The sequence below is a fragment of the Anomalospiza imberbis genome, chromosome 7 (genome assembly GCF_031753505.1).
Source record: "Anomalospiza imberbis isolate Cuckoo-Finch-1a 21T00152 chromosome 7, ASM3175350v1, whole genome shotgun sequence".
Lineage (NCBI taxonomy): Eukaryota > Metazoa > Chordata > Aves > Passeriformes > Viduidae > Anomalospiza > Anomalospiza imberbis.
In genome coordinates this window covers 36,426,211-36,560,518 of record NC_089687.1, presented here as the reverse complement: position 1 = coordinate 36,560,518, position 134,308 = coordinate 36,426,211, and the positions used below count along the sequence as shown (strand labels likewise).

General features: G+C 57.3%; 8 protein-coding genes and 9 long non-coding RNA genes across 18 annotated transcripts; all 17 read left to right on the top strand.

Annotated features, from left to right (window-relative positions):
* The first annotated feature begins 8,470 nt into the window (after positions 1-8,470).
* LOC137477483 (uncharacterized) lies at positions 8,471-11,068 on the top strand. Its single transcript, XR_011001022.1, has 2 exons — positions 8,471-8,776; positions 10,936-11,068. It is a non-coding gene; the product is annotated as an uncharacterized lncRNA (long non-coding RNA).
* A 6,453-nt stretch (positions 11,069-17,521) lies between these two features.
* COPS8 (COP9 signalosome subunit 8) lies at positions 17,522-23,025 on the top strand. 2 transcript variants are annotated; one of them, XM_068196654.1, is made up of 8 exons: positions 17,522-17,664; positions 18,438-18,508; positions 19,245-19,293; positions 19,466-19,598; positions 20,405-20,512; positions 20,754-20,816; positions 21,807-21,848; positions 22,503-23,025. In XM_068196654.1, the coding sequence occupies exons 1-8, from the start codon at positions 17,587-17,589 to the stop codon at positions 22,580-22,582; spliced, it is 624 nt and encodes a 207-aa protein (XP_068052755.1). In that variant the 5' UTR covers positions 17,522-17,586; the 3' UTR covers positions 22,583-23,025. The 2 variants fall into 2 exon arrangements, with proteins under 2 accessions (XP_068052755.1, XP_068052756.1); XM_068196655.1 differs by lacking the exon at positions 22,503-23,025 and adding an exon at positions 22,041-22,229.
* A 5,693-nt stretch (positions 23,026-28,718) lies between these two features.
* Positions 28,719-29,873, top strand: LOC137477648 (uncharacterized). Its single transcript, XR_011001125.1, has 3 exons — positions 28,719-28,836; positions 28,963-29,473; positions 29,731-29,873. It is a non-coding gene; the product is annotated as an uncharacterized lncRNA (long non-coding RNA).
* Positions 29,874-37,208: 7,335 nt separating this feature from the next.
* Positions 37,209-38,473, top strand: LOC137477647 (uncharacterized). The gene is made up of 3 exons (XR_011001124.1): positions 37,209-37,453; positions 37,580-38,090; positions 38,348-38,473. It is a non-coding gene; the product is annotated as an uncharacterized lncRNA (long non-coding RNA).
* A 2,922-nt stretch (positions 38,474-41,395) lies between these two features.
* On the top strand, positions 41,396-55,157 carry LOC137477546 (uncharacterized). Its single transcript, XM_068196771.1, has 6 exons — positions 41,396-41,474; positions 53,252-53,316; positions 53,431-53,883; positions 54,066-54,214; positions 54,472-54,619; positions 54,822-55,157. The coding sequence occupies exons 1-6, from the start codon at positions 41,396-41,398 to the stop codon at positions 55,140-55,142; spliced, it is 1,215 nt and encodes a 404-aa protein (XP_068052872.1). The 3' UTR covers positions 55,143-55,157.
* Positions 55,158-55,548: 391 nt separating this feature from the next.
* LOC137477646 (uncharacterized) lies at positions 55,549-56,410 on the top strand. The gene is made up of 3 exons (XR_011001123.1): positions 55,549-55,626; positions 55,798-55,935; positions 56,168-56,410. It is a non-coding gene; the product is annotated as an uncharacterized lncRNA (long non-coding RNA).
* Positions 56,411-62,680: 6,270 nt separating this feature from the next.
* LOC137477645 (uncharacterized) lies at positions 62,681-63,569 on the top strand. Its single transcript, XR_011001122.1, has 3 exons — positions 62,681-62,884; positions 63,142-63,289; positions 63,492-63,569. It is a non-coding gene; the product is annotated as an uncharacterized lncRNA (long non-coding RNA).
* A 617-nt stretch (positions 63,570-64,186) lies between these two features.
* LOC137477644 (uncharacterized) lies at positions 64,187-65,009 on the top strand. The gene is made up of 3 exons (XR_011001121.1): positions 64,187-64,296; positions 64,468-64,605; positions 64,838-65,009. It is a non-coding gene; the product is annotated as an uncharacterized lncRNA (long non-coding RNA).
* Positions 65,010-71,218: 6,209 nt separating this feature from the next.
* Positions 71,219-72,211, top strand: LOC137477643 (uncharacterized). Its single transcript, XR_011001119.1, has 3 exons — positions 71,219-71,400; positions 71,658-71,805; positions 72,008-72,211. It is a non-coding gene; the product is annotated as an uncharacterized lncRNA (long non-coding RNA).
* A 7,547-nt stretch (positions 72,212-79,758) lies between these two features.
* LOC137477545 (maestro heat-like repeat-containing protein family member 7) lies at positions 79,759-81,202 on the top strand. The gene is made up of 5 exons (XM_068196770.1): positions 79,759-79,770; positions 79,884-80,032; positions 80,290-80,437; positions 80,640-80,830; positions 80,913-81,202. Exons 1-5 carry the CDS (start codon positions 79,759-79,761, stop codon positions 81,052-81,054), a joined length of 642 nt encoding a protein of 213 aa, XP_068052871.1. The 3' UTR covers positions 81,055-81,202.
* A 431-nt stretch (positions 81,203-81,633) lies between these two features.
* LOC137477544 (engulfment and cell motility protein 3-like) lies at positions 81,634-82,737 on the top strand. Its single transcript, XM_068196768.1, has 4 exons — positions 81,634-81,753; positions 81,986-82,162; positions 82,273-82,428; positions 82,588-82,737. The coding sequence occupies exons 1-4, from the start codon at positions 81,634-81,636 to the stop codon at positions 82,735-82,737; spliced, it is 603 nt and encodes a 200-aa protein (XP_068052869.1).
* Positions 82,738-95,991: 13,254 nt separating this feature from the next.
* LOC137477642 (uncharacterized) lies at positions 95,992-96,880 on the top strand. Its single transcript, XR_011001118.1, has 3 exons — positions 95,992-96,195; positions 96,453-96,600; positions 96,803-96,880. It is a non-coding gene; the product is annotated as an uncharacterized lncRNA (long non-coding RNA).
* A 617-nt stretch (positions 96,881-97,497) lies between these two features.
* LOC137477641 (uncharacterized) lies at positions 97,498-98,316 on the top strand. Its single transcript, XR_011001117.1, has 3 exons — positions 97,498-97,607; positions 97,779-97,916; positions 98,149-98,316. It is a non-coding gene; the product is annotated as an uncharacterized lncRNA (long non-coding RNA).
* A 6,017-nt stretch (positions 98,317-104,333) lies between these two features.
* Positions 104,334-114,511, top strand: LOC137477640 (maestro heat-like repeat-containing protein family member 7). Its single transcript, XM_068196811.1, has 5 exons — positions 104,334-104,385; positions 113,193-113,341; positions 113,599-113,746; positions 113,949-114,139; positions 114,222-114,511. The coding sequence occupies exons 1-5, from the start codon at positions 104,344-104,346 to the stop codon at positions 114,361-114,363; spliced, it is 672 nt and encodes a 223-aa protein (XP_068052912.1). The 5' UTR covers positions 104,334-104,343; the 3' UTR covers positions 114,364-114,511.
* Positions 104,538-107,424, top strand: LOC137477543 (maestro heat-like repeat-containing protein family member 7). The gene is made up of 9 exons (XM_068196767.1): positions 104,538-104,719; positions 104,977-105,124; positions 105,327-105,517; positions 105,600-105,737; positions 106,017-106,131; positions 106,303-106,440; positions 106,673-106,849; positions 106,960-107,115; positions 107,275-107,424. Exons 1-9 carry the CDS (start codon positions 104,634-104,636, stop codon positions 107,422-107,424), a joined length of 1,299 nt encoding a protein of 432 aa, XP_068052868.1. The 5' UTR covers positions 104,538-104,633.
* Positions 114,512-114,942: 431 nt separating the features above from the next.
* On the top strand, positions 114,943-116,046 carry LOC137477542 (engulfment and cell motility protein 3-like). The gene is made up of 4 exons (XM_068196766.1): positions 114,943-115,062; positions 115,295-115,471; positions 115,582-115,737; positions 115,897-116,046. The coding sequence occupies exons 1-4, from the start codon at positions 114,943-114,945 to the stop codon at positions 116,044-116,046; spliced, it is 603 nt and encodes a 200-aa protein (XP_068052867.1).
* Positions 116,047-116,645: 599 nt separating this feature from the next.
* On the top strand, positions 116,646-132,070 carry LOC137477541 (maestro heat-like repeat-containing protein family member 7). Its single transcript, XM_068196765.1, has 13 exons — positions 116,646-116,724; positions 128,030-128,236; positions 128,520-128,584; positions 128,699-129,031; positions 129,118-129,365; positions 129,623-129,770; positions 129,973-130,163; positions 130,246-130,383; positions 130,663-130,777; positions 130,949-131,086; positions 131,319-131,554; positions 131,650-131,761; positions 131,921-132,070. Exons 1-13 carry the CDS (start codon positions 116,646-116,648, stop codon positions 132,068-132,070), a joined length of 2,160 nt encoding a protein of 719 aa, XP_068052866.1.
* The last annotated feature ends 2,238 nt before the right edge of the window (positions 132,071-134,308 follow it).

The following is a 134,308-nucleotide window of genomic DNA, read 5'->3' as shown; positions in this document are numbered from 1 at the left end:
CTCCACCACTGCCTGGGTGTAGTCCTGTAGCCACACTATTGCTGACACAAGCCAGGTGCCATTGGCCTTCTTGGCCACCTGGGCCCACCTGGCTCACGTTCAGCCAGCAGGAGCCAAATCCATGCCTTACAAGCCCTCTCCTCACTGTTGGGGCACAGAGTGGGGGGCACCACACGGGCGGGCACCCACCAGTGTGGTCCAGGCTGTTGTCCTTCCCCCCTCCACCTCTCCCCAAATTCCCCTGCCATGACATTCCTGCAGTTATTTCCACTCCTGTAAATCACCCCAGCCCTGCGAGGCGATGCTGTTAATTATGTCATGCAGAGACAAATTTACAGTGTGGAGCAACAGTAAAAAATAATCCTGCTTGAAATGATGGGAGATCTACATTCCATGGGCTCTCCATAAATCACAGCTAGCTCCATGTGCCGGGCCGATGGGCTCTTCCCACCCACTGGCAGAGCTGGTGGATGTTGGTGCTGACAGCCGCAAAGAAGGGAGTGCTGAACAATAACCTGCATCACTCCAAGTGGGTGAAAAAAAGTCTAGTTTAGGTGTCCAAGTGTTTGCGTACCTGATTTTCTATGTGGTGGCACCACAGTTTCTGGTGAAGAAAATTTATGTTCTCCTAGCACCTGAAAACCTGACTTTTTCCAGGAGGAAACCTGCCCAAAATGTGTTGGCTGCCCAAAATGTGAAGTTCTGCACTTCAGGCAGGAAAAAAGCAAGAGCACAATTTCCAGATGCCCAACAGTTGTGCTACCCTTGTCTCCAATGAAGGAAATCCAAGTTCAGCTGCCCAGAAGCTTCAAGACACTCAGTGTGGGCTCGCACACTGAAATTTGGGAACATCTTCAGCCCTTTCTGTGAAAATGTTCTGCAATAAAGCTGAGCTGGGTGCCAGGGAAGGAAAGCCAACACCTCATCAATCACAAATTTAAACAGCCAATTAGTGAAATGCCCACCTTGGCACACAGTCATTTTCTCACTTTCCGGCTTCCAAGGCTGTTCCTGTGTAAATCCATGGAGCAAACATCTCACGTGGCCACCCACTTGCTCACTGCATGGTGTCCCTGTGTCTGGACATCCATCCAGGTTCCTCCATCTTCCAGTCAGGTCCAAAAATTTATGGCAGTTCACCTCCTGGCTCTATTCAGTGAAGTCCAATGTTTTTCTTGGAAGAGAGAAGCACATCTGTGACACCTGCAGGCAGCACACACCAGTGGATTAAAGACATCAGTGATCAGTCAAGGGAAAACGGTTTCAAACTGCACCAAGGAGATTCAGGTTGGATATTAGGAAAAATTCCTTCACTGGAAGAGTGGCTGAGCATTGGAACAGCCCAGGGAAGTGGTGAAGTGACCATTCCTGGAAGTGTCCAAGAAACTGAGCAGACATGGCACTTAGTGGGATGGTTTAGTGGGAATGGTGGTGTTTGGCCAAAGGCTGGACTTGATATCTTGAAGGTCTTTTCCAACCTTAATGATTCACTGGGACATTTTGTATGTGGAAACCTCTGGCACAGGGGAGGTCCCATGGTTTCCCCAAGGCAGGACAAGTTTGGAGAGTGGTCACAGCTCTCATCCCACGATAAATGTTGCCCTGACAGCCCCAGGATGTCCAGGGAAATGCCTGGAGCCAAGGTGGGATGACCTGGCATGCCCCAAGTCCTCATGTACACCTCATCCATCTGCTTTGCCAGGGTGTGGCATCCCCAAAATTGGAGCTGCCTGACATCAGAGTGGCCATGGTGGACTTATGTGACTGTCCCCTTTCTTGTGCTGCCGATGAGACAGCCCCAGCTAAAATCTCCCTGCTTTAAACGCCTCAGGGCTTTTTAGCTTTTGACACTGCATGTGGAAGGCAGCTGTCAATTAGCAGCTGAAAAAACAGCCTGCGGTGCTAATGAGAGCAAGTCTAACAGAGACCTTTTCCAAATTGTTTCCATCCATTTTTCAGGGCTTTTAATTGCTGTCATATTACGAGGAGGATGGCAGATGGAAAACACAGGGGGAAAGCCCCATTCGGAGGTAGATTCCTCTCTGCCAGGGCTGACTCAGTGGCAGCCTTCTTCCCAGGGTTTTATTCACAGAAATTTCTCAAGTTGTTCCTGAAGTTACTGGCCCTGGCCGGTTCCTGTAACCACTCTTCCCCCAGGACTGGGATGTCCTGTCAGCTGCCACAGCTGGATGGAGGGCTGGGGACAGATGCTGTCTCCCATCCATCCTCAGTGCTAGATTCTGACTTTATATATATATAAAATATAACATAGTCAATAATATAGGAATATAGTCAAGAAAGAAATATTATGTACTGAAAGAGCACTGGTAAAATGCTTAATATTTCTAAATTCTTACCAAAGAAAAGGCTTCCTAATTATTGTGCTGGTATGGGCAGTGCTGGAGTCTCATCACATGAGGCAGCAGGAAGTGAGAGGAAAACAAGGGAATGAATGAACAGGTTGGACAGGGCTTGGAGCAATCTGGGATGGTGGAAAGTGTCCCTGCCCATGGCAGGGGGTGGGAATGAGATGGTCTTTAAGGTCCTTTCAAACACCAACCATTCTGGAATTTTGTGAAATACAATAAATTCTTGGTGCAAGAGTTGGATTTTGTGAGAGGGTTAAGGGTGAGCCAGCCCGGCATTCCCCAAAGCACATCACAAATGACCTGGAAGGGTTGGGACGGCAGCCCTGGCACCGGGAGCTTCCTGCTGCCTGCGGCTGATAAGGAAACCCCAGGCAAACAAATGGATGTCCTTGTCAGGAGTGCAACGACCCTGCGAGGTCCCAGCTGCCCCAGGGTCATGTGTGAGCTCCGGGCGATGCTGCAGCCCCCAAAGGGTTGTCCCAGGGTGGGGCGAGTTTTGCTCCCTGTGAATCATTCGTGGGGAAGGAGGGGATGCTGCTTCCCGATGCGCTGGGATCAAGTTACACCAATTAAATCCCCACGCGTGACTTTAACCCGGGGGCTGAAATCCACCCCGCCCCGAGAGGCTGCTGCCGTGAGTGTCCCCTTCCCAGGAGCTGGGGTGAATCCATGGGTGGCTGTGCCGGGATGCGGGTGATGAGTGTGGGTGATGCAGCAGCCCTCGGGGCAATGGGGCAGCACATCGTTTTGAGCCTCGCTAACCAAAAAAAAATTGCATTTCCTCCTGGATTTGCAGGGATTCTTGGCCCATCCTGAGTTCCACCGACACGGCTTAAAGAGGAACCAATCTACCAATTGTGCCTTCCTTAACCTTGGGACAGTAGCAGCTTAGCAAAGTCAATCTTCCCCAGCTGCACGGGTCTGGAAACAATCCTGCTCAGCTGCTTCCTGGGCCTGCCTCGGGAATCTGGGCCAGACTGGGACAAACTGGGGATGGCCCTGGCCCAGGGAACATGCTGTTCAGGGAATGTCAGCTCCTGCCTCCCAGGGCCTGGGCGTGAGCCACAGGGAGAGGGTAGGTCAGTGGCTTTGTCCCAGCACACCTGCCCTGGAGCCAGCCTGGAGAGGGTCAGGCTCCAGGATGGGTCTGTGCCTGGCTGCAGTGGGATTGCTACAGGAGAACAAGCTCAACCCTGAAGGGAGAGTGGAGGGGAAAACCAGAGGAGTTCCCCAACCAATGAACCTGATGCCTTCTGGGACCTCCACAACACCTTCGCCTCCTCCTCTGCCATTTCTGGAGGCACTTCCAGTGCTTGTACACTGATGACTTTTAGTGCAGGTGAAAAACATCTTGCCTGAAGCTTTTGCTTTCACATAAAGCTGCGGCGTGGTGGTGGTTGGATGCTTCACCTGGTGACATGAAACACTTTTCCCCCTCAGATTTGCAGGTTTCCAAGTGCTTGGCCACCACACGTGAGGCCTTTGCTGCATCCATCCCTCCATATCCATCCCTCCTGTTTTCCCCAGACCATCTGCGAGGTCATGAACCACAAGCCCACGTGCTGGGGGGACAGTGAGGACAGAGTGGTCTGAGCTCAGAGCCAGCCATCTGTTCCATGGAATGCCACGTGTGCTCCCTGTTTGGAAAAGGAAACGAGGCAAAACAACCCCTTGTGAGGCAATGGCTTGCAAAGTCCTGTGGAGTCAGATCCTCCTCTTTGGCCTGTCTGGCTGGGGCTGGAGGTCAGCTCTGACTGGGAAAGGAGAGCTGGGCATACAAAAAGGGGCTCTGTTTGCCTTTCCAGTACAGGATGAGAAGGGAAACAGCAGGAGAGAACTCCAGGCTTTATTTATGCTCCTTAAGTGCTAAGGAGAAGCAGAAAAAGAAACCCAGGGATGGGGTCGGTTCAGGTAGGCAGCACTCAGTGACAGAGAGGGGAGACTCAGAGGAACCTTAACAGGAAACTTGGAGTGGAGAAAGGCTTTTGGGTTTTATTTGCTTATGATTATGGAGATTTTTTACAACAGATTCAGCTGTTTGCTTTGTGTATTTTTTACCTATGCAGGGTCAGAGTTGAAGGTGGATGTGGAGTACCAGTGGGGTAGAGAAGGGGGAGCATTGTCCCTTGGTGCCAGTATGGAGCAGGACAGATCTGGGGACAGCAGGATCTCTCCCTGGTGTAAAGAGGATGCCGGGGACATCCCACAGGGCATTTTTCACCAGGACTCAAGTACTGGTGGATACGCCCCAATTTGCATGGAGATCCAAGACTATAGCAGGAGGATTTGGGTCTGTCCCTCCACCTTCCAAAGGAACTGATGTCTCACCCTGTTAAGGACTCACCACTGGACTGTTTCCTCCCTCTCCCCTGATGGAGAAGGTGTTGGATTCAGGGGTCAGGTAGGGGTTCCTCACTCCTGTGAACACCGAGTCTAAACCCCTTGATTTCTCAAACTGATATGGAACATTTTCTTCTGCCGAGCTCTTGCAGCTTTCCCGGGGGCAGCTGGTCAGAGGGATCAGTGTCAGCCCTGCCTTTACACCAGGGACTGACATCAGGCCCAAAACATCCCGTGGCTGGTGCAATCCGGGACATTCCTGCAATGCTCAGAGCCTGACGCAGCCTGGAGGCAAGGGAGAGACAGCACCATCGGGATTTTTCATTGATACCTAAACAAATCCCTGTCTTCTCCCTTTCCCTCCTTGGGATTTCTGACCTGTGCCTAAATGAGCCTTGGGCTTGGACTAAGCCTAACCCAGCCCTTCTCTGCAGGCTGAGCTCCTGAGGCCTTAACAAACCTGGACAAACTTTGGTGGTAAAGACAAAGGAATGGGCAACCTCCTCCTGGAGGAGTCAGCCGAGGCACTGCTGGTCCCCTGCAAAATCAAGGACCTTGTTTCCAGCAAATGAGGTTTTGGAGTGTGAGGAACCCCACAAATCTGAGCTGTCTCTCAGATTTGCACCAGGGCTGTTGCTGGTCCCACTGGAGCAGCCCCATTGCCATCACAGTCATCACCTGGGTGTCCCTGCATATGGCAGGGGGTTGGAACTGCATGGGCTTTAAGGCGCCTTCCAAACCAAACTGTTCCAGGATTCTATGTTATTTCAGGAGACATGTGGGACTGATCTCTCCTTTCCTGCTGGAAAGAAATGTAAAAGTTTGGAAATGTTAATTTTAGGCTGACTTTATTCCACCTCCTCACCTCCCCGTTTTGTTTTGTTTAAAGAATTTATCTGGAAATTATTTTCAAGGTCACAGTGCCTGTGAGTAATCCACCCTGGCTGGCTGGAAAACTTGGGGTGTCATTTATCATTCTATCTCTTTTTTTAAACTAGAGGACAGATTGTGGAAGTGCATCCAGAGCTGAAGGTTCCCTCAAAATCAGTGATTTTGTGCCAGTTTATACCCACAGAGGAGGTGAGGGAGATGATGATGATAAGGGTAAGTTTAGATTTAATATTAGGAAGAAATTCTTCCCTGTGAGGGTGGGCAGGCCCTGGCACGGGGTGCCCAGAGGAGCTGTGGCTGCCCCTGGATCCCTGCAAGTGTCCAAGGCCAGGCTGGACGGGGCTTGGAGCAGCCTGGGATAGGGGAAGGTGTCCCTACCCATGGCAGGGGGTGGCACTGGATGGGCTTTAAGGCCCCTCCAACCCAAACCATTCTGGGATTCTGTGATCTCCCATCATCTCAGAGACCTTCCTGTGCCTTTTAAGACTATTCTCCAAAGAGCTCTGCTCCATGTCAGCCTCAGGTAGTTTCAGAGGTGAGGGAGAAGATGGTAAAAAGACCTGCCCATGCCTTAAGCCCGTGGCAGAAATTATGATGTGCTGGAGAGACACCTGCACAGGGAGCAGGACTTGTTGGGAGATGGCTGTGCCGGAATCTCAGGCTCACTCCATCCTCCCTCCGCCTGGGAATGGCACAAGGTGTCCATGCCCCGACCTGGCCTCCAGGCTGAAGCCTCTGCAGGTGTTAAAGACATCAGCTGCCCACCCTCCTCCTGGTGTTTTTCCATCTGCCTGTGTTTAGCAGCTCATATTTTTCGAGCTGCAGGATGGGTGTGAAGAGTAACGGGGCATTGCTGGGGCACCCAGGGACCTCAATAACCCAGCACCGGGATGGAGCTGGCTCTGGGGCTGTGCAGTGCTGGAACCTTCCGAGGTCCGGGCTTGGAAGTGACAGCTCCAGTGGAATTCAGGGGGAAATACACAGCAAGCCCTCCAGGTTTATATCAGTGGAGCAGCAGGAGAAATAGTGATTTCTTCCAAGAAACCTTCAGTCCAAAATACTTTCTGTGCTTTTTTGCTCAAGTGAAGATTGGCATCCTCCAGGGAAAATGGATTTCCTCCCAAAACTCACAGAGGTTTCACAGGGAAGGGGTGGGGGGTGACAGTCATTTTTTGGGGGTGTTTGTAAAGGGGCAACCATCCCATTGTGCTTCATTAAAGGCTGGGCATTTGCTTATATCCAGGTGACTTCCATCTCCTGCTGTGCCCGTTCCCTGCAGGTGAATGCTCATTGTACCAATGAATCCTTTGGAAAACCTGTTGGGAACCTGTAATAGAATCCCACAATAGTTTGGTGCTGGAGTTCTGGAGGCTGAGAATTTTAGACTTTCTGTACAGACAGACTCTGACTCCCAGGAGAGCACTGCATTTGACCTGAGGTGGTGGACAAGGCTTCCAAAATTGATTAATAGCACTGGGATTACGGGTGTGTAGTTGGTTAGAAGTGTGTAATATCACAGAGTGGAAAGCTTAGAGTCTGGAGTTTTAGAATATAGTAATAATACGAAGCAAGATGGAGGTTTTAGGATGGAGGCAGGTTGTTCTTCTTTACCTTCTTCTTCCTTCTTCTTCATGGGTTTGGGTGGTATTTTGTAATTGGACAGAAAAGTCTGCACTGTGCACTTCAAGTGATCAGTTACTGGGTTAAAAGTGAAAATAATTTAGGTGTCATTTCTTAATTGGATAGTTTAGCCTTAAAAGACCTTGTAACAAGAGACAGCCATTTTTGTGCCTGGTTAATGAAAGACTGCAGAACTCACTGCTGTGAGACTGTAACATAGATAAGAAATAATAAACACCTGAGTCTGAACACAAACTATCGTCTCAAGTGACTTCAATACTGACCCCAACAGAGGTCGAAAAAGGAGGCCAAAAACTGGCAGTTTGGGTTGGAAGGGACCTCAAAGCTCATCTTGTTCCATGGGCAGAGACACTTTCTACTAGTCCAGGTTGCCCCAAGCCCTGTCCAACCTGGCCGGAGCACTTCCAGAGGTGGAGAAAAGAGCAGGATGCAATGGCAATAATCAATATATATTCCCTGCGAGGGCTTCCAAAAGCCACCAGCACACTCCAGCTTTCCAAGGGTGTTTTCCAGCCCTTTGGAGGCAAGCTGGAGCAGACACAAGGGCTGTGAAAACCCGGCTCTAGAAATGTGCTTCATCTGGACAAAGCAGAACTTAATTAGGGCCGGCTGGAAGAGCTTTTTCCACTGCAAAAGCTCCTCTCGTGCAAAACAGATCTTTCATCAGAATGGGAAGATCATCAGGAATTTTAGAAACGAGGTGGATGCTGTCATCTGAAATGTGTTCTTCAAAAAATGAAAAATGCTCCTTTGGGGGCTTTGAAGTGATGCAGTCACTTATTCATTCGGATGTCAACAGAACATTTTTTCTAGAGAACTGCTCTAGGAATGGAGCTTTTCCAGGCGTGGTGGGATGATGGATGGATGTTTCATATGAAAATCACTGAAAATTTGGAGATAAATTTAAACTGGAGACCTCAAGTGCTGGCACAGCAGCTGATCAATTCACCCTTGTGCTTTCAACCCAACAACCTCCAGTAACTTAATCAAGATAAATTTTAAACATACATTGGATATATTTTATATGTATATTGCTGGTTCTATGTAATTTAACAAATATATTCTTCCTGCTCCTTTGCCTTCCTTCCCACAGACGACATTTTAACAGCTTGAGTGATGTTGCTTTTATGATGCACAAGTCATTTTCCTAAACAGCAGGATAAAAGTTTGTTCAGGCAGGAATTTCATTAACTTTGGGGTCCTTGTTGCACTTAGTTGCATTGGGCTTGGCATGTGGGAATAATGGGTTCCAGGGCCTGGAATTTCCATTATTTTCCATCCAGTTTATTTAAAAATCGTTGGATGGATTATAAAAGGCCACAAAACAATGAAAGTACTGTTGTTTCGCATTGTTTGCTGCTGCATCCATATGTTTGGTGTTCCAGGCTTCCCTAGGAGACCTCTGGGGTGCCACAGAGGGAAATGCATCTCGTAAAACAATTCCTTAATCTTGCTTTGTCCTCATAAAAGAAAATTACGAGTCTTTGTGGATGGGATGAGACAGCGGGAAGTTTCTGATGGAGCTGATGGTGTTGGTGAGGATTTTTTGTCTGCAGAGCTCTGTGCAAACCAGGAGCATTTGCAGAGGGGGAAACTGAGGCACAGCACAGCTGGTGTCCTGCCGTGCCAAACCAAGCCAAACGTGGGATCAACCCTTTTTTTCCAACCCCAAGCCAATGTTTTCCATGTGCCTTCACCCAGATCCCTCCTGAGGGATGCCCATTACTGAGACATACCTGCGCCTCTTTGCCTCCCGCTGGGGATGGGGACCAGTGGTTGGCTCTGTGCCTCCCAGCTGCCTCCCACCCATGGGATGTTCTTTTGAAAAAAGCCCTCCCCAGATCAGGTTTGCTCCCAGCCCATGTTTATAGGGAAGGAAGCACAGGACCTTACAAAGGCTGCATTGCCAGAGGCCTCTTGCTGGCTCTGCTCTGCTCCCCAGCCTTTTTAGGGATCCCTCCTCGATGGTTAGTGTAAATTGGACCAGGCTCCAAAAGAAATAGCCTTGTCTTATGGTCTCCAGCATTCCTGAGGTGGGGAATGCCTCGTACTGTAAATAACTGGCTAATAAAAGCACAGTGTTCTTACAGAATAAACAGCTCTGCTGCTTAAATTAAATAGGGATGTGAAATATGGAGGTGCTGGGTGCATCCCAAAATATCCCCCTGAAGAGGAGCTCCCAAAGGGGACCCTCTAAGCAGTGGGGCTGCTGTGTCCCCCTCCCTCGGCCCTCTGGGAAGGATGGAAGTGCTTGTAAGGCAGTTTCAGCTCAGCTTTTGATGAAAAAAAATCCCCATTCAGAGCACTGAAGTGCTGGGAACTGCGAAGGAAAGGGTGTGAAGAGGGAGGAGAGTGGGATGGGGAGTCATCTGTAAATGTGGACAGTGTGTACGAGCGATCCTAATTGCCTGGCAAGCTTTTACTCCGTGTTCCAGGGATTCTTTTCCAGCTGGCTCTGTCCAGTGTTATCCTTTCTGAGACACAGGCAGATGTGCAAGGGGAATTACTCACAGTGCCCCATGCCCAGCTGTCTGCAAACAGCTCCTGCGAGGTGTCCTGCACCCACAGCAGGCTCACATCTGTCTAATAATGAGAAACCCACCCTTGGAGCTTTGTGTAATGTCCTTCTAAATCCCTTTGCTCCTCATCCTCATCGTGGTCCATTGGTGCATCTGATGGTGCTCAGTCCCTGTATGAACTGTGCAGAATGGAGATTATTAAACTGCTTGTTGATTATTAAATTTATGTCACATTCAATGCCACAAAATCCTGGGAAAAAACCTAAGATCTGGAGAAAATATCAGAAGGAAGCAGAGGGATGGCCGGGCGTTGTCCTGCATCTAGGGGTGTTCCCACAGTCCCAGCAACTTCACAGAATCCCAGACTGGTTTAGATTGTAAGGGACCTTCATGATCACCCAGTGCCACCTCTGCCACGGGCAGGGACACCTTCCACTGTCCCAGGCTGCTCCAAGCCCTGTCCAGCCTGGCCTTGGACACTTGCAAGGATCCAGGGGCAGCCACAGCTGCTCTGGGAATTCCCTTCCAGGGCCTCCCCACCCTCACAGGGAACAATTCCATCCCAATGTCCCACTTAACCCTGCTTTCAGGCATTGGGAAGCCATTCCCCCTTGCCCTGGCACTCCATGCTTGTAGAACCACATCCTGGTTCTGCCAGAGGGTGTGCCCAGCTCATGGACTCTGTGTCTGTACCTTTTCCTTTTGCTTTCCGTCATATTTTCTTTCCTGAGAAAACATCATTTTCCATAAAATCATGGTCTCACCCAGGGCCAACTGGTCATCCCATCCTTCCCAGGAGAAATAATTAAGGAATGAAACCTGATTGTGCCAGAGATAAAGGTACATCCAAAATACTTCTAGCTTCAAGGGGCAGACTTGCACTTGCCTGAGATATTGTAAAAGATATTGCAGAAAACAAGGAAAAATTCCCAATTCAGCTCACAAAACACAACCCCAAAGAGCTGAGCAGGTACGGAGGATTTTTGTCTCGCACCCCATCCCTCTTAACAGGCAAAGATCTGCTGTGGTTGATGAAAAAGTCACTCTTCAGCTAAACACAACCTCTTCCAGAGTGAGTTTTCACTCCCTGAGATACAAAATACTTGTAAAAATGTATGAAGTTTGTTATGAATCTGAAACTTCTCTAATGAAAAACTTTTGCTCTCCTCCCACAGCCAGCAAAGACCATTGCCCCAGGCAAGGGAGGATGGCTGGGATGTGTCAGGAAGAGATCCCACCCTTCTGCACCCGGGAGTCCAGTGAAAATCCTGTTGGATCATGGTGAAAAACATGATTTTTCCCATTAGTGGAAGATGTCTTTGCCTTTCTTTCTTGAATTTCCTTTCTTCTGGGCTTTCCCTTGGAAATAAAAGGGAGAGGGGGAATGGATTTGAGGGTTTTACCTGCGAAAGGATGTCTGGAACAAATTTTGGAGACCAAATTGAGCCATGAGAGAGGGCGGAGGGGAGCTTCCAGATCCTGGTGGCTGCAACCCTTCCCCTGCCACTTGTTTGATCCCCATCCCAACCTTCCCCTGGAGATGACAGACCCCCACCAGCAAGGGAACAGGGCAGGACCCTCTCATGACCAGCACAGTCTGGAACAGCAGGAATAACAGGACCTCCCACCAAGCACAACCAGGCTGGAAGAAAAGCTCCTGCAAAACTGTGGTCCTCAAGGGGTGTGGGATCTTTGACATTGCCTTGGGGAGTGGGACACTGGGAACAAACATCCTCTCCTCCCAACGTAGGAAGCCACCAAGCAATAGGAAGTGACCTCTCCATCCCAAGGGCTCTGATAGCCTGGGGTGTGCCTGCCTGTGCCATGAAATATTTATTCTGTGTGGCATCCTTGATTGCATTTTCAATTTGTTTCTCCCCCCCACCCCACTCTCATTTTATATCCACTTCTCTTCCTTTTCAGGCACGCCTTATTCCGGGAATTATGGGAAAAGTGTGGCAAAAATCCGGAAGGGGTTTTTAACTGTGTTTAAGAAGTACTTTCCCCCTTGCCATCCTGCTGACAAAGACCTTTTTAGGATTCTGGGATTCTATGGAAATTTACAGCAAACTGTGAGGTGCAGCATCGCACTGGCTTCTTTCAAATCCAGAGAGATGCAGGATCTGGTCTAAAGATTCCTACAACCTAACTGCTGGGACTTATTCTGGAATTTTCTGGCTTACACCATGCAGATTTGATCCAATCCTTGGAAATCAAAGAGCAAACAAGCAACACATTTCCTCTTCCAGTGTCACCAAAGTATCTCCTCAGAAGGAGCTTCACAGACACATTTAGGCTGGAAAAGTCCAACTTGTGACCAATCCCCACCTTGTCACCAGCCCAGAGCACTGAGTGCCACATCCAGGCCTTCCTTGGACACCTCCAGGGATAGGCCCTCCACCACCTCCCTGGGCAGTCCCTTCTGATGCCTGACCACCCTTTCCATGGAGAAATTCCTCCTGCTGTCCAACCTGAACGTCCTCTGGAATAGCTTGAGGCCATTTCCTGTTGTCACTGGTTACCTGGAGGAGAGGCCAACCCCACCTGGCTACAATCCTCAGCTTCTTCTGAGCCAGGATCCTTGTGTGGGATGCAGAGACCTCACCTCACGCAGAACTGCAAGTGTCCCCTCTTTGGAGTCCCCAGGGCCGCGCACAGGGGGTCCCGTGCTGCATCCCGGCTCCGTCGCCTGCATCCCGGCACAGCTGGATGGAGAGCCCAGCTGTTGGCAGGCAGGGCTGGCGGAACAAAGAGGCCATTGCGACGGGGACAAGACTGATGATGGAGAGCAAAGCCCGGCAGCTCCCCGCAAGCGTCGGGGCCGTGAAATCCGATTCGTGCCCCTCGGCGGCAGCGCTGGGGAAGGGTCCGGGACCCAGGCGGCAGGGACGGGAGCGCGCTGGGGCGGCGGGGAGGGACAGGTGGCCGCGGGCTGGGAAGAAGGACCGTAACGAGGCGCCGCGGACACAAGATCCTCTTTGTTCGGGTGTTACTGGAGTAGAAGAGTGGCTGCGGGAGAGGTCTCGGCACAGCTGCCTGAACTCCTTCCCTCCCGGAGATCAAAGCCCGCCTTTCTAATTGCGGCTTTTATTGCGCTCGCCCGAACACTCGCCCGCTGCCCCGGTGGCTTTGGCGGGGGACAGGTGTTTTTTAACACGCGTGCCATCACGGGGGATTAGCGGATTTAAAAGCGTGCCCCGGGAGACACGGCGGTGCATCGCGCTCCTGTTAAAAGGAGGGATGCTGAGCCGCGCAGGGAGGTTTCTGCAGGAGCGTCTGCCTCCCTGGCACAGGAGAGGGAAAGGAGGAAGCCCCTGAGTTCACAATGTGAGCCCTGTGCATCCCATCCTGGTGAAAGGGCGTGGGCTGGAGAGGAGCCTCTGCACAGGGATGCTCCATCCTGGAAATGCCCCAGCTGGACCAGGGATTGCTCACTCCATCCCCCGATTGTTCCCTTACTGCACTAGGGACCCTCCCCAGTTCATTCTCTCCAATATCCCTGTTGGACCAGCAACCCACCTGCTCCATTCCTCAAATGCCTCAGCTGGAGCAGGGATCCTCCATTCCCCAATCACCCCGTGCTTGACCTGGGATTGTCCTACTCCATATCCGAAAATATCCCATGCTGGATGCTTGATCCCACCCTACAATGGGCCAGGAATCCCCATGCTCTCTTTATCCCCTGGAATTTGGGGGCTTTCAGAGATTTCCGAGCGAGAGAACTGCGAGGTGGGGGAACAGTCAAGAGAAGAGCTGTTACATTGCTTAAAGGTACCACAGCTCCTTTCCATGGAGGATTAAAATGCGTGGAGAGCAAGAACTGCTGGCCCAGGAGCCAGGGAGGGGACAGAAACTTGGCTGAGGATCCCGGAGAACAAAGCAAAAACAGGAAAATGCACAGACAAGCCTGGAAAGTCATAAAAACAAAGTTTAGGTTAAGTACACAGAGGGTCTCTTATCCCCTTGGCAGGTTAAGAAAGGGCAACTTTTGCCTCCAGAGTCTCTGGCAGAAGCCATCGCTCCTGGTTACTCACAGGGAAGACAAGAGGAGGGGGATGGAGGTGGCCAGGGTGGACAGAAAGGAGCCCAGCCACCCCCAAATCTCAGCCCTACGGGAGATTTGCTCCGGAGCAGCAGCAGAAGGACACAGAGCCCCACGGGCAATGACAGCTGGGTGGAAAACCCTCATCACTTCCTGCTACTCTGGTCACTTTTTGGTCTCCTACATATCCTCCAAGCTCCTCAGACTCTCTGATTTAGGTTTTTGGTTTTTTTTTTTTTTTTTTAATTTGGTTTGGGTTTTTTTACTTCATAGAATCACAGAATTATAGGATAGTTTGGAAGGGACCTGACTTAAAGCCCATCCAGTTCCACCCCCTGCCATGGGCAGGGACACCTTCCACTATCCCAGGTTGCTCCAAGCCCCATCTAAATCTGACCTTGGACACTTCCAGTGATCCAGGGGCAGCCACAGCTTCTCTGAGCACTCTGTGCCAGGTATTTATACCACCGTGCTGGACTATAAACCTCTAGAATTGAGACCTTGGGTGTGAGCTGAAAAATCAAGGATGAGGACAGCAAAAAAAAAAAAAAAAAAAAAAAAAAGGAAAACGTAATATCCCAAATATCCCAGATAGCTTCTTGTTTATTGGAGTTGAAACCAACGCCCCAATGGAAATGCAACAGATTTAAAAGCTTGTTTGGGGAAAAAGCAATGATAATTTCCCACCGGCCACTCGCCATTTCCTTTCGTGGGTGCAGCTCCTAAAAACGAGGCGTTTTCCCCTTTGATGTCATGGAAGGAAATAACCTTCCGTGTTTGGATCCAGCTTTTGCTCAGATCAGCCCAGCTAATGCCAGTCAGGCTGTTGAGGGAATAGGAAGGGTGTGGGGAGGTTCAGTTGACCCTTTAGCACCATTTTCTTTAACTTTCACATTAAATTACTGTCCTATTGTTCCATATCGTCCCGTTGCATCTTAATTTCCCCATCACGAGTCTTTTGTTCCCCTACAAAGCTTTGGAAGCAGATGAGAAGGGGAAACCACTTGCAATCATCTTTCCAGAGGGTACCTCCAGATCACAGGCAGCAGCACGTGGAAACGACTGGGAAAATGAAGCTCTGTCACGATATCTCTATTAATTTTTCTTGGAAATGCCTTGGTATTGCTTTGAAAGCTACTTGGGACTGTCCAGGATGGCAGAACTGGGATCCATTTCCCTCCCTGCTTTAAAATTCATGCAAGGCACAAACGAGTTGCTGAGATTTTCCTGCCATCATCACCAGGAGCTGAATAAAAATCACATTAAACTTACTTTACACTTCTGCAGCAGCTGGCGGCCAGTGTCTTTAAGTGCTTTTTGAGCCTGTGGGCCAAAGAAAAATCAGAATGCTGTCAAGTCAAGGAGCCTTCCTGTTAATTTAACGTGGTTAGCTTTGCCAGTGGGATAGATTTTCCAACGTGCTCAGCTGTTTTATGAGTCCGGCCTCTTCTTTTGGTGTCTGAATTGAGGAGAAACTCCTGAGTGAAATAAATGACCCTCTGGTTTTCTGGGATGCTGGCTCAGGCAGTCTCCATCACTGTCCAGAGGTCCTGGGTGATGCCACCATACTGAGGCCAGGCTCCAAGGAACATCTTCCACACCTCCCAGATTTATAACAACCCTGAAAATACAACAGATCTGCTGGATTTTTTTCTTGGTGACCCGAAAAGAAGTGTATTCCCTTCTGGCATGTTTCCTCCCTGAAAATGTTGCCACAGCCTTAAACAGCTTTGGAAAAGGGGGGAAAAAAGAGAGGGGAGGATGCAGCACATGCTTGCAAAAGGGTTGCTTCTGGTTAATTCCATGCCATGGAATTGCTTCCAGAGAGGGGCTGGTGCATTTGGGAGGCTTGGCACAGCAGAGCACAAAGCAACACTTGTTCTGTTGTTCCAAAAGAAAAATGAAAAGCAAAACGAAATGTTAAAAAAAAAAAAAAAAGAAAAAAAGAAAGAAAGAAAAGCCGAATTCCCCCCAGATGGAAAACGTCTCTCGGGTGGAAAGGACAGCGGGATGTTTGGAAGTCCAGTTTCCTTGGATTTTTAGGCAGTTTCTCTTGCAGCTAGTGCCCTCTTGAGGAAACCTCTCCTCTATTCCATTTTTACAGGGTTTTTTCCCCCTCTCGGCAGGGAGCAGGAGCACAGTCAGGGGCTGCGATTCTGCCCCAGCCCAACACAGCCAGCGGTGCCGGGGACCGGCTCACGCCTTCCCACCCGGACCCACCAGGAAGGAGGATGGCATCGGGATGTGGGACTGCAGCCCCCAGGAGAGGAACCCTTCCCAATTCAACGTGTTCCCGGTGGCAATCCGGGATGCTCTGACCCCAACCCCGAGGGAAGGTCCCCCACCGGCATCATCACAAGCTGCCGCCCGCTTTGCTCCCCTCCTCGCCTCCCGAAAACACGAGATAATTGGGAATGGGAGCAAAAGGTGAGGACAGTGCTCCTCTCAGATGTCCGAATGTCAAAGCGACGCTGGCACAGAGCTGGCGGCAACAAAGGGCCGTCGGGATCGATGCGGCTGGCGGGGACGGGAGCGGGATGAGAGGTTGCTTCCCGAGAAAAGCGATGCCTGAGCCAGGCGGAGCAGCAGTGCCATCGCCTGGAGCCCTCCTCCAAGATGCTGCGCCTCGGGCGAATCCCAAAGCGAACACAAACGCGCGTTAAATTTTGTTTTCCCACAGCCAAAACCTCTCCCGCAGCACGGGGACTCCATGGCAAAGGGATCGGGATTTACACCACTCTTCCTTTTTCTCACCCCAAAAGTGTGGAGGACGCACGAGTTTCACACCGAGGTGGTGCAGCTCTTGAGCACGGCTTGGGAAAACTCCCTGCGTGAAGGATAAATGGCCTGGGGAATGATTTTTGGGGCAGTGCTGGGGATGGAGGATAGCGGGAAGCGCTGGGGTCAGGCTTTGTTCAAGGCATACGGAGAGGAAGATGATGGTGGAAAGCAAACCCGTTGTATCAGAAAGCAAGGTTTTGCAGAAAATGAGCCCTTCGGGTTGACGGTACCCTAAAAATAGGAATTTACATCTGTGGCCCCAGTAATAACACAGATTTGGATACCGGTGCTGTGCCAGGGGAGGTTTAGGTTGGATGCTGGGGAAAGGGTGAGCTCTGATCAGGCTCCCCGGGGAATGGTGACATTCCCAAGGCTGCCAGGGCTTAAGGAACGTTTGGACAAGGCAAAGGCTGGGATTGCGGGGGTGTGCGTGCAGGGCCAGGCGTTGGACTGGACGATCCTTGGGGGTAGACCCAGGATATTCCATGCCCACGGCCTGTCTCCAGCAGCAGGCAGCGGGGTTCATAGGAAACAAAGATAGAGGAATCCAACTGTAAAAACGACTTCTAAAACCCACCAGAAACAGGCACAGAGCTGGAAAAGCACTTCCTACCCCTTGGGAACAGCCCTTACGTGCATGTAATGACGGGCGCAATACGGGGAGGAGGGCGCCCGTCTCACGCATCGCATAACATGCGCCAAGCGCGGAGAGAAAGCCGAACGTATTGCACGCCAAGCACACTCATTTCTTTTGAGGACGCGGAAAGTTTGCTTGTCACACAGGAGACAAAGGGATTTAGAAGGGCTTTAAGCACCGCCACCCCCTCAGCCCCTCACGGGCCGCGGCCACGCCCCCCGGACTTGGCCACGCCCCCCGGGCTTGGCCACGCCCCCCGCGGTCCTCCAGGCGCACAGAGAGGCGGGCGGAAGGCGCTGAGGGGAGGGCGGAAGTGACGTCAGGGCGCGGGCGCCTGGTGCGGGCGGGCGGCGCCGTGAGGGGAAGATGCCGGTGGCAGTGATGGCCGAGAGCTCCGCGGGCTTCAGGCGGCTCCTGGAGCAGTGCGAGACGCAGGAGCTGGAGGTGCCGCGGGGCGGGGGGGTCCGTGTCTGTGCGTGGGAGCTGGGCAGGGTGCGTGGGAGCGGGGGAGGGCTCAGTGTGTGAACCGGCCCCTTGGGCTCGCCAGGGAGCCCTTCGGAAAGTCGCAGCCTGCAGACAGATGGGTGTTTCCCTATAAGAATTCGCGTCGTTTCAGAGGGAGTATGGGGCCGTGGAGTTTGTGGGTTTCCGACCTTCTCGTGGCTGAGAAAGGGAAGCTGTTGGTTGGGGGAGTGGAGCCCTGAGCCAGGCTCGGGGAATTGCCCTCAGAACGAGTTTTACTGCGGCAGCGTTCACTGGAAGCTCCCTCCGTGCTGCTTTACGGTCTGTTGTCCCTTGATAAAAGACCTGAAGCCTTATTGGAAATCTTTGCAGCTCTTAAAATTTTACAGCTTTTCTTATCGCTCGTTTATTTCCTCCTTGTGAGCTCTGCCGAGGTGTGGCAGGGGCCGAAGCTTAATTTGAGGTTTTTGGGAGGGGCAGAGAGGCTTTGCTGTGGTGGAGTGGCCTGAGCTGAAGGTAAACGAAGTCAGGGGTGATTTAATTTCACTTTCAACAGCTGCAACTCTTATGAGCATAGGAAGATGGAAGACATGGGCTTATTTATTCCCCCCCAAAAAATTGCACGGGCCTGTTATGTGATGTGAAAAAATAAAAACCAGTCATCTTGGAGTGTTCAGTTTATGTAAAACCTGGCTTCCTTTTGTATCACACCCCTCTTTAAAATCTGTGAGCCAAGAATGTGTGTTTGTTTTCAGGCCCCCGGAGGAATTGCCACACCCCTGGTTTATGGCCAGCTGCTGGCTCTGTACCTGTTGCACAACGACATGTAAGTGTCTTGTCCCAGCCTGTGGCACTGGCTTTGTCACCAGCACGCTGGGAATGGGCTCTGTGATTAATAAAAATGTTGCTTTTACAGAGAAATAACGACAGTATTCCCAGGGGTCAAGCCTCTCTCACCCCTTGAGAAAAGCTGTTCTGCTTTCCTGTGGGGGAATTTGGGAATGCAGTTCCTTCAGTGGTGAAATTGGCTCCCCTGGGAAGTGTTAAACATTTCAGAGTTTTGTTTTGTAGCTCTTCAGGGCTGCATTTGTTTTGGGTTGGATTTGGGGTTGTTTTGGATTTGTTTGTTTTGGGTTGGAGTTGTTCCTTCTGTTTAAATTCCAGCAGGAGAACTCTGGACCATCCCTGTTAAAAATGAGGGTTACTGTTGGCTTGGGAGCTAAATCTGCAGGAATTCCTGGGAATTTAGTCTGGGGGGGTTATTCCATGTCCCTGTGTGTACTTAGTGCACTAAACCTGAGGTTTTAGGGAGGAACTGCTTTCCCAAACTGTTGTCAAATGAGGCAATTAATGAACTCTTGGTTGTGTTACAGCAGTCCAGTGTTGTCTGCTGGAGAGCAGCTCTGATCTTCCCACTTTAGTATCCAATATTCCTCCCTGGAAAGAATATTTGTAAGGCACTGAGAGTGTTCATTACAGCATCTGGACAAACCTTGTGGTGTCTCTTTGCAGCATTTGGTGACTGAGAAGTATTTTTAATCTTTTTATTTAATTATTTTTAGGAATAATGCACGTTATCTCTGGAAAAGAATCCCTCCTGCTATCAAATCTGTAAGTACTGGACCAAATTTACCTCAGAAACCTGCTGGTTTTGTTGCACAGCAATGTTCCCTGAAAATCTGGGGGTGGAAATGGGTTTATACATAAGGATTTTCTTCTGGATTAACATTGGTGTTTGTTTGGAATATTTTGTTTTTGTTTTTTTTTTTTTTGGTCACAACAGGCAAATGCTGAACTTGGTGCAGTTTGGTCAGTGGGACAAAGAATCTGGCAGAGGGACTTTCCAGGAATCTACACAGCAATCAGTGCACATCAGTGGTCTGAGACTATCCAGCCAATCATGGAAGCACTCAGAGGTACAAGCTGAGCAGGGAATTGCCTGGAATTATTTATGTCTGCTCCAACAGAAACAAATTGGTAATTGTGAAAAATCAGGACAACCGTTGCCAAGTTTTTGTCGGTTTTACTAAAAGGTTTTCAGGTGTTGGGTGTAAATAAATAGCTCTACAAAACCTTGTAGAAACAAGTAAATTGGTCTTAGTAGGATTTTGTTTCTGTGTATTCTTTGACACTGGATTTTCGTAAGCCATGTGGTTTGTTCTGTAAGAGCAAAACAGACCATGAATCGCCCAGTTTTATCAGACTTCTAACCAGGGAACTTGGCTTGGCATTTCAGAACCTTGTAGGGCTTACAAGGTGGTTTTTCTGTTAATGTTTTCCATCCTGTGTAATGGTAACATGCAGAGTCTTGCTCCTAGAGGGCAGTGCAGACTGCTAAGAAGAGGTGTTTTGCAAAACAAATTCTCTGTAGCTTGAGAAACAACTGCTTTTTAGATGCCACTGATTATTAACTCATTACTGGCATATTGCCAACAGAGAATGCAGAGTTCCCTGAAGTGCTTTATGTGCTGGTGGTGGAGCCCAGGATGCTGTAGGCTGCACTTGGAGGTTCAGTGTAGGCTCTGAGGGGGTTTGTCCTGGCAGAGAACAAGCTGTTGTCTCCTGCTGCTGACTGTGAGCTGTGGGAATGGAGGGGGAACTCCTCAAGTGCTCACTTGAAGGCTGGTAGTGATTTTCCAAAGGTGGTAGAATTGAGGAAATGTTCTCAGGTTTCCCAGCTCTGGAGATGAGTCTCTTGTGTCCTGTGTTCCTCTCTCCCTAGATGCAACCAGGAGACGAGCCTTTGGACTGGTTTCCCAGGCTTACACATCAATAGTTGCAGATGATTTTGCAGCCTTTGTTGGCCTTCCTGTAGAAGAAGCTGTGAAAGGTACTTTGCATTATTCCCTGAGTAATTTTTATACTGTTGATAAGCTCAGAGAGCTCTTAAGTGATGATTAATAAAAACGTATCTACAAATTCGGAGCCTGTTAAGTGACTGGGCAGTGATTAGGGAAAAAAAAAATCTTGGTTCTAGATAATGGTTTGATTTTTTTTTTAATTATTTATTTGCCGTTAATTTTCACTCTTTATTCTCCCCTTCTGTGTCTCACAAATATTTGCCTTTCCAGGTGTGCTAGAAGAGGGCTGGCAAGCAGACTTTGCAACTCGCATGGTGATGCCTAAAAAGCCAGGTAGGTAGAGCTGTTACTTCATGAAGCATTCAGCATTTTCTAGGAATTAGGTGTGATGTTTTTAATTACAGCTTTGCACAGGATTCTGTTAGATACTTTTTGGACACTTAGGCTGCTCATAAACACAGGGCATGTGTAAAACGTGAGAAAGTACAAAGTGGTGGGTTTGGTTTGGACCTGCAACAAGTAGTTTGGATTAAGCTAAATCCTCACAATAACTTGTTTAAACAAAAGCAGACAGGATGTGCTGTGATTGCTCCCTCTCCTCCTCTGCCGCTGGCTCTGCCTCTCTGCAGCATAAACTGGATGACCTCAAATGGTGTGTCTTAACCTAATAAAGATGAGTAAAAAATAGACCATCTTGAACCTGAGATGTTTTTTTTTTCCTTCAGGAGAATTAGAACTTCTTTAGGCAGGCATTCCAAGGAGCTCCACAAATCTGTATCTGGCTGTGGCAAAAATAAATATTAAGGTGTAAAAGTAGGATGAAACAACTGTTCCTTAACTGCTCTGTGCAGCTCTGGCAGAAGGAGCCAAATTACAGCATATCCAAAAGGGCAGGATCTGTTAGACTAAGAAATGACACTGTTTGCATGGGCAGAGTTTTGGGTTTTCAGAGCCCATAATAAACAGATGCCAGGTGTTGAAACCTACCCCCAAGGGGCACAAAGCCAAGCAGAGCCCTGAGATTTTATATATGAGCAGGTGGGGGTTTTATGAACTGGTTGCAAAATATGAAGGGCTTAAAAAAAAACTGGGAATTGCTTACTTGTGGTTGTTTTTTTCCAAAAGTGAGTGCAAGAACTACTGTTCAGGCAAAAGAAAGAGGCTCTTTTGAAGCAGCTATGCCTTGGATATTGTGCTTTTTAGTTATGAAGTCAAGTGTGATGAATAAACAGGTTTAATTTTAATTAGCTTTTGATCCATGTTTTGTTGCATAGAACTGTTTAAAACTGTTCCACTGGGCTAATTTTGTATGTTTTTCTCCAGGTGTGCTGGAAGCTTCCTTTAACAGATTTATTCCTTCATCAGGTATTTTTGTTTACATATGATGGATTTAGCTAAACCTGCATAACCAGTGTCAGCACTGAGTGGGAATTGAGTCCCAGAGAAGTGAAAGTTCTCACTGGCCTGCCCAAAACAAAACACAACAGCCCACCCCAATCAGGTGCTATGTCAATGTGCTTCTCCCTCTGTCTTCTCACTGCCTCACATTTTAAGCAGTGCTTGAGATTCCTGAGGTTCCCCGTTCCACAGCAGACCTCCTGTGTGTTCTGCTGCTCTGATCACCCACCAGATCTGTTTGTTTGGAGTCTTCAGGATGGCAGCTTGCAAGGAAAGGAGCAACCAGAGAGCTCCAGGAGCTTTCTTCTCAAGGCAGAGTACTGCCAGCCCTCATTACTCAGACTCCAGTGTGTGCAGAGAAATTCTGGAGGCTGCTGACAAGTGGAACTTGTTGCAGCGGTTGTTGTGGTTAGTAACTCCTGGACTGCTGAATGGTGCAGATAACAGGAATGATGTCAGCTGGAGCTCTGCAGGGAGGAGATACAGTTAAGATTTGTCCCCAGAAGGCTGTTGAAAGTCAGATGCATTTAATTGGTTTTCCCTTACTGTTGTGATGGATGGTACTGCTGATGGATTTGCGTTCTAAATTTAATTAATGATCCATTTGTTTTATCTTTATAGAACCTGCTCCGATCCCACCAATTCCCAATGAACAGCAGTTGGCCAGATTGACTGACTACGTGGCTTTCCTGGAAAACTGATCACCCTGCTCCTGTGTTCAGAACAACTTGGGAATCCTGTGAACTGACAGTTTTAGATCTAAGACTTATTTTATTCTGTATCTGTTAAATGTTGCAGTGTCCCCCACTCAAATGTGTGAAGTATCCAGTGTATGTCAGCCCCACTCCTGTTTTGCCAAAGCCCAGCTAGCAGTGAAACAATCATTTAACTCCTGCAATATTTATTCAGTAGGTACACAGCATACACAGCAGTATTAAATAGTACATTTTTTTAATTGACTCAAAGCAGAACTGTTTTTGGAGAAGAAACAGTTCTCTGGTGAGTACCACAGTGCTTTTCACAGATCTACTGCATGTTGAACCAGAGGACAGAGAGTGGAAGACTGCCCAGCCTGTATGTACAGAGAAAAAATATTTTGATGAAAGTGAAAGAAAACAATTTTGCAGTAACTCTCTTGCAAATATTTTTGTGGCGTATTTATAATTGATTTTTTTTTCTTGTTCTTTCTAGATTGTTAAATCTTCCTGTTCTGATGGGAGAAATTTCACATCAGGCGTATTTTTACAGCAGAATAATTGTTTAACAAAGACAAATCTACACTTTGAGGAAGTATTTTGACTTTTGGAAGGTTTTATTTGAGGGACATAGGACACCAGATGTTCTCCTGGGTAACCCTACACCTTGATACCTGTCACGTCTTGCTCCCTTTCATTACGCTGGGCCAGGATCTGCAAGAAATAACAATTATTACCTGTCTTTAAGCTTTCTGGGTTACTTCTGCAGTGATTGGAGAGGAGTTTCAAGGTTAGAGTAGGAGCAGAGCCCAGCTGGCAGGGGGGGTGATGCATTCTGCTGCAGTATCAGTTTGAAGAGTAATTCTCTCTGTCGGAGCAGTGCTCTGTTAATCTTTGAGCTGAGAGCGGATTTTGGAAGCAAACATGAATTCTCTTGCCATTTGTGTTACGTTGGTGAAAAGGCTGTGGAGGAAGAGTGGTGCTTTAAAGGGCAGTGCATGTCTCCATTTACTTCTCCCCCCTTTCTGAAATCCTATCCAGAGGTTCCATGGAAGCTGACGAGTATGCCTTTGTGTTGTGATTGTTTTTCCAGTGTGCACTGCCTACTGTACATTCTCTTGGTGAGCGGGTGTTAGCAGGGAGGAATTACAAACTGTGCTCTTGATGCCTTGAGAGCTCCCTTGATGTGTAAACACTTTCTCAAAATGATTATTTATCTAAGACTTGGATTGCTAAATTTTTCTCCAGTGATATTAAAGAACATGTTTACACCGACCTTGTGCACTTGAGTTTTTAAATTTTCTGCAGAACAAAGGTCTGGTTTGGTGAGTTTTTTTAATGAATTCTTACTGGCCTAATTTGGATAGGGCTAGTTAAGGATTACTGCAATATTTTATGCCTTGACAGTTTCGTGTGCAGCAATTGTATGGTGTTGCATTAAAAAAAAACCACTGGCACCCCTCAGATGTCTTAAAATATTCCTTGGTGTAAAGTCTTTGAACAGCTGAGTGAAAATTTCCCTTCTGTGTTTGTATTGTACATGTCTGCACTTGCTGGTAGCACACAATCCTGCTCGGAGAAATGAAACTTCAGACATAATTAAAGGATTATTAGATACTCAATGAATGGTAATAGGAGAGGAGCAATCTGGACACTGGCAGTCTGTGTCTGTCTCAAATCAAGTATCAAATCTATGTCAAATACAGTAAGCATGAACCCGTCCTGTTCTAACAAGTTGATAACTGTGATTTCTGGTCTGCTGTACATTTTAAGCTTTTAGCTTTGGGTGAGGCATTAACTCATGACTTGCCTTGAGTACTGTGTTCCCGAACACACTTTTTGCCTTGTGCTACGTTGGAATCCAAGCTATTTCACCTGGATTTCATCCTCATTGCCCTTATCCTGGTTTTTGGTTCACAAATACCTGGCTTCAGATGAGCAGCTTTGTGCTTCCCTATCCAGTGGGAAACACTGGATGTCCTAAAGTGACATCTTCAGGCATTTGAATCCTCACCTGGCCTGCACTAATAGGAAGTGCACTTCCTTTTATTCTACACTAAGAGGAAGTATTTTTGTGCTTGTATTTGCTGCTTTAATTGGAGCAATTGGTGTGGGTTTTGGAGTTCTTCCAAGTACAGTGCTGAGGGGGAGGACTTTTGAGTTAGGAAACCATTAGGAATGCAGTTGGGAACAGAGGCTCGTGAAGGATTTGGAAAAAAGGAACTCAATTTCAATTTTGATTTTCCATTTCGTCTGCATCCCACATGTAATGGAACATAGTTTCTTGGCATTTTATTATCCTCTCCTATAGGGGTCAGCAGTGCTCATTTACCCACAGTTCCAGTCTTTGTAAGGAAAGCTACTTGAGCTCCTGGTTAAACTAGGAGAAACTGGGTGGGGAAGCAGAAGAGCTGAGTATCCCTCCCTGCTGAAGATCCACATGGAAACCTGTGGGCTTTCATAAGAAATCCTGACAGACTTTCCAGCATTTCGTTGGAGCTGCCAGTAATGCAGTGAAGAAAATGAAAGCAGAATGCGCATGTACAAGTCTCAGCGGGCTTTGCAGGAGAGCACTCTGGATGTGCTGTAAGTCTGTGTTTCAGCCTGGGCTATGTGCAAGACAGGGACATCTGGAAGGAGTTCTTGGGTGAGTGGTTGGTTCTGCCTGCATCCTACGCTGCAGGAGTTGGCTGGACCGTCACCCAGACACCACGTTGGTGTGCTCTTCTCCTAGGAAGGACTCTAGGCTGGCTGGTATGGCAAGAAAGCCAAACAATCCCAAACAAACCCAAAAGACAAGCTTTTCTGTTTAATGTCAAGTTTTTTGTAATTGACACTCAACGGACCATGTAAAGGCAAAGGAGTTCCTGTTTGGAGATGGGAAGTAGATTTCCAAATACTGTACCTTCTCGTGTCATGCCAATTGACTGGGGAAGTTTGCAACTTTATTTTTGTTTGTAACTGCTACTGTTGAGCAAAGGGAAGTAATGTGTTTTCCTGGTTTCCTGAATTTAGGGTTATTAAATGCCAGATTCTTCTGTGCCTTCACAGCAAAGAACCTCAGGTTTGGAATGGCCAGGCAGTCGGGCACAAGTGAAGTCCAAGAACAGGTTAAGCTTTAGGAATCAAGATGCTCCCCATCAATTCCAAAGCAGGAAATGTAGATGCCTCTCTCTTGAATGTGCTCTCGTGTAATCAAAGTCCAGGTCTAGGAAGGAAGGGAGGCTTTTAGCAGTAGGAAACCAATTTGGCTCTGCCATGTGAGTCTTTTGTTACACAAGCATAAACAATGGAAACAAACAGTGCTTAATGGTGACCAGCATCTTACTTTGTGTTGTACTAGCCCCTCGAAGCTGAGGTTGGTGTAAAAGTATGTGATGAGAATCCACATGATGTGACAAGACTCATAGATCAGTGACTGCACCACATCCCGGATTTGGCCTCTGATCCACAAGGAAGGGCACACTCGTGTCTCAGGTGTTTGAGATCTGATGGATATTTGAGGTGTGAGACACGTTTTATTGCTTTGTCTTTTTAAGCAGCATTGAGCCTGTGTCAAGTAGCACTTACCAGCTCTGAGAGCTATCCTGAGCTTTACAAAGTGAGATGGATGATGATGACAGCACACTGTGCTTTCCTATGCTAACTGGCATCTATGTTTAGACTGATTTTATAAATTAACCTATGGGACTTAAGTACCACACACATGGAAAGTCTCACTCTGTAAGTCAAACCTGCAGCAAAACAAAGGGAACTGTATTCACTTCAAACATTTTACTGGGTTCCAACTTGTGTGTGTTACACTTTTGAGCCTGGCACTGCAGCAGATACAAGGCAAATCAATTACTCAGCTTGCCTTGCCCTTGAAAGAGTTAACACTTAGAAACAACTTGACACCTTTAGTATTTATACTTTTAAAAATTATTTGGCTGCATAAGTATTTATTGCTCCCAGATATTTAATGCTTAATGGTGTTTCTGTGGTAAATCACTACAGCAAATGGGTTCAGCCTTGATCTGATGGGTCAGCAGTGCTGAAGAAGTAGCAGATGCTGAGTAAGAGTAGGGACTCCTGTGGCTGAGGTTCAGGGGTGGAGGGAAGCCCTTTGGTGTCCCCTGAGGAGATGCCTAGTTCACAAGTTCAGGCTTTGCAGCTAGAAGATCCTTCTTTGCTCTTGCTGGAGCCCATTCCCTACCAATGCATCGCCTTCCATTGTTCTGGATCAAGTCTGGTGGACCTGTAGAAACAAGGCTGTCCCATGTGCATCTGAGAGCAGTAAAGAGCAGGACATGTCTGCTTACAGCACTTGTCTTGGCTGCTCCTTCAGGGGGCTGCCACCATCATCAGAGACACAGAACAGCTTCTCCTCCCACAGTTTTCCCTGTCCTCTGCACTTCCCTAGGTGTCTGCATTGATGTTCACTGGGGAACCTCCCTGACTGTGGCCATCCATTGCCGTGCTCACCAGGCACAGATTGTGTTTTGACATGAGCTGCCAAAGCCAGACACACAGACACTGGAGCCTAGAACATGAGAGGCTGGGCTGATGTTTTTTGCCAGAAAGCAAGAACAGTCGAAAGAACATGAGGAAAATTAACAATGTCTCTACAGGAGACGAACACTAGTGCTGCCCAGCCACATGAGGTGGTGGAAAGTTTATGTCAGTGGGGACTCTGCCACACCTGCTGGTGTCAGCGCTCCCCAGGCCCCAGGGCTCAGAGCAGCCCAGTTCGTGCCCTGGCCCACACGTTCCTTGTCCCTGTCACACCCACGGGTTTAGGATGGCCACCAGCCGGGACGTGTCCCAAGGAGGCCGGGGCAGCTTCCGTGGAAGGCCCCGTGCCCTTCCCAGCGCGGCTGCGTCGGCAGCCCTGGGGGCTCCTTCTGCTGCCCTGAGCCTGCAGAGCAGGGCAGGGTTTGCTGATGGTCTGAGCCATTCCTAAAGATCCTGTTGGGCTGTCTGAGACGTTGGGGCCAGGGATTCCTTCCAACCTGGGCCACTTTGGGTGGGCTGGGGGCAGCCCCAGGGCAGGTGAAAGTGTTTCCAAGGGCCCATTGTGACACGCTGCAGCATGGTCACCGTGGAATTGGAAGGGAACTGGGTGTCCAAGGGTCCTTTGTGACACGTGGTGACATAGGAGCTGGCAGTGACAAGAGCACGCCACAGTGCTCAGAGCAGGCGACGGGACAGGACGGGACAGAGCGGTGCCGTGAGGAGCCCCCGCACAGCGCGCTCGTTCGTGTCCAACCCGGAGCTTTTCCGAGGCGTTATTCCTACAGGTGACCTCGTGGCAGGACTACGGGACTTGGCAGCCCGTGGCCTTCCCGAGGCTTTTCTTTTGCAGGTGCTCGCGAGGCCAGACTGAGGAAATTGGTGACCACAATCCTTACGAGGAGTCTCCTGTCATTGTGGCAGGAGCCCTCAAGACCGGAGTGCAGGACTTGCTGTCCTGCAGCCTTCCTGAGGTTTCTCTGTCTCAGGTGCCTTCAAGGCACAACTACACGACTTGTGGACTCAGAACTTCACCTTGCCATCTACCTCCAAGGTGCCCTCAAGGCCAGACTCTGGCATGGCAGACAGATTTCTCAATGTGTTCAAAGTGTTCAGAGGGAAAAAAAAGGAAGTCTCTGGAGCTGCCCCAGCACAACAGCATGAAGAACTGGAGCAGTTCCAGCCACTGCAGGATGGTGAGTGGCAGAGCTGACCCCGTCCCATCCCATCCCATCCCATCCCATCCCATCCCATCCCATCCCATCCCCTGGGGACATGCCCATGGACAGGATGGAAGAGGGGCCGGGCAGACACCCCGCAGTGGCCATGCTCCATCCCCTGGGGCATCCCGGGACTGTCCCTGCCTGGGGAGCGCAGGGCTGGGCTGTGCTCTCCAGCCTCTCCCGCAGCCTCTCAGCTCTGGCTGTGCTCGCTCTTTGCCAGGTGCAGCCCTGGACCAGACACAAGAGCAGGAACCCACCCGTGGCCGCTTCCGCAAAGCCCTGAAGGTACCAGCAGCCATCCCCAGCTGGGCTGGGCCTGCTGTCCCCGCTCAGCCGAGCACCACGCTTGGAGCACTCCATGGAACATCCCTGGCTTCCCTGTCCTTTGTTCTCCTGCAGATGTTCCGCAAGTCCCTGCGCATTCGACGTAGAAGGACTGGCAGCACAGCAGCTGAGGGCCCGGCCGAGCCCGACTCGGGGCTGACCGAGCTCCAGGCAGAGCCTGATGTCAGCCCAGGTTCGGCTGAGCGCTCAGAAGACTCTGACGTCTCAGCGACTGAAACCTGGGCAAAGGCTCTTCACTCATCAAAGACTGAGGATGTAGCCATCACCAACAGGGACAATGAAGAGACTCAGGGCATCACAAATACTGACACCAGCCCAGACTCTGAGGCAGCAATGAACGAGGACAAGGCAAAGGCTGCCATGGCAGTGACTGAGGACGTGGCCACCACAAATGCCAGCACTGCAGAGACTCAGGGCCTTGCAAATACTGGCACCACGCCCACTCTGAGTCAGGAACTCATCTTCGACTATTTCAAGGAACCTTGTGTTTCTTCTCACAAGCAGCTGGTAAGCAGCCTGGCTCCACACCTGGAGGCCAGCCAGGATCGTGTGTCCCCTCAAGCCATGGTCTCTGAGGCCCCTCAGCCTTTGAGGCTAGCACAGTGTGGTGGGAAGGGAAGCTGTTCTTGGGGAAAGCTGGGAAAGTTGCTCCCTTGCACAGTGCTCCGTCTCCCCCATGCCTCCTGCAGGTACCAGCCAAGGTGAAGAACATCCACCAGAGGCTGGTGTCCCACGTCTCTGTGGATGCCAGGCTGCAAATTGACCTTGTGAGGCTGGCTGAAGAACACCCTGCTGACGTGGTGCTGACCCTCCTGCGCTGTGCCCCAACGTGTGACAGGTACGGGGCCCACGAGCCTGGAGAGCTCAGGGCTCAGCAGCCTTTAGGGCCCGTGGCCCTGCACAGCCTGTCCCATGGGGTCTGCCAGACAGGCAGAGAGGCCCAGGACCCTCGGGCCCCTCTGTTTCCTGAGCCTGCTGCCAGTGCTCCTTCCCTGCCCTTCAGGGCTCCAGGGCTCTGTCACCTGGGCCCCCACAGCTGCACAGGGCATGGTGCTGTGACCGACATGCCCCTGACACAGAGCTCTGATCCCACAGAGCTGCTGCAATGATGTGGAGAACCATAGGATCATCGGGACCAGCAGTGGAGAAAGTGCTGCCAACACTGCTCTGTGTGATGGAGGACTGGCCTCTGACCAGAATGTGCACGTCTGACGGGGACAACGAGGATGTTTTTGCCCTGGCTGTGAGTTTCTGGGCCTTTGCTCACCCCCAGGTCACCTCTCCAGCAGCTCTCCATCCTCTCCACGCCTCAGGCGCTGGGCTGAAACCTGGGCTAGGGGCAGGCTCAGGGGGCACCAGGCCCGCTGCTCCCCTGCGTCTGCCCTTGGGCCCTGCCCCATGGACACCTCGGCACTGAGCCCTGCCTGGGGCTGCTTCTCTTGCAGGCAACTCTGGTGATCTGGGTGATTGTCCAGGTGCCTGAGTGCCACAAGGCGATGATCCTTTATTCCTCCCGCCTGTTTGTGGCTCTGCTCTTCCATGTTGTCGCCACCACACAGCTGATGCCACCAGAGGAAGTTGATAACTTCTGGAGAGCATGCCAGGAGGAACACCGCCTTCCCAGCAAGCCCAACAGGTCCCAGTCCTCCTGTCCTTCCCGTGCCCTTGTGGCCAGCACCAGTGCTCCCAGTGTGACCTGGGCTTTGTTCTGCACACAGGTTTGCAGTGCAGGCCATGAAGGCTCTCCTCAGCCGACTGCGGTGTGACCATGTGGTGATGGCTATGGAGTGCAAGCGTGGCTGGGACATGATGCTGTGTGCTGACACCCAGCACTACGCTGTGGGTCTGCTGGCCAGGTGAGACCCCCTTCTCCCCACTGCCCCCGGCATTTGTGCCCTGTGCCCGGGTGCCCCTCACAGTCCCTGTGGTCATGGGCCAGAGGGCTTTGTCACGAAGGGACGGCCAAGAAGAATGGAAAAGGCTGGGAGAGGGGGGTGCCCAGAAGTAGCTGCCTTTAAAAGCACCTCCACCCCCTCCAGGGATGCTGGGGAAGGGCTGGACCTCTGTGAGTCAGTCCTGGGAGATGTTTGGCCCCCCCACCTCAGGGCCTTGGTGCCTTTTTTCCCCCCTGCCAGGGAGATGTGCAATGTCTTGGTCCCCTTCTGTTGCCACATTGCATTCCGCCTGCTCCAGCCACTGAGCAGGGAGGAGCCACGCTGGGATCTGCCCTTCCTGGCATTCCTTGTGGAGGTGAGCCTGTTGGCCAGCACTGCCTCGCTGAGCTGCCTCCCAGCTCTCTGCCCTCTCGTAGCCACAGCGGCCAGGACGGTGCCCACGCCCTGTGCTGCTGCCTGGGCCCAGCCCTGTGCGGTTCTGGGCTCCTGCCGGCCGGGTCCCCTGTCACTGCCCCGTGCCTTTCAGGTCCTGCATTGCCTGGACATGTCTAAATGTGGTGATAGCGTACTGGAGATCATGTCAAGGCACCTGCAGAACGAGTGCAGGCAGCGGCGTCGCCTGGTGCTCAGAGGCCTCGTGGTGCTCAGCAAGGATCCCTCGATGGTGAGAAGGGGGCAGCGGCTGAAGTTGCGCTGGGCAAAGCAGCCCCTTGGGCTGGCAGGGCTTCAGGAGCTGAGGCAGCTGCTGCCAGCTCTCCTGCCTCACCTGCCCCAGTGCTTTGGGACAGGCCTTTGGCCCGTGGGCCCTGCAGCAGCAGGGTGGGGTGGCAGTGCCAGGGCGGTGTTGGCCGTGCAGCCGTCCACGGCTTCCCAGCCCAGCCTTGTGTTCCACACAGGCCAGAAGGATGTGCGGTCTGTCTCAGCGCCTTCTGGAGCTGCTGGGTGATGCAGATGGAGAGGTGGTCAGCACAAGCCTCTGTGTGTTCACGAACATGCTCCAGCACAAAGACATCCTGGTATCCAGCACCACTGCCCCAAAGCTGGCTGAGGCGCTCCTGCTGCTCTTTGACCGTGTAAGGCTCTGTGTCCCCAGCTGCAGGCACTGGCTGCTGCCCAGAAACTTTGTACCCAGGTGAGCCTGGAGAAAGTGGTCTTAAGGCTTCGCCCTCTTCCTTTCCTCCAGGACAACAGCTATGTGCAGGTGCTCTCCCTTGAGCTCTTCTTCAGGGTGATGGACCTGGTAGTGGATGAGGGGAAAAAGGCCCTTGAGGAGATTCTGAGCCAAAGCCTGCTCCCACTCTTTTTCTACTGCCACGATGAGAACCAGCGCATTGCAAAGGTGAGGCTTGGTGCCATGCTGGTGGATCCCTGGGAGGGAGCTCGGCTGCCTCCTGCCCTGGCGCCTGGCGGGCTGCAGCCTCCTCCAGGTCTTGGCACAGGAACACGGGTCCTGTGCCCCGGGCTGTGGGGCCATCTCTGGCTCTCTGCTGCTCTCCAGGCTTCTCGGGAAACGCTGCTTCGTGTGGCCGAGTTCCTGAGGAGGAGGAAGCTCAAGCAGCTGGTGAAGAAGGAGCAGCTGTCAAAGTTTGCCGAGTGCCTGGTAAGGATGGCCGGGAAGCCCCAGGCTCAGCCGGGAGAAGCCCCCTGAGCGCGGTGCTCGGTGTGTGGGCTCTTCTCCAGGCTCCCGTGGGCCCAGCCCGGTGCCGATGGAGCGGCCCCGCGGCTCCCCGGGCAGCAGCCGGCCCTCTGCCCCCTCCAGAGCCCGGTGCCAGCGGCTGCTGGCCGGGCCTCGGGGCTGTGCGGGCAGGGGAGGCCGGGGCAGGGCGCAGGGAGCGCCGGGCCCAGGGGCCGAGCCCGCGCCAACCCTTCCCTCCTGCCGCTCTCTGCAGCTGGAAGAGGACAGGAGCCGAGCGGCCGAGCACCTGCGCCGGGCCCTGCCCTACCTGGACAGCCCACAGGAGCCCCTGCGAGAGGCGGCCGTCAGGTTCCTGGGTGAGCCACGAGCCCGGGCTCCGTCCCCGCCCCGCCGCAGCTCGGCCCCAGCCCCGGCTGCTGCCCCGGCAGCGCCATCCGGGCCCGGCGCCGTGGAGCCCCGCCTGGCCTCGGCGCTGCTGCCGCCCTCCGGCAGCCGTGCCCTGGGGCGGCAGCGTGCGGCAAGGGCCCGGGCTGAGCCCTGCCGGGCCACCAGGGCGTGTGGCCACAGGGCTGGCAGCGCCGCTGGCAGGGAGCTGTGCCGCTGGGGCCAAGATGAACTCTTTGTTCTCAGAGATGGCCGCCGTTCCCATGATGAGGGGGCAGCAGGCAGAGCTCCACGCCCTCAGTCAGGGTGAGTGAGGGCAGCGGGCTGTCAGCGGGGGCTGGCGGGGGGAGAGCTGCATTGCTTGGGCAGGGAGTGGGAATTTCTGCCCCAGCTCTGGCGGGTTTCACTCCCTGTGTGGAGGAGAGGTGGCGTGGGCAGAGTACACAGGGATTTCAGGGACATGGGTGGAATTTGTGGCCAGCAGCTTGCTGCTGATCCTGTTGCCAACACCTCTCTCTTGGCCTTGGCAATTTTTGGGGGAGGTGGCCGTGGCAGAACGGTCTCCTCAGGTCACTGCAGATCCAGGCTCTGACCATGGCTCTCTTGCTCTCTGTTCCAGGCCTTCCATCCCCAAAGAAAGTTACCACCCCATCCTGCTCTGACATTGACATTCAAGCCCAAATAGGCCTAGAAGCTGAAGAGATAGGCTTGTTTTCTGGATCCGGTGAAGCAGTGTCCCAAGAGCAGCACCAGGAGACACTGAAGAGGACACCACCTCCCACTGCCACTGGGGCTCCAGGCACAGCTGATGATTGATACAGCTGAGCCTGTGGGAAGCTCGCATGGCTTCAGCCCTCTCCCTGCCTGTAGATAGCTCCCTCCCTCCAGCCCTCACACACTGTCCATCCACTTTCCCCCCTCCGTTCTCCCTCCATTTTGACAGCTCCATCTCACCAGCCCTCAGATCATGCCCATTCCTGTCTTTTCCTTCCACTCTTCCTTTGGACAGCTCCATAAGCCAAGCCCTCAGACCCTGCCCATTCCCTGTTTTTCCCTCCCAGCTCATCCCTTTGTTTCATTTTCCCTTAATAAACAGTTTGGCTTCTTCACTTTGCCTCCATCTCTGTGGAGCTGAAGCGACGCAAATCCCGAGCCCCGGGACACACAGGCCCCTGCTGCCGTTCTCTTCCACGCCGTGTTTTGTGCCCACGCGCAGAGGAACGAGGGCGGATCAGGCTGGAAAGGTGCCTGTGCTGAAGGTGCAGTTCCACAACACTGTGCAGCTGCAGATCTTGCTGAGCACACTGAGGGCCAGCAGTGGGACAAGGAGCCTGTGTGTCAGGGACCGAAGTCGGGTCTAAGGCCCTGCCATAGTTGGTCTGCTGTTGTGCACATCAAAAAGATAACGAAGGACAGACAGTGAAGGAAACCTTACTGTGTAATTGATGGGAATTTGATCCTTAAAAGAAACGATGGATTGGTCAGTGGATGGGGAAGTTAACCTGTGAAAGAGGAAAAATACACAATGGAGCTGTGCTTGGCATGGAGGCGGTATCACAAGCCCTTGCAGCTCATCTCACGCACTGGCCAAGTGTGAGATGACGACACAACTGGGAAATCTCCACTCCAGAGGAGGAGATATCAGGCCTGGTTCTGGGGTGGAGGGAAGAAAAGGCCAAAATGCGCGTCCGTTTGATGCAGGGCATGCCCTGAATGTGGGTGGCCTGCCTGCCCCTCCCACTGAAGCCCCATGCTGAGATACCCTGAGAGGAGCCCAGTGCTCCTTGCTCCTCTCCGCTGACACGGGAGCGTCTGTCTGCTTTCGGGATGGCCCTGGCTGCGTGAGGGGTGCTACGTGGACACGAGACAGCCGGTCCTGTCCCGCTGGGTCCCGGCAGTGCCTCGCAGCAGTCCTGCATCCACGTCAGGATGCTGGCCAAGAGAGGCCCTGGCAGCTGAGGCAGCTGATTTTAAGCTTTTGCAGATACACACAGGGGATGGCCAACAGTGTTCCCTCAGGGTACAGCAGTCCTGAGGGGCCTCCCCAGAGCTGCCTGATGCTGCCCACTCCTTGTGGCACCAGATGCTTTCCTGTGGAATGTTCCACCTCCGCCAAGAGTACAGAAGGAGCTGGAGAAAGAGCTTGCCAGGCTGCTCTTGATCCTTTACCAGCAGCCCTGGCTGAGTGGAGAAGTCCGAGCTGAGCGCAGATGTGCCAATGGAACAGCCGTGCACAGGAAGGCTCGGTGGGAAGGATGAGCCAGGATCCATAGGCCTGGCAGCCTGAGCTTGCTGCCAGGGAAGGCCTTGGAGCAGATCCTCCCGAGTGCCATCCCACGGCACGTGCAGGGAACCAGGGGGTCTGCTGGAGGGTGGGAACGCTCTGCAGAGGGACGGGGACCGCTGGGGGTCCTGGCGGGCTGTTGAGGGCTTCTCTGCGGGTGTTTGCGGGGGGTTGGTTTTGGGGGACGTGTTGGGGAAGGAGCTGTCTGGAAGGTGAGAGGTCTAGGCTGGAATTGGAGTCCGTTTGAAGGCAGCGTCTGTGGTTTGGCACAGCTTTGCTTGTGGAGGCCATAAGGAATATCTGTGACTTTATCTCTTTGTGGCCCTGATTCTCCTGCAGGGAACAAGATGGGAGAGCTGTACTTTCTTGGCCACTTAGATATCTCTACTGGGGGAGGATGAGCCCTTTTTCCATCTACTCATTTGTTTGGACTACTTTTGTAAGACTGAGTGGACTTTCATTCCTTGAGAGCTTTTATTCCTTAAGAGAATTACGCTGTTATCACCCCTTCATTGAAAACCATTTGCACACCAAAGAATGGCCTTTTTGCCTCGGTATAGTGCTATGTTTCAAAAGTGACGTTCAGTGGAGTACGTTATTGCAAATGAGTAGCTGCTTTTAGATGGAAGCAAGCATCCAAACCATTCACCTTCTCAGGCCATCCCAATTAATTTGGGAAGTTTGCAAATTTTGGAACTTTATGAGTTCAGCAATAGGAAGTGAAGCTTCCCTGAAGTGAGGATTCCTTAGTGCCAGATTTTTCTGTGTCTTCACTGCAACCATGTTTTTGTGCTGCAGGAAATGACTTCAATGAGAAAATAATTCCAGCACGGAGTAAGAGCTTCTGACAGAGACCAAGTGTTGCCACCAGTTGCTCCAGGTGCTCCTGCCAACAGCCCCTGCAGGGAGGAGCACAGCCCCCAAAGCACGTGGGCTTTGGCTCCCTCTGGCACAGAAGCCCCCCGGGGGCACAGGTCTCTGGGGCAGGAGACGGGCACCAGAGCTGCCAGGGCTCGGGGGGTGGCAGGTCTGCTTGGGCGGGGACTCTGCCACACCTGCTGGTGTCAGCGCTCCCCAGGCCCCAGGGCTCAGAGCAGCCCAGTTCGTGCCCTGGCCCACACGTTCCTTGTCCCTGTCACACCCACGGGTTTAGGATGGCCACCAGCCGGGACGTGTCCCAAGGAGGCCGGGACAGCTTCCGTGGAAGGCCCCGTGCCCTTCCCAGCGCGGCTGCGTCGGCAGCCCTGGGGGCTCCTTCAGCTGCCCTGAGCCTGCAGAGCAGGGCAGGGTTTGCTGATGGTCTGAGCCATTCCTAAAGATCCTGTTGGGCTGTCTGAGACGTTGGGGCCAGGGATTCCTTCCAACCTGGGCCACTTTGGGTGGGCTGGGGGCAGCCCCAGGGCAGGTGACAGTGTTTCCAAGGGCCCATTGTGACACACTGCAGCATGGTCACCGTGGAATTGGAAGGGAACTGGCTGTCCAAGGGTCCTTTGTGACACGTGGTGACATAGGAGCTGGCAGTGACAAGAGCACGCCACAGTGCTCAGAGCAGGCGACGGGACAGGACGGGACAGAGCGGTGCCGTGAGGAGCCCCCGCACAGCGCGCTCGTTCGTGTCCGACCCGGAGCTTTTCCGAGGCGTTATTCCTACAGGTGACCTCGTGGCAGGACTACGGGACTTGGCAGCCCGTGGCCTTCCCGAGGCTTTTCTTTTGCAGGTGCTCGCGAGGCCAGACTGAGGAAATTGGTGACCACAATCCTTACGAGGAGTCTCCTGTCATTGTGGCAGGAGCCCTCAAGACCGGAGTGCAGGACTTGCTGTCCTGCAGCCTTCCTGAGGTTTCTCTGTCTCAGGTGCCTTCAAGGCACAACTACACGACTTGTGGACTCAGAACTTCACCTTGCCATCTACCTCCAAGGTGCCCTCAAGGCCAGACTCTGGCATGGCAGACAGATTTCTCAATGTGTTCAAAGTGTTCAGAGGGAAAAAAAAGGAAGTCTCTGGAGCTGCCCCAGCACAACAGCATGAAGAACTGGAGCAGTTCCAGCCACTGCAGGATGGTGAGTGGCAGAGCTGACCCCGTCCCATCCCATCCCATCCCATCCCATCCCATCCCCTGGGGACATGCCCATGGACAGGATGGAAGAGGGGCCGGGCAGACACCCCGCAGTGGCCATGCTCCATCCCCTGGGGCATCCCGGGGCTGTCCCTGCCTGGGGAGCGCAGGGCTGGGCTGTGCTCTCCAGCCTCTCCCGCAGCCTCTCAGCTCTGGCTGTGCTCGCTCTTTGCCAGGTGCAGCCCTGGACCAGACACAAGAGCAGGAACCCACCCGTGGCCGCTTCCGCAAAGCCCTGAAGGTACCAGCAGCCATCCCCAGCTGGGCTGGGCCTGCTGTCCCCGCTCAGCCGAGCACCACGCTTGGAGCACTCCATGGAACATCCCTGGCTTCCCTGTCCTTTGTTCTCCTGCAGATGTTCCGCAAGTCCCTGCGCATTCGACGTAGAAGGACTGGCAGCACAGCAGCTGAGGGCCCGGCCGAGCCCGACTCGGGGCTGACCGAGCTCCAGGCAGAGCCTGATGTCAGCCCAGGTTCGGCTGAGCGCTCAGAAGACTCTGACGTCTCAGCGACTGAAACCTGGGCAAAGGCTCTTCACTCATCAAAGACTGAGGATGTAGCCATCACCAACAGGGACAATGAAGAGACTCAGGGCATCACAAATACTGACACCAGCCCAGACTCTGAGGCAGCAATGAACGAGGACAAGGCAAAGGCTGCCATGGCAGTGACTGAGGACGTGGCCACCACAAATGCCAGCACTGCAGAGACTCAGGGCCTTGCAAATACTGGCACCACGCCCACTCTGAGTCAGGAACTCATCTTCGACTATTTCAAGGAACCTTGTGTTTCTTCTCACAAGCAGCTGGTAAGCAGCCTGGCTCCACACCTGGAGGCCAGCCAGGATCGTGTGTCCCCTCAAGCCATGGTCTCTGAGGCCCCTCAGCCTTTGAGGCTAGCACAGTGTGGTGGGAAGGGAAGCTGTTCTTGGGGAAAGCTGGGAAAGTTGCTCCCTTGCACAGTGCTCCGTCTCCCCCATGCCTCCTGCAGGTACCAGCCAAGGTGAAGAACATCCACCAGAGGCTGGTGTCCCACGTCTCTGTGGATGCCAGGCTGCAAATTGACCTTGTGAGGCTGGCTGAAGAACACCCTGCTGACGTGGTGCTGACCCTCCTGCGCTGTGTCCCAACGTGTGACAGGTACGGGGCCCACGAGCCTGGAGAGCTCAGGGCTCAGCAGCCTTTAGGGCCCGTGGCCCTGCACAGCCTGTCCCATGGGGTCTGCCAGACAGGCAGAGAGGCCCAGGACCCTCGGGCCCCTCTGTTTCCTGAGCCTGCTGCCAGTGCTCCTTCCCTGCCCTTCAGGGCTCCAGGGCTCTGTCACCTGGGCCCCCACAGCTGCACAGGGCATGGTGCTGTGACCGACATGCCCCTGACACAGAGCTCTGATCCCACAGAGCTGCTGCAATGATGTGGAGAACCATAGGATCATCGGGACCAGCAGTGGAGAAAGTGCTGCCAACACTGCTCTGTGTGATGGAGGACTGGCCTCTGACCAGAATGTGCACGTCTGACGGGGACAACGAGGATGTTTTTGCCCTGGCTGTGAGTTTCTGGGCCTTTGCTCACCCCCAGGTCACCTCTCCAGCAGCTCTCCATCCTCTCCACGCCTCAGGCGCTGGGCTGAAACCTGGGCTAGGGGCAGGCTCAGGGGGCACCAGGCCCGCTGCTCCCCTGCGTCTGCCCTTGGGCCCTGCCCCATGGACACCTCGGCACTGAGCCCTGCCTGGGGCTGCTTCTCTTGCAGGCAACTCTGGTGATCTGGGTGATTGTCCAGGTGCCTGAGTGCCACAAGGCGATGATCCTTTATTCCTCCCGCCTGTTTGTGGCTCTGCTCTTCCATGTTGTCGCCACCACACAGCTGATGCCACCAGAGGAAGTTGATAACTTCTGGAGAGCATGCCAGGAGGAACACCGCCTTCCCAGCAAGCCCAACAGGTCCCAGTCCTCCTGTCCTTCCCGTGCCCTTGTGGCCAGCACCAGTGCTCCCAGTGTGACCTGGGCTTTGTTCTGCACACAGGTTTGCAGTGCAGGCCATGAAGGCTCTCCTCAGCCGACTGCGGTGTGACCATGTGGTGATGGCTATGGAGTGCAAGCGTGGCTGGGACATGATGCTGTGTGCTGACACCCAGCACTACGCTGTGGGTCTGCTGGCCAGGTGAGACCCCCTTCTCCCCACTGCCCCCGGCATTTGTGCCCTGTGCCCGGGTGCCCCTCACAGTCCCTGTGGTCATGGGCCAGAGGGCTTTGTCACGAAGGGACGGCCAAGAAGAATGGAAAAGGCTGGGAGAGGGGGGGTGCCCAGAAGTAGCTGCCTTTAAAAGCACCTCCACCCCCTCCAGGGATGCTGGGGAAGGGCTGGACCTCTGTGAGTCAGTCCTGGGAGATGTTTGGCCCCCCCACCTCAGGGCCTTGGTGCCTTTTTTCCCCCCTGCCAGGGAGATGTGCAATGTCTTGGTCCCCTTCTGTTGCCACATTGCATTCCGCCTGCTCCAGCCACTGAGCAGGGAGGAGCCACGCTGGGATCTGCCCTTCCTGGCATTCCTTGTGGAGGTGAGCCTGTTGGCCAGCGCTGCCTCGCTGAGCTGCCTCCCAGCTCTCTGCCCTCTCGTAGCCACAGCGGCCAGGACGGTGCCCACGCCCTGTGCTGCTGCCTGGGCCCAGCCCTGTGCGGTTCTGGGCTCCTGCCGGCCGGGTCCCCTGTCACTGCCCTGTGCCTTTCAGGTCCTGCATTGCCTGGACATGTCTAAATGTGGTGACAGCGTACTGGAGATCATGTCAAGGCACCTGCAGAACGAGTGCAGGCAGCGGCGTCGCCTGGTGCTCAGAGGCCTCGTGGTGCTCAGCAAGGATCCCTCGATGGTGAGAAGGGGGCAGCGGCTGAAGCTGCGCTGGGCAAAGCAGCCCCTTGGGCTGGCAGGGCTTCAGGAGCTGAGGCAGCTGCTGCCAGCTCTCCTGCCTCACCTGCCCCAGTGCTTTGGGACAGGCCTTTGGCCCGTGGGCCCTGCAGCAGCAGGGTGGGGTGGCAGTGCCAGGGCGGTGTTGGCCGTGCAGCCGTCCACGGCTTCCCAGCCCAGCCTTGTGTTCCACACAGGCCAGAAGGATGTGCGGTCTGTCTCAGCGCCTTCTGGAGCTGCTGGGTGATGCAGATGGAGAGGTGGTCAGCACGAGCCTCTGTGTGTTCACGAACGTGCTCCAGCACAAAGACATCCTGGTGTCCAGCACCACTGCCCCAAAGCTGGCTGAGGCGCTCCTGCTGCTCTTTGACCGTGTAAGGCTCTGTGTCCCCAGCTGCAGGCACTGGCTGCTGCCCAGAAACTTTGTACCCAGGTGAGCCTGGAGAAAGTGGTCTTAAGGCTTCGCCCTCTTCCTTTCCTCCAGGACAACAGCTATGTGCAGGTGCTCTCCCTTGAGCTCTTCTTCAGGGTGATGGACCTGGTAGTGGATGAGGGGAAAAAGGCCCTTGAGGAGATTCTGAGCCAAAGCCTGCTCCCACTCTTTTTCTACTGCCACGATGAGAACCAGCGCATTGCAAAGGTGAGGCTTGGTGCCATGCTGGTGGATCCCTGGGAGGGAGCTCGGCTGCCTCCTGCCCTGGCGCCTGGCGGGCTGCAGCCTCCTCCAGGTCTTGGCACAGGAACACGGGTCCTGTGCCCCGGGCTGTGGGGCCATCTCTGGCTCTCTGCTGCTCTCCAGGCTTCTCGGGAAACGCTGCTTCGTGTGGCCGAGTTCCTGAGGAGGAGGAAGCTCAAGCAGCTGGTGAAGAAGGAGCAGCTGTCAAAGTTTGCCGAGTGCCTGGTAAGGATGGCCGGGAAGCCCCAGGCTCAGCCGGGAGAAGCCCCCTGAGCGCGGTGCTCGGTGTGTGGGCTCTTCTCCAGGCTCCCGTGGGCCCAGCCCGGTGCCGATGGAGCGGCCCCGCGGCTCCCCGGGCAGCAGCCGGCCCTCTGCCCCCTCCAGAGCCCGGCGCCAGCGGCTGCTGGCCGGGCCTCGGGGCTGTGCGGGCAGGGGAGGCCGGGGCAGGGCGCAGGGAGCGCCGGGCCCAGGGGCCGAGCCCGCGCCAACCCTTCCCTCCTGCCGCTCTCTGCAGCTGGAAGAGGACAGGAGCCGAGCGGCCGAGCACCTGCGCCGGGCCCTGCCCTACCTGGACAGCCCACAGGAGCCCCTGCGAGAGGCGGCCGTCAGGTTCATGGGTGAGCCACGAGCCCGGGCTCCCTCCCCGCCCCGCCGCAGCTCGGCCCCAGCCCCGGCTGCTGCCCCGGCAGCGCCATCCGGGCCCGGCGCCGTGGAGCCCCGCCTGGCCTCGGCGCTGCTGCCGCCCTCCGGCAGCCGTGCCCTGGGGCGGCAGCGTGCGGCAAGGGCCCGGGCTGAGCCCTGCCGGGCCACCAGGGCGTGTGGCCACAGGGCTGGCAGCGCCGCTGGCAGGGAGCTGTGCCGCTGGGGCCAAGATGAACTCTTTGTTCTCAGAGATGGCCGCCGTTCCCATGATGAGGGGGCAGCAGGCAGAGCTCCACGCCCTCAGTCAGGGTGAGTGAGGGCAGCGGGCTGTCAGCGGGGGCTGGCGGGGGGAGAGCTGCATTGCTTGGGCAGGGAGTGGGAATTTCTGCCCCAGCTCTGGCGGGTTTCACTCCCTGTGTGGAGGAGAGGTGGCGTGGGCAGAGTACACAGGGATTTCAGGGACATGGGTGGAATTTGTGGCCAGCAGCTTGCTGCTGATCCTGTTGCCAACACCTCTCTCTTGGCCTTGGCAATTTTTGGGGGAGGTGGCCGTGGCAGAACGGTCTCCTGAGGTCACTGCAGATCCAGTCTCTGACCATGGCTCTCTTGCTCTCTGTTCCAGGCCTTCCATCCCCAAAGAAAGTTACCACCCCATCCTGCTCTGACATTGACATTCAAGCCCAAATAGGCCTAGAAGCTGAAGAGATAGGCTTGTTTTCTGGATCCGGTGAAGCAGTGTCCCAAGAGCAGCACCAGGAGACACTGAAGAGGACACCACCTCCCACTGCCACTGGGGCTCCAGGCACAGCTGATGATTGATACAGCTGAGCCTGTGGGAAGCTCGCATGGCTTCAGCCCTCTCCCTGCCTGTAGATAGCTCCCTCCCTCCAGCCCTCACACACTGTCCATCCACTTTTCCCCCTCCGTTCTCCCTCCATTTTGACAGCTCCATCTCACCAGCCCTCAGATCATGCCCATTCCTGTCTTTTCCTTCCACTCTTCCTTTGGACAGCTCCATAAGCCAAGCCCTCAGACCCTGCCCATTCCCTGTTTTTCCCTCCCAGCTCATCCCTTTGTTTCATTTTCCCTTAATAAACAGTTTGGCTTCTTCACTTTGCCTCCATCTCTGTGGAGCTGAAGCGACGCAAATCCCGAGCCCCGGGACACACAGGCCCCTGCTGCCGTTCTCTTCCACGCCGTGTTTTGTGCCCACACGCAGAGGAACGAGGGCGGATCAGGCTGGAAAGGTGCCTGTGCTGAAGGTGCAGTTCCACAACACTGTGCAGCTGCAGATCTTGCTGAGCACACGGAGGGCCAGCAGTGGGACAAGGAGCCTGTGTGTCAGGGACCGAAGTCGGGTCTAAGGCCCTGCCATAGTTGGTCTGCTGTTGTGCACATCAAAAAGATAACGAAGGACAGACAGTGAAGGAAACCTTACTGTGTAATTGATGGGAATTTGATCCTTAAAAGAAACGATGGATTGGTCAGTGGATGGGGAAGTTAACCTGTGAAAGAGGAAAAATACACAATGGAGCTGTGCTTGGCATGGAGGCGGTATCACAAGCCCTTGCAGCTCATCTCACGCACTGGCCAAGTGTGAGATGACGACACAACTGGGAAATCTCCACTCCAGAGGAGGAGATATCAGGCCTGGTTCTGGGGTGGAGGGAAGAAAAGGCCAAAATGCGCGTCCGTTTGATGCAGGGCATGCCCTGAATGTGGGTGGCCTGCCTGCCCCTCCCACTGAAGCCCCATGCTGAGATACCCTGAGAGGAGCCCAGTGCTCCTTGCTCCTCTCCGCTGACACGGGAGCGTCTGTCTGCTTTCGGGATGGCCCTGGCTGCGTGAGGGGTGCTACGTGGACACGAGACAGCCGGTCCTGTCCCGCTGGGTCCCGGCAGTGCCTCGCAGCAGTCCTGCATCCACGTCAGGATGCTGGCCAAGAGAGGCCCTGGCAGCTGAGGCAGCTGATTTTAAGCTTTTGCAGATACACACAGGGGATGGCCAACAGTGTTCCCTCAGGGTACAGCAGTCCTGAGGGGCCTCCCCAGAGCTGTCTGATGCTGCCCACTCCTTGTGGCACCAGATGCTTTCCTGTGGAATGTTCCACCTGCCCCAAGAGTACAGAAGGAGCTGGAGAAAGAGCTTGCCAGGCTGCTCTTGATCCTTTACCAGCAGCCCTGGCTGAGTGGAGAAGTCCGAGCTGAGCGCAGATGTGCCAATGGAACAGCCGTGCACAGGAAGGCTCGGTGGGAAGGATGAGCCAGGATCCATAGGCCTGGCAGCCTGAGCTTGCTGCCAGGGAAGGCCTTGGAGCAGATCCTCCCGAGTGCCATCCCACGGCACGTGCAGGGAACCAGGGGGTCTGCTGGAGGGTGGGAACGCTCTGCAGAGGGACGGGGACCGCTGGGGGTCCTGGCGGGCTGTTGAGGGCTTCTCTGCGGGTGTTTGCGGGGGGTTGGTTTTGGGGGACGTGTTGGGGAAGGAGCTGTCTGGAAGGTGAGAGGTCTAGGCTGGAATTGGAGTCCGTTTGAAGGCAGCGTCTGTGGTTTGGCACAGCTTTGCTTGTGGAGGCCTGTTGCATCCCAGGTTTAGGTTCACATGGGTTTTTCCTTTGTTAGTTTTCCAGTTCTCTGTACCCTCGTGCATCCCCCGGGTTTTTCCCTACTCCTGTGGTTTCCGTGCCCGTCTCCCCGTTCTCGCGGTCCCACTCACCCCAAAGCCCCGTGTCCGCCCCTGCCGTGTTCCCATTGGTCGCTGTAGTACACGTCATCACCGCGATGTCTGTACCCATTGGGCAGGAGGGCTCCCCGTCCGCCCTGTCCCTTCCCTATTTGATCCCACTCCTCGGCATGCTCGAGGCCATTTGCGTCCGTGCGAAGCTGGGAGCGACTGTAGCCTTTCCATCGCAGCTCTCGCAGCCAATAAAGCATCCAGCCGCCACGCGGACGGATTTGGACGAATTCCCTGCCTCTTTGTTTCTTCCCTCGCGCCGACGGCAAAGCGCAGCCATCAGCCCACGCCGGAGTGCGACAGCAAAAGCGCCCGGAAACTGCGGCGAGCCCCGGCCCCGACGAAAAGCTGAGAAGCCCAAGCCGGGCATTCGGGAGCTGATCGGGGCAGACAAAGTAAAGAGCAGCCGCGAGTGACGCCCAACGTCCGGGCCACGGGCAGCGCAAGGCTGCGGAGCAGGCAGAGAGTCACCACAGAGCACCCGGGAGCCGCGCAGAGAGAGCGCCGCCGCCGCGAAGCCGCGCCGCCGACCAGCAAGCGCCGCTGCCGAGACGAGTGAGCGCGATCCGCGCAGAAAACCGCCGCCGCCACCGCAGGGTCGCGGTCCACGACGGAAAAGTGCTCTGTGCCGGACTGAAAACGGGAGCAAGTGCCCCCCCGAAGTAAGTCAGTGACGTCTCCGCCACCCACAGGAAAACACGCTGTGTTTTCCCGCGTGGGACTGGAAGCGCAACCATTCACGGCTACGGAAAGCCGAAGAACGGACGCTTCCCGGGAAAGAAGACCCTGGTAGCAGCTTTTATTTGCGAAGATTCCGGTTTGGTGAGTGATTAGCCGCGTGGTGTACCCGGCTGATACTTCACGTGGGTGGGCTCTGCCGCGTTTCCGGGGGTACGGATCACGCAGCGCGCAGCGTGTGCGGCGGGCCGCCGGGGTCTTTTGCGTTTTTTGATTTTTTCTTTCGCCTTTTCTGCACCAGGGGTGAGGCTTTGGGTAGAAATAGCATGGGGACCACGCTATCTGCCCAACAAAGGGAATTCTATACCCAAATTAAGGGGATTTTATCGGTAAAACATCCCTACCCCAAAAATTCAGTCAAGCAGTTTGTACGATGGCTCTGCTTTTCCTTTCCACGTGTAACCGTGGAGGATGCTCACAGAACAGAGTTCTGGGAGCAAGTAGGAGCCAGGTTAGCAGAGGGAATGGACAAGGAACCCTCTGTGAAAGATTGTTTCCCAAAGCTCCATTTGCTGATCTCGGAGGTTGTAAAAGCAGGGTCCGCGCGAGAAGCGGCCGAGGAAAGGAAAGAGCCATCGGGCAGAACTGTTGTTTCCCTTGAATCCATTTCCCCATCGTCTCCTACCCCTTTTTCCCCTAAACCGGGTAGGCAGAGGGGAGTACTCCGCCGCTCTGAGGCGCAGGGCAGCTCCACAGACGTGGACCGTGCTCCTGGCTCCCCCGAGCCGTCCCGGCACCCCTGCCTTGGTGGAATTAGCTACTCTGCTGAGGAACTAACCCCAAACCCCTTTTCCAATCCCTTTTTCCCAGTTAGAAATCCTAGTTCTGGCGCTACCCCGCGCTGCTCTGCTCCTCTGAATCCCTTTCTTTGTCCCCCTGAGGAAGCTGCAGCCACGTGGCTAGGGCCTCTGTCTTCCCAAGATGGAGGGCGGCCACGTGGAGAGGTTTCTTCTTCCCATAATCCCTTTGTCCCCTTTGTTCCCTGTATCCCCACCTTTGACCCCACCCCTTCCTGTTTCCCTGTGGGTGTGGGCACCGCCCACTCCAGGCATCGGGTTGCCACCCCTCCCCCTGTTCCCCCTCGCGTGGGCGTTCCCTTCTTCCATGTCCTGCCTGCCGCAACATCAGCCCCACCCTCCCCCAACAGGGAGGGCTCTGTCACCTCCGCCCCGCTGTCCCAGGGAGAAGATTCTCCCTGCCCTGTCCCACGTACCGCGCCCCCACGTCCTCCCGCTCCTCGGATACCCAGGGGGGGAGGGGGGAGTAGGGGAGAGGGGAGGGGACGGGGCCCAATCTATGAAGTCGAGCAGTCGCTCCGCACTCCAGCCTCCTACGCCAGGGGAGGGGAAAACCCTACATGGACACCCCTTCCCTATGAATCCATAAAAGAGGTCTGCAAAACATCACGCGATTTTGGACAAAAAAGCCCCTTTTTTAAAGGCATTTTAAAAGCGACTTTAACGTCTAGAACCGTAGTGCCAGCAGACCTTAAGTGTCTGTTTAGCTGCCTGCTTCTCCCATCAGAATACAGCCTGTGGGAGAGGAGGTGGAAGAAACTGGCAGCAGACCTGCTTCCCGAAATCCTAGAAGGGCCTTACAGCCTGGATTTCGCGGAAGAACCGATCACTTTGGACCATCTTGTGGGTGAAGGAGAATGGAGTGAAGGGCAACTTCAAGCTCGGGGAATTCCAACGGCCGTGCTGGACATGTCCAGGGGTGCAGCAGAGCGTGCGTTCCTGGGCATGCCCACCAAGGACCCGATGGTTCCCTATACAGCGATTAAACAAGGTGTCGCAGAGCCTTTTGTAGATTTCGTAGACCGGGTCCGGGCGGCAGTCGAGAGACGGGTGGAGAGACCTGAACACCGAGACGGACTAGTCCTAGAAGTGGTGCACATGAACGCCAACACCATGTGCAAAAGAATCATCCTGTCGCTGCCGGCCTCACCAGCGCCGAGCCTCGACCAGATCATCGAGGAGTGCACCCTGAAATCACACCTGATAGAGGAGGAAGCCCCAAAGAGACCTAAAGACAAGCTGGTCGCATCTGCTGTTGCTCCTCCAAGGAACTCAGCTCCGAAACGACTTCCATCCACACGCCGGTGCTTCCACTGCCATCAGGAGGGACATTTTCAGGATCGCTGCCCACTTCTAAGGACTATACCACCCAGGGCTGCGGGAGGAGGGAGGAGGGATGGGAGCCCCACAATCCCAAAAAACTAGGAAAGGAACGCGCACTTGCCTCGCGTGCTGACAAAAATGAGGCAAGTCGTAGTGCCGCGAGAGGAGCTGCGATACACCATCTAGTCCCATCTGTAAGCGGCTGCCTCTCAACTACTGACATCGGGGAGCCTTATCGGCTCCGACTCACCAATTCTGTCCACTTTCGTTCCCAGGACTGGCATTTCTTCATAGCAGATTCAGAGCTTCTATCACACATCTGCCGCTGTGAAACCAGGAGGAAGGAGGACCTTCTGAACTGCAGGTACCTCGTGGTCGGAGACACAAAAAGCACCCCACTGGAGATAGAGGTTCCTCCGGTAATTTCCACCCTTAATCCGAGGATCTTCTATCTCGTGGCACGCTGTGTCCATCCCCCCCTCTTCCTGCCTAAGGGCCAGGTTATTGCACAGGCAATTCCTATTCCTCGTGCTCTGTGTAATGACCTGGAACTCTCAGTCTTTTATGCTGGGAAGTTGGGAGAGGAAAAACCCCTCGTATGGTGTAAACTCAAGTGCGAGGGGCATTCTGCATACCTTCAGGGGATGTTGGACACAGGGGCAGATGTGACGGTCATCCCACCACATAAGTGGCCGTCACACTGGGAGCTGCAAAATGTGGCCACGCCAGTCTTAGGACTAGGCGGGCCCCAGCCAGCAAAGCAATCAAAAAATATTATCCAAATTAAGGGTCCGAATGGACTGCTAGCCTCAGTACGTCCGTTCGTGATCGATTGTAAATTTACACTATGGGGGAGAGACGCCATGTCCCAGTGGGGAGCCAAATTGGAATTTCCGGCCCCCCAACATTTTTAGGTGCGGCCACTGAGGAGCGCCCCACACAGAAATTAACATGGCTCACAGATAAGCCTGTCTGGGTGGAGCAGTGGCCGCTGAGTAAACAAAAACTACAGGCGCTCACAAAACTAGTGGAGGAGGAATTGGCAAAGGGACATATAGTCGAAACTAACAGCCCCTGGAACTCTCCGGTGTTTGTAATTAAAAAAGCCAGGGAAGGACAGGTGGCGACTCCTCCATGACCTAAGGAAAATTAATGAAGCCATAGAAAACCTGGGCTCTCTCCAACCGGGTATGCCATCTCCATCTATGCTACCCCAAAATTATAATTTAGCTGTAATTGACATTAAAGATTGCTTCTTTCAAATCCCGCTCCATCCGGATGATGCTCCCCGTTTTGCCTTCTCTGTACCCTCCATCACCAGGGAAGCCCCTATGAAGCGCTACCACTGGACAGTACTACCTCAGGGGCTAAAATGTTCCCCCACTATATGCCAGTGGTATGTCGCCAGGGTTCTGTCCCCAATGCGTGCCAAGTGGACATCCTGTATTTTCTATCATTACATGGATGACGTGCTGATTTGTGCCCCTGACAGCGAGGTCCTACAAGCAGCTCTGGAGGACACTGTTAGGGCCTTGTCGGTGGCCGGATTCGAACTACAAAAAGAGAAGGTACAGTTGCTGCCACCCTGGAAGTACCTGGGCCTAGAAATTAATAACCGAACGATTAGGCCTCAACAAATTCAGATAAGTAACAACCCCAAGACGCTGAATGACATCCAGCGCTTGTGCGGATCGCTAAATTGGATCAGGCCATGGCTGGGACTCACCACGAGAGAACTAGCCCCTCTTTTTGACTTGTTAGCAGAAAGGGAGGGGGATGAGGGTTTAAGTTCCCCAAGAGTCCTGACCCGGGAGGCCAGAGCCGCACTCGAGAAGGTCCAAACCACCATCGCAAGTAGGCAAGCCCATCGCTGTCAACCAGGGCTGCCTTTCCGCTTCATCATCTTAGGTGAGTTACCCCATTTATACGGGATAATATTCCAGTGGGACAAGGGCCAACAGGACCCCCTCTTGATAATTGAGTGGGTGTTCCTTGGCCACAGACAGTCCAAAAGTATCACCAGGCCACAAGAGCTGATGGCGCAGCTCATAATACGGGCCAGGGCTCGTCTGCAAGTACTAGCGGGTTGTGACTTCACATGTATCCACCTCCCCATCAAAACATCCACGGGGAAAATGACCAAGGAGACCTTTGAACACCTTCTCAGACAAAATGAAAATTTGCAGTTTGCTCTAGACAGCTTCTCAGGCCAAATTCAAATTGGGCATCCTGGCCATCATCTGTTCAATACAGAATTCAAATTGTTGCCGAGAGAATTGCAAAGCAAAAAGCCACTCAAAGCACTGACAGTGTTCACAGATGGGTCAGGGAAGTCCCACAAGTCAGTAGTGACTTGGAAAGACCCAGTGACTCAGTTGTGGGAATCAGACGTTAAGGTAGTGGAAGGTTCCCCACAAGTAGCTGAGTTGGATGCTGTCGTGAGGGCTTTTAAAAATTTCGATCAACCTTTCAATCTAGTCACAGATTCGGCATATGTGGCAGGAGCAGTGTCTAGAGCTGAACATGCAATTGTAAAAGAGGTCCCAAATCAAGTCATCTTCAGGTTGCTCACAGAATTAGTACACCTGGTTTCTAACCGTGAGCATCCCTTTTATGTGGTACATGTGAGGTCACACACGGATCTCCCAGGCTTTATTGCCGAAGGGAACCGCAGAGCAGACGCCTTGGCAGCCCCAGTACAGCTGGGAGGCCGGCCAAACATAGTCGAGCAGGCCAGGCTCAGCCATCAGCAGTTCCATCAAAATGCCCCAGGTCTGGTACGCCAGTTCCATCTGCGGCGTGACCAAGCCAGGGAAATTGTGGCCTCATGCCCCAACTGTCAGGAGGCAGCTCTACCAACACTGGGAGCAGGTGTGAATCCCAGAGGTCTCCGCAGTTGTGAGGTATGGCAGATGGACGTCACCAAAGTCCCCGAATTTGGGAAACTCAAGAATGTCCATGTAACCGTGGACACCTTCTCGGGAGCAGTTTTTGCCTCAGCCCACATAGGAGAAAGAGCCACAGACGTGAAAAAACACCTCATACACGCCTTTGCTACTTTAGGGGTCCCAGCCACAATAAAAACTGATAATGGTCCAGCATATACTTCCAGGGTGCTCAGTAACTTCCTGCAGGAATGGGGGGTCCAGCATAATACTGGGATTCCTCACTCCCCCACCGGCCAGGCCATAATAGAGAGGACTCACCAGACACTGAAACAAGTCCTCCGGAAACAGCGGGGAGATGTGCGAGTGCTGTCACCGCACGAGAGACTCTGCAAGGCCTTGTTTACTATCAATTTCCTAAACTGCTCTTTTGACAGGCAAGAACCGCCAGCCCTGAGACATTTCAAACAACATCAGGAGCTCCAGCCAGAGGAGAGGCCTCCAGTATTAGTGAGGGATCCAGACTCTAAAGAAATCCAGGGTCCATTCCCACTCTTGACTTGGGGACGGGGATATGCCTGCGTATCCACGTCCTCAGGAGTCAAGTGGATCCCCAGGAGGCATGTCAAACCTTACACACCAGGACAGTCAGTGAGTCGGAGCGATACAGTGCCAGTAGATGCAACCAATGATCCCACCAACCAAGGGGTTGCATCCAATCGCAGGCGCCGCAGAAAAGGGAGAGACTCAACATCTCCCTAAAAAGCACTTTTCCCACATCTACCTCAGACCGTGTATGTCTCCAGGTCGTGTTTATAATAAAGTTGTTGTCCCAGTTCCCCTATCCCCAAACACACAGGGAAAAAGCAGCTCCAGTACCATCCCCCCGCCCTTTCCATCTATAAAGCAGTCACAGCAGCAGAAGAAGCTAAGAGAAGAGGCCACTGCGAAAGAATCCCAACAGAAACAACTGTCTTTTTTATATTATTTAAAGCGGGGAATTGTTGCATCCCAGGTTTAGGTTCACATGGGTTTTTCCTTTGTTAGTTTTCCAGTTCTCTGTACCCTCGTGCATCCCCCGGGTTTTTCCCTACTCCTGTGGTTTCCGTGCCCGTCTCCCCGTTCTCGGGGTGCCACTCACCCCAAAGTCTTGTGTCCGCCCCTGCCGTGTTCCCATTGGTCGCTGTAGTACACGTCATCACCGCGATGTCTGTACCCATTGGGCGGGAGGGCTCCCCGTCCGCCGTGTCCCTTCCCTATTTGATCCCACTCCTCGGCATGCTCGAGGCCATTTGCATCCGTGCGAAGCTGGGAGCGGCTGTAGCCTTTCCATCGCAGATCTCGCAGCCAATAAAGCATCCAGCCGCCACGCGGACGGATTTGGACGAATTCCCTGCCTCTTTGTTTCTTCCCTCGCGCCGACGGCAAAGCGCAGCCATCAGCCCACGCCGGAGCGCGACAGCAAAAGCGCCCGGAAACTGCGGCGAGCCCCGGCCCCGACGAAAAGCTGAGAAGCCCAAGCCGGGCATTCGGGAGCTGATTGGGGCAGACAAAGTAAAGAGCAGCCGTGGAGGCCAGAAGGAATATCTGTGACTTTATCTCTTTGTGGCCCTGATTCTCCTGCAGGGAACAAGATGGGAGAGCTGTACTTTCTTGGCCACTTAGATATCTCTACTGGGGGAGGATGAGCCCTTTTTCCATCTACTCATTTGTTTGGACTACTTTTGTAAGACTGAGTGGACTTTCATTCCTTGAGAGCTTTTATTCCTTAAGAGAATTACGCTGTTATCACCCCTTCATTGAAAACCATTTGCCCACCAAAGAATGGCCTTTTTGCCTCGGTATAGTGCTATGTTTCAAAAGTGACGTTCAGTGGAGTACGTTATTGCGAATGAGTAGCTGCTTTTAGATGGAAGCAAGCATCCAAACCATTCACCTTCTCAGGCCATCCCAATTAATTTGGGAAGTTTGCAAATTTTGGAACTTTATGAGTTCAGCAATAGGAAGTGAAGCTTCCCTGAAGTGAGGATTCCTTAGTGCCAGATTTTTCTGTGTCTTCACTGCAACCATGTTTTTGTGCTGCAGGAAATGACTTCAATGAGAAAATAATTCCAGCACGGAGTAAGAGCTTCTGACAGAGACCAAGTGTTGCCACCAGTTGCTCCAGGTGCTCCTGCCAACAGCCCCTGCAGGGAGGAGCACAGCCCCCAAAGCACGTGGACTTTGGCTCCCTCTGGCACAGAAGCCCCCCGGGGGCACAGGTCTCTGGGGCAGGAGACGGGCACCAGAGCTGCCAGGGCTCGGGGGGTGGCAGGTCTGCTTGGGCGGGGACTCTGCCACACCTGCTGGTGTCAGCGCTCCCCAGGCCCCAGGGCTCAGAGCAGCCCAGTTTGTGCCCTGGCCCACACGTTCCTTGTCCCTGTCACACCCACGGGTTTAGGATGGCCACCAGCCGGGACGTGTCCCAAGGAGGCCGGGGCAGCTTCCGTGGAAGGCCCCGTGCCCTTCCCAGCGCGGCTGCGTCGGCAGCCCTGGGGGCTCCTTCAGCTGCCCTGAGCCTGCAGAGCAGGGCAGGGTTTGCTGATGGTCTGAGCCGTTCCTAAAGATCCTGTTGGGCTGTCTGAGACGTTGGGGCCAGGGATTCCTTCCAACCTGGGCCACTTTGGGTGGGCTGGGGGCAGCCCCAGGGCAGGTGACAGTGTTTCCAAGGGCCCATTGTGACACGCTGCAGCATGGTCACCGTGGAATTGGAAGGGAACTGGCTGTCCAAGGGTCCTTTGTGACACGTGGTGACACAGGAGCTGGCAGTGACAAGAGCACGCCACAGTGCTCAGAGCAGGCGACGGGACAGGACGGGACAGAGCGGTGCCGTGAGGAGCCCCCGCACAGCGTGCTCGTTCGTGTCCGACCCGGAGCTTTTCCGAGGCGTTATTCCTACAGGTGACCTCGTGGCAGGACTACGGGACTTGGCAGCCCGTGGCCTTCCCGAGGCTTTTCTTTTGCAGGTGCTCGCGAGGCCAGACTGAGGAAATTGGTGACCACAATCCTTACGAGGAGTCTCCTGTCATTGTGGCAGGAGCCCTCAAGACCGGAGTGCAGGACTTGCTGTCCTGCAGCCTTCCTGAGGTTTCTCTGTCTCAGGTGCCTTCAAGGCACAACTACACGACTTGTGGACTCAGAACTTCACCTTGCCATCTACCTCCAAGGTGCCCTCAAGGCCAGACTCTGGCATGGCAGACAGATTTCTCAATGTGTTCAAAGTGTTCAGAGGGAAAAAAAAGGAAGTCTCTGGAGCTGCCCCAGCACAACAGCATGAAGAACTGGAGCAGTTCCAGCCACTGCAGGATGGTGAGTGGCAGAGCTGACCCCGTCCCATCCCATCCCATCCCATCCCATCCCATCCCATCCCATCCCATCCCATCCCATCCCATCCCCTGGGGACATGCCCATGGACAGGATGGAAGAGGGGCCGGGCAGACACCCCGCAGTGGCCGTGCTCCATCCCCTGGGGCATCCCGGGGCTGTCCCTGCCTGGAGAGCGCAGGGCTGGGCTGTGCTCTCCAGCCTCTCCCGCAGCCTCTCAGCTCTGGCTGTGCTCGCTCTTTGCCAGGTGCAGCCCTGGACCAGACACAAGAGCAGGAACCCACCCGTGGCCGCTTCCGCAAAGCCCTGAAGGTACCAGCAGCCATCCCCAGCTGGGCTGGGCCTGCTGTCCCCACTCAGCCGAGCACCACGCTTGGAGCACTCCATGGAACATCCCTGGCTTCCCTGTCCTTTGTTCTCCTGCAGATGTTCCGCAAGTCCCTGCGCATTCGACGTAGAAGGACTGGCAGCACAGCAGCTGAGGGCCCGGCCGAGCCCGACTCGGGGCTGACCGAGCTCCAGGCAGAGCCTGATGTCAGCCCAGGTTCGGCTGAGCGCTCAGAAGACTCTGACGCCTCAGCGACTGAAACCTGGGCAAAGGCTCTTCACTCATCGAAGACTGAGGAAGTGGCCATCACCAACAGGGACAATGAAGAGACTCAGGGCATCACAAATACTGACACCAGCCCAGACTCTGAGGCAGCAATGAACGAGGACAAGGCAAAGGCTGCCATGGCAGTGACTGAGGACGTGGCCACCACAAATGCCAGCACTGCAGAGACTCAGGGCCTTGCAAATACTGGCACCACGCCCACTCTGAGTCAGGAACTCATCTTCGACTATTTCAAGGAACCTTGTGTTTCTTCTCACAAGCAGCTGGTAAGCAGCCTGGCTCCACACCTGGAGGCCAGCCAGGATCGTGTGTCCCCTCAAGCCATGGTCTCTGAGGCCCCTCAGCCTTTGAGGCTAGCACAGTGTGGTGGGAAGGGAAGCTGTTCTTGGGGAAAGCTGGGAAAGTTGCTCCCTTGCACAGTGCTCCGTCTCCCCCATGCCTCCTGCAGGTACCAGCCAAGGTGAAGAACATCCACCAGAGGCTGGTGTCCCACGTCTCTGTGGATGCCAGGCTGCAAATTGACATTCTGAGGCTGGCTGAAGAACACCCTGCTGACATGGTGCTGACCCTCCTGCGCTGTGCCCCAACGTGTGACAGGTACAGGGCCCACGAGCCTTGAGAGCTCAGGGCTCAGCAGCCTTTAGGGCCCGTGGCCCTGCACAGTCTGTCCCGTGGGGTCTGCCAGACAGGCAGAGAGGCCCAGGACCCTCGGGCCCCTCTGTTTCCTGAGCCTGCTGCCAGTGCTCCTTCCCTGCCCTTCAGGGCTCCAGGGCTCTGTCACCTGGGCCCCCACAGCTGCACAGGGCATGGTGCTGTGACCGACATGCCCCTGACACAGAGCTCTGATCCCACAGAGCTGCTGCAATGATGTGGAGAACCATAGGATCATCGGGACCAGCAGTGGAGAAAGTGCTGCCAACACTGCTCTGTGTGATGGAGGACTGGCCTCTGACCAGAATGTGCACCTCTGACGGGGACAACGAGGATGTTTTTGCCCTGGCTGTGAGTTTCTGGGCCTTTGCTCACCCCCAGGTCACCTCTCCAGCAGCTCTCCATCCTCTCCACGCCTCAGGCGCTGGGCTGAAACCTGGGCTAGGGGCAGGCTCAGGGGGCACCAGGCCCGCTGCTCCCCTGCGTCTGCCCTTGGGCCCTGCCCCATGGACACCTCGGCACTGAGCCCTGCCTGGGGCTGCTTCTCTTGCAGGCAACTCTGGTGATCTGGGTGATTGTCCAGGTGCCTGAGTGCCACAAGGCGATGATCCTTTATTCCTCCCGCCTGTTTGTGGCTCTGCTCTTCCATGTTGTCACCACCACACAGCTGATGCCACCAGAGGAAGTTGATGACTTCTGGAGAGCATGCCAGGAGGAACACCGCCTTCCCAGCAAGCCCAACAGGTCCCAGTCCTCCTGTCCTTCCCGTGCCCTTGTGGCCAGCACCAGTGCTCCCAGTGTGACCTGGGCTTTGTTCTGCACACAGGTTTGCAGTGCAGGCCATGAAGGCTCTCCTCAGCCGACTGCGGTGTGACCATGTGGTGATGGCTATGGAGTGCAAGCGTGGCTGGGACATGATGCTGTGTGCTGACACCCAGCACTACGCCGTGGGTCTGCTGGCCAGGTGAGACCCCCTTCTCCCCACTGCCCCCGGCATTTGTGCCCTGTGCCCGGGTGCCCCTCACAGTCCCTGTGGTCATGGGCCAGAGGGCTTTGTCACGAAGGGACGGCCAAGAAGAATGGAAAAGGCTGGGAGAGGGGGGTGCCCAGAAGTAGCTGCCTTTAAAAGCACCTCCACCCCCTCCAGGGATGCTGGGGAAGGGCTAGACCTCTGTGAGTCAGTCCTGGGAGATGTTTGGCCCCCCCACCTCAGGGCCTTGGTGCCTTTTTTCCCCCCTGCCAGGGAGATGTGCAATGTCTTGGTCCCCTTCTGTTGCCACATTGCATTCCGCCTGCTCCAGCCACTGAGCAGGGAGGAGCCACGCTGGGATCTGCCCTTCCTGGCATTCCTTGTGGAGGTGAGCTTGAAGGCCAGCGCTGCCTCGCTGAGCTGCCTCCCAGCTCTCTGCCCTCTCGCAGCCACAGCGGCCAGGACGGTGCCCACGCCCTGTGCTGCTGCCTGGGCCCAGCCCTGTGCGGTTCTGGGCTCCTGCCGGCCGGGTCCCCTGTCACTGCCCCGTGCCTTTCAGGTCCTGCATTGCCTGGACATGTCTAAATGTGGTGACAGCGTACTGGAGATCATGTCAAGGCACCTGCAGAACGAGTGCAGGCAGCGGCGTCGCCTGGTGCTCAGAGGCCTCGTGGTGCTCAGCAAGGATCCCTCGATGGTGAGAAGGGGGCAGCGGCTGAAGCTGCGCTGGGCAAAGCAGCCCCTTGGGCTGGCAGGGCTTCAGGAGCTGAGGCAGCTGCTGCCAGCTCTCCTGCCTCACCTGCCCCAGTGCTTTGGGACAGGCCTTTGGCCCGTGGGCCCTGCAGCAGCAGGGTGGGGTGGCAGTGCCAGGGCGGTGTTGGCCGTGCAGCCGTCCACGGCTTCCCAGCCCAGCCTTGTGTTCCACACAGGCCAGAAGGATGTGCGGTCTGTCTCAGCGCCTTCTGGAGCTGCTGGGTGATGCAGATGGAGAGGTGGTCAGCACAAGCCTCTGTGTGTTCACGAACATGCTCCAGCACAAAGACATCCTGGTATCCAGCACCACTGCCCCAAAGCTGGCTGAGGCGCTCCTGCTGCTCTTTGACCGTGTAAGGCTCTGTGTCCCCAGCTGCAGGCACTGGCTGCTGCCCAGAAACTTTGTACCCAGGTGAGCCTGGAGAAAGTGGTCTTAAGGCTTCGCCCTCTTCCTTTCCTCCAGGACAACAGCTATGTGCAGGTGCTCTCCCTTGAGCTCTTCTTCAGGGTGATGGACCTGGTAGTGGATGAGGGGAAAAAGGCCCTTGAGGAGATTCTGAGCCAAAGCCTGCTCCCACTCTTTTTCTACTGCCACGATGAGAACCAGCGCATTGCAAAGGTGAGGCTTGGTGCCATGCTGGTGGATCCCTGGGAGGGAGCTCGGCTGCCTCCTGCCCTGGCGCCTGGTGGGCTGCAGCCTCCTCCAGGTCTTGGCACAGGAACACGGGTCCTGTGCCCCGGGCTGTGGGGCCATCTCTGGCTCTCTGCTGCTCTCCAGGCTTCTCGGGAAACGCTGCTTCGTGTGGCCGAGTTCCTGAGGAGGAGGAAGCTCAAGCAGCTGGTGAAGAAGGAGCAGCTGTCAAAGTTTGCCGAGTGCCTGGTAAGGATGGCCGGGAAGCCCCAGGCTCAGCCGGGAGAAGCCCCCTGAGCGCGGTGCTCGGTGTGTGGGCTCTTCTCCAGGCTCCCGTGGGCCCAGCCCGGTGCCGATGGAGCGGCCCCGCGGCTCCCCGGGCAGCAGCCGGCCCTCTGCCCCCTCCAGAGCCCGGTGCCAGCGGCTGCTGGCCGGGCCTCGGGGCTGTGCGGGCAGGGGAGGCCGGGGCAGGGCACAGGGAGCGCCGGGCCCAGGGGCCGAGCCCGCGCCAACCCTTCCCTCCTGCCGCTCTCTCCAGCTGGAAGAGGACAGGAGCCGAGCGGCCGAGATCCTGCGCCGGGCCCTGCCCTACCTGGACAGCCCACAGGAGCCCCTGCGAGAGGCGGCCGTCAGGTTCATGGGTGAGCCACGAGCCCGGGCTCCCTCCCCGCCCCGCCGCAGCTCGGCCCCAGCCCCGGCTGCTGCCCCGGCAGCGCCATCCGGGCCCGGCGCCGTGGAGCCCCGCCCGGCCTCGGCGCTGCTGCCGCCCTCCGGCAGCCGTGCCCTGGGGCGGCAGCGTGCGGCAAGGGCCCGGGCTGAGCCCTGCCGGGCCACCAGGGCGTGTGGCCACAGGGCTGGCAGCGCCGCTGGCAGGGAGCTGTGCCGCTGGGGCCAAGATGAACTCTTTGTTCTCAGAGATGGCCGCCGTTCGCATGATGAGGGGGCAGCAGGAAGAGCTCCCCGCCCTCAGTCAGGGTGAGTGAGGGCAGCGGGCTGTCAGCGGGGGCTGGCGGGGGGAGAGCTGCATTGCTTGGGCAGGGAGTGGGAATTTCTGCCCCAGCTCTGGCGGGTTTCACTCCCTGTGTGGAGGAGAGGTGGCGTGGGCAGAGTACACAGGGATTTCAGGGACATGGGTGGAATTTGTGGCCAGCAGCTTGCTGCTGATCCTGTTGCCAACACCTCTCTCTTGGCCTTGGCAATTGTTGGGGGAGGTGGCCGTGGCAGAACGGTCTCCTCAGGTCACTGCAGATCCAGGCTCTGACCATGGCTCTCTTGCTCTCTGTTCCAGGCCTTCCATCCCCAAAGAAAGTTACCACCCCATCCTGCTCTGACATTGACATTCAAGCCCAAATAGGCCTAGAAGCTGAAGAGATAGGCTTGTTTTCTGGATCCGGTGAAGCAGTGTCCCAAGAGCAGCACCAGGAGACACTGAAGAGGACACCACCTCCTACTGCCACTGGGGCTCCAGGCACAGCTGATGATTGATACAGCTGAGCCTGTGGGAAGCTCGCATGGCTTCAGCCCTCTCCCTGCCTGTAGATAGCTCCCTCCCTCCAGCCCTCACACACTGTCCATCCACTTTCCCCCCTCCGTTCTCCCTCCATTTTGACAGCTCCATCTCACCAGCCCTCAGATCATGCCCATTCCTGTCTTTTCCTTCCACTCTTCCTTTGGACAGCTCCATAAGCCAAGCCCTCAGACCCTGCCCATTCCCTGTTTTTCCCTCCCAGCTCATCCCTTTGTTTCATTTTCCCTTAATAAACAGTTTGGCTTCTTCACTTTGCCTCCATCTCTGTGGAGCTGAAGCGACGCAAATCCCGAGCCCCGGGACACACAGGCCCCTGCTGCCGTTCTCTTCCACGCCGTGTTTTGTGCCCACACGCAGAGGAACGAGGGCGGATCAGGCTGGAAAGGTGCCTGTGCTGAAGGTGCAGTTCCACAACACTGTGCAGCTGCAGATCTTGCTGAGCACACTGAGGGCCAGCAGTGGGACAAGGAGCCTGTGTGTCAGGGACCGAAGTCGGGTCTAAGGCCCTGCCATAGTTGGTCTGCTGTTGTGCACATCAAAAAGATAACGAAGGACAGACAGTGAAGGAAACCTTACTGTGTAATTGATGGGAATTTGATCCTTAAAAGAAACGATGGATTGGTCAGTGGATGGGGAAGTTAACCTGTGAAAGAGGAAAAATACACAATGGAGCTGTGCTTGGCATGGAGGCGGTATCACAAGCCCTTGCAGCTCATCTCACGCACTGGCCAAGTGTGAGATGACGACACAACTGGGAAATCTCCACTCCAGAGGAGGAGATATCAGGCCTGGTTCTGGGGTGGAGGGAAGAAAAGGCCAAAATGCGCGTCCGTTTGATGCAGGGCATGCCCTGAATGTGGGTGGCCTGCCTGCCCCTCCCACTGAAGCCCCATGCTGAGACACCCTGAGAGGAGCCCAGTGCTCCTTGCTCCTCTCCGCTGACACGGGAGCGTCTGTCTGCTTTCGGGACGGCCCTGGCTGCGTGAGGGGTGCTACGTGGACACGAGACAGCCGGTCCTGTCCCGCTGGGTCCCGGCAGTGCCTCGCAGCAGTCCTGCATCCACGTCAGGATGCTGGCCAAGAGAGGCCCTGGCAGCTGAGGCAGCTGATTTTAAGCTTTTGCAGATACACACAGGGGATGGCCAACAGTGTTCCCTCAGGGTACAGCAGTCCTGAGGGGCCTCCCCAGAGCTGCCTGATGCTGCCCACTCCTTGTGGCACCAGATGCTTTCCTGTGGAGTGTTCCACCTCCGCCAAGAGTACAGAAGGAGCTGGAGAAAGAGCTTGCCAGGCTGCTCTCGATCCTTTACCAGCAGCCCTGGCTGAGTGGAGAAGTCCGAGCTGAGCGCAGATGTGCCAGTGGAACAGCCGTGCACAGGAAGGCTCGGTGGGAAGGAGGAGCCAGGATCCATAGGCCTGGCAGCCTGAGCTTGCTGCCAGGGAAGGCCTTGGAGCAGATCCTCCCGAGTGCCATCCCACGGCACGTGCAGGGAACCAGGGGGTCTGCTGGAGGGTGGGAACGCTCTGCGGAGGGACGGGGACAGCTGGGGGTCCTGGCGGGCTGTTGAGGGCTTCTCTGCGGGTGTTTGCGGGGGGTTGGTTTTGGGGGACGTGTTGGGGAAGGAGCTGTCTGGAAGGTGAGAGGTCTAGGCTGGAATTGGAGTCCGTTTGAAGGCAGCGTCTGTGGTTTGGCACAGCTTTGCTTGTGGAGGCCGGAAGGAATATCTGTGACTTTATCTCTTTGTGGCCCTGATTCTCCTGCAGGGAACAAGATGGGAGAGCTGTACTTTCTTGGCCACTTAGATATCTCTGCTGGGGGAGGATGAGCCCTTTTTCCATCTACTCATTTGTTTGGACTACTTTTGTAAGACTGAGTGGACTTTCATTCCTTGAGAGCTTTTATTCCTTAAGAGAATTACGCTGTTATCATCCCTTCATTGAAAACCATTTGCACACCAAAGTACGGCCTTCTTTTTGCCTCGGTATAGTGCTATGTTTCAAAAGTGACGTTGAGTGGAGTACGTTATTGCAAATGAGTAGCTGCTTTTAGATGGAAGCAAGCATCCAAACCATTCACCTTCTCAGGCCATCCCAATTAATTTGGGAAGTTTGCAAATTTTGGAACTTTATGAGTTCAGCAATAGGAAGTGAAGCTTCCCTGAAGTGAGGATTCCTTAGTGCCAGATTCTTCTGTGTCTTCACTGCAACCATGTTTTTGTGCTGCAGGAAATGACTTCAATGAGAAAATAATTCCAGCACGGAGTAAGAGCTTCTGACAGAGACCAAGTGTTGCCACCAGTTGCTCCAGGTGCTCCTGCCAACAGCCCCTGCAGGGAGGAGCACAGCCCCCAAAGCACGTGGGCTTTGGCTCCCTCTGGCACAGAAGCCCCCCACGGGCACAGGTCTCTGGGGCAGGAGACGGGCACCAGAGCTGCCAGGGCTCGGGGGGTGGCAGGTCTGCTTGGGCGGGGACTCTGCCACACCTGCTGGTGTCAGCGCTCCCCAGGCCCCAGGGCTCAGAGCAGCGTTCGTGCCCTGGCCCACACGTTCCTTGTCCCTGTCACACCCACGGGTTTAGGATGGCCACCAGCCGGGACGTGTCCCAAGGAGGCCGGGGCAGCTTCCGTGGAAGGCCCCGTGCCCTTCCCAGCGCGGCTGCGTCGGCAGCCCTGGGGGCTCCTTCTGCTGCCCTGAGCTTGCAGAGCAGGGCAGGGTTTGCTGATGGTCTGAGCCATTCCTAAAGATCCTGTTGGGCTGTCTGAGACGTGGGGGCCAGGGATTCCTTCCAACCTGGGCCACTTTGGGTGGGCTGGGGGTGGCCCCAGGGCAGGTGACAGTGTGTGCAAGGGCCCTTTGCGACGCGCTGCAGCATGGTCACCGTGGAATTGGAAGGGAACTGGCTGTCCAAGGGTCCTTTGTGACACGTGGTGACATAGGAGCTGCCAGTGACAAGAGCACGCCACAGTGCTCAGAGCAGGCGACGGGACAGGACGGGACAGAGCGGTGCCGTGAGGAGCCCCCGCACAGCGCGCTCGTTCGTGTCCGACCCGGAGCTTTTCCGAGGCGTTATTCCTACAGGTGACCTCGTGGCAGGACTACGGGACTTGGCAGCCCGTGGCCTTCCCGAGGCTTTTCTTTTGCAGGTGCTCGCGAGGCCAGACTGAGGAAATTGGTGACCACAATCCTTACGAGGAGTCTCCTGTCATTGTGGCAGGAGCCCTCAAGACCGGAGTGCAGGACTTGCTGTCCTGCAGCCTTCCTGAGGTTTCTCTGTCTCAGGTGCCTTCAAGGCACAACTACACGACTTGTGGACTCAGAACTTCACCTTGCCATCTACCTCCAAGGTGCCCTCAAGGTCAGACTCGGGCATGGCAGACAGATTTCTCAATGTGTTCAAAGTGTTCAGAGGGAAAAAAAAGGAAGTCTCTGGAGCTGCCCCAGCACAACAGCATGAAGAACTGGAGCAGTTCCAGCCACTGCAGGATGGTGAGTGGCAGAGCTGGGCCACAGGGCTGATGCCTGTGGCCGGCTTGACCCCATCCCATCCCATCCCATCCCATGCCATCCCATCCCATCCCATCCCATCCCATCCCCTGGGGACATGCCCATGGACAGGATGGAAGAGGGGCTGGGCAGACACCCCGCAGTGGCCGTGCTCCATCCCTCGGGGCATCCTGGGGCTGTCCCTGCCTGGGGAGCGCAGGGCTGGGCTGTGCTCTCCAGCCTCTCCCGCAGCCTCTCAGCTCTGGCTGTGCTCGCTCTTTGCCAGGTGCAGCCCTGGACCAGACACAAGAGCAGGAACCCACCCGTGGCCGCTTCCGCAAAGCCCTGAAGGTACCAGCAGCCATCCCCAGCTGGGCTGGGCCTGCTGTCCCCGCTCAGCCGAGCACCACGCTTGGAGCACTCCATGGAACATCCCTGGCTTCCCTGTCCTTTGTTCTCCTGCAGATGTTCCGCAAGTCCCTGCGCATTCGACGTAGAAGGACTGGCAGCACAGCAGCTGAGGGCCTGGCCGAGCCCGACTCGGGGCTGACCGAGCTCCAGGCAGAGCCTGATGTCAGCCCAGGTTCGGCTGAGCGCTCAGAAGACTCTGACGCCTCAGCGACTGAAACCTGGGCAAAGGCTCTTCACTCATCAAAGACTGAGGATGTGGCCATCACCAACAGGGACAATGAAGAGACTCAGGGCATCACAAATACTGACACCAGCCCAGACTCTGAGGCAGCAATGAACGAGGACAAGGCAAAGGCTGCCATGGCAGTGGCTGAGGACGTGGCCACCACAAATGCCAGCACTGCAGAGACTCAGGGCCTTGCAAATACTGGCACCACGCCCACTCTGAGTCAGGAACTCATCTTCGACTATTTCAAGGAACCTTGTGTTTCTTCTCACAAGCAGCTGGTAAGCAGCCTGGCTCCACACCTGGAGGCCAGCCAGGATCGTGTGTCCCCTCAAGCCATGGTCTCTGAGGCCCCTCAGCCTTTGAGGCTAGCACAGTGTGGTGGGAAGGGAAGCTGTTCTTGGGGAAAGCTGGGAAAGTTGCTCCCTTGCACAGTGCTCCAAGTCTCCCCCATGCCTCCTGCAGGTACCAGCCAAGGTGAAGAACATCCACCAGAGGCTGGTGTCCCACGTCTCTGTGGATGCCAGGCTGCAAATTGACCTTGTGAGGCTGGCTGAAGAACACCCTGCTGACATGGTGCTGACCCTCCTGCGCTGTGCCCCAACGTGTGACAGGTACAGGGCCCACGAGCCTTGAGAGCTCAGGGCTCAGCAGCCTTTAGGGCCCGTGGCCCTGCACAGCCTGTCCCGTGGGGTCTGCCAGACAGGCAGAGAGGCCCAGGACCCTCGGGCCCCTCTGTTTCCTGAGCCTGCTGCCAGTGCTCCTTCCCTGCCCTTCAGGGCTCCAGGGCTCTGTCACCTGGGCCCCCACAGCTGCACAGGGCATGGTGCTGTGACCGACATGCCCCTGACACAGAGCTCTGATCCCACAGAGCTGCTGCAATGATGTGGAGAACCATAGGATCATCGGGACCAGCAGTGGAGAAAGTGCTGCCAACACTGCTCTGTGTGATGGAGGACTGGCCTCTGACCAGAATGTGCACCTCTGACGGGGACAACGAGGATGTTTTTGCCCTGGCTGTGAGTTTCTGGGCCTTTGCTCACCCCCAGGTCGCCTCTCCAGCAGCTCTCCATCCTCTCCACGCCTCAGGCGCTGGGCTGAAACCTGGGCTAGGGGCAGGCTCAGGGGGCACCAGGCCCGCTGCTCCCCTGCTTCTGCCCTTGGGCCCTGCCCCATGGACACCTCGGCACTGAGCCCTGCCTGGGGCTGCTTCTCTTGCAGGCAACTCTGGTGATCTGGGTGATTGTCCAGGTGCCTGAGTGCCACAAGGCGATGATCCTTTATTCCTCCCGCCTGTTTGTGGCACTGCTCTTCCATGTTGTCACCACCACACAGCTGATGCCACCAGAGGAAGTTGATGACTTCTGGAGAGCATGCCAGGAGGAACACGGCCTTCCCAGCAAGCCCAACAGGTCCCAGTCCTCCTGTCCTTCCCGTGCCCTTGTGGCCAGCACCAGTGCTCCCAGTGTGACCTGGGCTTTGTTCTGCACACAGGTTTGCAGTGCAGGCCATGAAGGCTCTCCTCAGCCGACTGCGGTGTGACCATGTGGTGATGGCTATGGAGTGCAAGCGTGGCTGGGACATGATGCTGTGTGCTGACACCCAGCACTACGCTGTGGGTCTGCTGGCCAGGTGAGACCCCCTTCTCCCCACTGCCCCCGGCATTTGTGCCCTGTGCCCGGGTGCCCCTCACAGTCCCTGTGGTCATGGGCCAGAGGGTTTTGTCACGAAGGGACGGCCAAGAAGAATGGAAAAGGCTGGGAGAGGGGGGTGCCCAGAAGTAGCTGCCTTTAAAAGCACCTCCACCCCCTCCAGGGATGCTGGGGAAGGGCTGGACCTCTGTGAGTCAGTCCTGGGAGATGTTTGGCCCCCCCATCTCAGGGCCTTGGTGCCTTTTTTCCCCCCTGCCAGGGAGATGTGCAATGTCTTGGTCCCCTTCTGTTGCCACATTGCATTCCGCCTGCTCCAGCCACTGAGCAGGGAGGAGCCACGCTGGGATCTGCCCTTCCTGGCATTCCTTGTGGAGGTGAGCTTGAAGGCCAGCGCTGCCTCGCTGAGCTGCCTCCCAGCTCTCTGCCCTCTCATAGCCACAGCGGCCAGGACGGTGCCCACGCCCTGTGCTGCTGCCTGGGCCCAGCCCTGTGCGGTTCTGGGCTCCGGCCGGCCGGGTCCCCTGTCACTGCCCCGTGCCTTTCAGGTCCTGCATTGCCTGGACATGTCTAAATGTGGTGACAGCGTACTGGAGATCATGTCAAGGCACCTGCAGAACGAGTGCAGGCAGCGGCGTCGCCTGGTGCTCAGAGGCCTCGTGGTGCTCAGCAAGGATCCCTCGATGGTGAGAAGGGGGCAGCGGCTGAAGCTGCGCTGGGCAAAGCAGCCCCTTGGGCTGGCAGGGCTTCAGGAGCTGAGGCAGCTGCTGCCAGCTCTCCTGCCTCACCTGCCCCAGTGCTTTGGGACAGGCCTTTGGCCCGTGGGCCCTGCAGCAGCAGGGTGGGGTGGCAGTGCCAGGGCGGTGTTGGCCGTGCAGCCGTCCACGGCTTCCCAGCCCAGCCTTGTGTTCCACACAGGCCAGAAGGATGTGCGGTCTGTCTCAGCGCCTTCTGGAGCTGCTGGGTGATGCAGATGGAGAGGTGGTCAGCACAAGCCTCTGTGTGTTCACGAACGTGCTCCAGCACAAAGACATCCTGGTATCCAGCACCACTGCCCCAAAGCTGGCTGAGGCGCTCCTGCTGCTCTTTGACCGTGTAAGGCTCTGTGTCCCCAGCTGCAGGCACTGGCTGCTGCCCAGAAACCTTGTACCCAGGTGAGCCTGGAGAAAGTGGTCTTAAGGCTTCGCCCTCTTCCTTTCCTCCAGGACAACAGCTATGTGCAGGTGCTCTCCCTTGAGCTCTTCTTCAGGGTGATGGACCTGGTAGTGGATGAGGGGAAAAAGGCCCTTGAGGAGATTCTGAGCCAAAGCCTGCTCCCACTCTTTTTCTACTGCCACGATGAGAACCAGCGCATTGCAAAGGTGAGGCTTGGTGCCATGCTGGTGGATCCCTGGGAGGGAGCTCGGCTGCCTCCTGCCCTGGCGCCTGGCGGGCTGCAGCCTCCTCCAGGTCTTGGCACAGGAACACGGGTCCTGTGCCCTGGGCTGTGGGGCCATCTCTGGCTCTCTGCTGCTCTCCAGGCTTCTCGGGAAACGCTGCTTCGTGTGGCCGAGTTCCTGAGGAGGAGGAAGCTCAAGCAGCTGGTGAAGAAGGAGCAGCTGTCAAAGTTTGCCGAGTGCCTGGTAAGGATGGCCTGGAAGCCCCAGGCTCAGCCGGGAGAAGCCCCCTGAGCGCGGTGCTCGGTGTGTGGGCTCTTCTCCAGGCTCCCGTGGGCCCAGCCCGGTGCCGATGGAGCGGCCCCGCGGCTCCCCGGGCAGCAGCCGGCCCTCTGCCCCCTCCAGAGCCCGGTGCCAGCGGCTGCTGGCCGGGCCTCGGGGCTGTGCGGGCAGGGGAGGCCGGGGCAGGGCGCAGGGAGCGCCCGGCCCAGGGGCCGAGCCCACGCCAACCCTTCCCTCCTGCCGCTCTCTGCAGCTGGAAGAGGACAGGAGCCGAGTGGCCGAGATCCTGCGCCGGGCCCTGCCCTACCTGCAGAGCCCACAGGAGCCCCTGCGAGAGGCGGCCGTCAGGTTCCTGGGTGAGCCACGAGCCCGGGCTCCCTCCCCGCCCCGCCGCAGCTCGGCCCCAGCCCCGGCTGCTGCCCCGGCAGCGCCATCCGGGCCCGGCGCCGTGGAGCCCCGCCTGGCCTCGGCGCTGCTGCCGCCCTCCGGCAGCCGTGCCCTGGGGCGGCAGCGTGCGGCAAGGGCCCGGGCTGAGCCCTGCCGGGCCACCAGGGCGTGTGGCCACAGGGCTGGCAGCGCCGCTGGCAGGGAGCTGTGCCGCTGGGGCCAAGATGAACTCTTTGTTCTCAGAGATGGCCGCCGTTCGCATGATGAGGGGGCCGCAGGCAGAGCTCCACGCCCTCAGTCAGGGTGAGTGAGGGCAGCGGGCTGTCAGCGGGGGCTGGCGGGGGGAGAGCTGCATTGCTTGGGCAGGGAGTGGGAATTTCTGCCCCAGCTCTGGCGGCTTTCACTCCCTGTGTGGAGGAGAGGTGGCGTGGGCAGAGCACACAGGGATTTCAGGGACATGGGTGGAATTTGTGGCCAGCAGCTTGCTGCTGATCCTGTTGCCAACACCTCTCTCTTGGCCTTGGCAATTGTTGGGGGAGGTGGCCATGGCAGAACGGTCTCCTCAGGTCACTGCAGATCCAGGCTCTGACCATGGCTCTCTTGCTCTCTGTTCCAGGCCTTCCATCCCCAAAGAAAGTTACCACCCCATCCTGCTCTGACATTGAAATTCAAGCCCAAATAGGCCTAGAAGCTGAAGAGATAGGCTTGTTTTCTGGATCCGGTGAAGCAGTGTCCCAAGAGCAGCACCAGGAGACACTGAAGAGGACACCACCTCCCACTGCCACTGGGGCTCCAGGCACAGCTGATGATTGATACAGCTGAGCCTGTGGGAAGCTCGCATGGCTTCAGCCCTCTCCCTGCCTGTAGATAGCTCCCTCCCTCCAGCCCTCACACACTGTCCATCCACTTTCCCCCCTCCGTTCTCCCTCCATTTTGACAGCTCCATCTCACCAGCCCTCAGATCATGCCCATTCCTGTCTTTTCCTTCCACTCTTCCTTTGGACAGCTCCATAAGCCAAGCCCTCAGACCCTGCCCATTCCCTGTTTTTCCCTCCCAGCTCATCCCTTTGTTTCATTTTCCCTTAATAAACAGTTTGGCTTCTTCACTTTGCCTCCATCTATGTGGAGCTGAAGCGACGCAAATCCTGAGCCCCGGGACACACAGGCCCCTGCTGCCGTTCTCTTCCACGCCGTGTTTTGTGCCCACACGCAGAGGAACGAGGGCGGATCAGGCTGGAAAGGTGCCTGTGCTGAAGGTGCAGTTCCACAACACTGTGCAGCTGCAGATCTTGCTGAGCACACTGAGGGCCAGCAGTGGGACAAGGAGCCTGTGTGTCAGGGACCGAAGTCGGGTCTAAGGCCCTGCCATAGTTGGTCTGCTGTTGTGCACATCAAAAAGATAACGAAGGACAGACAGTGAAGGAAACCTTACTGTGTAATTGATGGGAATTTGATCCTTAAAAGAAACGATGGATTGGTCAGTGGATGGGGAAGTTAACCTGTGAAAGAGGAAAAATACACAATGGAGCTGTGCTTGGCATGGAGGCGGTATCACAAGCCCTTGCAGCTCATCTCACGCACTGGCCAAGTGTGAGATGACGACACAACTGGGAAATCTCCACTCCAGAGGAGGAGATATCAGGCCTGGTTCTGGGGTGGAGGGAAGAAAAGGCCAAAATGCGCGTCCGTTTGATGCAGGGCATGCCCTGAATGTGGGTGGCCTGCCTGCCCCTCCCACTGAAGCCCCATGCTGAGACACCCTGAGAGGAGCCCAGTGCTCCTTGCTCCTCTCCGCTGACACGGGAGCGTCTGTCTGCTTTCGGGACGGCCCTGGCTGCGTGAGGGGTGCTACGTGGACACGAGACAGCCGGTCCTGTCCCGCTGGGTCCCGGCAGTGCCTCGCAGCAGTCCTGCATCCACGTCAGGATGCTGGCCAAGAGAGGCCCTGGCAGCTGAGGCAGCTGATTTTAAGCTTTTGCAGATACACACAGGGGATGGCCAACAGTGTTCCCTCAGGGTACAGCAGTCCTGAGGGGCCTCCCCAGAGCTGCCTGATGCTGCCCACTCCTTGTGGCACCAGATGCTTTCCTGTGGAGTGTTCCACCTCCGCCAAGAGTACAGAAGGAGCTGGAGAAAGAGCTTGCCAGGCTGCTCTCGATCCTTTACCAGCAGCCCTGGCTGAGTGGAGAAGTCCGAGCTGAGCGCAGATGTGCCAGTGGAACAGCCGTGCACAGGAAGGCTCGGTGGGAAGGAGGAGCCAGGATCCATAGGCCTGGCAGCATGAGCTTGCTGCCAGGGAAGGCCTTGGAGCAGATCCTCCCGAGTGCCATCCCACGGCACGTGCAGGGAACCAGGGGGTCTGCTGGAGGGTGGGAACGCTCTGCGGAGGGACGGGGACAGCTGGGGGTCCTGGCGGGCTGTTGAGGGCTTCTCTGCGGGTGTTTGCGGGGGGTTGGTTTTGGGGGACGTGTTGGGGAAGGAGCTGTCTGGAAGGTGAGAGGTCTAGGCTGGAATTGGAGTCCGTTTGAAGGCAGCGTCTGTGGTTTGGCACAGCTTTGCTTGTGGAGGCCGGAAGGAATATCTGTGACTTTATCTCTTTGTGGCCCTGATTCTCCTGCAGGGAACAAGATGGGAGAGCTGTACTTTCTTGGCCACTTAGATATCTCTGCTGGGGGAGGATGAGCCCTTTTTCCATCTACTCATTTGTTTGGACTACTTTTGTAAGACTGAGTGGACTTTCATTCCTTGAGAGCTTTTATTCCTTAAGAGAATTACGCTGTTATCATCCCTTCATTGAAAACCATTTGCACACCAAAGTACGGCCTTCTTTTTGCCTCGGTATAGTGCTATGTTTCAAAAGTGACGTTGAGTGGAGTACGTTATTGCAAATGAGTAGCTGCTTTTAGATGGAAGCAAGCATCCAAACCATTCACCTTCTCAGGCCATCCCAATTAATTTGGGAAGTTTGCAAATTTTGGAACTTTATGAGTTCAGCAATAGGAAGTGAAGCTTCCCTGAAGTGAGGATTCCTTAGTGCCAGATTCTTCTGTGTCTTCACTGCAACCATGTTTTTGTGCTGCAGGAAATGACTTCAATGAGAAAATAATTCCAGCACGGAGTAAGAGCTTCTGACAGAGACCAAGTGTTGCCACCAGTTGCTCCAGGTGCTCCTGCCAACAGCCCCTGCAGGGAGGAGCACAGCCCCCAAAGCACGTGGGCTTTGGCTCCCTCTGGCACAGAAGCCCCCCACGGGCACAGGTCTCTGGGGCAGGAGACGGGCACCAGAGCTGCCAGGGCTCGGGGGGTGGCAGGTCTGCTTGGGCGGGGACTCTGCCACACCTGCTGGTGTCAGCGCTCCCCAGGCCCCAGGGCTCAGAGCAGCGTTCGTGCCCTGGCCCACACGTTCCTTGTCCCTGTCACACCCACGGGTTTAGGATGGCCACCAGCCGGGACGTGTCCCAAGGAGGCCGGGGCAGCTTCCGTGGAAGGCCCCGTGCCCTTCCCAGCGCGGCTGCGTCGGCAGCCCTGGGGGCTCCTTCTGCTGCCCTGAGCTTGCAGAGCAGGGCAGGGTTTGCTGATGGTCTGAGCCATTCCTAAAGATCCTGTTGGGCTGTCTGAGACGTGGGGGCCAGGGATTCCTTCCAACCTGGGCCACTTTGGGTGGGCTGGGGGTGGCCCCAGGGCAGGTGACAGTGTGTGCAAGGGCCCTTTGCGACGCGCTGCAGCATGGTCACCGTGGAATTGGAAGGGAGCTGGCTGTCCAAGGGTCCTTTGTGACACGTGGTGACATAGGAGCTGCCAGTGACAAGAGCACGCCACAGTGCTCAGAGCAGGCGACGGGACAGGACGGGACAGAGCGGTGCCGTGAGGAGCCCCCGCACAGCGCGCTCGTTCGTGTCCGACCCAGAGCTTTTCCGAGGCGTTATTCCTACAGGTGACCTCGTGGCAGGACTACGGGACTTGGCAGCCCGTGGCCTTCCCGAGGCTTTTCTTTTGCAGGTGCTCGCGAGGCCAGACTGAGGAAATTGGTGACCACAATCCTTACGAGGAGTCTCCTGTCATTGTGGCAGGAGCCCTCAAGACCGGAGTGCAGGACTTGCTGTCCTGCAGCCTTCCTGAGGTTTCTCTGTCTCAGGTGCCTTCAAGGCACAACTACACGACTTGTGGACTCAGAACTTCACCTTGCCATCTACCTCCAAGGTGCCCTCAAGGCCAGACTCTGGCATGGCAGACAGATTTCTCAATGTGTTCAAAGTGTTCAGAGGGAAAAAAAAGGAAGTCTCTGGAGCTGCCCCAGCACAACAGCATGAAGAACTGGAGCAGTTCCAGCCACTGCAGGATGGTGAGTGGCAAGAGCTGACCCCGTCCCATCCCATCCCATCCCATCCCATCCCATCCCATCCCATCCCATCCCCTGGGGACATGCCCATGGACAGGATGGAAGAGGGGCCGGGCAGACACCCCGCAGTGGCCGTGCTCCATCCCCTGGGGCATCCCGGGGCTGTCCCTGCCTGGGGAGCGCAGGGCTGGGCTGTGCTCTCCAGCCTCTCCCGCAGCCTCTCAGCTCTGGCTGTGCTCGCTCTTTGCCAGGTGCAGCCCTGGACCAGACACAAGAGCAGGAACCCACCCGTGGCCGCTTCCGCAAAGCCCTGAAGGTACCAGCAGCCATCCCCAGCTGGGCTGGGCCTGCTGTCCCCGCTCAGCCGAGCACCACGCTTGGAGCACTCCATGGAACATCCCTGGCTTCCCTGTCCTTTGTTCTCCTGCAGATGTTCCGCAAGTCCCTGCGCATTCGACGTAGAAGGACTGGCAGCACAGCAGCTGAGGGCCCGGCCGAGCCCGACTCGGGGCTGACCGAGCTCCAGGCAGAGCCTGATGTCAGCCCAGGTTCGGCTGAGCGCTCAGAAGACTCTGACGCCTCAGCGACTGAAACCTGGGCAAAGGCTCTTCACTCATCAAAGACTGAGGATGTGGCCATCACCAACAGGGACAATGAAGAGACTCAGGGCATCACAAATACTGACACCACGCCTGCTCCCACTATGATTCATGCTCCCATTATGGATTTTCTTGAGGAGAGTGCTGTTCCTTTTCAGCAGCAGGTAAGCAGCCTTGGGCCTGGCCTGAAGGCCTCCCAGGACTCTGTGCTCCCTCAAGCCTTGGCCACTTGGCCCCCTCAGCCGTTGAGGCCAACGCAGCGTGGTGGGAAGGGAAGCACTTCCTGGGGGAAGCTGGGGAAATTTGCTTGCTTGGACAGCGCTCCAAGTCTCTCCCATGCCTCCTCCAGGTGACAGGCATTATAAGGAACATTCACCAGAGGCTGGTGTCCCATGTCTCTGTGGATGTCAGGATGCAAATTAACATTCTGAGGCTGGCTGAAGAACACCCTGCTGACGTGGTGCTGACCCTCCTGCGCTGTGCCCCAACGTGTGACAGGTACAGGGCCCACGAGCCTTGAGAGCTCAGGGCTCAGCAGCCTTTAGGGCCCGTGGCCCTGCACAGCCTGTCCCGTGGGGTCTGCCAGACAGGCAGAGAGGCCCAGGACCCTCGGGCCCCTCTGTTTCCTGAGCCTGCTGCCACTGCTCCTTCCCTGCCCTTCAGGGCTCCAGGGCTCTGTCACCTGGGCCCCCACAGCTGCACAGGGCATGGTGCTGTGACCGACATGCCCCTGACACAGAGCTCTGATCCCACAGAGCTGCTGCAATGATGTGGAGAACCATAGGATCATCGGGACCAGCAGTGGAGAAAGTGCTGCCAACACTGCTCTGTGTGATGGAGGACTGGCCTCTGACCAGAATGTGCACCTCTGACGGGGACAACGAGGATGTTTTTGCCCTGGCTGTGAGTTTCTGGGCCTTTGCTCACCCCCAGGTCACCTCTCCAGCAGCTCTCCATCCTCTCCACGCCTCAGGCGCTGGGCTGAAACCTGGGCTAGGGGCAGGCTCAGGGGGCACCAGGCCCGCTGCTCCCCTGCGTCTGCCCTTGGGCCCTGCCCCATGGACACCTCGGCACTGAGCCCTGCCTGGGGCTGCTTCTCTTGCAGGCAACTCTGGTGATCTGGGTGATTGTCCAGGTGCCTGAGTGCCACAAGGCGATGATCCTTTATTCCTCCCGCCTGTTTGTGGCTCTGCTCTTCCATGTTGTCATCACCACACAGCTGATGCCACCAGAGGAAGTTGATAACTTCTGGAGAGCATGCCAGGAGGAACACGGCCTTCCCAGCAAGCCCAACAGGTCCCAGTCCTCCTGTCCTTCCCGTGCCCCTGTGGCCAGCACCAGTGCTCCCAGTGTGACCTGGGCTTTGTTCTGCACACAGGTTTGCAGTGCAGGCCATGAAGGCTCTCCTCAGCCGACTGCGGTGTGACCATGTGGTGATGGCTATGGAGTGCAAGCGTGGCTGGGACATGATGCTGTGTGCTGACACCCAGCACTACGCTGTGGGTCTGCTGGCCAGGTGAGACCCCCTTCTCCCCACTGCCCCCGGCATTTGTGCCCTGTGCCCGGGTGCCCCTCACAGTCCCTGTGGTCATGGGCCAGAGGGTTTTGTCACGAAGGGACGGCCAAGAAGAATGGAAAAGGCTGGGAGAGGGGGGTGCCCAGAAGTAGCTGCCTTTAAAAGCACCTCCACCCCCTCCAGGGATGCTGGGGAAGGGCTGGACCTCTGTGAGTCAGTCCTGGGAGATGTTTGGCCCCCCCACCTCAGGGCCTTGGTGCCTTTTTTCCCCCCTGCCAGGGAGATGTGCAATGTCTTGGTCCCCTTCTGTTGCCACATTGCATTCCACCTGCTCCAGCCACTGAGCAGGGAGGAGCCACGCTGGGATCTGCCCTTCCTGGCATTCCTTGTGGAGGTGAGCTTGAAGGCCAGCGCTGCCTCGCTGAGCTGTCTCCCAGCTCTCTGCCCTCTCGCAGCCACAGCGGCCAGGACGGTTACCACGCCCTGTGCTGCTGCCTGGGCCCAGCCCTGTGCGGTTCTGGGCTCCTGCCGGCCGGGTCCCCTGTCACTGCCCCGTGCCTTTCAGGTCCTGCATTGCCTGGACATGTCTAAATGTGGTGACAGCGTACTGGAGATCATGTCAAGGCACCTGCAGAACGAGTGCAGGCAGCGGTGTCGCCTGGTGCTCAGAGGCCTCGTGGTGCTCAGCAAGGATCCCTCGATGGTGAGAAGGGGGCAGCGGCTGAAGCTGCGCTGGGCAAAGCAGCCCCTTGGGCTGGCAGGGCTTCAGGAGCTGAGGCAGCTGCTGCCAGCTCTCCTGCCTCACCTGCCCCAGTGCTTTGGGACAGGCCTTTGGCCCGTGGGCCCTGCAGCAGCAGGGTGGGGTGGCAGTGCCAGGGCGGTGTTGGCCGTGCAGCCGTCCACGGCTTCCCAGCACAGCCTTGTGTTCCACACAGGCCAGAAGGATGTGCGGTCTGTCTCAGCGCCTTCTGGAGCTGCTGGATGATGCAGATGGAGAGGTGGTCAGCACGAGCCTCTGTGTGTTCACGAACGTGCTCCAGCACAAAGACATCCTTGTATCCAGCACCACTGCCCCAAAGCTGGCTGAGGCGCTCCTGCTGCTCTTTGACTGTGTAAGGCTCTGTGTCCTCAGCTGCAGGCACTGGCTGCTGCCCAGAAACTTTGTACCCAGGTGAGCCTGGAGAAAGTGGTCTTAAGGCTTCGCCCTCTTCCTTTCCTCCAGGACAACAGCTATGTGCAGGTGCTCTCCCTTGAGCTCTTCTTCAGGGTGATGGACCTGGTAGTGGATGAGGGAAAAAAGGCGCTTGAGGAGATTCTGAGCCAAAGCCTGCTCCCACTCTTTTTCTACTGCCACGATGAGAACCAGCGCATTGCAAAGGTGAGGCTTGGTGCCATGCTGGTGGATCCCTGGGAGGGAGCTCGGCTGCCTCCTGCCCTGGCGCCTGGCGGGCTGCAGCCTCCTCCAGGTCTTGGCACAGGAACACGGGTCCTGTGCCCTGGGCTGTGGGGCCATCTCTGGCTCTCTGCTGCTCTCCAGGCTTCTCGGGAAACGCTGCTTCGTGTGGCCGAGTTCCTGAGGAGGAGGAAGCTCAAGCAGCTGGTGAAGAAGGAGCAGCTGTCAAAGTTTGCCGAGTGCCTGGTAAGGATGGCCGGGAAGCCCCAGGCTCAGCCGGGAGAAGCCCCCTGAGCGCGGTGCTCGGTGTGTGGGCTCTTCTCCAGGCTCCCGTGGGCCCAGCCCGGTGCCGATGGAGCGGCCCCGCGGCTCCCCGGGCAGCAGCCGGCCCTCTGCCCCCTCCAGAGCCCGGTGCCAGCGGCTGCTGGCCGGGCCTCGGGGCTGTGCGGGCAGGGGAGGCCGGGGCAGGGCGCAGGGAGCGCCGGGCCCAGGGGCCGAGCCCGCGCCAACCCTTCCCTCCTGCCGTTCTCTCCAGCTGGAAGAGGACAGGAGCCGAGCGGCCGAGATCCTGCGCCGGGCCCTGCCCTACCTGCAGAGCCCACAGGAGCCCCTGCGAGAGGCGGCCGTCAGGTTCCTGGGTGAGCCACGAGCCCGGGCTCCCTCCCCGCCCCGCCGCAGCTCGGCCCCAGCCCCGGCTGCTGCCCCGGCAGCGCCATCCGGGCCCGGCGCCGTGGAGCCCCGCCTGGCCTCGGCGCTGCTGCCGCCCTCCGGCAGCCGTGCCCTGGGGCGGCAGCGTGCGGCAAGGGCCCGGGCTGAGCCCTGCCGGGCCACCAGGGCGTGTGGCCACAGGGCTGGCAGCGCCGCTGGCAGGGAGCTGTGCCGCTGGGGCCAAGATGAACTCTTTGTTCTCAGAGATGGCCGCCGTTCCCATGATGAGGGGGCCGCAGGCAGAGCTCCACGCCCTCAGTCAGGGTGAGTGAGGGCAGCGGGCTGTCAGCGGGGGCTGGCGGGGGGAGAGCTGCATTGCTTGGGCAGGGAGTGGGAATTTCTGCCCCAGCTCTGGCGGCTTTCACTCCCTGTGTGGAGGAGAGGTGGCGTGGGCAGAGCACACAGGGATTTCAGGGACATGGGTGGAATTTGTGGCCAGCAGCTTGCTGCTGATCCTGTTGCCAACACCTCTCTCTTGGCCTTGGCAATTGTTGGGGGAGGTGGCCGTGGCAGAATGGTCTCCTCAGGTCACTGCAGATCCAGGCTCTGACCATGGCTCTCTTGCTCTCTGTTCCAGGCCTTCCATCCCCAAAGAAAGTTACCACCCCATCCTGCTCTGACATTGAAATTCAAGCCCAAATAGGCCTAGAAGCTGAAGAGATAGGCTTGTTTTCTGGATCCGGTGAAGCAGTGTCCCAAGAGCAGCACCAGGAGACGCTGAAGAGGACACCACCTCCCACTGCCACTGGGGCTCCAGGCACAGCTGATGATTGATACAGCTGAGCCTGTGGGAAGCTCGCATGGCTTCAGCCCTCTCCCTGCCTGTAGATAGCTCCCTCCCTCCAGCCCTCACACACTGTCCATCCACTTTCCCCCCTCCGTTCTCCCTCCATTTTGACAGCTCCATCTCACCAGCCCTCAGATCATGCCCATTCCTGTCTTTTCCTTCCACTCTTCCTTTGGACAGCTCCATAAGCCAAGCCCTCAGACCCTGCCCATTCCCTGTTTTTCCCTCCCAGCTCATCCCTTTGTTTCATTTTCCCTTAATAAACAGTTTGGCTTCTTCACTTTGCCTCCATCTATGTGGAGCTGAAGCGACGCAAATCCTGAGCCCCGGGACACACAGGCCCCTGCTGCCGTTCTCTTCCACGCCGTGTTTTGTGCACACACGCAGAGGAACGAGGGCGGATCAGGCTGGAAAGGTGCCTGTGCTGAAGGTGCAGTTCCACAACACTGTGCAGCTGCAGATCTTGCTGAGCACACTGAGGGCCAGCAGTGGGACAAGGAGCCTGTGTGTCAGGGACCGAAGTCGGGTCTAAGGCCCTGCCATAGTTGGTCTGCTGTTGTGCACATCAAAAAGATAACGAAGGACAGACAGTGAAGGAAACCTTACTGTGTAATTGATGGGAATTTGATCCTTAAAAGAAACGATGGATTGGTCAGTGGATGGGGAAGTTAACCTGTGAAAGAGGAAAAATACACAATGGAGCTGTGCTTGGCATGGAGGCGGTATCACAAGCCCTTGCAGCTCATCTCACGCACTGGCCAAGTGTGAGATGACGACACAACTGGGAAATCTCCACTCCAGAGGAGGAGATATCAGGCCTGGTTCTGGGGTGGAGGGAAGAAAAGGCCAAAATGCGCGTCCGTTTGATGCAGGGCATGCCCTGAATGTGGGTGGCCTGCCTGCCCCTCCCACTGAAGCCCCATGCTGAGACACCCTGAGAGGAGCCCAGTGCTCCTTGCTCCTCTCCGCTGACACGGGAGCGTCTGTCTGCTTTCGGGACGGCCCTGGCTGCGTGAGGGGTGCTACGTGGACACGAGACAGCCGGTCCTGTCCCGCTGGGTCCCGGCAGTGCCTCGCAGCAGTCCTGCATCCACGTCAGGATGCTGGCCAAGAGAGGCCCTGGCAGCTGAGGCAGCTGATTTTAAGCTTTTGCAGATACACACAGGGGATGGCCAACAGTGTTCCCTCAGGGTACAGCAGTCCTGAGGGGCCTCCCCAGAGCTGCCTGATGCTGCCCACTCCTTGTGGCACCAGTTGCTTTCCTGTGGAATGTTCCACCTGCCCCAAGAGTACAGAAGGAGCTGGAGAAAGAGCTTGCCAGGCTGCTCTCGATCCTTTACCAGCAGCCCTGGCTGAGTGGAGAAGTCTGAGCTGAGCGCAGATGTGCCAGTGGAACAGCCGTGCACAGGAAGGCTCGGTGGGAAGGATGAGCCAGGATCCATAGGCCTGGCAGCCTGAGCTTGCTGCCAGGGAAGGCCTTGGAGCAGATCCTCCCGAGTGCCATCCCACGGCACGTGCAGGGAACCAGGGGGTCTGCTGGAGGGTGGGAACGCTCTGCGGAGGGACGGGGACAGCTGGGGGTTCTGGCGGGCTGTTGAGGGCTTCTCTGCGGGTGTTTGCGGGGGGTTGGTTTTGGGGGACGTGTTGGGGAAGGAGCTGTCTGGAAGGTGAGAGGTCTAGGCTGGAATTGGAGTCCGTTTGAAGGCAGCGTCTGTGGTTTGGCACAGCTTTGCTTGTGGAGGCCAGAAGGAATATCTGTGACTTTATCTCTTTGTGGCCCTGATTCTCCTGCAGGGAACAAGATGGGAGAGCTGTACTTTCTTGGCCACTTAGATATCTCTACTGGGGGAGGATGAGCCCTTTTTCCATCTACTCATTTGTTTGGACTACTTTTGTAAGACTGAGTGGACTTTCATTCCTTGAGAGCTTTTATTCCTTAAGAGAATTACGCTGTTATCACCCCTTCATTGAAAACCATTTGCACACCAAAGAATGGCCTTTTTGCCTCGGTATAGTGCTATGTTTCAAAAGTGACGTTCAGTGGAGTACGTTATTGCAAATGAGTAGCTGCTTTTAGATGGAAGCAAGCATCCAAACCATTCACCTTCTCAGGCCATCCCAATTAATTTGGGAAGTTTGCAAATTTTGGAACTTTATGAGTTCAGCAATAGGAAGTGAAGCTTCCCTGAAGTGAGGATTCCTTAGTGCCAGATTTTTCTGTGTCTTCACTGCAACCACGTTTTTGTGCTGCAGGAAATGACTTCAATGAGAAAATAATTCCAGCACGGAGTAAGAGCTTCTGACAGAGACCAAGTGTTGCCACCAGTTGCTCCAGGTGCTCCTGCCAACAGCCCCTGTAGGGAGGAGCACAGCCCCCAGTGCACGTGGGCTTTGGCTCCCTCTGGCACAGAAGCCCCCCGGGGGCACAGGTCTCTGGGGCAGGAGACGGGCACCAGAGCTGCCAGGGCTCGGGGGGTGGCAGGTCTGCTTGGGCGGGGACTCTGCCACACCTGCTGGTGTCAGCGCTCCCCAGGCCCCAGGGCTCAGAGCAGCCCAGTTCGTGCCCTGGCCCACACGTTCCTTGTCCCTGTCACACCCACGGGTTTAGGATGGCCACCAGCCGGGACGTGTCCCAAGGAGGCCGGGGCAGCTTCCGTGGAAGGCCCCGTGCCCTTCCCAGCGCGGCTGCGTCGGCAGCCCTGGGGGCTCCTTCTGCTGCCCTGAGCCTGCCGAGCAGGGCAGGGTTTGCTGATGGTCTGAGCCATTCCTAAAGATCCTGTTGGGCTGTCTGAGACGTGGGGGCCAGGGATTCCTTCCAACCTGGGCCACTTTGGGTGGGCTGGGGGCAGCCCCAGGGCAGGTGACAGTGTTTCCAAGGGCCCATTGTGACACGCTGCAGCATGGTCACCGTGGAATTGGAAGGGAACTGGCTGTCCAAGGGTCCTTTGTGACACGTGGTGACATAGGAGCTGGCAGTGACAAGAGCACGCCACAGTGCTCAGAGCAGGCGACGGGACAGGACGGGACAGAGCGGTGCCGTGAGGAGCCCCCGCACAGCGCGCTCGTTCGTGTCCGACCCGGAGCTTTTCCGAGGCGTTATTCCTACAGGTGACCTCGTGGCAGGACTACGGGACTTGGCAGCCCGTGGCCTTCCCGAGGCTTTTCTTTTGCAGGTGCTCGCGAGGCCAGACTGAGGAAATTGGTGACCACAATCCTTACGAGGAGTCTCCTGTCATTGTGGCAGGAGCCCTCAAGACCGGAGTGCAGGACTTGCTGTCCTGCAGCCTTCCTGAGGTTTCTCTGTCTCAGGTGCCTTCAAGGCACAACTACACGACTTGTGGACTCAGAACTTCACCTTGCCATCTACCTCCAAGGTGCCCTCAAGGTCAGACTCGGGCATGGCAGACAGATTTCTCAATGTGTTCAAAGTGTTCAGAGGGAAAAAAAAGGAAGTCTCTGGAGCTGCCCCAGCACAACAGCATGAAGAACTGGAGCAGTTCCAGCCACTGCAGGATGGTGAGTGGCAGAGCTGACCCCGTCCCATCCCATCCCATCCCATCCCATCCCATCCCATCCCATCCCATCCCCTGGGGACATGCCCATGGACAGGATGGAAGAGGGGCCGGGCAGACACCCCGCAGTGGCCGTGCTCCATCCCCTGGGGCATCCCGGGGCTGTCCCTGCCTGGGGAGCGCAGGGCTGGGCTGTGCTCTCCAGCCTCTCCCGCAGCCTCTCAGCTCTGGCTGTGCTCGCTCTTTGCCAGGTGCAGCCCTGGACCAGACACAAGAGCAGGAACCCACCCGTGGCCGCTTCCGCAAAGCCCTGAAGGTACCAGCAGCCATCCCCAGCTGGGCTGGGCCTGCTGTCCCCGCTCAGCCGAGCACCACGCTTGGAGCACTCCATGGAACATCCCTGGCTTCCCTGTCCTTTGTTCTCCTGCAGATGTTCCGCAAGTCCCTGCGCATTCGACGTAGAAGGACTGGCAGCACAGCAGCTGAGGGCCCGGCCGAGCCCGACTCGGGGCTGACCGAGCTCCAGGCAGAGCCTGATGTCAGCCCAGGTTCGGCTGAGCGCTCAGAAGACTCTGACGTCTCAGCGACTGAAACCTGGGCAAAGGCTCTTCACTCATCAAAGACTGAGGATGTAGCCATCACCAACAGGGACAATGAAGAGACTCAGGGCATCACAAATACTGACACCAGCCCAGACTCTGAGGCAGCAATGAACGAGGACAAGGCAAAGGCTGCCATGGCAGTGACTGAGGACGTGGCCACCACAAATGCCAGCACTGCAGAGACTCAGGGCCTTGCAAATACTGGCACCACGCCCACTCTGAGTCAGGAACTCATCTTCGACTATTTCAAGGAACCTTGTGTTTCTTCTCACAAGCAGCTGGTAAGCAGCCTGGCTCCACACCTGGAGGCCAGCCAGGATCGTGTGTCCCCTCAAGCCATGGTCTCTGAGGCCCCTCAGCCTTTGAGGCTAGCACAGTGTGGTGGGAAGGGAAGCTGTTCTTGGGGGAAGCTGGGAAAGTTGCTCCCTTGCACAGTGCTCCGTCTCCCCCATGCCTCCTGCAGGTACCAGCCAAGGTGAAGAACATCCACCAGAGGCTGGTGTCCCACGTCTCTGTGGATGCCAGGCTGCAAATTAACATTCTGAGGCTGGCTGAAGAACACCCTGCTGACGTGGTGCTGACCCTCCTGCGCTGTGCCCCAACGTGTGACAGGTACGGGGCCCACGAGCCTGGAGAGCTCAGGGCTCAGCAGCCTTTAGGGCCCGTGGCCCTGCACAGTCTGTCCCGTGGGGTCTGCCAGACAGGCAGAGAGGCCCAGGACCCTCGGGCCCCTCTGTTTCCTGAGCCTGCTGCCAGTGCTCCTTCCCTGCCCTTCAGGGCTCCAGGGCTCTGTCACCTGGGCCCCCACAGCTGCACAGGGCATGGTGCTGTGACCGACATGCCCCTGACACAGAGCTCTGATCCCACAGAGCTGCTGCAATGATGTGGAGAACCATAGGATCATCGGGACCAGCAGTGGAGAAAGTGCTGCCAACACTGCTCTGTGTGATGGAGGACTGGCCTCTGACCAGAATGTGCACCTCTGACGGGGACAACGAGGATGTTTTTGCCCTGGCTGTGAGTTTCTGGGCCTTTGCTCACCCCCAGGTCACCTCTCCAGCAGCTCTCCATCCTCTCCACGCCTCAGGCGCTGGGCTGAAACCTGGGCTAGGGGCAGGCTCAGGGGGCACCAGGCCCGCTGCTCCCCTGCGTCTGCCCTTGGGCCCTGCCCCATGGACACCTCGACACTGAGCCCTGCCTGGGGCTGCTTCTCTTGCAGGCAACTCTGGTGATCTGGGTGATTGTCCAGGTGCCTGAGTGCCACAAGGCGATGATCCTTTATTCCTCCCGCCTGTTTGTGGCTCTGCTCTTCCATGTTGTCGCCACCACACAGCTGATGCCACCAGAGGAAGTTGATAACTTCTGGAGAGCATGCCAGGAGGAACACCGCCTTCCCAGCAAGCCCAACAGGTCCCAGTCCTCCTGTCCTTCCCGTGCCCTTGTGGCCAGCACCAGTGCTCCCAGTGTGACCTGGGCTTTGTTCTGCACACAGGTTTGCAGTGCAGGCCATGAAGGCTCTCCTCAGCCGACTGCGGTGTGACCATGTGGTGATGGCTATGGAGTGCAAGCGTGGCTGGGACATGATGCTGTGTGCTGACACCCAGCACTATGCCGTGGGTCTGCTGGCCAGGTGAGACCCCCTTCTCCCCACTGCCCCCGGCATTTGTGCCCTGTGCCCGGGTGCCCCTCACAGTCCCTGTGGTCATGGGCCAGAGGGCTTTGTCACGAAGGGACGGCCAAGAAGAATGGAAAAGGCTGGGAGAGGGGGGTGCCCAGAAGTAGCTGCCTTTAAAAGCACCTCCACCCCCTCCAGGGATGCTGGGGAAGGGCTGGACCTCTGTGAGTCAGTCCTGGGAGATGTTTGGCCCCCCCACCTCAGGGCCTTGGTGCCTTTTTTCCCCCCTGCCAGGGAGATGTGCAATGTCTTGGTCCCCTTCTGTTGCCACATTGCATTCCGCCTGCTCCAGCCACTGAGCAGGGAGGAGCCACGCTGGGATCTGCCCTTCCTGGCATTCCTTGTGGAGGTGAGCTTGAAGGCCAGCGCTGCCTCGCTGAGCTGCCTCCCAGCTCTCTGCCCTCTCGTAGCCACAGCGGCCAGGACGGTGCCCACGCCCTGTGCTGCTGCCTGGGCCCAGCCCTGTGCGGTTCTGGGCTCCTGCCGGCCGGGTCCCCTGTCACTGCCCCGTGCCTTTCAGGTCCTGCATTGCCTGGACATGTCTAAATGTGGTGATAGCGTACTGGAGATCATGTCAAGGCACCTGCAGAACGAGTGCAGGCAGCGGCGTCGCCTGGTGCTCAGAGGCCTCGTGGTGCTCAGCAAGGATCCCTCGATGGTGAGAAGGGGGCAGCGGCTGAAGTTGCGCTGGGCAAAGCAGCCCCTTGGGCTGGCAGGGCTTCAGGAGCTGAGGCAGCTGCTGCCAGCTCTCCTGCCTCACCTGCCCCAGTGCTTTGGGACAGGCCTTTGGCCCGTGGGCCCTGCAGCAGCAGGGTGGGGTGGCAGTGCCAGGGCGGTGTTGGCCGTGCAGCCGTCCACGGCTTCCCAGCCCAGCCTTGTGTTCCACACAGGCCAGAAGGATGTGCGGTCTGTCTCAGCGCCTTCTGGAGCTGCTGGGTGATGCAGATGGAGAGGTGGTCAGCACAAGCCTCTGTGTGTTCACGAACGTGCTCCAGCACAAAGACATCCTGGTATCCAGCACCACTGCCCCAAAGCTGGCTGAGGCGCTCCTGCTGCTCTTTGACCGTGTAAGGCTCTGTGTCCCCAGCTGCAGGCACTGGCTGCTGCCCAGAAACCTTGTACCCAGGTGAGCCTGGAGAAAGTGGTCTTAAGGCTTCGCCCTCTTCCTTTCCTCCAGGACAACAGCTATGTGCAGGTGCTCTCCCTTGAGCTCTTCTTCAGGGTGATGGACCTGGTAGTGGATGAGGGGAAAAAGGCCCTTGAGGAGATTCTGAGCCAAAGCCTGCTCCCACTCTTTTTCTACTGCCACGATGAGAACCAGCGCATTGCAAAGGTGAGGCTTGGTGCCATGCTGGTGGATCCCTGGGAGGGAGCTCGGCTGCCTCCTGCCCTGGCGCCTGGCGGGCTGCAGCCTCCTCCAGGTCTTGGCACAGGAACACGGGTCCTGTGCCCTGGGCTGTGGGGCCATCTCTGGCTCTCTGCTGCTCTCCAGGCTTCTCGGGAAACGCTGCTTCGTGTGGCCGAGTTCCTGAGGAGGAGGAAGCTCAAGCAGCTGGTGAAGAAGGAGCAGCTGTCAAAGTTTGCCGAGTGCCTGGTAAGGATGGCCTGGAAGCCCCAGGCTCAGCCGGGAGAAGCCCCCTGAGCGCGGTGCTCGGTGTGTGGGCTCTTCTCCAGGCTCCCGTGGGCCCAGCCCGGTGCCGATGGAGCGGCCCCGCGGCTCCCCGGGCAGCAGCCGGCCCTCTGCCCCCTCCAGAGCCCGGTGCCAGCGGCTGCTGGCCGGGCCTCGGGGCTGTGCGGGCAGGGGAGGCCGGGGCAGGGCGCAGGGAGCGCCCGGCCCAGGGGCCGAGCCCGCGCCAACCCTTCCCTCCTGCCGCTCTCTGCAGCTGGAAGAGGACAGGAGCCGAGCGGCCGAGCACCTGCGCCGGGCCCTGCCCTACCTGCAGAGCCCACAGGAGCCCCTGCGAGAGGCGGCCGTCAGGTTCATGGGTGAGCCACGAGCCCGGGCTCCCTCCCCGCCCCGCCGCAGCTCGGCCCCAGCCCCGGCTGCTGCCCCGGCAGCGCCATCCGGGCCCGGCGCCGTGGAGCCCCGCCTGGCCTCGGCGCTGCTGCCGCCCTCCGGCAGCCGTGCCCTGGGGCGGCAGCGTGCGGCAAGGGCCCGGGCTGAGCCCTGCCGGGCCACCAGGGCGTGTGGCCACAGGGCTGGCAGCGCCGCTGGCAGGGAGCTGTGCCGCTGGGGCCAAGATGAACTCTTTGTTCTCAGAGATGGCCGCCGTTCGCATGATGAGGGGGCAGCAGGCAGAGCTGCACGCCCTCAGTCAGGGTGAGTGAGGGCAGCGGGCTGTCAGCGGGGGCTGGCGGGGGGAGAGCTGCATTGCTTGGGCAGGGAGTGGGAATTTCTGCCCCAGCTCTGGCGGCTTTCACTCCCTGTGTGGAGGAGAGGTGGCGTGGGCAGAGCACACAGGGATTTCAGGGACATGGGTGGAATTTGTGGCCAGCAGCTTGCTGCTGATCCTGTTGCCAACACCTCTCTCTTGGCCTTGGCAATTGTTGGGGGAGGTGGCCGTGGCAGAACGGTCTCCTCAGGTCACTGCAGATCCAGGCTCTGACCATGGCTCTCTTGCTCTCTGTTCCAGGCCTTCCATCCCCAAAGAAAGTTACCACCCCATCCTGCTCTGACATTGACATTCAAGCCCAAATAGGCCTAGAAGCTGAAGAGATAGGCTTGTTTTCTGGATCCGGTGAAGCAGTGTCCCAAGAGCAGCACCAGGAGACACTGAAGAGGACACCACCTCCCACTGCCACTGGGGCTCCAGGCACAGCTGATGATTGATACAGCTGAGCCTGTGGGAAGCTCGCATGGCTTCAGCCCTCTCCCTGCCTGTAGATAGCTCCCTCCCTCCAGCCCTCACACACTGTCCATCCACTTTTCCCCCTCCGTTCTCCCTCCATTTTGACAGCTCCATCTCACCAGCCCTCAGATCATGCCCATTCCTGTCTTTTCCTTCCACTCTTCCTTTGGACAGCTCCATAAGCCAAGCCCTCAGACCCTGCCCATTCCCTGTTTTTCCCTCCCAGCTCATCCCTTTGTTTCATTTTCCCTTAATAAACAGTTTGGCTTCTTCACTTTGCCTCCATCTCTGTGGAGCTGAAGCGACGCAAATCCCGAGCCCCGGGACACACAGGCCCCTGCTGCCGTTCTCTTCCACGCCGTGTTTTGTGCCCACACGCAGAGGAACGAGGGCGGATCAGGCTGGAAAGGTGCCTGTGCTGAAGGTGCAGTTCCACAACACTGTGCAGCTGCAGATCTTGCTGAGCACACTGAGGGCCAGCAGTGGGACAAGGAGCCTGTGTGTCAGGGACCGAAGTCGGGTCTAAGGCCCTGCCATAGTTGGTCTGCTGTTGTGCACATCAAAAAGATAACGAAGGACAGACAGTGAAGGAAACCTTACTGTGTAATTGATGGGAATTTGATCCTTAAAAGAAACGATGGATTGGTCAGTGGATGGGGAAGTTAACCTGTGAAAGAGGAAAAATACACAATGGAGCTGTGCTTGGCATGGAGGCGGTATCACAAGCCCTTGCAGCTCATCTCACGCACTGGCCAAGTGTGAGATGACGACACAACTGGGAAATCTCCACTCCAGAGGAGGAGATATCAGGCCTGGTTCTGGGGTGGAGGGAAGAAAAGGCCAAAATGCGCGTCCGTTTGATGCAGGGCATGCCCTGAATGTGGGTGGCCTGCCTGCCCCTCCCACTGAAGCCCCATGCTGAGATACCCTGAGAGGAGCCCAGTGCTCCTTGCTCCTCTCCGCTGACACGGGAGCGTCTGTCTGCTTTCGGGATGGCCCTGGCTGCGTGAGGGGTGCTACGTGGACACGAGACAGCCGGTCCTGTCCCGCTGGGTCCCGGCAGTGCCTCGCAGCAGTCCTGCATCCACGTCAGGATGCTGGCCAAGAGAGGCCCTGGCAGCTGAGGCAGCTGATTTTAAGCTTTTGCAGATACACACAGGGGATGGCCAACAGTGTTCCCTCAGGGTACAGCAGTCCTGAGGGGCCTCCCCAGAGCTGCCTGATGCTGCCCACTCCTTGTGGCACCAGTTGCTTTCCTGTGGAATGTTCCACCTGCCCCAAGAGTACAGAAGGAGCTGGAGAAAGAGCTTGCCAGGCTGCTCTCGATCCTTTACCAGCAGCCCCGGCTGAGTGGAGAAGTCCGAGCTGAGCGCAGATGTGCCAATGGAACAGCCGTGCACAGGAAGGCTCGGTGGGAAGGATGAGCCAGGATCCATAGGCCTGGCAGCCTGAGCTTGCTGCCAGGGAAGGCCTTGGAGCAGATCCTCCCGAGTGCCATCCCACGGCACGTGCAGGGAACCAGGGGGTCTGCTGGAGGGTGGGAACGCTCTGCGGAGGGACGGGGACAGCTGGGGGTCCTGGCGGGCTGTTGAGGGCTTCTCTGCGGGTGTTTGCGGGGGGTTGGTGCTGGGGGACGTGTTGGGGAAGGAGCTGTCTGGAAGGTGAGAGGTCTAGGCTGGAATTGGAGTCCGTTTGAAGGCAGCGTCTGTGGTTTGGCACAGCTTTGCTTGTGGAGGCCTGTTGCATCCCAGGTTTAGGTTCACATGGGTTTTTCCTTTGTTAGTTTTCCAGTTCTCTGTACCCTCGTGCATCCCCCGGGTTTTTCCCTACTCCTGTGGTTTCCGTGCCCGTCTCCCCGTTCTCGCGGTCCCACTCACCCCAAAGCCCCGTGTCCGCCCCTGCCGTGTTCCCATTGGTCGCTGTAGTACACGTCATCACCGCGATGTCTGTACCCATTGGGCAGGAGGGCTCCCCGTCCGCCCTGTCCCTTCCCTATTTGATCCCACTCCTCGGCATGCTCGAGGCCATTTGCGTCCGTGCGAAGCTGGGAGCGACTGTAGCCTTTCCATCGCAGCTCTCGCAGCCAATAAAGCATCCAGCCGCCACGCGGACGGATTTGGACGAATTCCCTGCCTCTTTGTTTCTTCCCTCGCGCCGACGGCAAAGCGCAGCCATCAGCCCACGCCGGAGTGCGACAGCAAAAGCGCCCGGAAACTGCGGCGAGCCCCGGCCCTGACGAAAAGCTGAGAAGCCCAAGCCGGGCATTCGGGAGCTGATCGGGGCAGACAAAGTAAAGAGCAGCCGCGAGTGACGCCCAACGTCCGGGCCACGGCCAGCGCAAGGCTGCGGAGCAGGCAGAGAGTCACCACAGAGCACCCGGGAGCCGCGCAGAGAGAGCGCCGCCGCCGCGAAGCCGCGCCGCCGACCAGCAAGCGCCGCTGCCGAGACGAGTGAGCGCGATCCGCGCAGAAAACCGCCGCCGCCACCGCAGGGTCGCGGTCCACGACGGAAAAGTGCTCTGTGCCGGACTGAAAACGGGAGCAAGTGCCCCCCCGAAGTAAGTCAGTGACGTCTCCGCCACCCACAGGAAAACACGCTGTGTTTTCCCGCGTGGGACTGGAAGCGCAACCATTCACGGCTACGGACAGCCGAAGAACGGACGCTTCCCGGGAAAGAAGACCCTGGTAGCAGCTTTTATTTGCGAAGATTCCGGTTTGGTGAGTGATTAGCCGCGGGGTGTACCCGGCTGATACTTCACGTGGGTGGGCTCTGCCGCGTTTCCGGGGGTACGGATCACGCAGCGCGCAGCGTGTGCGGCGGGCCGCCGGGGTCTTTTGCGTTTTTTGATTTTTTCTTTCGCCTTTTCTGCACCAGGGGTGAGGCTTTGGGTAGAAATAGCATGGGGACCACGCTATCTGCCCAACAAAGGGAATTCTATACCCAAATTAAGGGGATTTTATCGGTAAAACATCCCTACCCCAAAAATTCAGTCAAGCAGTTTGTACGATGGCTCTGCTTTTCCTTTCCACGTGTAACCGCGGAGGATGCTCACAGAACAGAGTTCTGGGAGCAAGTAGGAGCCAGGTTAGTAGAGGGAATGGACAAGGAACCCTCTGTGAAAGATTGTTTCCCAAAGCTCCATTTGCTGATCTCGGAGGTTGTAAAAGCAGGGTCCGCGCGAGAAGCGGCCGAGGAAAGGAAAGAGCCATCGGGCAGAACTGTTGTTTCCCTTGAATCCATTTCCCCATCCTCTCCTACCCCTTTTTCCCCTAAACCGGGTAGGCAGAGGGGAGTACTCCGCCGCTCTGAGGCGCAGGGCAGCTCCACAGACGTGGACCGTGCTCCTGGCTCCCCCGAGCCGTCCCGGCACCCCTGCCTTGGTGGAATTAGCTACTCTGCTGAGGAACTAACCCCAAACCCCTTTTCCAATCCCTTTTTCCCAGTTAGAAATCCTAGTTCTGGCGCTACCCCGCGCTGCTCTGCTCCTCTGAATCCCTTTCTTTGTTCCCCTGAGGAAGCTGCAGCCACGTGGCTAGGGCCTCTGTCTTCCCAAGATGGAGGGCGGCCACGTGGAGAGGTTTCTTCTTCCCATAATCCCTTTGTCCCCTTTGTTCCCTGTATCCCCACCTTTGACCCCACCCCTTCCTGTTTCCCTGTGGGTGTGGGCACCGCCCACTCCAGGCATCGGGTTGCCACCCCTCCCCCTGTTCCCCCTCGCGTGGGCGTTCCCTTCTTCCATGTCCTGCCTGCCGCAACATCAGCCCCACCCTCCCCCAACAGGGAGGGCTCTGTCACCTCCGCCCCGCTGTCCCAGGGAGAAGATTCTCCCTGCCCTGTCCCACGTACCGCGCCCCCACGTCCTCCCGCTCCTCGGATACCCAGGGGGGGAGGGGGGAGTAGGGGAGAGGGGAGGGGACGGGGCCCAATCTATGAAGTCGAGCAGTCGCTCCGCACTCCAGCCTCCTACGCCAGGGGAGGGGAAAACCCTACATGGACACCCCTTCCCTATGAATCCATAAAAGAGGTCTGCAAAACATCACGCGATTTTGGACAAAAAAGCCCCTTTTTTAAAGGCATTTTAAAAGCGACTTTAACGTCTAGAACCGTAGTGCCAGCAGACCTTAAGTGTCTGTTTAGCTGCCTGCTTCTCCCATCAGAATACAGCCTGTGGGAGAGGAGGTGGAAGAAACTGGCAGCAGACCTGCTTCCCGAAATCCTAGAAGGGCCTTACAGCCTGGATTTCGCGGAAGAACCGATCACTTTGGACCATCTTGTGGGTGAAGGAGAATGGAGTGAAGGGCAACTTCAAGCTCGGGGAATTCCAACGGCCGTGCTGGACATGTCCAGGGGTGCAGCAGAGCGTGCGTTCCTGGGCATGCCCACCAAGGACCCGATGGTTCCCTATACAGCGATTAAACAAGGTGTCGCAGAGCCTTTTGTAGATTTCGTAGACCGGGTCCGGGCGGCAGTCGAGAGACGGGTGGAGAGACCTGAACACCGAGACGGACTAGTCCTAGAAGTGGTGCACATGAACGCCAACACCATGTGCAAAAGAATCATCCTGTCGCTGCCGGCCTCACCAGCGCCGAGCCTCGACCAGATCATCGAGGAGTGCACCCTGAAATCACACCTGATAGAGGAGGAAGCCCCAAAGAGACCTAAAGACAAGCTGGTCGCATCTGCTGTTGCTCCTCCAAGGAACTCAGCTCCGAAACGACTTCCATCCACACGCCGGTGCTTCCACTGCCATCAGGAGGGACATTTTCAGGATCGCTGCCCACTTCTAAGGACTATACCACCCAGGGCTGCGGGAGGAGGGAGGAGGGATGGGAGCCCCACAATCCCAAAAAACTAGGAAAGGAACGCGCACTTGCCTCGCGTGCTGACAAAAATGAGGCAAGTCGTAGTGCCGCGAGAGGAGCTGCGATACACCATCTAGTCCCATCTGTAAGCGGCTGCCTCTCAACTACTGACATCGGGGAGCCTTATCGGCTCCGACTCACCAATTCTGTCCACTTTCGTTCCCAGGACTGGCATTTCTTCATAGCAGATTCAGAGCTTCTATCACACATCTGCCGCTGTGAAACCAGGAGGAAGGAGGACCTTCTGAACTGCAGGTACCTCGTGGTCGGAGACACAAAAAGCACCCCACTGGAGATAGAGGTTCCTCCGGTAATTTCCACCCTTAATCCGAGGATCTTCTATCTCGTGGCACGCTGTGTCCATCCCCCCCTCTTCCTGCCTAAGGGCCAGGTTATTGCACAGGCAATTCCTATTCCTCGTGCTCTGTGTAATGACCTGGAACTCTCAGTCTTTTATGCTGGGAAGTTGGGAGAGGAAAAACCCCTCGTATGGTGTAAACTCAAGTGCGAGGGGCATTCTGCATACCTTCAGGGGATGTTGGACACAGGGGCAGATGTGACGGTCATCCCACCACATAAGTGGCCGTCACACTGGGAGCTGCAAAATGTGGCCACGCCAGTCTTAGGACTAGGCGGGCCCCAGCCAGCAAAGCAATCAAAAAATATTATCCAAATTAAGGGTCCGAATGGACTGCTAGCCTCAGTACGTCCGTTCGTGATCGATTGTAAATTTACACTATGGGGGAGAGACGCCATGTCCCAGTGGGGAGCCAAATTGGAATTTCCGGCCCCCCAACATTTTTAGGTGTGGCCACTGAGGAGCGCCCCACACAGAAATTAACATGGCTCACAGATAAGCCTGTCTGGGTGGAGCAGTGGCCGCTGAGTAAACAAAAACTACAGGCGCTCACAAAACTAGTGGAGGAGGAATTGGCAAAGGGACATATAGTCGAAACTAACAGCCCCTGGAACTCTCCGGTGTTTGTAATTAAAAAAGCCAGGGAAGGACAGGTGGCGACTCCTCCATGACCTAAGGAAAATTAATGAAGCCATAGAAAACCTGGGCTCTCTCCAACCGGGTATGCCATCTCCATCTATGCTACCCCAAAATTATAATTTAGCTGTAATTGACATTAAAGATTGCTTCTTTCAAATCCCGCTCCATCCGGATGATGCTCCCCGTTTTGCCTTCTCTGTACCCTCCATCACCAGGGAAGCCCCTATGAAGCGCTACCACTGGACAGTACTACCTCAGGGGCTAAAATGTTCCCCCACTATATGCCAGTGGTATGTCGCCAGGGTTCTGTCCCCAATGCGTGCCAAGTGGACATCCTGTATTTTCTATCATTACATGGATGACGTGCTGATTTGTGCCCCTGACAGCGAGGTCCTACAAGCAGCTCTGGAGGACACTGTTAGGGCCTTGTCGGTGGCCGGATTCGAACTACAAAAAGAGAAGGTACAGTTGCTGCCACCCTGGAAGTACCTGGGCCTAGAAATTAATAACCGAACGATTAGGCCTCAACAAATTCAGATAAGTAACAACCCCAAGACGCTGAATGACATCCAGCGCTTGTGCGGATCGCTAAATTGGATCAGGCCATGGCTGGGACTCACCACGAGAGAACTAGCCCCTCTTTTTGACTTGTTAGCAGAAAGGGAGGGGGATGAGGGTTTAAGTTCCCCAAGAGTCCTGACCCGGGAGGCCAGAGCCGCACTCGAGAAGGTCCAAACCACCATCGCAAGTAGGCAAGCCCATCGCTGTCAACCAGGGCTGCCTTTCCGCTTCATCATCTTAGGTGAGTTACCCCATTTATACGGGATAATATTCCAGTGGGACAAGGGCCAACAGGACCCCCTCTTGATAATTGAGTGGGTGTTCCTTGGCCACAGACAGTCCAAAAGTATCACCAGGCCACAAGAGCTGATGGCGCAGCTCATAATACGGGCCAGGGCTCGTCTGCAAGTACTAGCGGGTTGTGACTTCACATGTATCCACCTCCCCATCAAAACATCCACAGGGAAAATGACCAAGGAGACCTTTGAACACCTTCTCAGACAAAATGAAAATTTGCAGTTTGCTCTAGACAGCTTCTCAGGCCAAATTCAAATTGGGCATCCTGGCCATCATCTGTTCAATACAGAATTCAAATTGTTGCCGAGAGAATTGCAAAGCAAAAAGCCACTCAAAGCACTGACAGTGTTCACAGATGGGTCAGGGAAGTCCCACAAGTCAGTAGTGACTTGGAAAGACCCAGTGACTCAGTTGTGGGAATCAGACGTTAAGGTAGTGGAAGGTTCCCCACAAGTAGCTGAGTTGGATGCTGTCGTGAGGGCTTTTAAAAATTTCGATCAACCTTTCAATCTAGTCACAGATTCGGCATATGTGGCAGGAGCAGTGTCTAGAGCTGAACATGCAATTGTAAAAGAGGTCCCAAATCAAGTCATCTTCAGGTTGCTCACAGAATTAGTACACCTGGTTTCTAACCGTGAGCATCCCTTTTATGTGGTACATGTGAGGTCACACATGGATCTCCCAGGCTTTATTGCCGAAGGGAACCGCAGAGCAGACGCCTTGGCAGCCCCAGTACAGCTGGGAGGCCGGCCAAACATAGTCGAGCAGGCCAGGCTCAGCCATCAGCAGTTCCATCAAAATGCCCCAGGTCTGGTACGCCAGTTCCATCTGCGGCGTGACCAAGCCAGGGAAATTGTGGCCTCATGCCCCAACTGTCAGGAGGCAGCTCTACCAACACTGGGAGCAGGTGTGAATCCCAGAGGTCTCCGCAGTTGTGAGGTATGGCAGATGGACGTCACCAAAGTCCCCGAATTTGGGAAACTCAAGAATGTCCATGTAACCGTGGACACCTTCTCGGGAGCAGTTTTTGCCTCAGCCCACATAGGAGAAAGAGCCACAGACGTAAAAAACCACCTCATACACGCCTTTGCTACTTTAGGGGTCCCAGCCACAATAAAAACTGATAATGGTCCAGCATACACTTCCAGGGTGCTCAGTAACTTCCTGCAGGAATGGGGGGTCCAGCATAATACTGGGATTCCTCACTCCCCCACCGGCCAGGCCATAATAGAGAGGACTCACCAGACACTGAAACAAGTCCTCCGGAAACAGCGGGGAGATGTGCGAGTGCTGTCACCGCACGAGAGACTCTGCAAGGCCTTGTTTACTATCAATTTCCTAAAATGCTCTTTTGACAGGCAAGAACCGCCAGCCCTGAGACATTTCAAACAACATCAGGAGCTCCAGCCAGAGGAGAGGCCTCCAGTATTAGTGAGGGATCCAGACTCTAAAGAAATCCAGGGTCCATTCCCACTCTTGACTTGGGGACGGGGATATGCCTGCGTATCCACGCCCTCAGGAGTCAAGTGGATCCCCAGGAGGCATGTCAAACCGTACACACCAGGACAGTCAGTGAGTCGGAGTGATACAGTGCCAGTAGATGCAACCAATGATCCCACCAACCAAGGGGTTGCATCCAATCGCAGGCGCCGCAGAAAAGGGAGAGACTCAACATCTCCCTAAAAAGCACTTTTCCCACATCTACCTCAGACCGTGTATGTCTCCAGGTCGTGTTTATAATAAAGTTGTTGTCCCAGTTCCCCTATCCCCAAACACCCAGGGAAAAAGCAGCTCCAGTACCATCCCCCCGCCCTTTCCATCTATAAAGCACTCACAGCAGCAGAAGAAGCTAAGAGAAGAGGCCACTGCGAAAGAATCCCAACAGAAACAACTGTCTTTTTTATATTATTTAAAGCGGGGAATTGTTGCATCCCAGGTTTAGGTTCACATGGGTTTTTCCTTTGTTAGTTTTCCAGTTCTCTGTACCCTCGTGCATCCCCCGGGTTTTTCCCTACTCCTGTGGTTTCCGTGCCCGTCTCCCCGTTCTCGCGGTCCCACTCACCCCAAAGTCTCGTGTCCGCCCCTGCCGTGTTCCCATTGGTCGCTGTAGTACACGTCATCACCGCGATGTCTGTACCCATTGGGCGGGAGGGCTCCCCGTCCGCCCTGTCCCTTCCCTATTTGATCCCACTCCTCGGCATGCTCGAGGCCATTTGCATCCGTGCGAAGCTGGGAGCGGCTGTAGCCTTTCCATCGCAGATCTCGCAGCCAATAAAGCATCCAGCCGCCACGCGGACGGATTTGGACGAATTCCCTGCCTCTTTGTTTCTTCCCTCGCGCCGACGGCAAAGCGCAGCCATCAGCCCACGCCGGAGCGCGACAGCAAAAGCGCCCGGAAACGGCGGCGAGCCCCGGCCCCGACGAAAAGCTGAGAAGCCCAAGCCGGGCATTCGGGAGCTGATTGGGGCAGACAAAGTAAAGAGCAGCCGTGGAGGCCAGAAGGAATATCTGTGACTTTATCTCTTTGTGGCCCTGATTCTCCTGCAGGGAACAAGATGGGAGAGCTGTACTTTCTTGGCCACTTAGATATCTCTACTGGGGGAGGATGAGCCCTTTTTCCATCTACTCATTTGTTTGGACTACTTTTGTAAGACTGAGTGGACTTTCATTCCTTGAGAGCTTTTATTCCTTAAGAGAATTACGCTGTTATCACCCCTTCATTGAAAACCATTTGCACACCAAAGAATGGCCTTTTTGCCTCGGTATAGTGCTATGTTTCAAAAGTGACGTTCAGTGGAGTACGTTATTGCAAATGAGTAGCTGCTTTTAGATGGAAGCAAGCATCCAAACCATTCACCTTCTCAGGCCATCCCAATTAATTTGGGAAGTTTGCAAATTTTGGAACTTTATGAGTTCAGCAATAGGAAGTGAAGCTTCCCTGAAGTCAGGATTCCTTAGTGCCAGATTCTTCTGTGTTTTCACTGCAACCATGTTTTTGTGCTGCAGGAAATGACTTCAATGAGAAAATAATTCCAGCACGGAGTAAGAGCTTCTGACAGAGACCAAGTGTTGCCACCAGTTGCTCCAGGTGCTCCTGCCAACAGCCCCTGCAGGGAGGAGCACAGCCCCCAAAGCACGTGGGCTTTGGCTCCCTCTGGCACAGAAGCCCCCCGGGGGCACAGGTCTCTGGGGCAGGAGACGGGCACCAGAGCTGCCAGGGCTCGGGGGGTGGCAGGTCTGCTTGGGCGGGGACTCTGCCACACCTGCTGGTGTCAGCGCTCCCCAGGCCCCAGGGCTCAGAGCAGCGTTCGTGCCCTGGCCCACACGTTCCTTGTCCCTGTCACACCCACGGGTTTAGGATGGCCACCAGCCGGGACGTGTCCCAAGGAGGCCGGGGCAGCTTCCGTGGAAGGCCCCGTGCCCTTCCCAGCGCGGCTGCGTCGGCAGCCCTGGGGGCTCCTTCTGCTGCCCTGAGCTTGCAGAGCAGGGCAGGGTTTGCTGATGGTCTGAGCCATTCCTAAAGATCCTGTTGGGCTGTCTGAGACGTGGGGGCCAGGGATTCCTTCCAACCTGGGCCACTTTGGGTGGGCTGGGGGTGGCCCCAGGGCAGGTGACAGTGTGTGCAAGGGCCCTTTGCGACGCGCTGCAGCATGGTCACCGTGGAATTGGAAGGGAACTGGCTGTCCAAGGGTCCTTTGTGACACGTGGTGACATAGGAGCTGGCAGTGACAAGAGCACGCCACAGTGCTCAGAGCAGGCGACGGGACAGGACGGGACAGAGCGGTGCCGTGAGGAGCCCCCGCACAGCGCGCTCGTTCGTGTCCGACCCGGAGCTTTTCCGAGGCGTTATTCCTACAGGTGACCTCGTGGCAGGACTACGGGACTTGGCAGCCCGTGGCCTTCCCGAGGCTTTTCTTTTGCAGGTGCTCGCGAGGCCAGACTGAGGAAATTGGTGACCACAATCCTTACGAGGAGTCTCCTGTCATTGTGGCAGGAGCCCTCAAGACCGGAGTGCAGGACTTGCTGTCCTGCAGCCTTCCTGAGGTTTCTCTGTCTCAGGTGCCTTCAAGGCACAACTACACGACTTGTGGACTCAGAACTTCACCTTGCCATCTACCTCCAAGGTGCCCTCAAGGTCAGACTCGGGCATGGCAGACAGATTTCTCAATGTGTTCAAAGTGTTCAGAGGGAAAAAAAAGGAAGTCTCTGGAGCTGCCCCAGCACAACAGCATGAAGAACTGGAGCAGTTCCAGCCACTGCAGGATGGTGAGTGGCAGAGCTGGGCCACAGGGCTGATGCCTGTGGCCGGCTTGACCCCATCCCATCCCATCCCATCCCATCCCATCCCATCCCATCCCATCCCATCCCATCCCATCCCATCCTATCCCATCCCCTGGGGACATGCCCATGGACAGGATGGAAGAGGGGCTGGGCAGACACCCCGCAGTGGCCGTGCTCCATCCCTCGGGGCATCCTGGGGCTGTCCCTGCCTGGGGAGCGCAGGGCTGGGCTGTGCTCTCCAGCCTCTCCCGCAGCCTCTCAGCTCTGGCTGTGCTCGCTCTTTGCCAGGTGCAGCCCTGGACCAGACACAAGAGCAGGAACCCACCCGTGGCCGCTTCCGCAAAGCCCTGAAGGTACCAGCAGCCATCCCCAGCTGGGCTGGGCCTGCTGTCCCCGCTCAGCCGAGCACCACGCTTGGAGCACTCCATGGAACATCCCTGGCTTCCCTGTCCTTTGTTCTCCTGCAGATGTTCCGCAAGTCCCTGCGCATTCGACGTAGAAGGACTGGCAGCACAGCAGCTGAGGGCCTGGCCGAGCCCGACTCGGGGCTGACCGAGCTCCAGGCAGAGCCTGATGTCAGCCCAGGTTCGGCTGAGCGCTCAGAAGACTCTGACGCCTCAGCGACTGAAACCTGGGCAAAGGCTCTTCACTCATCAAAGACTGAGGATGTGGCCATCACCAACAGGGACAATGAAGAGACTCAGGGCATCACAAATACTGACACCAGCCCAGACTCTGAGGCAGCAATGAACGAGGACAAGGCAAAGGCTGCCATGGCAGTGACTGAGGACGTGGCCACCACAAATGCCAGCACTGCAGAGACTCAGGGCCTTGCAAATACTGGCACCACGCCCACTCTGAGTCAGGAACTCATCTTCGACTATTTCAAGGAACCTTGTGTTTCTTCTCACAAGCAGCTGGTAAGCAGCCTGGCTCCACACCTGGAGGCCAGCCAGGATCGTGTGTCCCCTCAAGCCATGGTCTCTGAGGCCCCTCAGCCTTTGAGGCTAGCACAGTGTGGTGGGAAGGGAAGCTGTTCTTGGGGAAAGCTGGGAAAGTTGCTCCCTTGCACAGTGCTCCAAGTCTCCCCCATGCCTCCTGCAGGTACCAGCCAAGGTGAAGAACATCCACCAGAGGCTGGTGTCCCACGTCTCTGTGGATGCCAGGCTGCAAATTGACCTTGTGAGGCTGGCTGAAGAACACCCTGCTGACATGGTGCTGACCCTCCTGCGCTGTGCCCCAACGTGTGACAGGTACAGGGCCCACGAGCCTGGAGAGCTCAGGGCTCAGCAGCCTTTAGGGCCCGTGGCCCTGCACAGCCTGTCCCGTGGGGTCTGCCAGACAGGCAGAGAGGCCCAGGACCCTCGGGCCCCTCTGTTTCCTGAGCCTGCTGCCAGTGCTCCTTCCCTGCCCTTCAGGGCTCCAGGGCTCTGTCACCTGGGCCCCCACAGCTGCACAGGGCATGGTGCTGTGACCGACATGCCCCTGACACAGAGCTCTGATCCCACAGAGCTGCTGCAATGATGTGGAGAACCATAGGATCATCGGGACCAGCAGTGGAGAAAGTGCTGCCAACACTGCTCTGTGTGATGGAGGACTGGCCTCTGACCAGAATGTGCACCTCTGACGGGGACAACGAGGATGTTTTTGCCCTGGCTGTGAGTTTCTGGGCCTTTGCTCACCCCCAGGTCGCCTCTCCAGCAGCTCTCCATCCTCTCCACGCCTCAGGCGCTGGGCTGAAACCTGGGCTAGGGGCAGGCTCAGGGGGCACCAGGCCCGCTGCTCCCCTGCTTCTGCCCTTGGGCCCTGCCCCATGGACACCTCGGCACTGAGCCCTGCCTGGGGCTGCTTCTCTTGCAGGCAACTCTGGTGATCTGGGTGATTGTCCAGGTGCCTGAGTGCCACAAGGCGATGATCCTTTATTCCTCCCGCCTGTTTGTGGCACTGCTCTTCCATGTTGTCACCACCACACAGCTGATGCCACCAGAGGAAGTTGATGACTTCTGGAGAGCATGCCAGGAGGAACACGGCCTTCCCAGCAAGCCCAACAGGTCCCAGTCCTCCTGTCCTTCCCGTGCCCTTGTGGCCAGCACCAGTGCTCCCAGTGTGACCTGGGCTTTGTTCTGCACACAGGTTTGCAGTGCAGGCCATGAAGGCTCTCCTCAGCCGACTGCGGTGTGACCATGTGGTGATGGCTATGGAGTGCAAGCGTGGCTGGGACATGATGCTGTGTGCTGACACCCAGCACTACGCTGTGGGTCTGCTGGCCAGGTGAGACCCCCTTCTCCCCACTGCCCCCGGCATTTGTGCCCTGTGCCCGGGTGCCCCTCACAGTCCCTGTGGTCATGGGCCAGAGGGCTTTGTCACGAAGGGACGGCCAAGAAGAATGGAAAAGGCTGGGAGAGGGGGGTGCCCAGAAGTAGCTGCCTTTAAAAGCACCTCCACCCCCTCCAGGGATGCTGGGGAAGGGCTGGACCTCTGTGAGTCAGTCCTGGGAGATGTTTGGCCCCCCCATCTCAGGGCCTTGGTGCCTTTTTTCCCCCCTGCCAGGGAGATGTGCAATGTCTTGGTCCCCTTCTGTTGCCACATTGCATTCCGCCTGCTCCAGCCACTGAGCAGGGAGGAGCCACGCTGGGATCTGCCCTTCCTGGCATTCCTTGTGGAGGTGAGCTTGAAGGCCAGCGCTGCCTCGCTGAGCTGCCTCCCAGCTCTCTGCCCTCTCATAGCCACAGCGGCCAGGACGGTTACCACGCCCTGTGCTGCTGCCTGGGCCCAGCCCTGTGCGGTTCTGGGCTCCTGCCGGCCGGGTCCCCTGTCACTGCCCCGTGCCTTTCAGGTCCTGCATTGCCTGGACATGTCTAAATGTGGTGACAGCGTACTGGAGATCATGTCAAGGCACCTGCAGAACGAGTGCAGGCAGCGGCGTCGCCTGGTGCTCAGAGGCCTCGTGGTGCTCAGCAAGGATCCCTCGATGGTGAGAAGGGGGCAGCGGCTGAAGCTGCGCTGGGCAAAGCAGCCCCTTGGGCTGGCAGGACTTCAGGGGCTGAGGCAGCTGCTGCCAGCTCTCCTGCCTCACCTGCCCCAGTGCTTTGGGACAGGCCTTTGGCCCGTGGGCCCTGCAGCAGCAGGGTGGGGTGGCAGTGCCAGGGCGGTGTTGGCCGTGCAGCCGTCCACGGCTTCCCAGCCCAGCCTTGTGTTCCACACAGGCCAGAAGGATGTGCGGTCTGTCTCAGCGCCTTCTGGAGCTGCTGGGTGATGCAGATGGAGAGGTGGTCAGCACAAGCCTCTGTGTGTTCACGAACGTGCTCCAGCACAAAGACATCCTGGTATCCAGCACCACTGCCCCAAAGCTGGCTGAGGCGCTCCTGCTGCTCTTTGACTGTGTAAGGCTCTGTGTCCCCAGCTGCAGGCACTGGCTGCTGCCCAGAAACCTTGTACCCAGGTGAGCCTGGAGAAAGTGGTCTTAAGGCTTCGCCCTCTTCCTTTCCTCCAGGACAACAGCTATGTGCAGGTGCTCTCCCTTGAGCTCTTCTTCAGGGTGATGGACCTGGTAGTGGATGAGGGGAAAAAGGCCCTTGAGGAGATTCTGAGCCAAAGCCTGCTCCCACTCTTTTTCTACTGCCACGATGAGAACCAGCGCATTGCAAAGGTGAGGCTTGGTGCCATGCTGGTGGATCCCTGGGAGGGAGCTCGGCTGCCTCCTGCCCTGGCGCCTGGCGGGCTGCAGCCTCCTCCAGGTCTTGGCACAGGAACACGGGTCCTGTGCCCTGGGCTGTGGGGCCATCTCTGGCTCTCTGCTGCTCTCCAGGCTTCTCGGGAAACGCTGCTTCGTGTGGCCGAGTTCCTGAGGAGGAGGAAGCTCAAGCAGCTGGTGAAGAAGGAGCAGCTGTCAAAGTTTGCCGAGTGCCTGGTAAGGATGGCCTGGAAGCCCCAGGCTCAGCCGGGAGAAGCCCCCTGAGCGCGGTGCTCGGTGTGTGGGCTCTTCTCCAGGCTCCCGTGGGCCCAGCCCGGTGCCGATGGAGCGGCCCCGCGGCTCCCCGGGCAGCAGCCGGCCCTCTGCCCCCTCCAGAGCCCGGTGCCAGCGGCTGCTGGCCGGGCCTCGGGGCTGTGCGGGCAGGGGAGGCCGGGGCAGGGCGCAGGGAGCGCCCGGCCCAGGGGCCGAGCCCGCGCCAACCCTTCCCTCCTGCCGCTCTCTGCAGCTGGAAGAGGACAGGAGCCGAGTGGCCGAGATCCTGCGCCGGGCCCTGCCCTACCTGCAGAGCCCACAGGAGCCCCTGCGAGAGGCGGCCGTCAGGTTCATGGGTGAGCCACGAGCCCGGGCTCCCTCCCCGCCCCGCCGCAGCTCGGCCCCAGCCCCGGCTGCTGCCCCGGCAGCGCCATCCGGGCCCGGCGCCGTGGAGCCCCGCCTGGCCTCGGCGCTGCTGCCGCCCTCCGGCAGCCGTGCCCTGGGGCGGCAGCGTGCGGCAAGGGCCCGGGCTGAGCCCTGCCGGGCCACCAGGGCGTGTGGCCACAGGGCTGGCAGCGCCGCTGGCAGGGAGCTGTGCCGCTGGGGCCAAGATGAACTCTTTGTTCTCAGAGATGGCCGCCGTTCGCATGATGAGGGGGCAGCAGGCAGAGCTCCACGCCCTCAGTCAGGGTGAGTGAGGGCAGCGGGCTCTCAGCGGGGGCTGGCGGGGGGAGAGCTGCATTGCTTGGGCAGGGAGTGGGAATTTCTGCCCCAGCTCTGGCGGCTTTCACTCCCTGTGTGGAGGAGAGGTGGCGTGGGCAGAGCACACAGGGATTTCAGGGACATGGGTGGAATTTGTGGCCAGCAGCTTGCTGCTGATCCTGTTGCCAACACCTCTCTCTTGGCCTTGGCAATTGTTGGGGGAGGTGGCCGTGGCAGAACGGTCTCCTCAGGTCACTGCAGATCCAGGCTCTGACCATGGCTCTCTTGCTCTCTGTTCCAGGCCTTCCATCCCCAAAGAAAGTTACCACCCCATCCTGCTCTGACATTGACATTCAAGCCCAAATAGGCCTAGAAGCTGAAGAGATAGGCTTGTTTTCTGGATCCGGTGAAGCAGTGTCCCAAGAGCAGCACCAGGAGACACTGAAGAGGACACCACCTCCCACTGCCACTGGGGCTCCAGGCACAGCTGATGATTGATACAGCTGAGCCTGTGGGAAGCTCGCATGGCTTCAGCCCTCTCCCTGCCTGTAGATAGCTCCCTCCCTCCAGCCCTCACACACTGTCCATCCACTTTCCCCCCTCCGTTCTCCCTCCATTTTGACAGCTCCATCTCACCAGCCCTCAGATCATGCCCATTCCTGTCTTTTCCTTCCACTCTTCCTTTGGACAGCTCCATAAGCCAAGCCCTCAGACCCTGCCCATTCCCTGTTTTTCCCTCCCAGCTCATCCCTTTGTTTCATTTTCCCTTAATAAACAGTTTGGCTTCTTCACTTTGCCTCCATCTATGTGGAGCTGAAGCGACGCAAATCCCGAGCCCCGGGACACACAGGCCCCTGCTGCCGTTCTCTTCCACGCCGTGTTTTGTGCACACACGCAGAGGAACGAGGGCGGATCAGGCTGGAAAGGTGCCTGTGCTGAAGGTGCAGTTCCACAACACTGTGCAGCTGCAGATCTTGCTGAGCACACTGAGGGCCAGCAGTGGGACAAGGAGCCTGTGTGTCAGGGACCGAAGTCGGGTCTAAGGCCCTGCCATAGTTGGTCTGCTGTTGTGCACATCAAAAAGATAACGAAGGACAGACAGTGAAGGAAACCTTACTGTGTAATTGATGGGAATTTGATCCTTAAAAGAAACGATGGATTGGTCAGTGGATGGGGAAGTTAACCTGTGAAAGAGGAAAAATACACAATGGAGCTGTGCTTGGCATGGAGGCGGTATCACAAGCCCTTGCAGCTCATCTCACGCACTGGCCAAGTGTGAGATGACGACACAACTGGGAAATCTCCACTCCAGAGGAGGAGATATCAGGCCTGGTTCTGGGGTGGAGGGAAGAAAAGGCCAAAATGCGCGTCCGTTTGATGCAGGGCATGCCCTGAATGTGGGTGGCCTGCCTGCCCCTCCCACTGAAGCCCCATGCTGAGACACCCTGAGAGGAGCCCAGTGCTCCTTGCTCCTCTCCGCTGACACGGGAGCGTCTGTCTGCTTTCGGGACGGCCCTGGCTGCGTGAGGGGTGCTACGTGGACACGAGACAGCCGGTCCTGTCCCGCTGGGTCCCGGCAGTGCCTCGCAGCAGTCCTGCATCCACGTCAGGATGCTGGCCAAGAGAGGCCCTGGCAGCTGAGGCAGCTGATTTTAAGCTTTTGCAGATACACACAGGGGATGGCCAACAGTGTTCCCTCAGGGTACAGCAGTCCTGAGGGGCCTCCCCAGAGCTGCCTGATGCTGCCCACTCCTTGTGGCACCAGATGCTTTCCTGTGGAGTGTTCCACCTCCGCCAAGAGTACAGAAGGAGCTGGAGAAAGAGCTTGCCAGGCTGCTCTCGATCCTTTACCAGCAGCCCTGGCTGAGTGGAGAAGTCCGAGCTGAGCGCAGATGTGCCAGTGGAACAGCCGTGCACAGGAAGGCTCGGTGGGAAGGAGGAGCCAGGATCCATAGGCCTGGCAGCCTGAGCTTGCTGCCAGGGAAGGCCTTGGAGCAGATCCTCCCGAGTGCCATCCCACGGCACGTGCAGGGAACCAGGGGGTCTGCTGGAGGGTGGGAACGCTCTGCGGAGGGACGGGGACAGCTGGGGGTCCTGGCGGGCTGTTGAGGGCTTCTCTGCGGGTGTTTGCGGGGGGTTGGTTTTGGGGGACGTGTTGGGGAAGGAGCTGTCTGGAAGGTGAGAGGTCTAGGCTGGAATTGGAGTCCGTTTGAAGGCAGCGTCTGTGGTTTGGCACAGCTTTGCTTGTGGAGGCCGGAAGGAATATCTGTGACTTTATCTCTTTGTGGCCCTGATTCTCCTGCAGGGAACAAGATGGGAGAGCTGTACTTTCTTGGCCACTTAGATATCTCTGCTGGGGGAGGATGAGCCCTTTTTCCATCTACTCATTTGTTTGGACTACTTTTGTAAGACTGAGTGGACTTTCATTCCTTGAGAGCTTTTATTCCTTAAGAGAATTACGCTGTTATCATCCCTTCATTGAAAACCATTTGCACACCAAAGTACGGCCTTCTTTTTGCCTCGGTATAGTGCTATGTTTCAAAAGTGACGTTGAGTGGAGTACGTTATTGCAAATGAGTAGCTGCTTTTAGATGGAAGCAAGCATCCAAACCATTCACCTTCTCAGGCCATCCCAATTAATTTGGGAAGTTTGCAAATTTTGGAACTTTATGAGTTCAGCAATAGGAAGTGAAGCTTCCCTGAAGTGAGGATTCCTTAGTGCCAGATTCTTCTGTGTCTTCACTGCAACCATGTTTTTGTGCTGCAGGAAATGACTTCAATGAGAAAATAATTCCAGCACGGAGTAAGAGCTTCTGACAGAGACCAAGTGTTGCCACCAGTTGCTCCAGGTGCTCCTGCCAACAGCCCCTGCAGGGAGGAGCACAGCCCCCAAAGCACGTGGGCTTTGGCTCCCTCTGGCACAGAAGCCCCCCCCGGGCACAGGTCTCTGGGGCAGGAGACGGGCACCAGAGCTGCCAGGGCTCGGGGGGTGGCAGGTCTGCTTGGGCGGGGACTCTGCCACACCTGCTGGTGTCAGCGCTCCCCAGGCCCCAGGGCTCAGAGCAGCCCAGTTCGTGCCCTGGCCCACACGTTCCTTGTCCCTGTCACACCCACGGGTTTAGGATGGCCACCAGCCGGGACGTGTCCCAAGGAGGCCGGGGCAGCTTCCGTGGAAGGCCCCGTGCCCTTCCCAGCGCGGCTGCGTCGGCAGCCCTGGGGGCTCCTTCTGCTGCCCTGAGCCTGCAGAGCAGGGCAGGGTTTGCTGATGGTCTGAGCCGTTCCTAAAGATCCTGTTGGGCTGTCTGAGACGTTGGGGCCAGGGATTCCTTCCAACCTGGGCCACTTTGGGTGGGCTGGGGGCAGCCCCAGGGCAGGTGACGGTGTTTCCAAGGGCCCTTTGTGACACGCTGCAGCATGGTCACCGTGGAATTGGAAGGGAACTGGCTGTCCAAGGGTCCTTTGTGACACGTGGTGACACAGGAGCTGGCAGTGACAAGAGCACGCCACAGTGCTCAGAGCAGGCGACGGGACAGGACGGGACAGAGCGGTGCCGTGAGGAGCCCCCGCACAGCGCGCTCGTTCGTGTCCGACCCGGAGCTTTTCCGAGGCGTTATTCCTACAGGTGACCTCGTGGCAGGACTACGGGACTTGGCAGCCCGTGGCCTTCCCGAGGCTTTTCTTTTGCAGGTGCTCGCGAGGCCAGACTGAGGAAATTGGTGACCACAATCCTTACGAGGAGTCTCCTGTCATTGTGGCAGGAGCCCTCAAGACCGGAGTGCAGGACTTGCTGTCCTGCAGCCTTCCTGAGGTTTCTCTGTCTCAGGTGCCTTCAAGGCACAACTACACGACTTGTGGACTCAGAACTTCACCTTGCCATCTACCTCCAAGGTGCCCTCAAGGCCAGACTCTGGCATGGCAGACAGATTTCTCAATGTGTTCAAAGTGTTCAGAGGGAAAAAAAAGGAAGTCTCTGGAGCTGCCCCAGCACAACAGCATGAAGAACTGGAGCAGTTCCAGCCACTGCAGGATGGTGAGTGGCAAGAGCTGACCCCGTCCCATCCCATCCCATCCCATCCCATCCCATCCCATCCCATCCCATCCCATCCCCTGGGGACATGCCCATGGACAGGATGGAAGAGGGGCCAGGCAGACACCCCGCAGTGGCCGTGCTCCATCCCCTGGGGCATCCCGGGGCTGTCCCTGCCTGGGGAGCGCAGGGCTGGGCTGTGCTCTCCAGCCTCTCCCGCAGCCTCTCAGCTCTGGCTGTGCTCGCTCTTTGCCAGGTGCAGCCCTGGACCAGACACAAGAGCAGGAACCCACCCATGGCCGCTTCCGCAAAGCCCTGAAGGTACCAGCAGCCATCCCCACCTGGGCTGGGCCTGCTGTCCCCGCTCAGCCGAGCACCACGCTTGGAGCACTCCATGGAACATCCCTGGCTTCCCTGTCCTTTGTTCTCCTGCAGATGTTCCGCAAGTCCCTGCGCATTCGACGTAGAAGGACTGGCAGCACAGCAGCTGAGGGCCCGGCCGAGCCCGACTCGGGGCTGACCGAGCTCCAGGCAGAGCCTGATGTCAGCCCAGGTTCGGCTGAGCGCTCAGAAGACTCTGACGCCTCAGCGACTGAAACCTGGGCAAAGGCTCTTCACTCATCAAAGACTGAGGATGTGGCCATCACCAACAGGGACAATGAAGAGACTCAGGGCATCACAAATACTGACACCACGCCTGCTCCCACTATGATTCATGCTCCCATTATGGATTTTCTTGAGGAGAGTGCTGTTCCTTTTCAGCAGCAGGTAAGCAGCCTTGGGCCTGGCCTGAAGGCCTCCCAGGACTCTGTGCTCCCTCAAGCCTTGGCCACTTGGCCCCCTCAGCCGTTGAGGCCAACGCAGCGTGGTGGGAAGGGAAGCACTTCCTGGGGGAAGCTGGGGAAATTTGCTTGCTTGGACAGCGCTCCAAGTCTCTCCCATGCCTCCTCCAGGTGACAGGCATTATAAGGAACATTCACCAGAGGCTGGTGTCCCATGTCTCTGTGGATGTCAGGATGCAAATTAACATTCTGAGGCTGGCTGAAGAACACCCTGCTGACGTGGTGCTGACCCTCCTGCGCTGTGCCCCAACGTGTGACAGGTACAGGGCCCACGAGCCTGGAGAGCTCAGGGCTCAGCAGCCTTTAGGGCCCGTGGCCCTGCACAGCCTGTCCCGTGGGGTCTGCCAGACAGGCAGAGAGGCCCAGGACCCTCGGGCCCCTCTGTTTCCTGAGCCTGCTGCCAGTGCTCCTTCCCTGCCCTTCAGGGCTCCAGGGCTCTGTCACCTGGGCCCCCACAGCTGCACAGGGCATGGTGCTGTGACCGACATGCCCCTGACACAGAGCTCTGATCCCACAGAGCTGCTGCAATGATGTGGAGAACCATAGGATCATCGGGACCAGCAGTGGAGAAAGTGCTGCCAACACTGCTCTGTGTGATGGAGGACTGGCCTCTGACCAGAATGTGCACCTCTGACGGGGACAACGAGGATGTTTTTGCCCTGGCTGTGAGTTTCTGGGCCTTTGCTCACCCCCAGGTCGCCTCTCCAGCAGCTCTCCATCCTCTCCACGCCTCAGGCGCTGGGCTGAAACCTGGGCTAGGGGCAGGCTCAGGGGGCACCAGGCCCGCTGCTCCCCTGCGTCTGCCCTTGGGCCCTGCCCCATGGACACCTCGGCACTGAGCCCTGCCTGGGGCTGCTTCTCTTGCAGGCAACTCTGGTGATCCGGGTGATTGTCCAGGTGCCTGCGTGCCACAAGGCGATGATCCTTTATTCCTCCCGCCTGTTTGTGGCTCTGCTCTTCCATGTTGTCACCACCACACAGCTGATGCCACCAGAGGAAGTTGATAACTTCTGGAGAGCATGCCAAGAGGAACACCGCCTTCCCAGCAAGCCCAACAGGTCCCAGTCCTCCTGTCCTTCCCGTGCCCTTGTGGCCAGCACCAGTGCTCCCAGTGTGACCTGGGCTTTGTTCTGCACACAGGTTTGCAGTGCAGGCCATGAAGGCTCTCCTCTGCCGACTGCGGTGTGACCGTGTGGTGATGGCTATGGAGTGCAAGCGTGGCTGGGACACGATGCTGTGTGCTGACACCCAGCACTACGCCGTGGGTCTGCTGGCCAGGTGAGACCCCCTTCTCCCCACTGCCCCCGGCATTTGTGCCCTGTGCCCGGGTGCCCCTCACAGTCCCTGTGGTCATGGGCCAGAGGGCTTTGTCACGAAGGGACGGCCAAGAAGAATGGAAAAGGCTGGGAGAGGGGGGTGCCCAGAAGTAGCTGCCTTTAAAAGCACCTCTACCCCCTCCAGGGATGCTGGGGAAGGGCTGGACCTCTGTGAGTCAGTCCTGGGAGATGTTTGGCCCCCCCACCTCAGGGCCTTGGTGCCTTTTTTCCCCCCTGCCAGGGAGATGCGCAATGTCTTGGTCCCCTTCTGTTGCCACATTGCATTCCGCCTGCTCCAGCCACTGAGCAGGGAGGAGCCACGCTGGGATCTGCCCTTCCTGGCATTCCTTGTGGAGGTGAGCCTGTTGGCCAGCGCTGCCTCGCTGAGCTGCCTCCCAGCTCTCTGCCCTCTCGCAGCCACAGCTGCCAGGACGGTGCCCACGCCCTGTGCTGCTGCCTGGGCCCAGCCCTGTGCGGTTCTGGGCTCCTGCCGGCCGGGTCCCCTGTCACTGCCCCGTGCCTTTCAGGTCCTGCATTGCCTGGACATGTCTAAATGTGGTGACAGCGTACTGGAGATCATGTCAAGGCACCTGCAGAACGAGTGCAGGCAGCGGCGTCGCCTGGTGCTCAGAGGCCTCGTGGTGCTCAGCAAGGATCCCTCGATGGTGAGAAGGGGGCAGCGGCTGAAGCTGCGCTGGGCAAAGCAGCCCCTTGGGCTGGCAGGGCTTCAGGAGCTGAGGCAGCTGCTGCCAGCTCTCCTGCCTCACCTGCCCCAGTGCTTTGGGACAGGCCTTTGGCCCGAGGGCCCTGCAGCAGCAGGGTGGGGTGGCAGTGCCAGGGCGGTGTTGGCCGTGCAGCCGTCCACGGCTTCCCAGCCCAGCCTTGTGTTCCACACAGGCCAGAAGGATGTGCGGTCTGTCTCAGCGCCTTCTGGAGCTGCTGGGTGATGCAGATGGAGAGGTGGTCAGCACAAGCCTCTGTGTGTTCACGAACGTGCTCCAGCACAAAGACATCCTGGTATCCAGCACCACTGCCCCAAAGCTGGCTGAGGCGCTCCTGCTGCTCTTTGACTGTGTAAGGCTCTGTGTCCCCAGCTGCAGGCACTGGCTGCTGCCCAGAAACCTTGTACCCAGGTGAGCCTGGAGAAAGTGGTCTTAAGGCTTCGCCCTCTTCCTTTCCTCCAGGACAACAGCTATGTGCAGGTGCTCTCCCTTGAGCTCTTCTTCAGGGTGATGGACCTGGTAGTGGATGAGGGGAAAAAGGCCCTTGAGGAGATTCTGAGCCAAAGCCTGCTCCCACTCTTTTTCTACTGCCACGATGAGAACCAGCGCATTGCAAAGGTGAGGCTTGGTGCCATGCTGGTGGATCCCTGGGAGGGAGCTCGGCTGCCTCCTGCCCTGGCGCCTGGCGGGCTGCAGCCTCCTCCAGGTCTTGGCACAGGAACACGGGTCCTGTGCCCCGGGCTGTGGGGCCATCTCTGGCTCTCTGCTGCTCTCCAGGCTTCTCGGGAAACGCTGCTTCGTGTGGCCGAGTTCCTGAGGAGGAGGAAGCTCAAGCAGCTGGTGAAGAAGGAGCAGCTGTCAAAGTTTGCCGAGTGCCTGGTAAGGATGGCCGGGAAGCCCCAGGCTCAGCCGGGAGAAGCCCCCTGAGCGCGGTGCTCGGTGTGTGGGCTCTTCTCCAGGCTCCCGTGGGCCCAGCCCGGTGCCGATGGAGCGGCCCCGCGGCTCCCCGGGCAGCAGCCGGCCCTCTGCCCCCTCCAGAGCCCGGCGCCAGCGGCTGCTGGCCGGGCCTCGGGGCTGTGCGGGCAGGGGAGGCCGGGGCAGGGCGCAGGGAGCGCCCGGCCCAGGGGCCGAGCCCGCGCCAACCCTTCCCTCCTGCCGCTCTCTGCAGCTGGAAGAGGACAGGAGCCGAGCGGCCGAGATCCTGCGCCGGGCCCTGCCCTACCTGCAGAGCCCACAGGAGCCCCTGCGAGAGGCGGCCGTCAGGTTCATGGGTGAGCCACGAGCCCGGGCTCCCTCCCCGCCCCGCCGCAGCTCGGCCCCAGCCCCGGCTGCTGCCCCGGCAGCGCCATCCGGGCCCGGCGCCGTGGAGCCCCGCCTGGCCTCGGCGCTGCTGCCGCCCTCCGGCAGCCGTGCCCTGGGGCGGCAGCGTGCGGCAAGGGCCCGGGCTGAGCCCTGCCGGGCCACCAGGGCGTGTGGCCACAGGGCTGGCAGCGCCGCTGGCAGGGAGCTGTGCCGCTGGGGCCAAGATGAACTCTTTGTTCTCAGAGATGGCCGCCGTTCGCATGATGAGGGGGCCGCAGGCAGAGCTGCACGCCCTCAGTCAGGGTGAGTGAGGGCAGCGGGCTCTCAGCGGGGGCTGGCGGGGGGAGAGCTGCATTGCTTGGGCAGGGAGTGGGAATTTCTGCCCCAGCTCTGGCGGCTTTCACTCCCTGTGTGGAGGAGAGGTGGCGTGGGCAGAGCACACAGGGATTTCAGGGACATGGGTGGAATTTGTGGCCAGCAGCTTGCTGCTGATCCTGTTGCCAACACCTCTCTCTTGGCCTTGGCAATTGTTGGGGGAGGTGGCCGTGGCAGAACGGTCTCCTCAGGTCACTGCAGATCCAGGCTCTGACCATGGCTCTCTTGCTCTCTGTTCCAGGCCTTCCATCCCCAAAGAAAGTTACCACCCCATCCTGCTCTGACATTGAAATTCAAGCCCAAATAGGCCTAGAAGCTGAAGAGATAGGCTTGTTTTCTGGATCCGGTGAAGCAGTGTCCCAAGAGCAGCACCAGGAGACACTGAAGAGGACACCACCTCCCACTGCCACTGGGGCTCCAGGCACAGCTGATGATTGATACAGCTGAGCCTGTGGGAAGCTCGCATGGCTTCAGCCCTCTCCCTGCCTGTAGATAGCTCCCTCCCTCCAGCCCTCACACACTGTCCATCCACTTTCCCCCCTCCGTTCTCCCTCCATTTTGACAGCTCCATCTCACCAGCCCTCAGATCATGCCCATTCCTGTCTTTTCCTTCCACTCTTCCTTTGGACAGCTCCATAAGCCAAGCCCTCAGACCCTGCCCATTCCCTGTTTTTCCCTCCCAGCTCATCCCTTTGTTTCATTTTCCCTTAATAAACAGTTTGGCTTCTTCACTTTGCCTCCATCTCTGTGGAGCTGAAGCGACGCAAATCCCGAGCCCCGGGACACACAGGCCCCTGCTGCCGTTTTCTTCCACGCCGTGTTTTGTGCCCACACGCAGAGGAACGAGGGCGGATCAGGCTGGAAAGGTGCCTGTGCTGAAGGTGCAGTTCCACAACACTGTGCAGCTGCAGATCTTGCTGAGCACACGGAGGGCCAGCAGTGGGACAAGGAGCCTGTGTGTCAGGGACCGAAGTCGGGTCTAAGGCCCTGCCATAGTTGGTCTGCTGTTGTGCACATCAAAAAGATAACGAAGGACAGACAGTGAAGGAAACCTTACTGTGTAATTGATGGGAATTTGATCCTTAAAAGAAACGATGGATTGGTCAGTGGATGGGGAAGTTAACCTGTGAAAGAGGAAAAATACACAATGGAGCTGTGCTTGGCATGGAGGCGGTATCACAAGCCCTTGCAGCTCATCTCACGCACTGGCCAAGTGTGAGATGACGACACAACTGGGAAATCTCCACTCCAGAGGAGGAGATATCAGGCCTGGTTCTGGGGTGGAGGGAAGAAAAGGCCAAAATGCGCGTCCGTTTGATGCAGGGCATGCCCTGAATGTGGGTGGCCTGCCTGCCCCTCCCACTGAAGCCCCATGCTGAGACACCCTGAGAGGAGCCCAGTGCTCCTTGCTCCTCTCCGCTGACACGGGAGCGTCTGTCTGCTTTCGGGACGGCCCTGGCTGCGTGAGGGGTGCTACGTGGACACGAGACAGCCGGTCCTGTCCCGCTGGGTCCCAGCAGTGCCTCGCAGCAGTCCTGCATCCACGTCAGGATGCTGGCCAAGAGAGGCCCTGGCAGCTGAGGCAGCTGATTTTAAGCTTTTGCAGATACACACAGGGGATGGCCAACAGTGTTCCCTCAGGGTACAGCAGTCCTGAGGGGCCTCCCCAGAGCTGCCTGATGCTGCCCACTCCTTGTGGCACCAGTTGCTTTCCTGTGGAATGTTCCACCTGCCCCAAGAGTACAGAAGGAGCTGGAGAAAGAGCTTGCCAGGCTGCTCTCGATCCTTTACCAGCAGCCCTGGCTGAGTGGAGAAGTCTGAGCTGAGCGCAGATGTGCCAGTGGAACAGCCGTGCACAGGAAGGCTCGGTGGGAAGGATGAGCCAGGATCCATAGGCCTGGCAGCCTGAGCTTGCTGCCAGGGAAGGCCTTGGAGCAGATCCTCCCGAGTGCCATCCCACGGCACGTGCAGGGAACCAGGGGGTCTGCTGGAGGGTGGGAACGCTCTGCGGAGGGACGGGGACAGCTGGGGGTTCTGGCGGGCTGTTGAGGGCTTCTCTGCGGGTGTTTGCGGGGGGTTGGTTTTGGGGGACGTGTTGGGGAAGGAGCTGTCTGGAAGGTGAGAGGTCTAGGCTGGAATTGGAGTCCGTTTGAAGGCAGCGTCTGTGGTTTGGCACAGCTTTGCTTGTGGAGGCCAGAAGGAATATCTGTGACTTTATCTCTTTGTGGCCCTGATTCTCCTGCAGGGAACAAGATGGGAGAGCTGTACTTTCTTGGCCACTTAGATATCTCTACTGGGGGAGGATGAGCCCTTTTTCCATCTACTCATTTGTTTGGACTACTTTTGTAAGACTGAGTGGACTTTCATTCCTTGAGAGCTTTTATTCCTTAAGAGAATTACGCTGTTATCACCCCTTCATTGAAAACCATTTGCACACCAAAGAATGGCCTTTTTGCCTCGGTATAGTGCTATGTTTCAAAAGTGACGTTCAGTGGAGTACGTTATTGCAAATGAGTAGCTGCTTTTAGATGGAAGCAAGCATCCAAACCATTCACCTTCTCAGGCCATCCCAATTAATTTGGGAAGTTTGCAAATTTTGGAACTTTATGAGTTCAGCAATAGGAAGTGAAGCTTCCCTGAAGTGAGGATTCCTTAGTGCCAGATTTTTCTGTGTCTTCACTGCAACCACGTTTTTGTGCTGCAGGAAATGACTTCAATGAGAAAATAATTCCAGCACGGAGTAAGAGCTTCTGACAGAGACCAAGTGTTGCCACCAGTTGCTCCAGGTGCTCCTGCCAACAGCCCCTGTAGGGAGGAGCACAGCCCCCAGTGCACGTGGGCTTTGGCTCCCTCTGGCACAGAAGCCCCCCGGGGGCACAGGTCTCTGGGGCAGGAGACGGGCACCAGAGCTGCCAGGGCTCGGGGGGTGGCAGGTCTGCTTGGGCGGGGACTCTGCCACACCTGCTGGTGTCAGCGCTCCCCAGGCCCCAGGGCTCAGAGCAGCCCAGTTCGTGCCCTGGCCCACACGTTCCTTGTCCCTGTCACACCCACGGGTTTAGGATGGCCACCAGCCGGGACGTGTCCCAAGGAGGCCGGGGCAGCTTCCGTGGAAGGCCCCGTGCCCTTCCCAGCGCGGCTGCGTCGGCAGCCCTGGGGGCTCCTTCTGCTGCCCTGAGCCTGCCGAGCAGGGCAGGGTTTGCTGATGGTCTGAGCCATTCCTAAAGATCCTGTTGGGCTGTCTGAGACGTGGGGGCCAGGGATTCCTTCCAACCTGGGCCACTTTGGGTGGGCTGGGGGCAGCCCCAGGGCAGGTGACAGTGTTTCCAAGGGCCCATTGTGACACGCTGCAGCATGGTCACCGTGGAATTGGAAGGGAACTGGCTGTCCAAGGGTCCTTTGTGACACGTGGTGACATAGGAGCTGGCAGTGACAAGAGCACGCCACAGTGCTCAGAGCAGGCGACGGGACAGGACGGGACAGAGCGGTGCCGTGAGGAGCCCCCGCACAGCGCGCTCGTTCGTGTCCGACCCGGAGCTTTTCCGAGGCGTTATTCCTACAGGTGACCTCGTGGCAGGACTACGGGACTTGGCAGCCCGTGGCCTTCCCGAGGCTTTTCTTTTGCAGGTGCTCGCGAGGCCAGACTGAGGAAATTGGTGACCACAATCCTTACGAGGAGTCTCCTGTCATTGTGGCAGGAGCCCTCAAGACCGGAGTGCAGGACTTGCTGTCCTGCAGCCTTCCTGAGGTTTCTCTGTCTCAGGTGCCTTCAAGGCACAACTACACGACTTGTGGACTCAGAACTTCACCTTGCCATCTACCTCCAAGGTGCCCTCAAGGTCAGACTCGGGCATGGCAGACAGATTTCTCAATGTGTTCAAAGTGTTCAGAGGGAAAAAAAAGGAAGTCTCTGGAGCTGCCCCAGCACAACAGCATGAAGAACTGGAGCAGTTCCAGCCACTGCAGGATGGTGAGTGGCAGAGCTGACCCCGTCCCATCCCATCCCATCCCATCCCATCCCATCCCATCCCCTGGGGACATGCCCATGGACAGGATGGAAGAGGGGCCGGGCAGACACCCCGCAGTGGCCGTGCTCCATCCCCTGGGGCATCCCGGGGCTGTCCCTGCCTGGGGAGCGCAGGGCTGGGCTGTGCTCTCCAGCCTCTCCCGCAGCCTCTCAGCTCTGGCTGTGCTCGCTCTTTGCCAGGTGCAGCCCTGGACCAGACACAAGAGCAGGAACCCACCCGTGGCCGCTTCCGCAAAGCCCTGAAGGTACCAGCAGCCATCCCCAGCTGGGCTGGGCCTGCTGTCCCCGCTCAGCCGAGCACCACGCTTGGAGCACTCCATGGAACATCCCTGGCTTCCCTGTCCTTTGTTCTCCTGCAGATGTTCCGCAAGTCCCTGCGCATTCGACGTAGAAGGACTGGCAGCACAGCAGCTGAGGGCCCGGCCGAGCCCGACTCGGGGCTGACCGAGCTCCAGGCAGAGCCTGATGTCAGCCCAGGTTCGGCTGAGCGCTCAGAAGACTCTGACGTCTCAGCGACTGAAACCTGGGCAAAGGCTCTTCACTCATCAAAGACTGAGGATGTAGCCATCACCAACAGGGACAATGAAGAGACTCAGGGCATCACAAATACTGACACCAGCCCAGACTCTGAGGCAGCAATGAACGAGGACAAGGCAAAGGCTGCCATGGCAGTGACTGAGGACGTGGCCACCACAAATGCCAGCACTGCAGAGACTCAGGGCCTTGCAAATACTGGCACCACGCCCACTCTGAGTCAGGAACTCATCTTCGACTATTTCAAGGAACCTTGTGTTTCTTCTCACAAGCAGCTGGTAAGCAGCCTGGCTCCACACCTGGAGGCCAGCCAGGATCGTGTGTCCCCTCAAGCCATGGTCTCTGAGGCCCCTCAGCCTTTGAGGCTAGCACAGTGTGGTGGGAAGGGAAGCTGTTCTTGGGGGAAGCTGGGAAAGTTGCTCCCTTGCACAGTGCTCCGTCTCCCCCATGCCTCCTGCAGGTACCAGCCAAGGTGAAGAACATCCACCAGAGGCTGGTGTCCCACGTCTCTGTGGATGCCAGGCTGCAAATTAACATTCTGAGGCTGGCTGAAGAACACCCTGCTGACGTGGTGCTGACCCTCCTGCGCTGTGCCCCAACGTGTGACAGGTACGGGGCCCACGAGCCTGGAGAGCTCAGGGCTCAGCAGCCTTTAGGGCCCGTGGCCCTGCACAGTCTGTCCCGTGGGGTCTGCCAGACAGGCAGAGAGGCCCAGGACCCTCGGGCCCCTCTGTTTCCTGAGCCTGCTGCCAGTGCTCCTTCCCTGCCCTTCAGGGCTCCAGGGCTCTGTCACCTGGGCCCCCACAGCTGCACAGGGCATGGTGCTGTGACCGACATGCCCCTGACACAGAGCTCTGATCCCACAGAGCTGCTGCAATGATGTGGAGAACCATAGGATCATCGGGACCAGCAGTGGAGAAAGTGCTGCCAACACTGCTCTGTGTGATGGAGGACTGGCCTCTGACCAGAATGTGCACCTCTGACGGGGACAACGAGGATGTTTTTGCCCTGGCTGTGAGTTTCTGGGCCTTTGCTCACCCCCAGGTCACCTCTCCAGCAGCTCTCCATCCTCTCCACGCCTCAGGCGCTGGGCTGAAACCTGGGCTAGGGGCAGGCTCAGGGGGCACCAGGCCCGCTGCTCCCCTGCGTCTGCCCTTGGGCCCTGCCCCATGGACACCTCGGCACTGAGCCCTGCCTGGGGCTGCTTCTCTTGCAGGCAACTCTGGTGATCTGGGTGATTGTCCAGGTGCCTGAGTGCCACAAGGCGATGATCCTTTATTCCTCCCGCCTGTTTGTGGCTCTGCTCTTCCATGTTGTCGCCACCACACAGCTGATGCCACCAGAGGAAGTTGATAACTTCTGGAGAGCATGCCAGGAGGAACACCGCCTTCCCAGCAAGCCCAACAGGTCCCAGTCCTCCTGTCCTTCCCGTGCCCTTGTGGCCAGCACCAGTGCTCCCAGTGTGACCTGGGCTTTGTTCTGCACACAGGTTTGCAGTGCAGGCCATGAAGGCTCTCCTCAGCCGACTGCGGTGTGACCATGTGGTGATGGCTATGGAGTGCAAGCGTGGCTGGGACATGATGCTGTGTGCTGACACCCAGCACTATGCCGTGGGTCTGCTGGCCAGGTGAGACCCCCTTCTCCCCACTGCCCCCGGCATTTGTGCCCTGTGCCCGGGTGCCCCTCACAGTCCCTGTGGTCATGGGCCAGAGGGCTTTGTCACGAAGGGACGGCCAAGAAGAATGGAAAAGGCTGGGAGAGGGGGGTGCCCAGAAGTAGCTGCCTTTAAAAGCACCTCCACCCCCTCCAGGGATGCTGGGGAAGGGCTGGACCTCTGTGAGTCAGTCCTGGGAGATGTTTGGCCCCCCCACCTCAGGGCCTTGGTGCCTTTTTTCCCCCCTGCCAGGGAGATGTGCAATGTCTTGGTCCCCTTCTGTTGCCACATTGCATTCCGCCTGCTCCAGCCACTGAGCAGGGAGGAGCCACGCTGGGATCTGCCCTTCCTGGCATTCCTTGTGGAGGTGAGCTTGAAGGCCAGCGCTGCCTCGCTGAGCTGCCTCCCAGCTCTCTGCCCTCTCGTAGCCACAGCGGCCAGGACGGTGCCCACGCCCTGTGCTGCTGCCTGGGCCCAGCCCTGTGCGGTTCTGGGCTCCTGCCGGCCGGGTCCCCTGTCACTGCCCCGTGCCTTTCAGGTCCTGCATTGCCTGGACATGTCTAAATGTGGTGATAGCGTACTGGAGATCATGTCAAGGCACCTGCAGAACGAGTGCAGGCAGCGGCGTCGCCTGGTGCTCAGAGGCCTCGTGGTGCTCAGCAAGGATCCCTCGATGGTGAGAAGGGGGCAGCGGCTGAAGTTGCGCTGGGCAAAGCAGCCCCTTGGGCTGGCAGGGCTTCAGGAGCTGAGGCAGCTGCTGCCAGCTCTCCTGCCTCACCTGCCCCAGTGCTTTGGGACAGGCCTTTGGCCCGTGGGCCCTGCAGCAGCAGGGTGGGGTGGCAGTGCCAGGGCGGTGTTGGCCGTGCAGCCGTCCACGGCTTCCCAGCCCAGCCTTGTGTTCCACACAGGCCAGAAGGATGTGCGGTCTGTCTCAGCGCCTTCTGGAGCTGCTGGGTGATGCAGATGGAGAGGTGGTCAGCACAAGCCTCTGTGTGTTCACGAACGTGCTCCAGCACAAAGACATCCTGGTATCCAGCACCACTGCCCCAAAGCTGGCTGAGGCGCTCCTGCTGCTCTTTGACCGTGTAAGGCTCTGTGTCCCCAGCTGCAGGCACTGGCTGCTGCCCAGAAACCTTGTACCCAGGTGAGCCTGGAGAAAGTGGTCTTAAGGCTTCGCCCTCTTCCTTTCCTCCAGGACAACAGCTATGTGCAGGTGCTCTCCCTTGAGCTCTTCTTCAGGGTGATGGACCTGGTAGTGGATGAGGGGAAAAAGGCCCTTGAGGAGATTCTGAGCCAAAGCCTGCTCCCACTCTTTTTCTACTGCCACGATGAGAACCAGCGCATTGCAAAGGTGAGGCTTGGTGCCATGCTGGTGGATCCCTGGGAGGGAGCTCGGCTGCCTCCTGCCCTGGCGCCTGGCGGGCTGCAGCCTCCTCCAGGTCTTGGCACAGGAACACGGGTCCTGTGCCCTGGGCTGTGGGGCCATCTCTGGCTCTCTGCTGCTCTCCAGGCTTCTCGGGAAACGCTGCTTCGTGTGGCCGAGTTCCTGAGGAGGAGGAAGCTCAAGCAGCTGGTGAAGAAGGAGCAGCTGTCAAAGTTTGCCGAGTGCCTGGTAAGGATGGCCTGGAAGCCCCAGGCTCAGCCGGGAGAAGCCCCCTGAGCGCGGTGCTCGGTGTGTGGGCTCTTCTCCAGGCTCCCGTGGGCCCAGCCCGGTGCCGATGGAGCGGCCCCGCGGCTCCCCGGGCAGCCGCCGGCCCTCTGCCCCCTCCAGAGCCCGGTGCCAGCGGCTGCTGGCCGGGCCTCGGGGCTGTGCGGGCAGGGGAGGCCGGGGCAGGGCGCAGGGAGCGCCCGGCCCAGGGGCCGAGCCCGCGCCAACCCTTCCCTCCTGCCGCTCTCTGCAGCTGGAAGAGGACAGGAGCCGAGCGGCCGAGCACCTGCGCCGGGCCCTGCCCTACCTGCAGAGCCCACAGGAGCCCCTGCGAGAGGCGGCCGTCAGGTTCATGGGTGAGCCACGAGCCCGGGCTCCCTCCCCGCCCCGCCGCAGCTCGGCCCCAGCCCCGGCTGCTGCCCCGGCAGCGCCATCCGGGCCCGGCGCCGTGGAGCCCCGCCTGGCCTCGGCGCTGCTGCCGCCCTCCGGCAGCCGTGCCCTGGGGCGGCAGCGTGCGGCAAGGGCCCGGGCTGAGCCCTGCCGGGCCACCAGGGCGTGTGGCCACAGGGCTGGCAGCGCCGCTGGCAGGGAGCTGTGCCGCTGGGGCCAAGATGAACTCTTTGTTCTCAGAGATGGCCGCCGTTCGCATGATGCGGGGGCAGCAGGCAGAGCTGCACGCCCTCAGTCAGGGTGAGTGAGGGCAGCGGGCTGTCAGCGGGGGCTGGCGGGGGGAGAGCTGCATTGCTTGGGCAGGGAGTGGGAATTTCTGCCCCAGCTCTGGCGGCTTTCACTCCCTGTGTGGAGGAGAGGTGGCGTGGGCAGAGCACACAGGGATTTCAGGGACATGGGTGGAATTTGTGGCCAGCAGCTTGCTGCTGATCCTGTTGCCAACACCTCTCTCTTGGCCTTGGCAATTTTTGGGGGAGGTGGCCGTGGCAGAACGGTCTCCTCAGGTCACTGCAGATCCAGGCTCTGACCATGGCTCTCTTGCTCTCTGTTCCAGGCCTTCCATCCCCAAAGAAAGTTACCACCCCATCCTGCTCTGACATTGACATTCAAGCCCAAATAGGCCTAGAAGCTGAAGAGATAGGCTTGTTTTCTGGATCCGGTGAAGCAGTGTCCCAAGAGCAGCACCAGGAGACACTGAAGAGGACACCACCTCCCACTGCCACTGGGGCTCCAGGCACAGCTGATGATTGATACAGCTGAGCCTGTGGGAAGCTCGCATGGCTTCAGCCCTCTCCCTGCCTGTAGATAGCTCCCTCCCTCCAGCCCTCACACACTGTCCATCCACTTTTCCCCCTCCGTTCTCCCTCCATTTTGACAGCTCCATCTCACCAGCCCTCAGATCATGCCCATTCCTGTCTTTTCCTTCCACTCTTCCTTTGGACAGCTCCATAAGCCAAGCCCTCAGACCCTGCCCATTCCCTGTTTTTCCCTCCCAGCTCATCCCTTTGTTTCATTTTCCCTTAATAAACAGTTTGGCTTCTTCACTTTGCCTCCATCTCTGTGGAGCTGAAGCGACGCAAATCCCGAGCCCCGGGACACACAGGCCCCTGCTGCCGTTCTCTTCCACGCCGTGTTTTGTGCCCACACGCAGAGGAACGAGGGCGGATCAGGCTGGAAAGGTGCCTGTGCTGAAGGTGCAGTTCCACAACACTGTGCAGCTGCAGATCTTGCTGAGCACACTGAGGGCCAGCAGTGGGACAAGGAGCCTGTGTGTCAGGGACCGAAGTCGGGTCTAAGGCCCTGCCATAGTTGGTCTGCTGTTGTGCACATCAAAAAGATAACGAAGGACAGACAGTGAAGGAAACCTTACTGTGTAATTGATGGGAATTTGATCCTTAAAAGAAACGATGGATTGGTCAGTGGATGGGGAAGTTAACCTGTGAAAGAGGAAAAATACACAATGGAGCTGTGCTTGGCATGGAGGCGGTATCACAAGCCCTTGCAGCTCATCTCACGCACTGGCCAAGTGTGAGATGACGACACAACTGGGAAATCTCCACTCCAGAGGAGGAGATATCAGGCCTGGTTCTGGGGTGGAGGGAAGAAAAGGCCAAAATGCGCGTCCGTTTGATGCAGGGCATGCCCTGAATGTGGGTGGCCTGCCTGCCCCTCCCACTGAAGCCCCATGCTGAGATACCCTGAGAGGAGCCCAGTGCTCCTTGCTCCTCTCCGCTGACACGGGAGCGTCTGTCTGCTTTCGGGATGGCCCTGGCTGCGTGAGGGGTGCTACGTGGACACGAGACAGCCGGTCCTGTCCCGCTGGGTCCCGGCAGTGCCTCGCAGCAGTCCTGCATCCACGTCAGGATGCTGGCCAAGAGAGGCCCTGGCAGCTGAGGCAGCTGATTTTAAGCTTTTGCAGATACACACAGGGGATGGCCAACAGTGTTCCCTCAGGGTACAGCAGTCCTGAGGGGCCTCCCCAGAGCTGCCTGATGCTGCCCACTCCTTGTGGCACCAGTTGCTTTCCTGTGGAATGTTCCACCTGCCCCAAGAGTACAGAAGGAGCTGGAGAAAGAGCTTGCCAGGCTGCTCTCGATCCTTTACCAGCAGCCCCGGCTGAGTGGAGAAGTCCGAGCTGAGCGCAGATGTGCCAATGGAACAGCCGTGCACAGGAAGGCTCGGTGGGAAGGATGAGCCAGGATCCATAGGCCTGGCAGCCTGAGCTTGCTGCCAGGGAAGGCCTTGGAGCAGATCCTCCCGAGTGCCATCCCACGGCACGTGCAGGGAACCAGGGGGTCTGCTGGAGGGTGGGAACGCTCTGCGGAGGGACGGGGACAGCTGGGGGTCCTGGCGGGCTGTTGAGGGCTTCTCTGCGGGTGTTTGCGGGGGGTTGGTGCTGGGGGACGTGTTGGGGAAGGAGCTGTCTGGAAGGTGAGAGGTCTAGGCTGGAATTGGAGTCCGTTTGAAGGCAGCGTCTGTGGTTTGGCACAGCTTTGCTTGTGGAGGCCTGTTGCATCCCAGGTTTAGGTTCACATGGGTTTTTCCTTTGTTAGTTTTCCAGTTCTCTGTACCCTCGTGCATCCCCCGGGTTTTTCCCTACTCCTGTGGTTTCCGTGCCCGTCTCCCCGTTCTCGCGGTCCCACTCACCCCAAAGCCCCGTGTCCGCCCCTGCCGTGTTCCCATTGGTCGCTGTAGTACACGTCATCACCGCGATGTCTGTACCCATTGGGCAGGAGGGCTCCCCGTCCGCCCTGTCCCTTCCCTATTTGATCCCACTCCTCGGCATGCTCGAGGCCATTTGCGTCCGTGCGAAGCTGGGAGCGACTGTAGCCTTTCCATCGCAGCTCTCGCAGCCAATAAAGCATCCAGCCGCCACGCGGACGGATTTGGACGAATTCCCTGCCTCTTTGTTTCTTCCCTCGCGCCGACGGCAAAGCGCAGCCATCAGCCCACGCCGGAGTGCGACAGCAAAAGCGCCCGGAAACTGCGGCGAGCCCCGGCCCTGACGAAAAGCTGAGAAGCCCAAGCCGGGCATTCGGGAGCTGATCGGGGCAGACAAAGTAAAGAGCAGCCGCGAGTGACGCCCAACGTCCGGGCCACGGGCAGCGCAAGGCTGCGGAGCAGGCAGAGAGTCACCACAGAGCACCCGGGAGCCGCGCAGAGAGAGCGCCGCCGCCGCGAAGCCGCGCCGCCGACCAGCAAGCGCCGCTGCCGAGACGAGTGAGCGCGATCCGCGCAGAAAACCGCCGCCGCCACCGCAGGGTCGCGGTCCACGACGGAAAAGTGCTCTGTGCCGGACTGAAAACGGGAGCAAGTGCCCCCCCGAAGTAAGTCAGTGACGTCTCCGCCACCCACAGGAAAACACGCTGTGTTTTCCCGCGTGGGACTGGAAGCGCAACCATTCACGGCTACGGACAGCCGAAGAACGGACGCTTCCCGGGAAAGAAGACCCTGGTAGCAGCTTTTATTTGCGAAGATTCCGGTTTGGTGAGTGATTAGCCGCGGGGTGTACCCGGCTGATACTTCACGTGGGTGGGCTCTGCCGCGTTTCCGGGGGTACGGATCACGCAGCGCGCAGCGTGTGCGGCGGGCCGCCGGGGTCTTTTGCGTTTTTTGATTTTTTCTTTCGCCTTTTCTGCACCAGGGGTGAGGCTTTGGGTAGAAATAGCATGGGGACCACGCTATCTGCCCAACAAAGGGAATTCTATACCCAAATTAAGGGGATTTTATCGGTAAAACATCCCTACCCCAAAAATTCAGTCAAGCAGTTTGTACGATGGCTCTGCTTTTCCTTTCCACGTGTAACCGCGGAGGATGCTCACAGAACAGAGTTCTGGGAGCAAGTAGGAGCCAGGTTAGTAGAGGGAATGGACAAGGAACCCTCTGTGAAAGATTGTTTCCCAAAGCTCCATTTGCTGATCTCGGAGGTTGTAAAAGCAGGGTCCGCGCGAGAAGCGGCCGAGGAAAGGAAAGAGCCATCGGGCAGAACTGTTGTTTCCCTTGAATCCATTTCCCCATCCTCTCCTACCCCTTTTTCCCCTAAACCGGGTAGGCAGAGGGGAGTACTCCGCCGCTCTGAGGCGCAGGGCAGCTCCACAGACGTGGACCGTGCTCCTGGCTCCCCCGAGCCGTCCCGGCACCCCTGCCTTGGTGGAATTAGCTACTCTGCTGAGGAACTAACCCCAAACCCCTTTTCCAATCCCTTTTTCCCAGTTAGAAATCCTAGTTCTGGCGCTACCCCGCGCTGCTCTGCTCCTCTGAATCCCTTTCTTTGTTCCCCTGAGGAAGCTGCAGCCACGTGGCTAGGGCCTCTGTCTTCCCAAGATGGAGGGCGGCCACGTGGAGAGGTTTCTTCTTCCCATAATCCCTTTGTCCCCTTTGTTCCCTGTATCCCCACCTTTGACCCCACCCCTTCCTGTTTCCCTGTGGGTGTGGGCACCGCCCACTCCAGGCATCGGGTTGCCACCCCTCCCCCTGTTCCCCCTCGCGTGGGCGTTCCCTTCTTCCATGTCCTGCCTGCCGCAACATCAGCCCCACCCTCCCCCAACAGGGAGGGCTCTGTCACCTCCGCCCCGCTGTCCCAGGGAGAAGATTCTCCCTGCCCTGTCCCACGTACCGCGCCCCCACGTCCTCCCGCTCCTCGGATACCCAGGGGGGGAGGGGGGAGTAGGGGAGAGGGGAGGGGACGGGGCCCAATCTATGAAGTCGAGCAGTCGCTCCGCACTCCAGCCTCCTACGCCAGGGGAGGGGAAAACCCTACATGGACACCCCTTCCCTATGAATCCATAAAAGAGGTCTGCAAAACATCACGCGATTTTGGACAAAAAAGCCCCTTTTTTAAAGGCATTTTAAAAGCGACTTTAACGTCTAGAACCGTAGTGCCAGCAGACCTTAAGTGTCTGTTTAGCTGCCTGCTTCTCCCATCAGAATACAGCCTGTGGGAGAGGAGGTGGAAGAAACTGGCAGCAGACCTGCTTCCCGAAATCCTAGAAGGGCCTTACAGCCTGGATTTCGCGGAAGAACCGATCACTTTGGACCATCTTGTGGGTGAAGGAGAATGGAGTGAAGGGCAACTTCAAGCTCGGGGAATTCCAACGGCCGTGCTGGACATGTCCAGGGGTGCAGCAGAGCGTGCGTTCCTGGGCATGCCCACCAAGGACCCGATGGTTCCCTATACAGCGATTAAACAAGGTGTCGCAGAGCCTTTTGTAGATTTCGTAGACCGGGTCCGGGCGGCAGTCGAGAGACGGGTGGAGAGACCTGAACACCGAGACGGACTAGTCCTAGAAGTGGTGCACATGAACGCCAACACCATGTGCAAAAGAATCATCCTGTCGCTGCCGGCCTCACCAGCGCCGAGCCTCGACCAGATCATCGAGGAGTGCACCCTGAAATCACACCTGATAGAGGAGGAAGCCCCAAAGAGACCTAAAGACAAGCTGGTCGCATCTGCTGTTGCTCCTCCAAGGAACTCAGCTCCGAAACGACTTCCATCCACACGCCGGTGCTTCCACTGCCATCAGGAGGGACATTTTCAGGATCGCTGCCCACTTCTAAGGACTATACCACCCAGGGCTGCGGGAGGAGGGAGGAGGGATGGGAGCCCCACAATCCCAAAAAACTAGGAAAGGAACGCGCACTTGCCTCGCGTGCTGACAAAAATGAGGCAAGTCGTAGTGCCGTGAGAGGAGCTGCGATACACCATCTAGTCCCATCTGTAAGCGGCTGCCTCTCAACTACTGACATCGGGGAGCCTTATCGGCTCCGACTCACCAATTCTGTCCACTTTCGTTCCCAGGACTGGCATTTCTTCATAGCAGATTCAGAGCTTCTATCACACATCTGCCGCTGTGAAACCAGGAGGAAGGAGGACCTTCTGAACTGCAGGTACCTCGTGGTCGGAGACACAAAAAGCACCCCACTGGAGATAGAGGTTCCTCCGGTAATTTCCACCCTTAATCCGAGGATCTTCTATCTCGTGGCACGCTGTGTCCATCCCCCCCTCTTCCTGCCTAAGGGCCAGGTTATTGCACAGGCAATTCCTATTCCTCGTGCTCTGTGTAATGACCTGGAACTCTCAGTCTTTTATGCTGGGAAGTTGGGAGAGGAAAAACCCCTCGTATGGTGTAAACTCAAGTGCGAGGGGCATTCTGCATACCTTCAGGGGATGTTGGACACAGGGGCAGATGTGACGGTCATCCCACCACATAAGTGGCCGTCACACTGGGAGCTGCAAAATGTGGCCACGCCAGTCTTAGGACTAGGCGGGCCCCAGCCAGCAAAGCAATCAAAAAATATTATCCAAATTAAGGGTCCGAATGGACTGCTAGCCTCAGTACGTCCGTTCGTGATCGATTGTAAATTTACACTATGGGGGAGAGACGCCATGTCCCAGTGGGGAGCCAAATTGGAATTTCCGGCCCCCCAACATTTTTAGGTGTGGCCACTGAGGAGCGCCCCACACAGAAATTAACATGGCTCACAGATAAGCCTGTCTGGGTGGAGCAGTGGCCGCTGAGTAAACAAAAACTACAGGCGCTCACAAAACTAGTGGAGGAGGAATTGGCAAAGGGACATATAGTCGAAACTAACAGCCCCTGGAACTCTCCGGTGTTTGTAATTAAAAAAGCCAGGGAAGGACAGGTGGCGACTCCTCCATGACCTAAGGAAAATTAATGAAGCCATAGAAAACCTGGGCTCTCTCCAACCGGGTATGCCATCTCCATCTATGCTACCCCAAAATTATAATTTAGCTGTAATTGACATTAAAGATTGCTTCTTTCAAATCCCGCTCCATCCGGATGATGCTCCCCGTTTTGCCTTCTCTGTACCCTCCATCACCAGGGAAGCCCCTATGAAGCGCTACCACTGGACAGTACTACCTCAGGGGCTAAAATGTTCCCCCACTATATGCCAGTGGTATGTCGCCAGGGTTCTGTCCCCAATGCGTGCCAAGTGGACATCCTGTATTTTCTATCATTACATGGATGACGTGCTGATTTGTGCCCCTGACAGCGAGGTCCTACAAGCAGCTCTGGAGGACACTGTTAGGGCCTTGTCGGTGGCCGGATTCGAACTACAAAAAGAGAAGGTACAGTTGCTGCCACCCTGGAAGTACCTGGGCCTAGAAATTAATAACCGAACGATTAGGCCTCAACAAATTCAGATAAGTAACAACCCCAAGACGCTGAATGACATCCAGCGCTTGTGCGGATCGCTAAATTGGATCAGGCCATGGCTGGGACTCACCACGAGAGAACTAGCCCCTCTTTTTGACTTGTTAGCAGAAAGGGAGGGGGATGAGGGTTTAAGTTCCCCAAGAGTCCTGACCCGGGAGGCCAGAGCCGCACTCGAGAAGGTCCAAACCACCATCGCAAGTAGGCAAGCCCATCGCTGTCAACCAGGGCTGCCTTTCCGCTTCATCATCTTAGGTGAGTTACCCCATTTATACGGGATAATATTCCAGTGGGACAAGGGCCAACAGGACCCCCTCTTGATAATTGAGTGGGTGTTCCTTGGCCACAGACAGTCCAAAAGTATCACCAGGCCACAAGAGCTGATGGCGCAGCTCATAATACGGGCCAGGGCTCGTCTGCAAGTACTAGCGGGTTGTGACTTCACATGTATCCACCTCCCCATCAAAACATCCACGGGGAAAATGACCAAGGAGACCTTTGAACACCTTCTCAGACAAAATGAAAATTTGCAGTTTGCTCTAGACAGCTTCTCAGGCCAAATTCAAATTGGGCATCCTGGCCATCATCTGTTCAATACAGAATTCAAATTGTTGCCGAGAGAATTGCAAAGCAAAAAGCCACTCAAAGCACTGACAGTGTTCACAGATGGGTCAGGGAAGTCCCACAAGTCAGTAGTGACTTGGAAAGACCCAGTGACTCAGTTGTGGGAATCAGACGTTAAGGTAGTGGAAGGTTCCCCACAAGTAGCTGAGTTGGATGCTGTCGTGAGGGCTTTTAAAAATTTCGATCAACCTTTCAATCTAGTCACAGATTCGGCATATGTGGCAGGAGCAGTGTCTAGAGCTGAACATGCAATTGTAAAAGAGGTCCCAAATCAAGTCATCTTCAGGTTGCTCACAGAATTAGTACACCTGGTTTCTAACCGTGAGCATCCCTTTTATGTGGTACATGTGAGGTCACACATGGATCTCCCAGGCTTTATTGCCGAAGGGAACCGCAGAGCAGACGCCTTGGCAGCCCCAGTACAGCTGGGAGGCCGGCCAAACATAGTCGAGCAGGCCAGGCTCAGCCATCAGCAGTTCCATCAAAATGCCCCAGGTCTGGTACGCCAGTTCCATCTGCGGCGTGACCAAGCCAGGGAAATTGTGGCCTCATGCCCCAACTGTCAGGAGGCAGCTCTACCAACACTGGGAGCAGGTGTGAATCCCAGAGGTCTCCGCAGTTGTGAGGTATGGCAGATGGACGTCACCAAAGTCCCCGAATTTGGGAAACTCAAGAATGTCCATGTAACCGTGGACACCTTCTCGGGAGCAGTTTTTGCCTCAGCCCACATAGGAGAAAGAGCCACAGACGTAAAAAACCACCTCATACACGCCTTTGCTACTTTAGGGGTCCCAGCCACAATAAAAACTGATAATGGTCCAGCATACACTTCCAGGGTGCTCAGTAACTTCCTGCAGGAATGGGGGGTCCAGCATAATACTGGGATTCCTCACTCCCCCACCGGCCAGGCCATAATAGAGAGGACTCACCAGACACTGAAACAAGTCCTCCGGAAACAGCGGGGAGATGTGCGAGTGCTGTCACCGCACGAGAGACTCTGCAAGGCCTTGTTTACTATCAATTTCCTAAAATGCTCTTTTGACAGGCAAGAACCGCCAGCCCTGAGACATTTCAAACAACATCAGGAGCTCCAGCCAGAGGAGAGGCCTCCAGTATTAGTGAGGGATCCAGACTCTAAAGAAATCCAGGGTCCATTCCCACTCTTGACTTGGGGACGGGGATATGCCTGCGTATCCACGCCCTCAGGAGTCAAGTGGATCCCCAGGAGGCATGTCAAACCGTACACACCAGGACAGTCAGTGAGTCGGAGCGATACAGTGCCAGTAGATGCAACCAATGATCCCACCAACCAAGGGGTTGCATCCAATCGCAGGCGCCGCAGAAAAGGGAGAGACTCAACATCTCCCTAAAAAGCACTTTTCCCACATCTACCTCAGACCGTGTATGTCTCCAGGTCGTGTTTATAATAAAGTTGTTGTCCCAGTTCCCCTATCCCCAAACACCCAGGGAAAAAGCAGCTCCAGTACCATCCCCCCGCCCTTTCCATCTATAAAGCACTCACAGCAGCAGAAGAAGCTAAGAGAAGAGGCCACTGCGAAAGAATCCCAACAGAAACAACTGTCTTTTTTATATTATTTAAAGCGGGGAATTGTTGCATCCCAGGTTTAGGTTCACATGGGTTTTTCCTTTGTTAGTTTTCCAGTTCTCTGTACCCTCGTGCATCCCCCGGGTTTTTCCCTACTCCTGTGGTTTCCGTGCCCGTCTCCCCGTTCTCGCGGTCCCACTCACCCCAAAGTCTCGTGTCCGCCCCTGCCGTGTTCCCATTGGTCGCTGTAGTACACGTCATCACCGCGATGTCTGTACCCATTGGGCGGGAGGGCTCCCCGTCCGCCCTGTCCCTTCCCTATTTGATCCCACTCCTCGGCATGCTCGAGGCCATTTGCATCCGTGCGAAGCTGGGAGCGGCTGTAGCCTTTCCATCGCAGATCTCGCAGCCAATAAAGCATCCAGCCGCCACGCGGACGGATTTGGACGAATTCCCTGCCTCTTTGTTTCTTCCCTCGCGCCGACGGCAAAGCGCAGCCATCAGCCCACGCCGGAGCGCGACAGCAAAAGCGCCCGGAAACTGCGGCGAGCCCCGGCCCCGACGAAAAGCTGAGAAGCCCAAGCCGGGCATTCGGGAGCTGATTGGGGCAGACAAAGTAAAGAGCAGCCGTGGAGGCCAGAAGGAATATCTGTGACTTTATCTCTTTGTGGCCCTGATTCTCCTGCAGGGAACAAGATGGGAGAGCTGTACTTTCTTGGCCACTTAGATATCTCTACTGGGGGAGGATGAGCCCTTTTTCCATCTACTCATTTGTTTGGACTACTTTTGTAAGACTGAGTGGACTTTCATTCCTTGAGAGCTTTTATTCCTTAAGAGAATTACGCTGTTATCACCCCTTCATTGAAAACCATTTGCACACCAAAGAATGGCCTTTTTGCCTCGGTATAGTGCTATGTTTCAAAAGTGACGTTCAGTGGAGTACGTTATTGCAAATGAGTAGCTGCTTTTAGATGGAAGCAAGCATCCAAACCATTCACCTTCTCAGGCCATCCCAATTAATTTGGGAAGTTTGCAAATTTTGGAACTTTATGAGTTCAGCAATAGGAAGTGAAGCTTCCCTGAAGTCAGGATTCCTTAGTGCCAGATTCTTCTGTGTTTTCACTGCAACCATGTTTTTGTGCTGCAGGAAATGACTTCAATGAGAAAATAATTCCAGCACGGAGTAAGAGCTTCTGACAGAGACCAAGTGTTGCCACCAGTTGCTCCAGGTGCTCCTGCCAACAGCCCCTGCAGGGAGGAGCACAGCCCCCAAAGCACGTGGGCTTTGGCTCCCTCTGGCACAGAAGCCCCCCGGGGGCACAGGTCTCTGGGGCAGGAGACGGGCACCAGAGCTGCCAGGGCTCGGGGGGTGGCAGGTCTGCTTGGGCGGGGACTCTGCCACACCTGCTGGTGTCAGCGCTCCCCAGGCCCCAGGGCTCAGAGCAGCGTTCGTGCCCTGGCCCACACGTTCCTTGTCCCTGTCACACCCACGGGTTTAGGATGGCCACCAGCCGGGACGTGTCCCAAGGAGGCCGGGGCAGCTTCCGTGGAAGGCCCCGTGCCCTTCCCAGCGCGGCTGCGTCGGCAGCCCTGGGGGCTCCTTCTGCTGCCCTGAGCCTGCAGAGCAGGGCAGGGTTTGCTGATGGTCTGAGCTGTTCCTAAAGATCCTGTTGGGCTGTCTGAGACGTTGGGGCCAGGGATTCCTTCCAACCTGGGCCATTTTGGGTGGGCTAGGGGCGGCCCCAGGGCAGGTGACAGTGTTTCCAAGGGCCCATTGTGACACGCTGCAGCATGGTCACTGTGGAATTGGAAGGGAACTGGCTGTCCAAGGGTCCTTTGTGACACGTGGTGACATAGGAGCTGGCAGTGACAAGAGCACGCCACAGTGCTCAGAGCAGGCGACGGGACAGGACGGGACAGAGCGGCGCCGTGAGGAGCCCCCGCACAGCGCGCTCGTTCGTGTCCGACCCGGAGCTTTTCCGAGGCGTTATTCCTACAGGTGACCTCGTGGCAGGACTACGGGACTTGGCAGCCCGTGGCCTTCCCGAGGCTTTTCTTTTGCAGGTGCTCGCGAGGCCAGACTGAGGAAATTGGTGACCACAATCCTTACGAGGAGTCTCCTGTCATTGTGGCAGGAGCCCTCAAGACCGGAGTGCAGGACTTGCTGTCCTGCAGCCTTCCTGAGGTTTCTCTGTCTCAGGTGCCTTCAAGGCACAACTACACGACTTGTGGACTCAGAACTTCACCTTGCCATCTACCTCCAAGGTGCCCTCAAGGTCAGACTCGGGCATGGCAGACAGATTTCTCAATGTGTTCAAAGTGTTCAGAGGGAAAAAAAAGGAAGTCTCTGGAGCTGCCCCAGCACAACAGCATGAAGAACTGGAGCAGTTCCAGCCACTGCAGGATGGTGAGTGGCAGAGCTGGGCCACAGGGCTGATGCCTGTGGCCCGCTTGACCCCGTCCCATCCCATCCCATCCCATCCCATCCCATCCCATCCCATCCCATCCCATCCCCTGGGGACATGCCCATGGACAGGATGGAAGAGGGGCCGGGCAGACACCCCGCAGTGGCCGTGCTCCATCCCCTGGGGCATCCCGGGGCTGTCCCTGCCTGGGGAGCGCAGGGCTGGGCTGTGCTCTCCAGCCTCTCCCGCAGCCTCTCAGCTCTGGCTGTGCTCGCTCTTTGCCAGGTGCAGCCCTGGACCAGACACAAGAGCAGGAACCCACCCGTGGCCGCTTCCGCAAAGCCCTGAAGGTACCAGCAGCCATCCCCAGCTGGGCTGGGCCTGCTGTCCCCGCTCAGCCGAGCACCACGCTTGGAGCACTCCATGGAACATCCCTGGCTTCCCTGTCCTTTGTTCTCCTGCAGATGTTCCGCAAGTCCCTGCGCATTCGACGTAGAAGGACTGGCAGCACAGCAGCTGAGGGCCCGGCCGAGCCCGACTCGGGGCTGACCGAGCTCCAGGCAGAGCCTGATGTCAGCCCAGGTTCGGCTGAGCGCTCAGAAGACTCTGACGCCTCAGCGACTGAAACCTGGGCAAAGGCTCTTCACTCGTCAAAGACTGAGGATGTGGCCATCACCAACAGGGACAATGAAGAGACTCAGGGCATCACAAATACTGACACCACGCCTGCTCCCACTATGATTCATGCTCCCATTATGGATTTTCTTGAGGAGAGTGCTGTTCCTTTTCAGCAGCAGGTAAGCGGCCTTGGGCCTGGCCAGAAGGCCTCCCAGGACTCTGTGCTCCCTCAAGCCTTGGCCACTTGGCCCCCTCAGCCGTTGAGGCCAACGCAGCGTGGTGGGAAGGGAAGCACTTCCTGGGGGAAGCTGGGGAAATTTGCTTGCTTGGACAGCGCTCCAAGTCTCTCCCATGCCTCCTCCAGGTGACAGGCATTATAAGGAACATTCACCAGAGGCTGGTGTCCCATGTCTCTGTGGATGTCAGGATGCAAATTAACATTCTGAGGCTGGCTGAAGAACACCCTGCTGACGTGGTGCTGACCCTCCTGCGCTGTGCCCCAACGTGTGACAGGTACAGGGCCCACGAGCCTTGAGAGCTCAGGGCTCAGCAGCCTTTAGGGCCCGTGGCCCTGCACAGCCTGTCCCGTGGGGTCTGCCAGACAGGCAGAGAGGCCCAGGACCCTCGGGCCCCTCTGTTTCCTGAGCCTGCTGCCACTGCTCCCTCCCAGCCCCTCAGGGCTCCAGGGCTCTGTCACCTGGGCCCCCACAGCTGCACAGGGCATGGTGCTGTGACCGACATGCCCCTGACACAGAGCTCTGATCCCACAGAGCTGCTGCAATGATGTGGAGAACCATAGGATCATCGGGACCAGCAGTGGAGAAAGTGCTGCCAACACTGCTCTGTGTGATGGAGGACTGGCCTCTGACCAGAATGTGCACCTCTGACGGGGACAACGAGGATGTTTTTGCCCTGGCTGTGAGTTTCTGGGCCTTTGCTCACCCCCAGGTCGCCTCTCAAGCAGCTCTCCATCCTCTCCACGCCTCAGGCGCTGGGCTGAAACCTGGGCTAGGGGCAGGCTCAGGGGGCACCAGGCCCGCTGCTCCCCTGCGTCTGCCCTTGGGTCCTGCCCCATGGACACCTCGGCACTGAGCCCTGCCTGGGGCTGCTTCTCTTGCAGGCAACTCTGGTGATCTGGGTGATTGTCCAGGTGCCTGCGTGCCACAAGGCGATGATCCTTTATTCCTCCCGCCTGTTTGTGGCTCTGCTCTTCCATGTTGTCATCACCACACAGCTGATGCCACCAGAGGAAGTTGATAACTTCTGGAGAGCATGCCAGGAGGAACACCGCCTTCCCAGCAAGCCCAACAGGTCCCAGTCCTCCTGTCCTTCCCGTGCCCTTGTGGCCAGCACCAGTGCTCCCAGTGTGACCTGGGCTTTGTTCTGCACACAGGTTTGCAGTGCAGGCCATGAAGGCTCTCCTCTGCCGACTGCGGTGTGACCATGTGGTGATGGCTATGGAGTGCAAGCGTGGCTGGGACACGATGCTGTGTGCTGACACCCAGCACTACGCTGTGGGTCTGCTGGCCAGGTGAGACCCCCTTCTCCCCACTGCCCCCGGCATTTGTGCCCTGTGCCCGGGTGCCCCTCACAGTCCCTGTGCTCATGGGCCAGAGGGCTTTGTCACGAAGGGACGGCCAAGAAGAATGGAAAAGGCTGGGAGAGGGGGGTGCCCAGAAGTAGCTGCCTTTAAAAGCACCTCCACCCCCTCCAGGGATGCTGGGGAAGGGCTAGACCTCTGTGAGTCAGTCCTGGGAGATGTTTGGCCCCCCCACCTCAGGGCCTTGGTGCCTTTTTTCCCCCCTGCCAGGGAGATGCGCAATGTCTTGGTCCCCTTCTGTTGCCACATTGCATTCCGCCTGCTCCAGCCACTGAGCAGGGAGGAGCCACGCTGGGATCTGCCCTTCCTGGCATTCCTTGTGGAGGTGAGCCTGTTGGCCAGCGCTGCCTCGCTGAGCTGCCTCCCAGCTCTCTGCCCTCTCGCAGCCACAGCTGCCAGGACGGTGTCCACGCCCTGTGCTGCTGCCTGGGCCCAGCCCTGTGCGGTTCTGGGCTCCGGCCGGCCGGGTCCCCTGTCACTGCCCCGTGCCTTTCAGGTCCTGCATTGCCTGGACATGTCTAAATGTGGTGACAGCGTACTGGAGATCATGTCAAGGCACCTGCAGAACGAGTGCCGGCAGCGGCGTCGCCTGGCGCTCAGAGGCCTCGTGGTGCTCAGCAAGGATCCCTCGATGGTGAGAAGGGGGCAGCGGCTGAAGCTGCGCTGGGCAAAGCAGCCCCTTGGGCTGGCAGGACTTCAGGGGCTGAGGCAGCTGCTGCCAGCTCTCCTGCCTCACCTGCCCCAGTGCTTTGGGACAGGCCTTTGGCCCGTGGGCCCTGCAGCAGCAGGGTGGGGTGGCAGTGCCAGGGCGGTGTTGGCCGTGCAGCCGTCCACGGCTTCCCAGCCCAGCCTTGTGTTCCACACAGGCCAGAAGGATGTGCGGTCTGTCTCAGCACCTTCTGGAGCTGCTGGGTGATGCAGATGGAGAGGTGGTCAGCACGAGCCTCTGTGTGTTCACGAACGTGCTCCAGCACAAAGACATCCTGGTATCCAGCACCACTGCCCCAAAGCTGGCTGAGGCGCTCCTGCTGCTCTTTGACCGTGTAAGGCTCTGTGTCCCCAGCTGCAGGCACTGGCTGCTGCCCAGAAACTTTGTACCCAGGTGAGCCTGGAGAAAGTGGTCTTAAGGCTTCGCCCTCTTCCTTTCCTCCAGGACAACAGCTATGTGCAGGTGCTCTCCCTTGAGCTCTTCTTCAGGGTGATGGACCTGGTAGTGGATGAGGGGAAAAAGGCCCTTGAGAAGATTCTGAGCCAAAGCCTGCTCCCACTCTTTTTCTACTGCCACGATGAGAACCAGCGCATTGCAAAGGTGAGGCTTGGTGCCATGCTGGTGGATCCCTGGGAGGGAGCTCGGCTGCCTCCTGCCCTGGCGCCTGGCGGGCTGCAGCCTCCTCCAGGTCTTGGCACAGGAACACGGGTCCTGTGCCCCGGGCTGTGGGGCCATCTCTGGCTCTCTGCTGCTCTCCAGGCTTCTCGGGAAACGCTGCTTCGTGTGGCCGAGTTCCTGAGGAGGAGGAAGCTCAAGCAGCTGGTGAAGAAGGAGCAGCTGTCAAAGTTTGCCGAGTGCCTGGTAAGGATGGCCGGGAAGCCCCAGGCTCAGCCGGGAGAAGCCCCCTGAGCGCGGTGCTCGGTGTGTGGGCTCTTCTCCAGGCTCCCGTGGGCCCAGCCCGGTGCCGATGGAGCGGCCCCGCGGCTCCCCGGGCAGCAGCCGGCCCTCTGCCCCCTCCAGAGCCCGGCGCCAGCGGCTGCTGGCCGGGCCTCGGGGCTGTGCGGGCAGGGGAGGCCGGGGCAGGGCGCAGGGAGCGCCGGGCCCAGGGGCCGAGCCCACGCCAACCCTTCCCTCCTGCCGCTCTCTGCAGCTGGAAGAGGACAGGAGCCGAGCGGCCGAGCACCTGCGCCGGGCCCTGCCCTACCTGCAGAGCCCACAGGAGCCCCTGCGAGAGGCGGCCGTCAGGTTCATGGGTGAGCCACGAGCCCGGGCTCCCTCCCCACCCCGCCGCAGCTCGGCCCCAGCCCCGGCTGCTGCCCCGGCAGCGCCATCCGGGCCCGGCGCCGTGGAGCCCCGCCTGGCCTCGGCGCTGCTGCCGCCCTCCGGCAGCCGTGCCCTGGGGCGGCAGCGTGCGGCAAGGGCCCGGGCTGAGCCCTGCCGGGCCACCAGGGCGTGTGGCCACAGGGCTGGCAGCGCCGCTGGCAGGGAGCTGTGCCGCTGGGGCCAAGATGAACTCTTTGTTCTCAGAGATGGCCGCCGTTCGCATGATGAGGGGGCAGCAGGCAGAGCTCCACGCCCTCAGTCAGGGTGAGTGAGGGCAGCGGGCTCTCAGCGGGGTCTGGCCGGGAGGGCTGCAATGCCTGGGCAGGGTGCTGCAATCCCTGTCCCGGCTGCGGCGAGCTTCGCACCGTGCGTGGATGAGGGGTAGTGTGGGCTGGGCACAGAGAGTTTTCAGGGATGCGTGTGGGGAATTCGTGAGCAGCACCTTTTGGCTGGTCCCGTTTGGTCCTCCTCTCTGTTAGGCATGGCGAGAGCTGGGATCGATGGCCTTAGCAGAAGATTCGCCATGTGGCCGTCTGGGCTCTGACTGTGGTAGCTTATGTCTTCTAGTCTTTGAAGCCGTGAGCAAAGATGACAGCCCATCTTTCACTAACCTGGAAATTCAGGCAATTTTTGGACAAAGATCTGCAGAACTAAGGTCATCTGCTGGATTCAGAGAACCAGGGTACCAAGAAGAGTACCAGGAGACAGTGAAGAGAACACCACCACTCAATGTCACTGGAGCTCCAGGCACAGCTGGTGCTGGCTACAGCTGAACCTGTGGGAAGCTCCTATAGCTCCTGCCTTCTCCCTCCCTCTTGACAGCTCCCTCCCTCCAGCCCTCAGACCCTGCCCATCCCCTTTCTTTTTTTGCCCCCATCTCATCCCTTCACTTTCCCTTCCATTAATAAACAGTTTGGTTCCCCCCCTCACCTGTATCTCTGTGGAGACGAAGCGGCGCAAATCCTGAGCCCCGGGACACACAGGCCCCTGCTGCCGTTCTCTTCCACGCCGTGTTTTGTGCACACACGCAGAGGAACAAGGGCGGATCAGGCTGGAAAGGTGCCTGTGCTGAAGGTGCAGTTCCACAACACTGTGCAGCTGCAGATCTTACTGAGCACTTTGGAGCCCCTGGATTTTGGAAGTGCCAAGCTGAGTATGCTCACAACCCAGCTGTGAGGGATTCCATGGCAAGCTTCCATGGAGGGCAATGGAGCTTGGAATGCTGGAAGTTTTCAAGAATAGCTTCCTGAAAGCACAGCAGTGCTCCATCCCTGCACAGGATGACGAAGAGGGCAGAACCAGCAACCATCCGGGCTTAACAGGGAGCTTTGGGTGTGCCTGAGGGCAAATGAAGCAGCAGCGCGGTGCCCGAGACTCGGACGCGCGACCGTGCCAGTGCCTGGAGCGCTGTCAGGCAGTGCCGGGATCCTGGGTGTGGTTCTGGTCCCCACAAGTGAGGAATGGCAGCCCTAGGCTCAGAGCCAGTCAGAAAGCCAACCAAGTGAGCCCACAGGGAGGGCGCCCTTCCAGTTTCTCTGGGCCATGGCCGCAAAACAGCCCCTGCTGCTTCTTCCTCCGCCTGTGTTTGGGGTGTGCTGGTGGCAGAGGCAGCCAGGTTGGGCTCTGCCTTCCAAAGCCTGTTGAGAGCAGGCATGAAAAGTGCTGCATGCACAGCGGAGAGTCCTGGAAGGTGCTGGCAAGAGCGTCCTGTGGGAACAGGGCTCTGGGCTCTGGCCGGGACCAGCCTGGTTTTGGTGCCGTGAGTGCAGGCAGGAGTTGAGGCAGCTGAAGAGGCAGCGGGCAGCTCATGTTTGTAGAGGGCCT

Coding starts and splice junctions, on each gene's coding strand:
- COPS8 (XM_068196654.1), top strand. CDS start 17,587: ATGCCGGTGGCAGTGATGGCCGAGAGCTCCGCGGGCTTCAGGCGGCTC. Junction 19,294..19,465: donor TCCCTCCTGCTATCAAATCT/GTAAGTACTGGA, acceptor TGGTCACAACAG/GCAAATGCTGAACTTGGTGC. Junction 21,849..22,502: donor CAGATTTATTCCTTCATCAG/GTATTTTTGTTT, acceptor TTATCTTTATAG/AACCTGCTCCGATCCCACCA.
- LOC137477546 (XM_068196771.1), top strand. CDS start 41,396: ATGAACTCTTTGTTCTCAGAGATGGCCGCCGTTCCCATGATGAGGGGG. Junction 41,475..53,251: donor GCTCCACGCCCTCAGTCAGG/GTGAGTGAGGGC, acceptor GCTCTTTGCCAG/GTGCAGCCCTGGACCAGACA. Junction 53,884..54,065: donor TTTCTTCTCACAAGCAGCTG/GTAAGCAGCCTG, acceptor TGCCTCCTGCAG/GTACCAGCCAAGGTGAAGAA.
- LOC137477545 (XM_068196770.1), top strand. Junction 80,033..80,289: donor TGTGCCCCAACGTGTGACAG/GTACGGGGCCCA, acceptor CTGATCCCACAG/AGCTGCTGCAATGATGTGGA. Junction 80,438..80,639: donor AGGATGTTTTTGCCCTGGCT/GTGAGTTTCTGG, acceptor CTTCTCTTGCAG/GCAACTCTGGTGATCTGGGT.
- LOC137477544 (XM_068196768.1), top strand. CDS start 81,634: ATGTCTAAATGTGGTGATAGCGTACTGGAGATCATGTCAAGGCACCTG. Junction 81,754..81,985: donor TCAGCAAGGATCCCTCGATG/GTGAGAAGGGGG, acceptor TGTTCCACACAG/GCCAGAAGGATGTGCGGTCT. Junction 82,429..82,587: donor AGAACCAGCGCATTGCAAAG/GTGAGGCTTGGT, acceptor GCTGCTCTCCAG/GCTTCTCGGGAAACGCTGCT.
- LOC137477640 (XM_068196811.1), top strand. CDS start 104,344: ATGGATTTTCTTGAGGAGAGTGCTGTTCCTTTTCAGCAGCAG. Junction 113,342..113,598: donor TGTGCCCCAACGTGTGACAG/GTACGGGGCCCA, acceptor CTGATCCCACAG/AGCTGCTGCAATGATGTGGA. Junction 114,140..114,221: donor CTTCCCAGCAAGCCCAACAG/GTCCCAGTCCTC, acceptor TTCTGCACACAG/GTTTGCAGTGCAGGCCATGA.
- LOC137477543 (XM_068196767.1), top strand. CDS start 104,634: ATGCAAATTAACATTCTGAGGCTGGCTGAAGAACACCCTGCTGACGTG. Junction 105,125..105,326: donor AGGATGTTTTTGCCCTGGCT/GTGAGTTTCTGG, acceptor CTTCTCTTGCAG/GCAACTCTGGTGATCCGGGT. Junction 105,518..105,599: donor CTTCCCAGCAAGCCCAACAG/GTCCCAGTCCTC, acceptor TTCTGCACACAG/GTTTGCAGTGCAGGCCATGA.
- LOC137477542 (XM_068196766.1), top strand. CDS start 114,943: ATGTCTAAATGTGGTGATAGCGTACTGGAGATCATGTCAAGGCACCTG. Junction 115,063..115,294: donor TCAGCAAGGATCCCTCGATG/GTGAGAAGGGGG, acceptor TGTTCCACACAG/GCCAGAAGGATGTGCGGTCT. Junction 115,738..115,896: donor AGAACCAGCGCATTGCAAAG/GTGAGGCTTGGT, acceptor GCTGCTCTCCAG/GCTTCTCGGGAAACGCTGCT.
- LOC137477541 (XM_068196765.1), top strand. CDS start 116,646: ATGAACTCTTTGTTCTCAGAGATGGCCGCCGTTCGCATGATGCGGGGG. Junction 129,032..129,117: donor CTGTTCCTTTTCAGCAGCAG/GTAAGCGGCCTT, acceptor TCAGCCGTTGAG/GCCAACGCAGCGTGGTGGGA. Junction 130,164..130,245: donor CTTCCCAGCAAGCCCAACAG/GTCCCAGTCCTC, acceptor TTCTGCACACAG/GTTTGCAGTGCAGGCCATGA.